Source organism: Amblyomma americanum, chromosome 1 (assembly GCF_052857255.1).
Source record: "Amblyomma americanum isolate KBUSLIRL-KWMA chromosome 1, ASM5285725v1, whole genome shotgun sequence".
NCBI classification, from domain to species: domain Eukaryota; kingdom Metazoa; phylum Arthropoda; class Arachnida; order Ixodida; family Ixodidae; genus Amblyomma; species Amblyomma americanum.
The window spans coordinates 375579139-375682125 of NC_135497.1; the positions used below are offsets into that span (position 1 = coordinate 375579139).

Sequence of the window (102987 nt, forward strand, 5' to 3'; positions counted from 1 at the left end):
TATCTGGCTTGCCGTACCTCGTACCTCCTCCCGGCCCGACCACGCCACCTCGATCCCAACAACGCTTTCCCCTCGTGCACATGGCGCATAGCCAAATTCTCAAAATCAAGGTGGTGAAGAAACAGCGAATAAGGAACCGATTCACATCGAAAAATAAAAAAGGCCCATGCGGAAAGTAAAATTTCCCTAGATTACAACAAAAATCCCTTTTCCTCTAAACAACGTCCAAATTCCTTATATTTAGGGGAAAATCCCTAAGGTTGGCAGCACTGATGCGCAACCATCACCTACCCAAGAATCACTGCGATCAGTCAGAGTACGGCATTTCTTGTCCCGCACGTCGCCAACGAGCCGGTTGTTGACGGGAATCAAGCGGGTTTTCCCACTCGGACATGCTGTCGGAAAACTCCGAATCTGGCTACCATTGGAAGGCATTCGCCTATGTTTGTCGAGTTGCATTTTTTATTGTGCTCGATATAATCTAGTGAAGGGGACGACGACAGAAACTCAACATTTTTTTTTTAATGTTTGTGCCTGTTCTGACCTACTTTTGCCGACAACGAAAGTTCCTCCTCCTACTTTGCCCTGGACAAACGTTTACATGGCTCAGTATAATTCATTCATTTTTTCGACAATAGCAAGTAAAGAACTACAAACACTGACGGTTCCGATCAAGTTAACGCCTGAGCCGCTTATAGTTTGAAGAGAATCCGTGTGTTTGTAAAATGCTACTACACAAATGGTTATACGTAGCACGTATATACATATACGTGATTCGTTGGGAACAACTGTCATGTGCGTCGCGTATCGAACCGTCAGTTATTGCTTAGCTAAATCAATAATGGCGAAAAACCGATTCACATAACAATGGTGGCTCAGTGGTTAGAGCGCTCGGCTACTGATCCGGAGTTCCCGGGTTCGAACCCGACCGCCGCGGCTGCGTTTTTATGGAGGCAAAACGCTAAGGCGCCCGTGTGCTGTGCGATGTCAGTGCACGTTAAAGATCCCCAGGTGGTCGAAATTATTTCTGAGTCCTCCACTACGTACGCGTCACCTTTCTCCCTTTCCTCTTTCATTCTCCCTCCTTTATCCCTTAATTACCTTACGGCGCACGGTTCACGTGTCCGCCGATATGTGAGACAGATACTGCGCCATTTCCTTTCCCCAAAAAAACCAAAACCAAACCGTAACAACGGAAGCTTCCAAGTCAAGCAAAGAGCTCCTTTATCCCATCCCTTACGGTGCGGTTCGGGTGTCCACCGAGATATATGTGACACAGTTTCTGCGCCATTTCCCCTCCTCAAAAAAAAAACAATTTATTTTACACATGTAATGTTTCAAGTTCGTATACTGACTGAGCGGAAGTCAATCTCTGGCAGTGCACTATAGTGAACTAGAATACTGCCCAGTATTCTAATTCACTAATATGCAGTGCACGAAAAAAACCATCTTTTCGGCCTTCTCGTCTTTTATACGGCCATGCCTATCATATATGTTGCGCCGTAAACTGCACGAGGAGGACAGCAGTCTTCAGAAAAGACGTCTCAAAATGAGGGACGTCCTTTGTGTATATAGAGAACCTCGTGTTCTCAGCGGCTCATCTCTGTGTCCTCAGGTCGTCGCGCTAGGGGGATAAATTTAAGAAGGGATACGTGGAAAGCAGCGGACTTACAGTCACTTTACCAAGTTGTGTTTCGCTGGAGCGATCGAGGGCGCAGCGGCTACTGATGGGGTGCCGACGGTGTTCTGGTTCACATCAGCATCTCCAATGTGTAGTACTGCTTTTCCAGTGGAGTGTATCAAGTGCTGTTTCGTACCAAATTGTGCCTGAATGAGCTTTATTCGTAATGCTTAACTGGTGCAGCTGACAGCTGACTATATAACAGCTAGCGCATGTCCTCCGTTCTCCTTTTCCTTCTACCATCTTTCTCGCGCTGTGCTCATCGAAAAAGGCACGCGCAATAGACCATATGCGAAATGCGCAGCGTCATGTCGTTCACAAGTTGAGAGTTAGGTCCGCCATCTTAGTAACGGCGAGGAAGCAGCATAACCGCCATTACTGTATGGGAAGCGGAGACTGTACGCGCAAGTCCCGCGCGGATTCACAAGCCGCAGATCGACCCACATCGTATAGCGAAAGTGCCAACGCACTGCTGTGTCCCCTGGTGTAAACAGCGAGGACCCAAGGATCCAGGCGGTAACAAGGTGCGTGGTATTTACTTTCACACCCGTGTAATCCGTGCCCGAGAGGTAGGGAAACATCGGACGTACCCGCTACCCCTTATTAATAGTCGTCTCGGTGAAAAAAAAAGATAAATAACCTCGAGTTGACTACAAATGACAATACCGGTTAGAGAAGTACCGTTGTGTACCATAACCGATGTTAGTGAAAGTTGTGAAAGGCTTCCTTTCCTTCTTGCGTCAACCCCGCGGTGTGCCCGTGTTATCTGCATGTACAGCAGCACTTTTTTTTTTTACCCAACAGCCGTGACAGCATCCGTGTGGTTAGAGCAAGTTCAGATGGTGTGAATGTGCAAAGGCTGTAAATATTAGGGACATGGCGCTCGCTCTTGTAAGCCCGTGGTCACAAGGGCGTGCATTAATGCCGAGCTTTGCTCAGGTACAGGCTAACCTTCGCGCCGCGATTGAGATGCCGGATAGTGCGGATAAAGCGGTGGACGCACATTCTCGCGCCGGTGGCACACGGGGACTTACGATCGTGATCAATTATATATCGCTCTTACGCGGTCCAACTAACCGAACCGCACTGTTTGCCGAGCTCTAGCGCACAACACGATCGCCTACGATTGCGGCCGATCGCAATTTGTTTAATAATCCGCATCGCGAAAAATCGCGATCGAAAGTGCCCGCTGGACAAATATGCACATTGACCACAACAGCCTGGTAACAAACACTTGCACCGTTGCGGTTCAGCTGTTTATTATCAGGCTGAGTATTTTTAAATGTCGCGTGCTGGTCAAAATATTCATGTATAGCAAATATAGGTTACTGATGAATCTTGATACAGGTTTTAACTACATGTACATCTCTTGAAACTTGCAGGTTTCTTATCGCTTCCCAAGAGATGCCACATTATACAAAAAGTGGATCATCGCCATCAAGCGCGACGAAGGGAAATACTTCAAGGTGACAAAATGCACAAGAGTGTGTTCAAGGCATTTCCTGCCATCAGACTTTATTCCTCATGGTGTATCATGCGGCAACAACTTACTGCGACAAACAGCCTGCCCCAGCGTGTTCAGCTTTGGCAAAAAGCAACAGCTTCGCAAATCACCCAAGAAGCGAACATTGAGTGCATGTCCACAAGCACATCAGATTTCAGATCAAGCTGTTGCTCAAGCACTGACTGTAGAAGACAGTGCAGCAGAATTTTTTTTGTGACCAGTCTACTGATCGATCGTCTGCAGCAGCTCTAGAGTACGAAACACCTGAAACAGAGAGAGACACCGCCAGCTGTTCACCTGCTTCTGGTACAACCCCTTTATTAGGTAGTGGCGAGCCTATCAGTGAAGTGGAACTTCTCGAGGATGTGGTTGCCGCACAGGCAAATGAAATAGACATAAATATGAATGTGAAGTCCTCCAGGAGCAGCTGCTCCAGACAAAGAAAGAGTTGCACTTTTCACTCCAAGAAAATCGCTTCCTCGAGTGTTCAAACCACAGATGAATGCAGTCTCAGAATTATACCACAGGAGTGTTGTGAGCAGCAAAGTAAGGCACAGCAGTACTGAAAAAGAGCTCATCCAACTGTGCCTTCACATTGTCCCACCTCCCTCGATCAAAATAAATGTGCTCCACAGCCATCCACTTTTCAGAAAAGACTACAAAGTCTGCCCATTTGCATTCTGTGACAGCCATCTGTCCTAAAACTTGGTAAAAATACTCATCCTCTCTCTTGAGCTGAGGTGTACCATCAACAAATGCAAGACAGAAGTTTTTGCTAGTTACAGTGTTAGCTTCACTGTCCTTCAAAAAGTAGGGGCATTTTATCTCCACAACACCATAGGTGCCTTCTTCCGGGTCAAAAACCAACCTATCCGGGCTTGCACCTAGCCATGGAAAGCCAGGGCGCACAGCAAGGCCACAATATTGCAAGGTCATGTTGTGTCCTGCAGCTCTCATTGTAGCAGCATACCGCTCTGCTGCAAGAGCCTCATTTTTTTTCCCATACTGCACAGCCCATACCCGGGACAGATCCTTTGGGTCCAAGAGATTCCTTAAACCTTTCTCTGTCCATTTTTTCCGCCTCATGACCTTGCCAAAGGTAGATGCTGTGAGGCGGTGTTGTCGTGCCGAGTGCCACTTGTCGCTCAGGGTATTTACTTCTGGTATTTACTTCTAGCTCCTGGGCTTCTTCAGGACTAAGCTGGAGGTGCTAGGAAAGAAAAACAATATTATGTATTTCCCGCAAGTCTTCACTTTATTGCATTTCAGCAGTTCTCAATAATCCTGCTTGGTGCACATCCAGTCTTTGACTTTTGCTAGTAAAAGTGCATCAGATGACGCTAATGTGAGCATGCAAAATGTTGATCGATTCAATGGCCAAACTGAAATTTTCACAATTCACTGCAAGCCAGTCATCTTTCATGCCTTTTGTCAGCCGCCGCACAGCTGTTGTGTTGTTATATCATGCTTCAGAGTTATTTCAGATTTTTGGCCTATTCTATGAAGTGTTAAGAAGATACCGCGTTACATGAGGCCATCTACAAGCAGTGGAGCAGGAGAAATAAATCATCCTCTGTCGCAGGCATCATAATCACTGTGCAGCATTTGGCTGCGACAATGGCAATAGAAAGTTCGAACTGTTGGCTGTGCAAACATGAGGCATGCAATAGAAAGTTCGAACTGTTGGCTGTGCAAACATGCGGCATGCTTCACGGCTTAGTATTCTCAAACACTTCATTCTGAGAGAAAACATGAGCCATGAACTGGATGGTCACCTTGGCTGTAAATGGAAAGTGCAAGACCGCAACCAGAGAGAAGAAAAGTGCTCCTTCATTATGAAATTTAAGTTCACTTTCACCACTAACTGGTATTTTTTGTGAATTATTAAGCTACAGTGCCTCTAGCAAAGGGCTGGTTGCATGACTTAACATGGCTATCACAGTGGTTGGTAAATGAGCATATTAAAATTCCGGTCACCACGCTGGTTCTTTACCCTGTACGACTGCCCCTGGCACTCGTCAAAAGTAATATGGCAGGTAGGTGAGCTCTGACTGATGCTCATTACTTTCAATGCACATTATGTGAATGACAAATTGCACCAATAAAAAACCAGAAACACAACAGAAAAAGAGCAAGAACACGCAGCTGGCTGTGAATCAGTCAATAAACTGAGCAGTTTTAGCTGTGCACATAGGAGGCGAGAACAGTAATCGTTCCGTAAGCCAGTTCATGAGATAAAGAGCACTTTGTGCCCAGCGATTAAGAGCAGCAGGTCTAAATATATAGTATAGTCAGACATGCATGCTTTGAACACTATCACAGCAGACGGCCATCGCCAGACTAAATGGCCTTGCAGCCTGGATCGTGCTATCACAGCCCGTGAACTTTGAGAGATTACACTTCAAACCTTTTAGCAAGATCAGCAGCAACACTTCCCATGACCTGGCATGTAGATGGTGTGTAATTGCCAGCAGGGCCTCGTCAATGAATGTCAAATATTTACCAAACATGGAGCTCAATATGTGCTCTTATTCACTCAGACCTGAATGTAAATAGACAGTATGCACTAATGGCACAGTTAGGACCGCAGAAGCATTTCAACAAGCATGCTTACTGTCATATGTAAAAAGAAGTCGCTATATGCTGGACAAAACACTTTTGCTACCACAAACACATAGCAAACCTGCAAAAGCACCCGATAAATGCAGTGAACGAAAGCAACAAGTAATGTGCTATCAGAATTTGTTGTTCATCAGCTGTGAAGACTGCAAGAAATGTGTGCGGCACTGCACCAGTAAACATCTCCAATCGTGGGACAGCACAATTGGTGCCTGCACCAGGGGCTATGGTGGATAATATCCAGATCTTAAAATCGTGTGGACTGCCCGACTGCTGGTATGTCAGTGGAGAGCCTACTGGAGCAAGGCCTGCCTTTGTCTTTGCCAGAGGAACCTGCACGTCCCGCAAAACAGCGGCGAAAGGAAGGTCACCCAGTGCCTCCAGCTCAGCACCAAGTGACTGGATTGCGGCTACTTGGCTAGCTACATCCTGGTAGTCCAGGCCTACACCTGAAAGGCGAGCAGTCACTGGCAACTGTGCACCGCCTTCTCATGGGGCTCGCCAGTCCACATCGAGAACACTTGCAGGCTTGATGCCTTTCTGTCTTGGGCGTCTCCACTGCCGAGGCAGCTCCGTGCAGGCAAGCTCTGGTGGTGGCTCTGCAAATCCCTGCTCCTTCAATAGGGCTAGCAGGAGTACTGCTGCAAGGACGTGACTGCAGGCTCCACTCTTTCCTGCTGGGTATTCGCAGGCAGTGGTACGAGGCACGCCGGTGGTAATGTGAAAGGACATCTGCACATTGTAGGGACGGCCACTTTTCTTCTGACTGCGGAAGCATGTGCAATGCACGTGGACGATACCAAGTCTGAAAAGAAAATCCAAAACAGCGCTGTGGTACTCATGAAGTTCAAAACTTATCCTGTAACACTGGTATGTGCATTGATGGGAGAGTGCCCAAGAACCGAGACATCTCAATGCACATAAGATACAACTCTTGCATAAGGACCTTACGACCAGTGTTTGTTTCATGATTAAAACTGCAATTAAAAATTGGCTCTAGCAATCAATAAACGCTGGTCTGGTAACTAATACTTGTTTCTGTATAAGCAACGTTACCACTCGAAAAACCACGAGATGAAACTAAAAATCAGATCCTGGGGTTTTGCGTACCGAAACCACCATATCATTATAAGGCACGCTGTAGTGAAGTGCTCCAGATTAATTTAGAGTACCTGGGGTTGTTTAACGTGCCCTAGAAATACAAGTACATGTATACAGTAACAGGGCGTTTTTGCATTTCGCCTCTATCGAAACGAAGCCGCCGCGAACGAGACTCGATCCCCCAATCTCGCACTTAGCAGCAGAGCGCCTTAGCCGACTAACCCACTGCGGTGGTTGACAGAAAACTGCAAGAACCGATTTGCAAAGCAATATGCACCGCTCTGGGCACGCGGCCGTTCGATTGCATCGGTACGTCTGTTTCGCAAACTTTCTGCGACGATTCGGCGTCCGCCCCTTCAACATATAGAAACCGATCGCATCTTAAAATAACGTTACTCGCGCTTGTTGCTTCCGCCCACAAACGCTCCTTAAAACGAAGAAAGAGAAGCTCCCACTATTCGGTTGCGACGAAACTTCCATATCAAGTGAGCGAGTTACGACTTGGGGTATGCGCGTAATGGAAGAGTACAGAGCGCCGGGGCAACGCTGGCGTCGGACGCCGTTCGCAGAGTATGTCTACAGCAAAACGTTTGCTTACACCGAGTCACATGTGTTCGTGCGAAGCGATGACGGCGAACAGTAGGCCTCGATGGCAAAGCTGTACGCCTTCTTGCGTTGACGGGCAGAGAGGCCTTTTTGGTCGCACAACCATTCCAATGTGCGCTCCGAAATATGCGGAACGACGGTCAAGTTGGTCGTCCAACCTGAGCTGCCCAGACTCGGAAAGCATAGCGGCTGATACGTGACGAGAGGTCTTGCCATCGTATAAAACTTTCGCTCAAATACAAATAGACCTCAATACGGCGAACGGACTGGCACATGGGCTGGCAGCTGAACTGGCTGAACAAAAGGAAGGAAGGAAGGAAGGAAGGAAGGCCTCAGACGTTGCTGGCACATACCCACTACGGGGGAGTGGCCAAGACACAGGCGGTTAATTACTGGATACAGGAAAGTTTTGACGGGAAAAGGAGTGGTAATAGTATGTAGTCTGAGAGATTGGAAGAGGGAAGGAAAGGGGTCCAGTTAACTTGGAGATCAAAGACGGGACAATTGCTTAATGTGCATAATAGTACACAATGTCTGTAATGTTGCAATGTCGTACTGATTGAGGGCGGGAAAAAGAAATTAGAATGGGAGTCGCTGCGTTTCTTAAAGAAAATTTTGCACAGCAGAGCGCACACTCCTGTCGCTTCGTCCAAGCAAAGAAGCGCCAATGGAAAGAACAACCGCGGAAGACACAGGCAAGCCCAGTTGATGAAATGGAATCTGAAAAATACTCTTCCTCAAATGAGAAAAGCGGCGGCAGAACAGCAGGAAGTGATCTATTGTCTCAGGTTCGGCACAAAAAGGGCACAGTGGGTAAGCTGCCAGGCCAGATCTGTGAAGGTAGAAATTTAGAAGGGGAACCCGGCAACGCAAGCGCGTGAAAGAGACCTCTAGTCTGCGTGAGCGCCAGTCTTTGCTACTCCAAGGATGCAGAAGATGCTGATATTCGGGAGATGATGTAAGAGCCGAGGCAGCAAATTCCTGAAATATTGTGTAGCTGCGAAACCTCACCGCAGCTGTATATGCACATGATGGCAGGACAGCAACAATTGGGCCGCTGAGAGAGGCTCTTGCTAAGGAATCTGCAACCTCATTTAAGTGAAAGCCCATGTGACCGGGTACCCAAAGCAACCTTACCGAATTTAGATGGAGCGGAATCAGGAACTTAAAGAGGCGTAATGGCCGAGAGTCAGTGGGTGAGGATAAGGAAGAGCAAATGGACAGAGAGTCTGTCATAACCACGACCTGGGAAACTGTAGATTCTAATTTTCGTAAGGCTAAGATTACTGCTAATAATTCAGCCAGAAAAAATGGAGTGAAGTCAGGAAGACGAAGAGAAAAAGACCAATCCAGTGAAGGCGAAAAAATTCCCACACCTGCCTTTTCGCGATCCTGCGAGGCATCGGTAGCAATAAGAACATGAGAGGGAAAGGACCTTAGGTGGTCCTGCAATAGACCCTGAAGAAGCGGTAAGGGCTGCAGCTTTGCATTCGATGGGAAAATATAATCGAATTCAATCTGGACAGATGAGGAGTTGTTATATATTTGGCGGACATCTGTGAAATGAATATTTATGCGATCAAGGAGGGACTGCACGTAACATATCTGCGGGGTATGAAATCGAGACCAGGCAGCACTAAAAAAGGCGGAAGGTTGACTAAGAAATATTATACTGGAAGCGTGAAGAGGTGAGTCGCACAATTTTAAAAATGTTTGAACTGTTAAAAGGCGAAACCTAGCTGATAACGAAGGCATTCGCGCCTCAAGGTGCAGAACAGCATTGGCGACATATATTTTGGAAGCCCCAGACAAAGGCGCAACGCCTCACACTCCAAAAGCACAAGAGGGCGAAGTTTATAGGCAGGAGCTCCTGAGAATAAAACACACCCGAACTCCAAAATTGGGCGGACGTACATTTTATAAATCATCAGAAGCGTATGCCTTCTCATGCCTGACCTAGCACTACAAAGCCTGCGCAGGATGCCAATGGCCCGAACTCCTTTTGCAGAAACTTGCTCAATGTGTGGCCGCCAGGAGAGAGTAGAGTCGTATATTACACCGAGATACTTCACCGTCTGAACTTGAGGTATTATGTTATTTCTATAGACCAGGCAGATATTTACTGGAACAGAAACTGGAAATACTACCAATGCGCATTTCTTCCCATTAAGGGACAGATGAATTCTTCCTAGCCAGTTGTCAAGAACATTAAGGTAATTTTGTAGGGTTTGATAAAGAGTGTAAATGTCACTTGCTGATGCAAAAAATGCAATATCGTCGGCGTACACATAAGTTTTCACATTTTGAATGCATGGAATTGAGTTTAGAAAAATGTTAAAAAGAACAGGTGAGAGAACTGATCCTTGCGGAACACCTCTTGTCTGTGGAAATCTCCTTGAGGAAACACCATTTTGGCAGCAGTAAAATTCTCTGTTTTCCAAAAAAAAAACAGAAATCCAGGCTACAAAATAGCTTGGGAGGTTGAGTTCCTGTAATCTTAGTAATAGAGTCGAGTGCTCCACGCTGTCGTATGCTTTACTGACATCCAAGGTGACAAGCGCAGCAAACTTTTTTCTATTGCGAGCTAATTTAATACGACTCTCAAGGTCAGTATGAGCACACCAAATTGAACAACCCGGCCTGAAACCAATTTGGCATGGATTCAATACAGAATTTTCTGAAATGAATGACATGACACGGCTGAGAAGGACCCTTTCCAACAATTTCACTAGGTTCTATGTTAACGAAATAGGGCGTATATTGTCTAAAGTTAAGCCCTCCCCTTGCTTTTTAAGCAATGGAACTTTTTCAGCAAGACGCCACTCATGCGGTATCCAAGGACCTTTAATAGAATGGTTAATTAGAGCCAGCAGGTCTGCAGGAGATTCATTGAACAAAATTTTGATCATAGATGAAGTGACCTTATCGGGGCCAGGAGCCGCTGGGGATAAGCGCAGGACAATTTGCGACAGCTCAGGCATAGAGACCCCAGTGAAATCACTTGAGGTGCATGTGAATATAGTAGGAGAAAGTAAAGCAGATGTAAAGCGAAGCTCTAGGCCACACGCAATATTCTCTAAGGCCTTTGCGATGTCAGCAGGGGACTGAACAAAGGATTCAATGTTGGCAGCCGGAGGAATCACCTTGTTGCGCCTCATGAAATTAAATAAAGCTCGTTTATTTCCTGATTGGGAAAGGAAATCATAATGATTTGTATTATACTCCTCCTTTGCACGGGCGACAGTGCGCTTAAATGTTGCTGCAACATACCTATAATCCAGCCAATTTCTTGGGCATTGATTGATGAGAAGTTTCTTCCAAGCTGCTTTTCGTCGTCTATATGCACGCGTGCACTCAGCATTCCACCAATTGTTCGCGATTGCACCTTTGTGTTCTTAAGCAAAAATTCAGACTTTTGCCTTGCATGGTGCAGTACCGAGCATAGATGTGCAGCCTTGCTTTCGGCACTTCTCTGAGCGCGAGTGTCTGAAGTGATTTGGAGGGCTGATTTTAGCGTGTCTTTAAAGCAATTGTAATTTATTAACGTGCGCTGATGTCGCTCAGGAAGAGTTAATTTACACGCAAACTTGAAACTAATCGGTAGATGATCACTGTTTGTTGCACAGTCAACAGGCGCCCAAGGCATAACAGAGACTCCTGGGGAGGAAAAAGTTAAATCCAAGGCAGAGCGGCATTGACTGCGAACAAACGTAGGCAATCCGGAATTGTTGCAGATCAAGTTATTGCCAGAAGCCCAATCAAATAGTCTAGAACCAAAGCTGTCTGTTTTAAACCCCCAAGTCACATGGTGCGAATTGAAGTCGCCAAGTAATAGAACCTGAGATCGGCTACTAGACATGAGTGAGTCAAGGGGCCGAGTGTCACGCACACCAGAAGGGAAATATGCATTAGCTACCGTAAAGGGCTGTTGACCTGGGACATTAAGGTCAACCGCAAGGATTTCACATTCATTGTCCGCATATTGAAAAGAAATGCATGCCCTGTGGCAAAACTTTGTAGATATGAGCACCAACAACCCTCCCCCTCGTGATGACCGGTCAAGCCGGAACGGATGGTAATCCTTGAGATGATAATTGAAATTTGAAGTTAGCCATGTTTCCTGTAAAGCAACTAAATCTGGTAGAAGCTGAGTGCATAGGCAATTTAAATCTGTTAAGCTGAGAATATAGATCGACAATTCCACTGGAGTACACTTAAGAACCCTGTCTTGGGGGAAGAGCCGCAGCCGCGACTGCCTTTTCTAGAATACTGGTCTTAGCGTTTTGACTTGCGTTACTTTTCTTTGTCTTTGACTGGGGGCAAGATGGACCTGCAATATTCAGAGGAGACCCACTTCGTTTCTGGGCGCGGAGATCAGACTCCATATCCATACAATCCATAGAGGATGCGTCCATAACGCTATGCGAAGGAGAGGCCTGAGAGGTCTTTTGTTGCTCACATTGTTTTTGGCCCTGTGGAGCGGAATCGATAATTACAGAAGGAGGGGTAGCTTCCGAAGCCAAAGAAGACAAGAGCGGAGCGGTGGACGCCTGCAGAAGATTGGTCATCTGAGCAGCTATGACCTGCGAAATGCACGTGGACACGGTTTCCATAATGCGATCCATTGCATTTGCCACAGCTTTCTCAACTGCCGCTGTAATAGACTGGGACCAACTAGAATCCATTATGGGTGGACATTTGGCGGCCACACTAGAGTAGGCTGAGGTTCTCTCCTTGACTGCGGCAAAAGCCTCTCTCCGCGTGCATCTGCGTTTGTCTATAAGCTCGAGCACCTGAACTTCTTGTGCTCGTGCAGGACAGTCAGGCGAATCAGCAGGGTGAGCACCGCTACACAAACAACATTTCTCTTGCTGTTCAGGACATTCCTCTCTGCAATGACGTTCCCCACAGGCACAGCAGCGTAAGGCCGATTTGCAGGCTTTGCCGCTGTGGCCAAATCGCCAGCAGTTTTGACACTGAAGGGGCCGAGAGTTAAAGGCATCTACTCGAAAAAGCAATGGCCACACCTTAATCTCTGACGGGCAAAATATTCCTGCAAATGTGGCAATTACGGACTCCGTAGGAATTTTTTCTCCGTCAACCATCCTGCTGCATCGATGGACAGCAATCACTCCCGCAGGCGAGAGGTTCTCAAGCGTTTCCGCAGGGCTCAATCGAGAGTCGACCCCTCGGACCAAGCCCTTGGAACATGCTAGATGAGGCGGAATGAATGCGCTCACCGGGTGGTTGGCGAATGACGTACACTTCAGCAGGTCTTCAATACAGGCTTTATCCGGCGACCTGCACAAAATGCCACCCCTGCCGTACTGCCGGACGTCGGTAATGTGCGTCAAATGCTGCGATGTGGACCTAAGAGCCGCCTGCACGGCCTCCGGGTTGTTCAGTCGGATAGCGCCTCCATCGGAAGGCACTAATGCGACTGGAATGCTTGAAACACCGCTGCGGAAAAAGAGATCGATTGGGAGCTGGTCTTTAGGAAGAGATGCCGACCAAGGGGAAAACCCCTGGCCAGGAGAAGAAGTAGACATTAAGCTCTCGTCCCGCACCCAATCACCCAAGAACAGGAGCAAACATACACAGACAAAAAGGAGAAATTTAGGAAGCTAGAGCAACACCGCCAGGTACTTAGCCACTGCCCCGTAGCCTGGGTAGCTGAGCCACGTCAACAGAACAGCGACCAGCGACCAGCGAAGAAGGCTGTCCACAGAAGAAGGCTGTCCAGGTCACAGAGCCAAGAAGGTAACCGACCAGCATGAAGGAAGGAAATAAATATTTTTCCGTCCTCCATGCCGACCAGACTTTCGGTGCCCAGTGTTGGCAGATGACCAAGCAGTTTTGCATGTGGTCTATTAATGCACGTTAAAGATCCTCAGGTGGTCGAAATTATTCCGAAGCCCTCCACTACGGCACCTCTTTCTTCCTTTCTTCTTTCACTCCCTCCTTTATCCCTTATCTTACGGCGCGCGGTTCAGGTGACCGCCCATATGTGAGACAGATACCGCGCCATTTCCTTCCCCCCAAAACCAATTTTAAATAAGGTGCTTTGCCCCGCCGCGGTGGCTCAGTGGATAGGGCGCTCGACTACTGATCCGGAGTTCCCGGGTTCGAACCCGACCGCGGCGGCTGCGTTTTTATGGAGGAAGAACGCTAAGGCGCCCGTGTGCTGTGCGATGTCAGTGCACGTTAAAGATCCCCAGGTGGTCGAAATTATTCCGGAGCCCTCCACTACGGCACCTCTTTCTTTCTCCTTTCACTCCCTCCTTCATCCCTTCCCTTACGGCGCGGTTCAGGTGTCCAACGATATATGAGACAGATACTCCACCATTTCCTTTCCCCCAAAACCAATTATTGTTATTAAATAAGGCGCCCGTGTGCTGTGCGATGTCAGTGCACGTTAGATCCCCAGGAGGTCGAAATTATTCTTGAGCCCTCCACTACGGCACCTCTTGCTTCCTTTCTTCTTTCACTCCCTCCTTATTCCCTTCCCTTACGGCGCGGTTCAGGTGTCGAACGATATATGAGACAGATAGTGCGCCTTTTAATTCCTTTTCCCCCAAACCAATTAATAATAATAATAATAATAATAATAATAATAATAATAATAATAATAATAATAATAATAATAATAATAATGAATTATTATTTCCCGAGCCCTCCAGTACAACACCTCTTCCTTCCTTTCTTCTGTCAGCCCCTCCTTTATCCCTTCCCTTACGGCGCGGTTCAGGTGTTCGCCGATATGTGAGACAGATACTGCGCCATTTCCTTTCCCCAAAAACCAATTATTATTATTAATTATTATTTCCCAAGCCCTCCACTACGACACCTCTTCCTTCCTTTCATATGTCAGTCCCTCCTTTATCCCTTCCCTTACGGCGCGGTTCAGGTGTTCGCTGATATGCGAGACAGATACTGCGCCATTTCCTTTCCCCAAAAAACAATTTTCATTTTTTTCTTTTTTCTATCCATTCGTCGTTCTTGTCAGTCGTTTCCCGCGCTGTGGATCTCTGCATATACTAATGACTAGCCCCAAAATTATTTAGCGTGCTTCTTGTAGATGCAGCTGTACAATGGAGGGAGGTTAACACCACGACGTGTCTGGTAGGTAAATGATGTCCTAAAGCAATAATATCCATGCACCATAGATGAAATGAGACATCGACATCAGCTGCGTGCAACTCGAAACTGAAACTAAGTACAAGGGACGAGCGTCCGGATATCCGCCATTGTTAGTCTTTTCTTTGGTACATACGAAAGTTCCGTTCGATTCGCCTACACTTTCTGCACCAGTTCTGTAAAGTTCCGCAGCGGTGCCGTGGCGGTGCCGCGAGCGTGCAGCGCCAGTTCCAGCAGTTCAAGTGCTGCCTACTTCCAAAACGAATGGTCGAGTGGAGGCCTGGTCGTCTGCTAGCCTTGACGTCGCCACCAAATTGCAGCCAGCTGCGTGACGCCCAAATCAACGGCCGCCAACATCTCGAACGGCGTGAAGAATTTTCAAACAGCACATCGCAGCGAAGTGTTGTCATGAATCAGTCTCGATGCAACCTTGCGGCAGCTAAGCGAAACGCACGTGTGTTCTTTTACTGAACGCGACTGAGGTATGCGCGCCGACTTGCATGCTAAGCAGTTGTTGCAACAACGTGCATCATGCGCTGCATGCACGTGTTTAGTTTTTAGTTAACATAACCGGCTTCGAGTACTAATATAACTTTGTTAGTAGAAACGAAAGACGCCGGTTACGGGTCCGTCGAGAGCACGATGGTCGAGAGATGCAAGGTGCCGGAGAGGGCCGCCGTCCCCACCTCCGTCGCCGCCTTCTCGGGTAGCCAATCACGTTCCATGAGAGTCGGCGGACCCGTGTGAGGCACTGTTATCATCGACGAGTGGAATAATTTGAGTATATCCGCCGTTTATCGCAAAGCGCAAGCCGTCGTCTGCTTCCATGGCGGCTGCAGCTGCACCATTTCGGCCATTGAGGAGGTGCACAGTTTTCCTGCACTTTTATGAACGAATGGCGTCGTGCAGACGGCGGCATCTTGCACCGCTGGAACGAATGGCGAAGTGCAGCACCGCGAGAACCAGTTCACGAAGTGCTGGAGAATCGAACGGACCTAAAAATTCACGTTTACAATGGTTTTAGCCTCATCGTCATTCTATTAGTGTTCTTTCACACTCAGAAGGCAAAAACTAGACAAGAACGTAAGGTATTATGTACGTACTTCTTTACCGTAGCAGGGTGAATCCTCAATGCCTGTATCGCCTGTATAATAATAATTGGTTTTTTGGGGAAAGGAAATGGCGCAGTATCTGTCTCATATATCGTTGGACACCTGAACCGCACCGTAAGGGAAGGGATAAAGGAGGGAGTGAAAGAAGAAAGGAAGAAGACGTGCCGTAGTGGAGGTCGCCGGTATAATTTCGACCACCTGGGGATCTTTAACGTGCACTGACATCGCACAGCACACGGGCGCCTTAGTGTTTTTCCTCCATAAAAACGCAGCCGCCGCGGTCGGGTTCGAACTCGGGAACTCCGGATCAGTAGTCGAGCGCCCTAACCACTGAGCCACCGCGGCGGGCCGCCTGTATCCTCGATTTCACATTTCTCGCGTTCAGCTTGCTTATTCCTTTGATATAACAGCAGATATTACATGAGAAAAACGTAAAATCTGCAAAAGAAGGAACTAAAGACGCAACTTTTTAACATTTTTGCATTGAAATACGCAGCAGACCCGACTTTCTGAACAAGCCGCCAAACTTCCGGCACTTCCGGTAGTTTCACTTGCGCTCGCCTCGAAAAGCAGGAATATGGCATCGAAATTGTTTGTAAAATTTTTAAATTCAGTGCGACAATTTTTTTTTCGAAATAATAAAAACTGTAGGTTATTATTAACTTCCTGTTTTCTCAATTTTTGCACAAGTTCATACCAAGCATTGACTTGATTCTTCTCAATGACGCTAACTTCCATCTTGACCACCAGCGCCACCGTGGCTAACGTCTCCTTGAGCTTCCGTTTATCCGTCCTGCCGCAGTTGGCAACAGCCTTTTCCGGTGTTGTTCCTAGTTGAGGAGAAAATGGTATGTACGCTGTGCTGTGAAAATCTGGTTTAATCTTCAATTTTACATTATGAGAATTGATAAATTAGTCGTGGATGGCAATGCGACAAGTACGTGTGTTGTTGTAAATATGTATTACATAACAGAAGTCTGATTAGTGCAATTTTTCGCGCGTTTGTTGTCCGTGGTACACTGATGCTGTGCCGCTGTGTAGTATGCGGCGAGGGTTCACCGTGAGTATGCATGTTTAAAAGTAAAGCCTTAGCTGGCTACTGCAGTGTGTAATTTTTGCATGATAGGGTAACAATATTTTTGAGCTTGTTCGTTGTGATGTGCCTTTAACTGAGAGCATGGTTATGACGCCGGTGATTGGGCCCATCGCTTTCTTTTTGTTTCAGGCGGACTCTTCAGTTACAGTGCGCACCCGCAAATACATGACTAACCGTCTGTTGTGCAGAAAACAAATGGTAAGAATGAAACTGTTGCTTTTTGGTAGTGTTTAGTAGGCTTCTGAAGTGGCAGATACTCGCTGGCTTTGTACGATTATGCGATTAGCCTGTAACTCGACCAGTTGCACGTGTGGTGTACCGCCGTGATGACCGGGTAGTGTTTGCTCGTTCATCACTGCTGCTGCTGACTTGCATTAAAGTTGTTCAGTGTATGTCAGGCTTGCAATGGGTGCTGAACTTACGAAAAATGTGTTGATGAGATTGGAGTTATGGCGGTTTAATGATTTTAGACTGAACAGACTCGGCATTCACAGTTTTCGTGTTTTGAACGCGAATCGCGTTAGATCGATTTGTATAAGCTTGTAGAGCCGGGATGAGACCAGGCGCATTTCTGGTGTTGATTTCATGGTAGCTTGGATAATGGTGATACGGTGCATTACCAAGCAGTGCAAGTAGTTTTTTTTTCCGTGCTTTCGAGCGTTAAATGTTTGTGACGTGTAAGCAGAAGACCGGGACGCGCCATTCTTTCGAAGGTGTGCATTACTAGCGAGAGTTTGAATGCCAGCTTTTTCTTAGCGTAATTAATATTCTTCCATTTTGCTTTCCAGCAGGAAGACTCAGTTGTAAGTGTATCACTACAGTTGAAATGCAGAAGTGTCTTTGTCAAACTCATGCATTTCTCTTGAAACGAATGTAAGTGAAGATGTGCAGCACTTACCGCATAGTGCTTGTAATTTCTTTCTGAAGCCCCCGTTTTGTTCTTTCTTGTTAGAGTGATAGTGTATATTCATGGTGCAGGCACTGTGTGTGGCCTGACCTGCCCCTCTAAAGCTCTGTTTCTTCAATTTGGGATATTTGAACAACACATTACGGGGATAGTCAGAATGTAGGTGTCAACTTGATGCCTTATTGGGTTGGTAGCATGTGCATCTTGTCACCCCAGTCTACAATTGGATAAAACACTGTCTAGCACCCATCAAAGGAGGCCCCCCAGCCAATGGCATTGGCTGGTTCTCGTGACATTAGTGGTTAATTACATTTCATGGAGCCACCTGCCAGTCATCTCCAATATCACTCTAAAGGATTAACTGTCATGACAATCTGTTTAGAGCATTGGCTGGATGGCCTCCTTTGAGGAGTGCTAGCTGCTGCATTCTGAGTTCTATCAAATTATACTGATTTCTACTTCAGTGGCAGGCCTAGTGCAGTACAATTACAGCAAAGGCAAATGATAATCCAAGTGAAGCAAGGATCTGACAAACAGGCTTTTAATTTGTTCCTGGTATCCCGCTTGACGGCCGTTGGTGCTTTAGCAAGCCATCTATAGCTAAGTACTGATGGGATGTAATGTGCAAAGGCAATCGTCATGTTGTGTGAAATACTGCTGTGACTCGTTTTTTGGGAACCTGCGGCGGTGGCTCAGTGGTTAGTGCTGCTACCAAATGGGAATACTTTGGTTCAGACCAGGCCGTGGCAGTTGTGCTTTGATGGAGGCAAAACACAATAGGTGCCTATGTGCCTTGCGATGGCAGTGCACGTTGGAGAACCCTAGGTAGTGTAAATTAATCTGGAGACCTCCACTGTGGTGTCCTTCGTGGCCCATGTGTTGCTTTGGTATATTAAACCCCTCAATTTACAGTTTATTTAATTTTTGGGTGCAGTGTTGAATTTGCGTGTTGTGCACTGGTGTTTCATTGTGAGCTTTGTGGATTTCGAGTGGGAAGAAATAGTATACAGTAGCCGACGGGTAATTCGGACTTGTAGGATATTTCGGACCTCGATGAGGCACCGTCGGCCCCCCCATAGAAGCGCATACATATAAAGACGGATATTTCGGACATAAAAAGTCCGAAAGTTCGATTTTTCGGACTAATTTCAGTCGCCTGCGGGCCAAAATCGGCCATCTGATCGGCTTTGCGACGGCGAAAAAGGTGCCATCTTGGATTGAGGTGGATTTATGCTGCAGTTGGCTTGGCTTGACACTTACGGTGCCTCATTGTTGCCAGTAGAGGTCCCTGCTATCTCTGACACTTCGAGGTGACAGCCGGATTGTCATTGCCGCCAACTTGCTTTTGTCACTGACATTGTCGCGGGCAGTTATCGCTTGTCCCATACGTTGAAAATGCCCATACGCTTGTCCCATACGTTGAGCTATCTCGCATCTCGGTAGGAAAGGATAAAGGAGGGACTGAGAGAAGAACGGAAAAAAAAGATGTACCGTAATGGAGGGCTCCACAATAATTTCGACCACCTGAGGATCCTTAACGTGCACTGACATCACGCAGCACACGGGCGCCTTTGCGTTTCGCCTTCATCGAAATGCACCCACCGCGGTTGGGTTCCAACCCGGGTACTCCGGATCAGTAGCCGAGCACCCTAACCACTGAGCCACCGCGGCAGGTCTCATACGTTCGCCATTCGCCGTTTCGTCACTTGGGTTTCTCTGACTGCGTTGACCGAGTGGCACTCAGTCTTTGCGAAGTTACATCTGCTCGCCGTTTTGTGATTGCGTTCGGCGGTTCCGCCGCTTTGAAAGAAAAGTGCTTTATCTTTGCGTGTGTTTAACGAGCGGTGTGGTGCACACTTGGGTTGTGGACAACATGGCCCCGCCGGGTCCGTCAAAGAAGCGTGGGAAGTATTCCAACTAAATGCGGTGATCTTGCTGTCTAGCGTGTACAGTGAAAGCACAACCTTGGCGCAAATACAAGGGGAAATCGTCGCCATCAAGAGAAATTTGCTGCTAGTTAAAATCAGTGACATTTTTAAGCCGATTTCATCTCAATAAACTGTTTTTGTACTTCATGGATTTTTCGGACTGTTCGATTATTCGGACCATTTTTCGGGTCCCTTCGAGTCCGAAAAATCGGTCGGCGACTGTATTATTACTTTTGTCTTCCATGGCACTCACCGCAGCGGTGGCCGAGTGGTTAAGCATCCACCTCGCATGCGGGAGGTGCGGCGTTCGATACCCTGTGCCGCCGGGTACCCACCGGTGATACAGTGGGTACAAGCATTCCCCTGGTCTGGTGCTCGGCTTTTGTAGGGTGAATGCTTGGGAAATCGGCCTGTGACCCCACCTTGAGAAGTCGAAAACACCTTGTGGCATGGCGCTATAAAAACCCATAATTATCATCATCTTCCATGGCACAGGCACACATCTCGGCCTTTACCACTGTTTTGCTGAACATGGGCGTCTGATGTTCACCTTGGTGAAGGCTGAGTTAGTGTGCTTGTAGTTCAGGCTGCCTTTTGAAAAGCCCGGAAACCTTTTAGTGCACATCTGTAGTTGAAAGCCCCGGGGGCAGTTTGCTTCTGATGGTGCGTTCACACTTGGGCATTCGGCGGCAAGAGAGAGCGGAATCCGCCGCCGCGGCAGAGATTGTGGCAAAATAACCAGCGGAAAGCCCGATCGGTCCAGGACTGATTTCTGGCGCCAAAAAAATTTCCGCAGAGTCTCGTCGGCCAATAGAACAGCAAGTAGGAAGTTGACAAACATGGCGGCGTCCTTCAATGCAGGACGCCTCGCTTTGGACTGGATTCATTGTTGTTACTGCTTTTTTCAGCGCGTTCAATGGCCATAAATGGGGCACCGATCTTTCGCTTCATCTCATCTCGCCTATAAGGAAACATGCGAGTGATAAATTTGCTTAATTTTTTATTTAGAGACGATTTTGCCCCTTTTAGGCTTAGGAGTGTCGTTTTTAAACAATTGTTCCCCTCTTAACAGCCAGGTAGTGCCACTAGGCTAAACTAATAATGAAGTAAAATTGTAAATTGTGGGGTTTAACATATCAAAACGATAGCACCAGTAGGCTAAATAAAGCAGCGGGGTTGGTTTATGTAAACCATTGGGGTTTTAGGACAGTGAAGGAATTAATTTTAAGCGGGTAGAAGTAACCAAGCGAAGGTTATCTGATTGGTGGCTAAAATCAAGACCAGAGTAAAATTTGACAAGTCATGGCTAGGTGGCTTGAACCACCGCCCGATTTAAAGGGTTCAGTCTTATCCATCCATATTGCTGCGTCTGTTTTAAAAGCGAGAATGTTAGAAATTGTGGTAATGTCCGGCAAAGTAGCTACATTTAGCGTACGTAATCGTGCATACGGTTATGGTACGTAGACAGCATCGATTAACCCTTGCCATATCTGTGCACGCCGTGAGCAGACGACGGGCGGCGACGTGGTGGCCGGGAAGTGTGAACGAGGCAGCATTTCGGCGGCCACGAATTTCGCTTGCTCTCGCTGCCGAATGCCCAAGTGTGAAGGAGCCTTAACCCATGGAGTGGGGCTCTTGTACCATCCATGCAAGTCCTGACCTTTAGAGGGGCAATTACAAGAGTTCCTCTCATCTTCCAAGTGATTTGGAACACTGGCATGAATAATGAGCCGCACAGCATGGCCTACAAGCCCCTTGAGCTCTGTACACTTGACAAAGGCTCTACATGCAAAGCATTTGTATCGAAGGTCTGTCTTGATTGCATTTCTTGGCAACTTTTTCATCTTTAGATTTCTCAGTCTAGGTTCATTCTCTTTAGTTTCACACTGCTGTCACATGGGCACTTGTGACCACGATCCAGTCAACAGACATTGAAGTCGGTGTAGGTCTGGCTTTGCTGTGTGACAGATTTCATTCACAATTGACCCAGTGCTGCTAGACACCAAGCCTGTTTCCAAAGCTTGATGGAAGTTTCATATAGATTGATTGGTTTATTGGGTTTTTGTCCCAAAGCGACTCAGGCTATGAGGGACGCAGTAGCGAAGGGCTCTGGAAATTTCGATGGGCACTGACATCGCACAGTACACGGGCCTCTCGAATTTCGCCTCCATCGAAATTCGACCGCCGGGACGGTCCAATTTCGATGGAGGCGAAATTCTTGAGGCCCGTATACTATGCGATGTCAGTGCATTGAAGAGCTGCCACTAGCACACCCTTGGGCTCGTAAAGTGCAGAGTTCAGACTGCATTCTTGCACGTAATGTGAAGAATAAATGGCAGTATTGTGATCATTAGTGTTTTTTTTTTTTGCTTACTAATTACAAACCTTTGTTTACAACTATGGATGCGTGTAGTGCGTGTGAGACTCAAATAGGGACCCACCTGACAGCTCGCTGTATCGGGTGACCTGCGTACTTTGTGAACCTGTGTAGTGTGCACATTTTATGTTGTTGCTTAATAGACTCTTTGCCAGTGCTTCTGGTATGTGGAACTATGTTGCTTGTAATGCATGGAGTGTTAGTGGCATGCAATCTTCAAGGCTGTGCAATTTTTTCTTGCACAGCAGTTTTAATTTGTTTAGTAGGCATCGTTTTTCAATAAAATGTTACATGTGAGCTTAGTTCAGTTTGTCTCTCCTTTGGTCCGTTGTTTCTTTTGCGGTTTACTCTGGTCTTGAATGTAAGTGCACTTTCAGTATTTCATTTTAAAACTAGAAAAGATGTGAGGTTGCTGCAATGCAAGTGGCTGTCTGCTAATTTAGTACCCATGTTGCCACCTGTCCTCAAAGTAAGAAAATGCTTAGGACTAGCCCTACTCACTTCAAGCCGGACACAGGGTGCGGGAAGACACAAGCTGGACTAGTCATGAGCCAGAAATGAGTCTACAGTACTTCCTCTGTGCACGATGGCATGAATGACTGGTGGGCCCCGACTGTTACCCTCTCCATGTGGTGTGAAAGTGACCCTTTTTGCACCCTTGCAAAGGGGCTGTTTGCTGCTGTTTTCTAATCCAAATGCCATGTTCTGTATTTGCTAGGTGGTTGATATCATCCATCCCAACCGTGGCACAGTCTCCAAGACGGAGGTGCGGGAGAAGCTCAGCGCCATGTACAACACGACACCTGACGTGGTCTTCTGCTTTGGTTTCCGCACCCAGTTTGGAGGTGGCAAGACCTCCGGCTTTGCCCTCATCTACGACACCCTGGACTATGCCAAGAAGTTCGAGCCCAAATACAGGCTGTGCAGGGTATGGATTTTTTTTTCTGCGTGTGTCCTAGGCAAAGGCTGCCTCTGTGCGGATCCAATCATTAGTTGCCGACTTTAGGTCGCGGTTCAAAAATTACTAGAGTCGTGCGTTTAGTATACAGTTTGAGCAGAAGCAAATCGGCAGGCCTGGGCCTGCACTGTGTAACCTTTGCCCTTCCTGAGGTGTGTTCACCTTGTGGTGCAGTGGAAAGGGTTGCAGCAGTTGTATCATGTTCATCAAGGGAACACTGATGGGAGTATATTTTGCAGTGGGAGGGTGCTCAGTGCCAGATTTGCATGAATGATTCCTATTCAAGCAAGGTAGTCAGTGGTGTCTCATGTCTCCTTTCAGTAGAACTGCAAATGCTCATGCTTTAGCCAGTTGCCGTATGTTATGGAAGGATAGTCTGAATGACTGGACTGGCCCCTAGAATTTCATGGCTGCAGAGCAGAGCATGCTTTAGTCCCATCATCAGGTCTGTTCAGCAGATTCTCAAAGCCATAAGTTGCAGATACCTGGTTTGCTGTAGTAAACAGATTGCAGTGGTACACAAGGCTCCTGATGCTTTCACAGCATTATCAAGCAGTCAGTGGTACATACCACACGTTTTGTGAAAACTTGTTATTCTGATTTTGGCATCTAGAATTCAGAAAGGAGTGTTTGGCAGCATGACATGGATAGTTGTGTCATACCTGTATGTAGGCTGCAGGTATATTTTCATCTAGCACCGTTAAGTTAGCACAGCAATGGTTTGCAGTGGTTGCGAGTCAAGTGCAAGCAAAGTGGATTGACCAGTCTGGTAGGGCCATTTTGCTCTGTAGTGCTCCCCATTTGCCATGGTTTTTACCTGTCCACTTGGAGAATATGTGCCTATCATAGCTAAGGCCTGTTGTTTTCTGCGTGGAAAATTTGTTCTCAATTAGTTGAAGCGCAAAGAAAGCAGTATTTCATGGGAAAGTTCCAGTGTGTGTTAATGCATGCGGCCTTTTGCACAGAAGTGACCGCGCACTTCACCTTGGATAGCTACCGTAAAAACCGGACTATAGGTGGTACCGGAATATAGGGCGACCCCCCAGCTAACCAATTCTAAAGATGGAAAAAATCTTCAGTAGAAAAAGTACTGAAAGTCACCCTTACCTTGAAACAATTGCGGCTCAACTGGTTGCACAATGGTGACAGTATTTATTCATTTAAATGCTGCTCATACGTACACCCGGCCAATTTTTTTAACAGTATCGCGCGCCCATCGACCTGCATATTTGTCAGCACCTTATCATTACGGCATCGAGCGGCGAAAACAAACGAGGTACGCGCATGTGTACACATGCGCTTACTCTCGCTCTTTTCGCCACTCCGTGCCGTGATCTCTACCGCTTTCACACGGATGCATTTGGCAGTCACAGGCAGCGATCTTGCACGCAGCTTGCGGACGAACTCCGCAACCTTTCCTTCCAATTCTGGATACGCTGCGGTCCGCCCACGGAATGATGTTTCCTTCTGGTTGCTGCAAGTTGTAATACGCAGCTTCTGCCTCCGCCAGTACCGATTGCTTTTTTCAGATACTCCAAATTTGCACTGTGCCGCCAGGTTGCCATGAGCTTCCACGAAGTTGTAATACGCAGCTTCTGCCTCCGCCAGTACCGATTGCTTTTTTCAGATACTCCAAATTTGCACTGTGCCGCCAGGTTGCCATGAGCTTCCACGTACCCAGTCGCGTTTTTCTTGAATGCGACGGTGAATTGCTGTCGGGTTCCGCTCATTTTGAAACAAAATGGGAAAAAGCCTTTAACCAAAATAGGTTTGCAACAACGGAAACGCAAAATGGAGGTGCCGCAACGTCTCCACGCCACGCTGCTGCTGATGGCGATGGAGATGGAGGCTGTTGACTTCAGTTGGCCATTGTTCCAAGACTTCCGTAGTTTACCACCAATGACCGGTATATAAGACTGTGGTCTACTTTTCGACGTGGTTTTTTGAAAAAAAGTTCGACCTATATTCCGGTTTTTACTGGTAGGTTTACAAGCATGATGGGTTAGCTTGCTTTGCTGTGCCTTTGATTTCCTCAGGCCTGATTTTTTTTTTTTTCTTGAGCTTGCTGTGGGTATCTGAAAGAACAGCGGAAGAACAGTGCACTATTATATTAAATTTCGTTCCAAGTGTAACATGAGGCGCTTTCTGAGGCTGATGATATATAAAAAAAAAACTGGTTATATATGTGGAAATATGCCAGTCTTGCTCTCGACAGGCACCAGCACTGTGACTCATCCCACAGATGCGTATAAGCGCGTTGCTGCCGAAACCGCAGTGCTTGATGTGCAAGCTTACACTTGTGTGGTTAGGGGGCATCATGGCAAGGCATCAGCAGACCTTCGTTTGTTACTAGATTCTGCATTGCAAGACAGCTCGAACGATTTGATGAATCACATTCCCATTATCTATTTTTCCCACTGATGTCTACGAACACGTCAAAAAGAATTACTGCTAACAAACATTTCTGTGGAAAATGCTAAAATTTGCAATTTTTTTCCGCATTGAGGGAAGCTAGGGGTCTTGGTCATAGCACTCGCTGCTTTGTTCCGGTGCCGTGCCAGGCCTGTGGCTTCTGAAGACGTTGTGTGTAGTACTACTGTTGGCAACACTAGCTGTTCTCAAAGAATGCCAGTCTCTTCCTTCAAAATTGCTCAAAATGCACTTTGCTTTGAGAGTTGTCTCGAGACAGTCGCTGTGGATCCAGATGCCGCTCCATGTGCACATCGGCAGATGTGCCCTGTTGGCTGGTCTGGCAGTGCTGACAGCCTGAGACAAGTATAAAACTGTTGGCATATTTTAGTAGATCTCGCCACACAGTGCCAATAACAAGGGCAGAAATCTCAGTTTAGGCAGGAGTTTATATGTTAAATCGGCAAAGAAAGTCTGGTCTAAGTGGATGGTAGCACCACTCTGTGTTCACGTTGTGGCTAATGTGACAGACTTCTGTAATAAATTGCTGCATTTCGTGGCTTTGCTACAGCGTCAGCCATTTTTGTTGATAGTATCTTCTTAAGACAGCCTACTTTCACTCTTTCTATAAATTACAGCTGCTAGTATTATCTGACTTTGCTTGATCATCTTTTAAATGTTTTCGCAGAAATCATCTAACCAACATTGCCGCTATGCTTGCACGGACGCTGCTGCCGGCAAAAGCGTTTGCTGGCATCTGATAGATGTCACCTCTATTATTTTGTTGGTAGTAGCTTTAAAATAAGCTTAGTGCTCTCAGTTATAGTTTTAGTAAAACCTGTGCATCTCTGTTAATGTCACTTTCGTTGTTGCCATTGCACGCCACCTAGGCAATGCGGCAGCCATGTCTATAGAGTTGCAGTCACTGCACTGACTGTATTTTGTCCCCAATGTCAGGGTTTGCAGATGCCATCTACCATGAGAAAGCGAGGCTATTATATGGAAAAAATTAGGTTCTAAATTGTTCTGCTGTGTTTCTGAGTGCCACGGGTGGGTATTTGTTTAGTTGGGAAAGGTTTCATTTGCTGGAAAAAAAAAATTTAGTCGATAAGTCATAAGTCAGTTACTGTTCCTGTAAGTGAAGTAGCTTGTTAGGGCATGAACAATGTGAGTTCTTATGTGTGCTTGCTGCTGCACTAGCCTTCAAAAGCTGACGAATCCTGGGAATTTCCGCTGGAGATATTTGAGGTCCGCAGCATCAAATAACAGCAGATTTGGAGACTGTCTCTAAAATTCTGATTCTGGGAAATGAACAGGGGTGTTAACTTTGAAGGTGTAGCACTCCCCTATTGAGTTGCTTTGTCCGTTCTTGGATTGACATAATTTTGAAATGTCAGTGGTGACAAAGCACTAATTAACTCAAATGCTGCCATCAACTTCCACTATTTATTTGTATGTTACGTTAATGTGTCTAGATTTTTCCTGTATCCTGTGGTGTTTTCATTGATGGAAGCTTATGAGAGGTTAGTTGGTGTAGTGCTTCGTAATAAATGAGGTGCACCATGAAGCAAGTTAATGTACTAACCAGCATAAAGTTTAAATTGTATTGGTTTTAGTGGTGTTAATATTTGGGATTTAATTCTCTGGTATTGTGAATTCAGGATTTGCTGTGGCTTTTAGTGCAGTTTGAAGTAAAAAACATACTTTTTTGACATGAGTGCTGTTTGTGTGCAGAATGGGCTTGGCGAGAAAGGCAGAACAGGTCGCAAGCAGCGAAAGGAGAGAAAGAACCGTATGAAGAAGGTTCGAGGAGTAAAGAAGGCCAAGGTTGGGGCATCCAGTGGGAAGAAGGTAAGCTTGAACATTTTTGCATGCTGCATGACATTTCTTGCACTTTCTGGCAATTTACAGCTGCAGCTAGTGTTGGGCTCATTGGCTTTTTGCTTCTCTCGGGTTGAACTTGTCAGGTTCCTGTGCTTTTTGTGCCCTGATGGCTTCTGTGAAACAGCATTTCATTGCTTTCATAAACTATGCTTTTAAGGGGGGGACCCTGGTCTTAAGACAATTTTTTTTATTTACCAGCAGATTTTGATGAAAGTAGCACTGTTTATGTAGTTTTTTGTGCTGATTTCAAATATGCATATAGATTTGCTATAAGTATTGAAAATATTGAGCACTTTATCTTCTTTGTTTGTAGGTGAGCTACTTGTAAAACTACAGGTGTTACAATCAAAATTGACCTATCAAATTAATCTACAACACTCAGGGAGTGCAAAAATCAAGTTTGAATGTCCTGGTCCAATTTTATGCGAAGTTAGAGCTTGTCAAAGTTTAGAGACCAGAAAGCCATCTGGACACTCAAGAAAACGTGTAATTTTTAAAAAGTTTTCTCATGAAGTACCACATATTTATTTATAATTTTGCACTCTATATGAGTTTACGTCTCTGGTGCAAAAAGAATTATAGCAATAGCATAAGTAGAACCAGAGATATCGCACCTCCAAACCTGCAACACGGTCAAAAATAGTTTTGAGAAAACGGAAGAAAAACGTTTTACAGATTATTTATTCACACAAAACTTTAAAAGAAGCTAGAAAAAATGCAATCAGTATGCCCCAGGAGCATAATCTGGGTGCATTGAGTCCCGGTGCTTTCGCTTCACACCCTTCTTCAACGCATTTGATCTTTCATGTTTCTTGTCACATTTCCGACTTGGACGCACATCTTTCTCCGTAGCCCTCTTGAGGCCTGTTCTTGGAATATTTGTTTTTAGCTCGCCTAGTATTGTGGCAGCTGCATTCTGGCACCCTGTATTGAAGCGAAGCACTGCCTCAGCGACAGCTCCTTCGACCGCAAACAGTGAGGAGTGACGCTCTTTTGGCACCAGATTCCAGAGGACCGAATGAAAACTCTCATTGGAGTTTTGTGTTTTACCACGGAAACACTTTTCCAGCAGTTTTGTTTCGGAGAGCCGCTCATAAACTGGCAGCAGTGCACGAGCTACATCCTGTGGTAAATTGTAGCTGTGCTTGGGTGCTGGATCTCCTTTTGCAACAGTGGCATTATGCCGGCACCATGAATCCCTGCCAGTTGGGCACAACGAGTGGTCAGAGTGATCATCCGTAGATGTCACATGGCGGTATGTGGCCATGACTGCCCTTTTCATCTTGTTTATGTTGTCTTCACGCGACTTAGAGCACGACCATAATACGTACTCAATTTGGAAATCAAATCACCCGTTAGTCGGCCCTTACCTCCTAAGCCTCGGCCATCTTTGGTTTTATGCTTTTGGACGAGGTTGCGAAGAGCTGTTCCCATTCTTTTTTTAACGTGGTTGACGCGATCTTCTTTCTCGACTGGGATAAACCCATAAAATTGCGCCTGGTCTATGGCATCAAATGTACGACTATCTCCATCGCAGAGGACAGTCGTGTAGCGGAGGTTGTGGTGCTCAGTAGATCTCTGAAATAAAATGAGACCTGCCTCAACCTCTATTTGACCCAATTTACAGTCAGTGTTTTTCTGACATCTGACCTGGTGCTTTTCCTTCCAGTCTCCGTATTCCTCTGCGTCAGGTTTCGGACAGAGTTCACAACCTAAGCAAAAATTACTTAGGACGACGTAGTCCAACACATAGCCAGTGAATAGCTCTATCACAGCTCTGACGCTGATATGCGACGAGTGGCCCCACGTCATCCATGTCCCGTCGAAGCATACGGCAATATTATTTCTGTGGCCAAAGCACAACTCTTCAAACAGCGTCACCACTTCACGCGCGCACTGCTTCATTGCGGTTTCTGCTGCTCGCCTGGCAGTGGGCTGTAGGGCAGTTTTCAGGTGACACTGAAAAGTTTTCTTGTGCATAGCTCGCCCAGACAACAGCATGGCCGAAAATATGTCGTTTATGGCCGTTTGGCCGTTACCAGTTGACAGCATTGCGCGGCCCGCGAGAATGTTTACCTCGAAGGGGTTGCAACGTTTCGCGCTGTCAACCCTCTGAGAGCTCCACACGGACGAAACTTCGCCACAGTTTTTGCACACCAGTATCAGCTTCGTAGCGTGGCCATAATCTCGATCACCCCGCACTACCTCCACACACCCACGGCAAGTTTTACACGCCACAAGACTCAGAAGCACATTCAAAGCGGTGAGATCTAGAATGACGTAATTAGCAGCTGAAAGAGGTGATGCTCCCTCTCTACTGGTCTTGAAACACTCTAGCTTCCTTTTTGTTGCTGGCGTTGAGTCAATCTGTCGAAGCGCAGCTTTCTCGCGGGCACTCGCTCGTTGCACTTCACTGCTCGTCACGACTGGCGTGTCAATCCTCACGCGACCGTAGTCGCCGCCCAGCGAAGCCGGCGAGGCACAATTTTTTGTCGTTGCAGCGTCCACGCTCGATTGCTGGGCATCCACTACGTATTGCAGCGACGTCAATTCATTTCCAGGCTCCGTGGCGTCAATTCTTGCGCGGTCGGAGTCGCAGCGGAGATACGCGCTGTCCACGTCGTCCAACGCAGTCGGCACGCTTGCTGTGTTCGACAGCAAACTCCCAGCCGTGTGGCTATATAGGTGCTTGCCCATCATGCTAAAACTGCAATGCTCGGCGGCAGCACGTGAAAGCCACAACTACAGTGAACTAACACGCTGCCACAACTACCGTGCCTTTGACACTTTTTGACAGCCACAAAAAGGTGGAGCTTGTGATACTGATGCTGACATGGATAGTGGGAGATAGCTGTGGAGGAAAAAGCTGACGACGATGATGAGCCGTGGCCTCGGGCACCATCCGTGGGCGGCACCTGGAAGCTCCTGTGCTGATATGTCGCGTCTGCAATCAAGCACGCCGTTGCTCACAGCCGGGGGTGATCGCGGAGGCCACGGCGCATGCATTTCGAATCCTATTCCCACGTGGGTTATGGAAAGTTTAGGTGCGGCCATTACACGCGTTTATACGGTAATTGCTTTGCAGGCTAGCAGTTGGGGTACATTTACAATAAGTGGGCATGCCTACAGCCAGTGTTTCTCTCGCATTTGCCGTTATTAGACTGGCGCATGTTCAGTGGTGAGGATATATCTTCACATTGCCTTGTGTATACACAGAAACCCATTTAACCCCTGTAACATGACTGCGCCGATTTCCATTATGTATTATATCTTGAGGGAGATGTTCGCAGAGTCTTTGGCCAGCTTACATTTGTTATTAGACTGACGCATGTTCAATGGGGAGGATATATCTTCACACCGCCTTGTGTAGACACAGAAACCGATTTAACCCCTGTCACATGACTGCGCCGATTTCCATTATGTACAGTTAAAACTTGATTTAACGAAGTTGAGGGGAGCCGCAAATAATTTTGTTAAATCGGGAATTTTATTAAATCGAGTGATGCATTTCTCGGTCACTTAATTCAATACAATTGATTATATGGTGCAGCAGCATCAAGAAAGCTACTGTGGCATCATATTTATGAAGCGTAAATACGCCGAAAATGAAACTGCAGCCCGTGGAAATGACTGACACTGCCAGCGCGTATGAAAACAATTATTTGCACAAGGGCCCCAGGCGACTACAGATTATTTACCAGCAAAAAGTCTAATCTTTGCTTGCGTGCACTTAGTAAGCAATGGCCGCACGGATTTCTCATAAGTCTGAAGTGCGTCCAGTGCGTCTTCGGTCCCCTCGTGTGTTCCGGCAAACTGCCGCAGCAGGTCAAGGGCACCCATCACTTGACCCGGTGTCGGCACGGGAGCTTCGTGATCACAGTGTTCGTGATCTTCAGTGTTGTCGTCAGCATCTTCGGCCACCTCCCCCTCCTACAAGCCGCAAGGGACCGGAGTCATCCAAAACTTTCGCCGTGACTGCGTTTGCGTCTGCGCTCATGTAGTCGATGAAACTTATTTCTATGGGCACTTCATCCACTGGGCGTAGGTACCCTCAGGCATCTTCTTGCTGGTGCACAGCGCTCATGCAGTCCGGTGCAGCCTCGGCAGTTCCTAGCGTATCGAAGCCAACTCTAGTCAGTAGAGTTAGCGGCACACTTGCTTGCACACACCACGTCCGCGTCCACGAGTAGCAAGGCTAGACTGACTGACTAGGGGCTGTAGGCCTAACAAGCTGAGCTTGGCAAACTGCACAACATTCGCAAAGAAAAACGGAAAGAGAAAGAAGGGTGAAAGCGCGGGGTAATATCTGCAAAAGAAACCTTTTTACCCCTGCCGCCATCTGGTCAACTCCACTCAAAATTATCTCATTTTCACGGCCGCACACTCGCGAAGAGCACTCAATACCCTCTAGATTGGCTGTGTCGTTTTGCGCCGTGCTGATTGGTAAAAGTGGGACGAAGGCGCTCCGCGATGTGGCCGTTGGCTTGCGTCAGTAAATTTTGGAGCTTTCTCTGTTTACAAAATAAACCAAAAATTAACACTTTTTCACACTCGTTTTTCGAGAAAAGGTTTGTTAAACTGGGACAGATGACAAAATTGGTTTTGTTATTTCGAGTCAGTCAAAGCATTGGACCCTATGGGCGTCTGAAGAGGAATCAGGATATCGGGTTTCGTTAAATTGAGTTTTGACTGTATTGTATCTTAGGGGTGTTTGCAGAGTCTTATGGCCAGCCTAATGGGAACATCACCCCTGCCATAAAGTGCTTTATTTACTGTCAACTGCACTAGTATTTTGGTTCTCCTTGGAATTCAAACAAATGGTTTGCCAGTGTGTATTCGCATGCTTGCCAGAACGCTTGTTGCGGGAAGCATATGAAGGAACTTGGCGGGAAACTGGGCACAAGTGCCAGGCACAAAGGTGGTTTCTGTGGTGGCCATGAGTGCTACCGAATCAACATTGACTCTCCAAATGAGATTAGATCAGTGCAGAGTATAGTTTCTACAAGTCAAGGTTCCACTGTATCAGGCTTCCTCCTTGCATGGTTTTTACCTTTCTCAGTGTCATAAATGGCGTATCGTTGCAATTACAACAATTACAATTGCTTCTTGAAGTATACTAGCCTCTCTGCTTTAGCACAGTTTCTCTCCTGACATTTACTGTTATCTCGAGGTGCTAGCAACTAGGTATTAATTTTGATAAGCATTTGTTGTAGCACTGCCTAGATGTAAATTGCCATTTAGGCACAGGCAGCATATGTGTCTTTTGATGCGTGGTGATGAAATAAACCAGCTCCCTTGTAATCAAGTGGTTAATTTTTTGGGAACTCTTTAATGGGTGTTGCAGTGCATGTTTGGCATTGTGCACATGAAGAAGGGCACAAATCTTGTGTCCTGTAGTCAGCCTGGAGAACGCCGGCACTTGTGTTATGAAGGAGCTGGGTCTACTTTGAAAACAGTGCATTGGATGTGCTTTTCTGACAATTTTCTCTTGCTTGTTTGTCTTGCAGCGCTAATGGGTTCTCGGCTCTTGCTTTGCTCTGCTCTCAATGGCTTTGGCTGGTGCGGCGCTTTCAAGGTGTCTGCTGCCTTCTGTCCCTCTTTGTTCTTGAACTGTTGCTGCACTATCTTCTATCTTGGTGATGGCTGGGTTGGGGTCATCCCTGGGATCCTCACATGCTCACACACACACACACATTCCTGAAAGAGTGCTTCCTGCTTTGCTTTGTTGCCACGTGCTGTCCGCGATGGTTGCATGATCTGGGGTTACACAGTTGCCAAGTTCTCTTGGTGCTGTTAATTTTCAGAGCTCTTTGATCATAAGCATTGTGGAACTCTGCTTTGAAACCTGGCTATACCTCGTGGCCACTTCGCATAGTGATGAAAGTGGTGCCAGCCAGCTGTTGCTTTTTCCACATTTGTTCAAGCTGTGCTGGGCAGCTTATCAGGATGCTGCAGGTGGCTTGACAGTGCTAACCTACGAATTTTGGCTCTGTCAGACCTCCAAATTTTTGTACACTGGTTTTGTGAAGAATTTCAGTACAGTCGAACCCCGCTACTACGAATGTCGCTTCAATGCAATATTTCCAGTTGTCCGTCAGCTTGCCATAGAAGTAATGGGACAAATTTCTCATCACAGCAAATCATTTCTAGGGCGTGTTTCCGCTTCAATGAAATTTTCGCTATGCGAAGCTGGGTTTAAATATGTTTCTTACAACAAAACAAGCATATCGCCGCCCATCTGTGTACAGTCGAGCCCGCTTATACGTACGAACATGAGCGTTACACGGCATCCGTTCGTTATATCCCAAAGTTTGTAGTAAGTGGGCCACAGCTTTAAAGATAGTTGCTTGTCAAAACACAAAAAAAAAAGTCCGTGATGGACGTCTGTTTTTGCAGCAGCGCAGATCCGATGAGGGAGGTTTCCAGTTTATTTAAAGCAGAAGCGTGCTCTTCGCCGAGGCCCTTGGCATAGACATGTTGTCTGAGGCTCTTTATTTAGCCCATTGCTACAGGCGCGTTTATGGGTGCTGGCTTCGAAGTTTCATCCTCATCCAATTCCTCCGCGTCACTGTCATCCCGCACTTCACAAACGATGCCCTCGTCAGTGTATGGTTCCGTGGTGTCAGTGTTGTCATCGACAAAAATACTAAAATCATTCCAACCAATGTCATGACCCCCCATGTCGGAGTCGACAACGCGCTGTCACAAATCGCTGCCGGGGTGGTCATCTTCCGAAGCATCAGGCTCGGCATCAGACGCTGTGTCGACGAAGCCGACCTTGCGGAAGCAGTTCCACTTGAGTGCCAGTGGCCGTCACCTCCTGCCAGGCCGCTTTCATCATCTCTACAGCTGAACACAATGGAAATGGGCGCAGTGTTCCCGTCCGCCATCCCAAATTACAACCACGGCCTGAGATTTGAATGAAACCAACCAAGCCCCAAAAAAACTCAATTTATTGGTTGCTATTGAGTTAGAGGCTGGAAAAAGTGATTAATGGTCTTCTGAACCATGCTTCGCTTGCGTGCAAGCAGGTCCGCCTGAATTTTGGTGAGAGTCGTGTCGCTGTAAGCCGACAAAAGAGTTGCGACCGCTTGCATCAGCTGACCCTGCGTAGGCTGCGCTGCTGCAGGAGAGTCGTCGTCGCTCTCGGACTCTGCAAGCACTTGACGAATTATTTCTGCATCCGTGAGCCCGGCTCACAGTTCCAATTCTCTGTCCACGTCCATTAACTCTGAAAACGAGACGGTCGAGGGAATCTCTACGCCTGCAGTGCGAAGGTCGTTGATGAGCTGCTCACTGCCAGACAGCTGCTCGACGACACTATCCTCGTCCAAGACGGCCGACTCGTCATTCAACACAAATCCCGCGTGGCGGAAGCAGTTGCGCAGTGTTGTGGGTGGCACAGACTTCCACGCATTGGCGAGCATGCTAAGTGCTCCAAGCAAATCGACAGAGTACACTTTTCCACTGTCGAGGCACAATACCACGCGAAAGCGTGACCGATAGCTCCCCTTCAGGCTGCGTATCACGCCTTGGTCCATCGGTTGTAGGATACTTGTCGTGTTCGGTGGCAAGAACTCGACTCGCACAGGCTTCAAGTTGTTTATGTGCCCGTATGCTGCGAAGTTGTCAACGAACAACAAAACTGCGGCCTTCTAGATCAAATTTACGATCAAGTTTGCGCACATAGCTTTAAAAAAACTGCAACGTTATCCATGCCTTCTTGTTCGCCTCGTACAAGACAGGCAGGGACTTTATGCCTTTAAAACACCTCGATGCTTCCGACTTGCCGATCACGAGCATTTGCAGTTTTTCTGTCCCCGACATATTGCTGCCGACCAAAACAGTAACTCGCTCCTTACTGTGTTTTCCACCATGGCAAGGGTCACCAGCAAAGGCAAGAGTCTTCTCTGGCAAAAGCTTAAAAAAAAGTCTGGTCTCGTCGCAATTGAAAGTGTCGTCTGGCGAGTACCCCCGTAAGAGCGACTGCAGCTTATCACAGCGGTACTCCGCAACGACGCTCAGGTCAACTGCTGCACTTTCGCCGCACAATTTCTTAAAACTAAGATCAGCACGCTTTTTGAAATTTCTCAGCCAGCCGTTGCTGACCTTAAAACCTTCAATGTTCATCTGAAGCGCCATCGTCTTGGCTTTCTGTTTGTGGAGGGCACCGGAGACTGGAATTTTGCGGAGACTGGAATTTTGCTGGCCACTGTTGACTTCAGCCATACAAGGAGGTCCTCCCCGAGCTTTGGATATGTGCCTTGGCTTACATTCTTCTGACGACACCCAGTTGACTTTTCCGCCACGTCCAAAATCTTCTGCTTGTTTTTCATGTAGTCCGAAAGATCCTGTTTGGAAATTTTGAACTCTTCCGCGATGTCGGCCTGTGATCGGCCACCTTTGACGAGCTTGATGATTACCGCTTTCTTTGCCATCGACATTGTGGCATACTTGTCTCGCTCCATCGGAACTCTCGAGGCCGACGACAACATCGATTCCTTATCCATTGTGAGTTGGTACGCTTGGCTAAGCAGCATACACGGCGCAGTCGTCGGGAAGTTGTCACACTGACTCATTGAGTGCCTCCTCGCTGCCACATTGCACGCAAAAAATAAAAGTTCCGGAAACAGCGTCCTGAAGCCGATTCAATCAAATGCGAGCCACAGTAGCGACAGAACATAGTTTTCGCGTCTCCGCAGCACGAGCACGACTAGGCCTACTCGCTAAGCTCGCAAAACACAAACAAGCAGTCGAAGGAAGAAAAGGAAAAGGAAGGAAAAAAGCATTGGGGTGGGGGGGGTGGGGTTTTGGCAGTGACGTTGCGGAAGCTGCTAGCATATTACAGTAAAAGCTCGTTAATTCGAATTCCACGGGGTCGCCAGGCCAGTTGGAATTAACCAAAATTCTAACTAATGAAAGTGAGCAAAAATGGACGCCTTTGATGCCCGGAGGGCACGAAAAACATTTATTTAGCAAAACAATCTGTTATCATCTTCTGCTTCTTCCCTCTGAGGGCTACCGTAGTCACTCGGTCTTCTAGCGTGCGAATGCGACGCAGGGAGTCTTCTTCCCCCTCTTCAAAGCTGAAGAAAAGGCGCGCGACATTCAGCGCTCCCATAACTTCTGCCGCGGACGGATGCACGGGCTCTTGCTCCTCGTCGTCGTCCTCGTCTTTTTTTCCTTCACCCACGTGATCACAGTGGTCTCAATTTCTGGATACTTGTCTAATCGGAGCCTTTTTCTGTTGCTGGCGAAATCTTCGCCTTCGTAGGCATCCTCGATGGCCTTCCTATTTCGGACGTAGGTCGACAACGTGCTTGGTGGAATCCCGTGCTTTTTCGCGATTTCCACTTTGCTGGCCTTCCGTTCGTCCACCTCTCGTAAAATCGCCACTTTCTCCTTCACCGTCTTGGCGCAGTATTTCCCACGCGAACACATCTTGCGGACACAAGCTCACAGCAAGCGGCGTGCAAAATGAGGGCTAAAACACTAAAACGTCGTTCCTCGAAGCAGTCGCGGCAGGAAAGGCTGGTTAGTACTTGTTCCAGCACCCTAGCGGCGCCCCGATGGTTGTGCCATCTATCGTTCTGCTGTGAAAGCTTCCAACGATGGTTTTCAAACCAAAAGGCAGGTGCCGTGTATACTCATGTAAGGGCCACACTTTTTTCCGGCGGTTTTGACGGGGTGTAGCCCTTCACGGGACCGGTATTTCTCCGTAAAATTTTTCCAGACTACATCTTAGCCTCGATTATGCGTCCCTTTTTTGTGCTGCAGCACACATTGTTATGACAAATCAGCTCAGTCTGTGAATTCTTAAAAATTACATAATACATTGAAAGTGTGGATGGCGCAGAACGCACACCCGACGACCGGCACGAACTGCATAATGTATAACAGGTTGCTAGATCAGTTTACTAGCTAACTTGACACGATTCTAAGTTAAAGGGGCCATGAAATGGTCGTTCTTCATATTGCAGTTTTGTGTTTCAGTAACTAATACAAGAGCTTATGATTCAGTTTCCTAAATTTGGCTGCCCTAGACGCGCTCCATATTCCAAAAAATGCGATCGAAATTGAGAACTGGAAACTCCTCCCACTGGCAGCGACCGCCATATGGAATGCTATCGTGACGTCACCAGGGTATACACGGTGCAACGTCGTCTGCTCTCGTTGCTGCAATTTGTGCAGCGAGGTCTCTTGTCCTCTGTACTTACGCGGGCGATCGAAGTAGCAGTTGTCCCCCATATATGAGTGACTGGTGCCGCTTAAGCGTTAATAGTAACACAGTTATTCTTCGGTATAGGTATAGGGTCTGGTTACACTAAACCAATAGGACGGCAGCCGGTTGGCTGGTCGGTATGCAAATGCCATCGCTGATGCACTGGTCTTGTCAAGCTAGACTGACGACGAAGCCAGCATGACCAACGACCCTGTATCGCAGTAGTGTAAAGAGTGAACTTAGTGGGAACTGGCAGTGTGTGGTGGGGGACTAGTTGGTATGACATTTTATAAACTTAAGAATTTTAAAACTTATTGTACCTGATGCTAGCCACGGCGACATACGCGATGTGTGTGCACCAGCGAAGATGCATTTTCATTCGCTGCCTGCGCATAGAACCTATTGGCGAGGCAATTGAGTGACACGGCCAGAAAACGCCGCACGACAGTGCTGCTCATCTTGTCGCCGTCGCCTGGGCTTGTGCGGCTGAGCGAAAGCTTCACGCCTGGTGAATAGATGGCCCGAAAAACTGCACTTGTGTGCCTTATCCTTATCGAAAAAAGCGAAACGAGCGGCTGCATTTCATATCTTCGCACTTTCTTACTAATCAGTGGGGAACTCCTGCCAGATGCTGGAATTTTGGCCGACGGTGGACCGCTGGCTCCTTTCGTGGCGAGTACGCAGGATACATCTGTGCGATTTCGGCGATTGCGGAGAGCGAATTCGCAAGATTTAGCGCCTGAAAATAGCTGTCGAGCGTAGTTTTGGGGACAGTGCCTTCAAAGCAACGACTGCCTACATCGCAGGGCGCGAGTACAATAAGGAGGAAGTGCTGATATGTGACCCGGTCAGCACAGCATGTGCTGAAGGCAGCCGGCAGCAGCCGTCAGTGTCGACTGTGGACAACGAATTTTTAGATAAAGCACTTTAAAATCAAATACTGATGACGTAAGAGGAAGCAGATACAATTAGCGGGAAGCGCCGGTCCTACGCGAAGCATTTCCTAAGCAGGTGATATAGCACCAGCGGCGCTTACTGCAGTGTTATCATAGTGTGTAAATGAGTAAAACCACAATTTGTGAGCAAAACTACGTAATATTTAATATAAGGAGACCCCACCTTGTGTTTTATACCAAGCAAACGAGCAGTACTGTTTGCGCACAGCTATGTAAACAACCCCAGCGCGGGGCTACAGTTGTCGTGGTCGTCGCATCTTTGGCCACAATGCGCACGCACAGTAAACGTTAAATGATGTACTATTATTTTCAAGCTCTCATTTAGACGGTGGCGACTATTCATCGGTGTGGGCAGTGAAAGCATTCGAGTCGCGTAGGGTTTTGCAAGCGGTTTGGTTCCTGCAAAAGGGTTCTACGAGCCGAAGGGAATGTATGTTAGACTTACAAATGCACACATGCAGCGGGGAAGTCATCTCATTCAGCACTTTTCTCTGCTCCTTTTGTGCCTCAAGGTTACTCTAGTGCCACCTTGTGATAATTTTAGCTTATCGAGCCGATGAATAGCGGACAAGAAATTGGTAGCCAGCTACCAAACGCCGCGGCTTTCACGGCGCACATCGGCGAAGGCATGCATGGCACGTGCCGCTTTTCAGATACGGGATCACTTGACTGCTCAAAAGAAACCACACTCATAACATAAAAATAACATGTTTATGAGTGTAAATAATGAAGCAGGAGTCCATCGATTTCTGTTTCCTCAAAAATCTTAAAAGGGGTGCCACGAGCAGGTCCGCATTCTTAAGGATACTCAGGTCGCGTACTAAGCTGACGGCTTCCGAAAAGAAAACACTGAAAATGCATTTTATTTCGATAAGCTGAAAAAAAAAACTTTTCGAGCGACCGCCGTCTACGGTGTGCATGCAAGCACCTCAACAGCGCACAGCAGACGCGAAGCGGGTATGACCCCCTGACGTCAGCGATCAGAGGTTGCCAGACCGGCAGGCAGTTTGCAGAAGAAATGGAAAAAATTCATTTTAAAAATATTTACCACACAGAATGAACTGAAATTTGGAGGAATTTCATTTAACAAGTTGAGAATTATATGCGATAAGCAGGGTATGCGTGAAAATAGGCTGTCATGGCCCCTTTAAAGGGAAGCTGAAGCACTTTTCGAAAAAATTTAGTTCCATGCGGCATTTTATAGTTTTTACTCCGCTGAAAAAGAATATCGCATTCGAAAGGGGTGGAAATAAACGCAAAAAGCTGGTTTTTGGAAGAAAACTGGCACCAGCGTCTCAGGGCGCCGAGCAAACGCCGCGAATGGCCGGGATCGTCGTGACGTTATCCACGGGCATCTCCGGCCAGCACCGACTGTGTTGCTGCGTAGCGCGTTGGTTCGGCTGGCTTGAGAACAGCGTTTTGCAAACTATGGATCCGTCGTTCACCAAAGTGCGGGCTGAAAAGCAGCAAGCAAAGCAGGACGACCGCAGGCTACCCGTAAATGGCGTCACTTCCGCCAGTTCTGTCCCCACATTCGGCGCTTCCGGAAGCGAAGAGGGCGTGTTCGGAGGCGGGTTTTTAACAAGTGATTGCGCCTCATTTTGCGAACAGAATCGAGAAAAAATTTACACACATGATTTTCAAAGTCCCTTCTTCCCAACCACAGCGTTTCATGCAATTTGAAAACCGTTTCAGCTTCCCTTTAAGATCAAGATCCTCCGGATATCTGGCACTGGACTGACCGATGGTTTGGAGCGACACATCAGCTTGAATTTTTCACTTCAGCAAATGCAGAGCGAACATCTATGGCTGTGCGTCCAGTGACATCACACGCACGATGTTGCCCATAGAAATCTCTCTGCTTGAGGCCACAATGAGAAATCTTAAAATTTGTTTACACAGCAACAAAACATCGCCCTGCTATGAAATTCGGCGCAAAGGACAAATAAAACTGCCGAGAAAATACCATGCAAGTTTCAGGAAAATTGGGAGAGGTAGAAAAAACGCTGCAGTTGTCGTTTAAATTTACACTAAAATTTATTAGTTTTTTATTTCACTTCTGTCTAAAAATTATGTGATAAGGCATGGGAAATGATGCCGGGAACAGCTTGACGTCCCTGTTATAAACATGGCAGCATAGGGAATGCCAGAATGTGCATTTTGGGTGTGAAAAAACTAAACAAATATTGCTAAGGATTTGAGTAACTGTGCTGCATCAGATAGTTTATGCTTGATGCCAGATGATGACATCAAAGGGGGCTGTGATGTGCAGGTAATGGAAGACTTGGGGGGAAGAAATGCAATTTTCATATTAGAAATTAGTTCTGAGGTTTTTACTTTTATTAGCCTTGATTCTTCCTGTTGCACGTACAGACGCTGACAGATTTTTCGTCTCGGTGGGACCTGAATGAAAAATGGTCCAGATAATCACGGTTTGAAAAATTTGTGAACTTGGCAGAAATTGCTTCGTTGCAAGAATCCTGTTGGGAAAATCGCAATTCACTATTCCCGCATAATGTTTGCAAGCGTTACTATTGTATTTGAGCCAGACTTGTACTTTCATGAACGTCACGACATTGTGTCACAGATACCAGATTGTGCTATGTGGCTGCTGGTCATGCTGAATATGCACCACAGTGCACACTTCGTGCTGCTCTACAAGTATTACAAGAAGCTAGAATGGAGTTTGTTTTCTTAGGCAACAATAGCAGCGAAGACAGAGATGCAGTCCAGTGCAAGATGCCCCCGGGCCCCCCATCAGCCTTGCACCATGGGCAGCAGCATCTATGGTGCAGCAGACGCTGCTGCTGTCTCTTTGTCAGTGCAAAAGCACGCGCTCTTTTTTTATTTGTCACTTCAGTAAAAGTGTATGCCATTAACCCTTTAACTGGCAGGATGATAGGAAGAGAAATGCAGTAATTTTTTTCAGAGCTGTGTGTTTTCATTGGTCTAAATGTGGGCATCACACAAAATGAAAGCGGTGAAATGAGAATTATAAAAAATAGTCAACAATTTTGTTTGTCTGCCTAGATGAGGAGCACAAAGCTGGCAGCTGATGCGAGTCACTTAGTCCTACTTTTTATGGAAATGAAAAGCTTCCCACTCTTCAGGCACGGAAAGACGTCACGTTGGGTGCACTTGAAACTGATACACTTTTATGATAGAGATCACAAGACCCTTCGACACGGCAATGTAGCAGGCAGGACAAGTGAGATTCCTTTATTCACCATCAGTGCTCCATAAAAACCGTGTCCATTGCTGGTAGGATATAAGTATTACTGAACAGCAGAGGAAAACAATATGATGTGATGACTAAGCTAAAGTTCTGCTGTCTTCATTTCCCATTTGCCCAGCCCCTAAAAAGAAAGGGATACTAAGCAGCTTGCATGTAAGTGGTAATGCAGAGCAAATCCTGAGCTCTTTTTCCGAGTCTCTTTACCTCGGTGGTATCGCATGTGGAGCAACCAGGGATATGCAAACAGATGACTGCACATAATTGATGGCACATTCATACCTTATCCTGGCAGCCCAACAGTTCTGTAGACTAGCAATATTTTCAAGTGGTGCAAGTTTTGTTGCAAAATAGGCTGTGCGTAGAACACCCCCTGTGCATTTCTAGTGTAGAAGGGGTCATTCTATGGACTGTCCTTGTTAAGGAAATAACTCTGCAGGAAGTTTTGATTGCAGAGCAGAGCAGAAAGTGACCATTCATGCTCTACACTGCACATACCCTTACTTGGTTGACTTTAGAGCTGCAAAGCTTCGGATTTGAAATGACTTCCGAAAAATGTAGCATTCAACGGCTATATTGAAAAAGTGAGCATAGCAGTTCAGGTGTGCTTTGCATGAATTGTCTGTCAAGGGTACTTTGAGGGAAGTTAGGGGCATTCAAAACTTCATTTGCTTCTATTGGCAAATTGTGAACAGTTGCGTGAACTTTGCTCGCTTTTTTCTTGCGATTTCATTGTGGCAAACAAAATTGGACAGAGCCAATGAGCAAAAGATGCCAAACAGAACAGTTGCTCTTTGTCAGCATCTGTCAATTTTGGACGACAAATTGACAAGCTTTGTTTGTTATTGATATGAATTGATATTTAGCTCACAGGCTGTATAGGCTTATCTGAAAATCTTGATTAGTATTTATCCACAACATTGTAGGTTACGTGGCTATAGTTATGCCAAATTTTGTGTCCTCCTCCTGCATATAGTGGTTATCGTGCTAGGTAAAGTGGGATGCGAGGATGCCACACACTTGTGGAATGCAGCTGCTTTGGTTAACATGTTCACTGCGGCAGTGGTTTTTGGGGCTTTAATCCCTGTGCATCGTGGCTCACCAGTGGGCCACCCTTAGGTTTTCATGGGTGCACAGTGACCCACCCACCAGTGAGCATCAGGTGAAGTCAACTTATTGGAACTGACAACAGATGGCAGTAGCAACCTGGCATGGGTGTGCATGCTGGGTGCTGGGCATGGGTGTTCCTACTGTGCATGCTGCACAGCAGGAACGCGCAAGCAATGTGACCCACGACGCAGTGAACGTGTTAAAGCCCACTAGCTTGGGTGTAGTATAACCGAAAGTGTGCCTTGTAGATGTGCACTTGCAGTATTGTAAAAACTTGTCACATACTTAGGCATTGCAGCTAGGATTTCATTGCAGGAGATTAACTTTTTTTTTTTTTCCTTTCAGTAACCCTGAATTCCAAGGATGGTGCCACCACGTGTACATTTGGGTCATCACCAATAAATGTGGGCTCAACACTTCAGTCTCTTCTTGCTTTGGTTGTAATGTCAGGCATTGCTAGAAAAGCATCTGCCTCTTATGCATGGGGCAGTGGAATCTGACCCTGCTGCTTTTTGAAGCCCTACCTCGTTTTTTGTGTAGTGTAAGTGCCGCCTGGCCAGGTGCGGTGCCCAAAAGGCAGCAGTGTCTGGTGCGAGCATGTATGACAATCTAGCCATGCAAGTGCACTGAGCTTTAGGGTGAAATACACTTGGGCCATTTATAGCCCTGACTTGTAAATGAGCATCCAGCGCCTAGCCGATGAAGCATCTGAAAGCAGTGAAAAGGGCTTCCCCTTTGAGGGGACGTTTCACAACCGAAGAACCAGTGGGGCATGCAAGGGCCACTGGGTGCATTGTCTTCTTTTAAAAAGTTTGCCTTCATTGCTGGCAGGAGCAGAGGTATTAATTACTGCCTTGGCCGACGACTGATTCCTCTAAAGTGGGGAAGGCAGCCGTTCCAACTCTCCTCTATAGGTAAACGAATACAGTAATACCTTGGTCAGCATCCGGTTTTCTTTGATGGTGCCCAAAGAAGGAGGGGGGTGGGGGGGTCTTCCTGCACGTCTTCTACGGTCGGTACCCATTTCGTACATGCGTGTTCCAACGCTTGCTTCTGAGGTGAGGATTGCGCTTTCTCGGTGACCGGTTATGGTGCCGAAATTTATTGTTGATGCTTGGAGTGTTTTTGCTGTGCGAAAACGTCAAAATTGGCGCCGCTGAGTGGCTTAATTTCTGATCGCCTCGCAGTTTCTTAGCTTACATAAGGAAAATGGTGGTTTTTGTGGAAAGGGTGCAGTAACTGGCACATCCGTGGACGCTTAAGCTCGCCATGAGGGAGTGAAAAAGAAATGGGTGCCGTAGTGGGGGCCTCCGCAATAATAGGGGACTCCATCGGTTAAACGAATAGCGGGCCGTCATTGCGCATGCGCAGTAGAATAGAGATAGCATATTGTTACAGTGTTTAAGTTACCGTTTACCGGGCCCGGCTAAAGACATCTGCGCATGCGCCGCCACTTGCCGGTCCGCTAGTACTTTACGGAATCTCTTTTAGCGTTGCGGAGAGTTAGCGTTCGCTCGTAAACAAACCTGGCGGCGCCCTGCACGGCCGCTTCGGAGCAAATACAGTACCGCCGCCGCGTTCTTCGGCGCCATTTCTCGCTATAAATGAAGGCATTCGCTTTTAATTTGCAGACTCTCACCCATACGTCGAGGTTTGAGTAACAACTAGGCCATAATTTTGAGATAATTTGTCGATTTTTGAGCAGTTAAGCTAACTATATGTCGTTTACATAGCCAAATAGCAACGACTACACTGCAGCTCTTCAGTTATGTGCCCGATTTAACTTTTTTATTTATTTTCATTTTTTTCCCAGAAAAAAAGTGGTAATTTCATTGCTATATTCATCAGTAATTGCAGAAAATAAAAAGTTTCTCCAGCCCGGAGTTGTCGCGCTTTAACTCACTGTCTCTAGATGGCGCCACAGTGTTCAAATCCAAACGCACAAAGTGACGATGCGACACGACAAACAGGTGTCGAGTTGAACTTCTTTACAGCACTCGCAACGCAACGTGTGCTGCGTATGCAAGCTTACTGAGGTCTATGTAGTGAAATTGTCAACTGGCCAGGGCAGGCAAAGGTGTCTAGCTTCACGGGCACATTTGAAAAGCTGCTGAGTCGGCTGTTAGCTGAAGTGCAGTCGGTACGTCTTTATATGCAGAAAAAAAGATTATTAAAGTGCATGTAGCGTCTCACTGAATAGAAATGAGTGCAATGCATCCGTATTTTTGTTTGCACTAAAAGCTGGGCATCTGCCATCATCATCACTCGTTTTAGCCTTACGGTAACTTGTTACGGGAGAGACGGTACGCTAAAACGTCCTCCGGTGTACGCCGCGCTAACCGGAAAGTCCGGCGTCCGGTAAACGGTAACGATATGCTATAATTCTAATAGCGGATGCGGCGTTATTGGGGACTTTCGGTTAGGGGAATATGGGGGGGCGGGGGGCAGTGCGCAGGACACCTCAACCGCGCCGAGTGGGTAGGAAGGAAGGAGTGAAAGAAGGAAAAGAAATACGTGCCGCAGTATGGGGCTCCGGATAAATTTAGACTGTGATGGGGTTCTTTAACGTGCTCTGATATGCAAGGGCCTCCCACTTGCGTCCATCGAAATGCGGCCGCCGCGAAGGGTACTGTAGTCTTGTAGGCAGGGTGTCTACCAACCGTGAAAACCGGGAATTCTCAGGGAATTTGGACAATCTGGGAAAACTCTGGGGATTTGGGCTTATATCAGGGAAAATTATCTGCAGTTCTTAAAAGGAACTAAAGTCACGATAATGCTGCCTCGTGTAAACAGTGCGGACTGGCTTTGCACGGATTGTCTAGTGCGGCGTTACGCGTCCTCTCCTCGCTGACCGCCGGCCTCCAGCGCTGTGCTGTCAAATGGAGCATCCGAGCAAGGCGGCGAAAAGCTTTGCGGCGCCAGCGGCGCTTCGAATTTCGAAGCGTACGTCGAGAGCGGACCCTTTCCCGCGCTTCCCCGGCGCTGTGGCCGACGGCAGAGCGCGCGCTTCCTACGGTTCGCACGCGCGCTGTTCGACGGCCAGCGGCCCCCCCTTGTTTTCATGTGTTTCCGAGTGAACAACTCTAACAAGGCTGCAGGAGACGTTGCGAGAACTTTCGATGCTTCCGATTTTCAATGGGAGCAATGCAAGTCCGAAATCTTCCTCCCTGCGCATCGCCTTGATGGAAGTGTCCATTTCCGCTGCCGTGGGAGGACGCACGCGATTCAGGCGGCGCACCTTTGGGAGAGGGGGAAATAGTTTCGTGCCTTATCGCGATCTGCCGACGCTGGCAAAACAACGAATTCTGTCCGTACTTAGCTGCGCCGTTTTGAACAGACTTAGTTTTCATGACTGCTGTGGTGCCCCGGGCAAGCTGCGTGCGACGTGTCAAGCATGACGGCCTTCACGCGCACTTTCGTCCAGTACGGGACGAATGCTAAACATTGCGAGTTTGCAGCCTGGATTACGCCCGTCGAAAGTAACGTGAACGCAGCGTACTGTGCACTATGCAGAAAGCAGTTTTCGCTCAGAAACGTAGGCAGAAGAACGGTGATAAGTCACGCTGAAATTAAAAAGCACCGACTGGCCATTACCGGAGCCGGGACACCCTCAGCAGCCTCATTTTTGACACCGTCGGCCACCGTTGTGACCAATGCCGAGCCAGTGCCGTCAGTTTCTGCGCATCCTTCAAGCGCTTCAACTACGGCGACGGACATCCAACCCGGTCGTACAGCAAAGGATATCTTTCAGCGTGACGTAGAGGTCATAAATGCTGAAGTGATGTGGTGTCTCAATGCTGTTATGACGCACACATCACTCCGTGCTGCCGTGGCATCGGCTTCTCTGTTCCCACCATCAGCTACAGCCAAGAAAGTGCAGCTTGGCAAAGACAAGGCAGGGTATACTATTGTCTGTGGCCTCGCACCTTTCTTCAAGGGGAACCTTGTGTCGGAAGTGAGCCAAGCACGAGGTGGCGTTGGACGAATCGTTAAACAAAGTTGCACAAAGAGAGCAAATGGACTTGTTTGTTCGCTTTTGGTCGGATGCAGAGCTGAACGTGAAATCCCACTACTTGGCGTCATGCTTTCTGGGGCGCACGCGGGCGGAAAAATTGGTGTCCGTTTTTCAAAGTGCCTCAGATGGACTCTCCCGATCAAAAATTCATCAGATCTCAATGGATGGCGAAAGGTAGACAAAATTTCTCCGCGAGATCAAACAAGAACTTTGTGAATCCAGCGATGGCCGTCGTGTTCTTGAAGTTGGTGGCTGTGGCCTTCATGTTGTGAATGGCGGTTTCAAAACCGGACACGTGGCAACAGGTTGTCAACTCGTGGAATTTCTTCGGGCTTTGTACAACTTATTCAAATGCGTATCTGCCCGACACTGAATACGCACGCATAACCGGGAGCAGCATTTAACTCTATGAAGTTTTGCGCTGTGCGCTGGCTTGAAAATGTTCGTGTAATTTCAAGAGCTGTTGAGATTCTGCTGTACCTAAAAGTGTACGTCGAGTTGTGTAGAAACAAGGACAACCGACCGACCACCGCCAGTGAATGCGTGGTCGAAACAGCCCTTAAGGCGCGGTTCAGGTGTCCAACGATATATGAGACAGACACTGCGCCATTTCCTTTCCCCAAAACCAATTATTATTATTAATAGCCAGTCGCGATTCTCTGCTGTCTGCAAAGCTAACATTTTATGCTTGGCATCGCGGGGAATTGTAGCCGTTCCTGGCTCAGTTCCAGACCGATTTCTTGGCGCAGCATTGAAAAACCTTCTACGATCACTAATAAGTAGAATAGTAAAGGAGTAATAATGGCGGCGGAAAGTCCGTTGAAGTTGATCAAGGTGGACATGGACCTTACTGCGAACGTAGTTGCGACGCCCAAGGTTGACCTTGGGTTTGCTATGAAGAATGCGCTCCGAAAGGCCCCGAAACTTTCAGGTTTGGCTATCCTTGGGTTCAGAAGGGACTGCGCCACTTTCGTGAAGAACTGCGCCAAAAATATCGCGGACAGGTCGCCGTTGAAGTTCAAGCTGGCGAGGGGATCGTCATCTCTGGATCCCGCATGCGCGCTGATTCCCAATCTCGAGGAACGGCGTCTAAATGATGCACTCGAAGAAATAAACACTACTCCTCTTACTATTCAAATAGGATTAAATCGTTTTTATTTTTAACATGCTTACTGGAGAGTGATAGCTTCAGGCGGCATTGTGTCAGCCTGTTTTCGCATAAAACAAAGTACTGTGCTACTCGGGGAATTTTACAAATGCACTCAGGGAAAACCTGGCAAACTCAGGTAACTTGTAAGCGTCAACTTGGTAGACACCCTGGTAGGGGCCTTCGTTCTCTGGTTTGATATTTTTCAGAATTCGGGGGTAAAAATTGGACGATTTTTTAGCTCAAATTCAGCTACAATTGGATTATTTGACAAAAAAGTTTCATAATTTGTGGTATTTCGGGTGATCTTTCGCAGCAAAGGACAGTTTAACGAAAGCGCTCGTTTTTGTGGGGGACATGAAATTATGTATGGTTTGCTCATTATTTCCATAAATAAAATCGAAATGGGGCAGTTTGCGCCAACAAGATTTGCCAGTTCAGACATTCATTTTGTTCTGATTTATTTCATTGCATGAACTACCATCTTGAGCAACACTTCCGCATCCGCACTAGGCCTGCCTGCATTTGTTCGTACAATGCTAAAGTGTTAATTCAACATCACACGACGACCATTGCAAAGGCACAAGAGCATTGAAGCAGGATGTCGTTAGCATGGGTATTTTTTCCTCCATGAGTCGGTGGCGCATGATACAATGTTGTCAATAATATATGTGGTCAGTACCCGTGTGCTTTGGCCTCTCCTTTTACACGGAGCAGTGTTTTTGTTTGGTCTCTTGGGGAGGTGAAGTCTTGCCTGCTGCCAGATGAACTCCGTTATGATGGCCGCTTGTTTTTTAAAAGCCTGTATCTTTTCTCGGCGCTTTGAGGGTTCGGGGCGTCGTGCACTAGGACAAGCAACCAGTCTTGTAAAAGACGGACTTGTCTCCACTTTTCTGACTTGGAGATCTTGTAGATTGTTTGGGCGTGGCCCCATGAAGGTGGCACATCACCCAAAATGCCTTGAAGCTCAGGTAAAATGATCCGATGCTTAATGCAATAGGTAAAGATCCTGGCATGACATGTGGAAGCTCAGTTGGTAGTATGCGCTCTTTCTGCCTCCTTGTGTTGCTGCGTTTGTTCCTTTGCGTCATTCAAATTTTGTGATCAACCAACTAGACCAACAGCAAGTACTTCTGCAACGCATTTCTTCTACTCTGGCTCTTTTCTGTGTTCACCTCTCTTGCATACGCCTGTGATCTCTTGCACGAGCCTAATCGCAGTTTCCACATGTCATGTAAACCCATAAACTTGAGTGTCCCTTGCGGGTTATTGTATCGGAAAAGGGGACATGTCAATCCCATGTGTCTAAATTCCTACAACATTCTTTGAAGTGCCTTTATGTGGATGGCCCTTTTCTTATTAAGAACTCTGCATCGGTTTTAACAAATGCGGTCAGGATTGGACAAAACATCATGTGTTTTCTCTATAGATGTAGAAAACTTGTATTACTCTGGTCCTCACGATGGCCTCTTTAGAGCCATTCGTGAGAGAATAAATAATTTTGATGAAGTAAGGTTTCAGAACGCTGTTGGGATCACAAGTGACCATTTTATTTCTTTGCTTGAATTTTACCTGCAATTCACTGTCATTGATTTTAACCAGAAGTTTTATTTGCAACGAACTGGTATATGCATTGGCTCATCTATTGGCCCTATTTTAACTGACATATTTTTAGCTTTTATTGACCAGCGCATTTGTGCGCAGTTAAACCGGACACCTGTTGCACGAGTTTTCCGCTTTGTTGATTATTTTACTCTTTTTGACCGGCCTACCTCTTTAAACTTGGACGAAGCTGTTGCTAATGTTATTAACATTTTTAGAGACAATTCCCAAGGCCTCACCTCCACTTGGGAACTGACGCAAGGGGGCAAGATCCAGTTTCTGGACGTTCAGTTTAATTTCACTGGCATAGATCATGTGTGTTGGGTGTATAACCCCCGGTCCAAGAAAAGCCTCATGCCGTTAAGCAGTGCCCATTCCGAACTGGTGAAACGTAGTATTGTCATGAAGTGCTTACACGCTGCTTTCTCAAAATCATGTGATCACTGTGTGCACGTTGGCTTTGAAAAGCAGCATCAGAGATTGAACAACGCTGGCTATCCTTGCCTTTTGATAACCGCTGTCTGCGAAGCTTTGCTGCAGAAGATTGAACTCGCTTCGAGCGGTGATCTATCAAGAAAGCAGCGAAATAAGAGGCCTGTGGTGGTTACTCCGTATATGCATAAAATAGCGCACAACATCTAAAAGATACGGGGTCGTTACGGAGTGGAGTGAATGGTTTTCAGCACCATGTAAGCTTGGAAAGACTTGCTCCGTGATGGACAAACAACCAACCCCCAAGGTGCGCTATCAAGCATAGGCTGCAATATACTGAATGCAGGTCTGAAGTCATCTACGAGATACCGCTTAAGTGTGGGCGTGTCCGCGTTGAAAAATTGAAAATTGTTTGTTAGGGAAAGGAAATGGCGCAGTATGGTTTGGTTTATGGGGGTTTAACGTCCCAAAGCGACTCAGGCTATGAGAGACGCCGTAGTGAAGGGCTCAGGAAATTTCGACCACCTGGGGTTCTTTAACGTGCACTGACATCGCACAGCACACCTCCATCGAAATTCGACCACCGCGGCCGGGATCGAACCCGCGTCTTTCGGGCCAGCAGCCGAGCGCCATAACCACTCAGCCACCGCGGCGGCTAATGGCGCAGTATCTGTCTCACATATCAGCGGTCACCTGAACCGCGCCGTAAGGGAATGGATAAAGGAGGGAGTGAAAGAAGAAAGGAAGAGGTGCCGTAGCGGAGGGCTCCGGAATAATTTCGAACACATGGGGATCTTCAACGTGCACTGACATGGGGGTAGCGTTTCGCCTCCATCGAAACGCAGCCGCCGCTGTCGGGTTCGAGCCCGGGAACTCCGGATCAGTAACCGAGCGCCCTAATGTCTACATTGAGCACACCGGCCGTTGTTTCAAGGAGATCGCGAGTGAGCACAAACGGACAGTAAAACAAAAATGAAAGGGGGAACCTCCCTTATCACTGCAGAGATTGTAAAGATTGCGAACCGCGGTGCTGGAAGGGGCAAAGTTTATCGGCAAAGGCAGAGAGCGAGTTGAAAGGGAAGTCGTCAAAGCATTTACCAAAAGGTAACGGGTGGCAAATAGAGCTCGAAAACAGTCTCTCAAACTTCATCGTTTAAAGACACTTCCACCGTGGTCCTATTGCCAGCTCACTGACAATCGCCCCACTGTTTCCCCGTCGGTATCAGCAGCGTATCTGCCTGAAGGGTGCATATTATACACGGATGCATCTCATTCTGCAGAGAGGGGAGTTACTGCTGTGTATAGTCCATCTCATCCGCATCTCAACTCTCGCGCGACGTATACTGCGGATACGTGCACTCCCCTGGCATTGGAACTTCAAGCCATTTACAATGCCATTGCTTCCCTTCCGCTCGTTCCAACATTCAATACAGTTCACATTTACACCGACTCCCTCGCCGCCCTTAAACAGCTGAAGGCTGTTCGACGAACGTTCCAGATTTCACAATCTATTCATGTGCTCTGCGCAAAGTATCCATGTCCTGTGCGCATACACTGGATTCGCGGCCATGCCCAGGATCCACATAACATTCAAGCGGGTGCTATGACTCATCTTCATACATTAGACGATCCGCCACCTTCCCCTCTTCCCCCAGATCCGTTCCTGTCCCACGTTTCCGATTCCGAAGTTCTGCGCCAGCGAACACGCGCTCTAATTCCTCCGTGTTCGCACCCTCTCCCCCGTAGTCTTACTCGGCAGGAGGAGGTATCCGTGCGCCGGATTCGGGCAGGGGCGGCTCTGACACCATCTGTCCGTCAACGGTGGCGTGCCAAAGATCTGCCACTACCTGACAGGTGCCCTCACTGTGGTGCTGCACCGGACATATGTGATGTGCGGCACTTGTTGTGGACGTGCCCAGCGACGGCTGCTATCAGAAAACGGCTCCTCAGGGAGGTTGGCCTGCGGTGGAACCGCGAAAGTGACTTCGTGAAGTGGACAATGGACAACCGTTTCATTAACAACCTCTGCGACTACCTCAGCGCAACGGTTCTTCACTCCTTCTTTTAACTTTCAATCCCGTGCATTCCTTCCCCCCTTTCCTTTTTCAACTTATGCCTCATGGCACACTTCTCGAATAAAAAAAAAAAAATTTACCAAAAGGTAGGCCCACGTGCATGAGCGCTTCGTCGGTTAAACTCAGCGGCCGGGAGCTGGATTTTTTTTAGATGGCCATGTGTAGATCATGTCTTTCCGGCTTGTTATCGTGTTCCTTAAATGTTTTAATGCCTTGTTTTGTGAGTAGTATTTCTCTGGCTTTTATGCATAAATATGATCTTTTCTGTACATATTTTTACCGGTTGGTTTGTTCTGCTATGATAACGCACTGATGATGATAATGTACTGGCGCATAAAGGTGATGTTTTCCGCAAAAAAATTAGTTGACATTAGACGCTCTTTCTGTCTTTGTGTCTTCCCGTGTTTGTTCCTTTGCGCCATTCAAATTTTACATTGTGTTTAGTAAAGAATCGCTTTTTTTTTTCTCGCAATTTCTCGTGAGCTTTGGAACTACGAGGTGCGATTTTGAGGACTAAGTTTTGAGACTGCGAATTTGAAATATGTAGTACTGCGGGGTCACAAAGTTTTATTGCTTCGTTGTACGATACAATACACTGTTGAGCCGTCATTGAAAAGATAAAATGAAGGGGTTAGATCGCACATGCTTATATTGCGCCAGAAAACGACTCGCTTCCTCAAGGGGTCACCACGAAGCTTCAGGCAAGTAAATGTTGACCGCTGCTCTGTAGCAAGGAATTATTGAAGGCTGTGTGCACGAGTGGATCGGAAGTACGGACAAACCTTGAGAATCGGGGTGATTCAGCCCTGTGTACCTCACTGATCACTAAATATTTTCGCACACCCGCTGCAGTGCAATCGCAAGCCAGCAGCTGGAAGTGTTGGTCTGTTGACCATAAAAGAGACTACCCTCGAAGTTCGTCCGTTGTTCTGGCGATCCAGTCAAGGTAGTCCTGCACCTTGACGTACACTCCAGGACGGTTGGGCAGGCCGCACTGCTCTCCCCAGCTGATGATGCCGAAGACTGCGTACCGACCTGTGGAAAGCGGGGCCGATAGTGGCGTGTAGAGCGAAAGTTGTCGGAAATTCTACACGGGCTACGAGAGAGCTGCACTGCTTGTCAAAGCCCTTCGATTTGACAGCTGCAGCACGAGGCTATATCCGCCAGAAAGGCCCGGAGTGGCAACATTTTTCGTCGAACGCCACAAGCACAACTTCAGCCAACTCCCAAGGATATGAAGGTGCTCGAAGCATACCCAAATATCGGCCACAATACGCAGCCAGCGGCTGCGTGTTTGTATAGTTCTAAAGTGCCCCACCTTCAAATAAGCGTGAGGAAGATTTGTCTTCGTCGAGAATCCTGGACGAAGGTGGCTAAATGATTCTGAGGCCGTCGTCTTTGGATCATAAAAGGGGCTCGGCCTGTGTGTTTTGAGCTGAGCAATTCGAAAACCATCTTTGCGGGTCCCCCGGCACTTAGCGAAGCAAGGATCAGCGTGGTTTTTGTGTTCCCGCTCACCGGTGATAGATCTGCAGATGAGCGGCCCTCCGCTGTCTCCGTGGCAGGCGTCCATGCCGCCCTGAGTGTGGCCCGCGCAGAACATGCCCCGGTGGATTCTGTTTCCATACACCCAGGGCTGCTCGCATTCGCCTGGGTGGTACAGGGGCACTGCAGCTGTCTGAAGCACTGCTGAGCCTGACGGTGTAAAGAGAGACAACGTGCGGTTGGCGTTTATGTTGAATGGGGCGCTCGAGCAATAAGCATCAGGCAAAAAAAAAAAAGCGAAGTTTCACAGTGGGTGATGGTTTTCGGGTTTTTAAATGGGGACATAGTTTTGGGGAAAAATTTATTTTACAGCATTACCTCTGAATACACCTTACTCCGGTTTGACGGTGTAGGTGGTCCCCAAATAAACAGACCCGCCTCTCCCCTCCCAGACAGAATTGTCGAGTGCTCGAGAATTCTGGATTAGGATTATGGGTGTTTAACGTCCCAAAGCGACTCAGGCTATGAGGGACGCCGTAGTGGAGGACTTCGGAAATTTCGACCACCTAGGGTTCTCTAACGTGCACTGACATCGCACAGTACACGGGCCTCTAGAATTCCGCCTGCATCGAAATTCGACCGCCGCGGCCGGGATCGAACCCGCGTTTTTCGGGCCAGCAGCCGAGTGCCATAAGCACTCAGCCACGGCGGCGGCTCTCGAGAATTCTCGAAATCGAAAGTATTAGTCACGAACATCGGACACACAAACACGCTCTACTGCCTACAAACTAAACCCGGTTTCTGAAATTCGTCCCTTCCCTTCCCCCGCGCTAGCTAACGCTGAATTTTAGCGTTGCGGACTCGTGACATCTATTTTAGGAGTTGGTAACCTTCAACAGTGTCATCTTTACGCAGGCGTACAATCTGCAGGAGACTTTTTGTCGACCCTCCTCGTCCCCCCTTTTCCTACGCGTTCTCATCGGTCCTTAAGAAAACTTGCGCCAAAAAAGCTAGCGGTATCGTATATAGCTCACTCGCCGAACCTACTTATGCGCACGACTTAGACGCTGACGGAGTTAGGCTCTGATTTACAGAATCGGGTGAGAAAAGTTAAACCTAGACAACATCTGTATGCAGCACGAAGACTGGCAGCCATGCACCAATTTTAAGATCGTGCAGCAGATCACATCTGGCGGGCTGTTAGAGCGCCTGGGCGGGCGTCAAGGGCAGCCAGATGGAGCTGGAGGCGGCAGATATTAATGAAGAATGGCGAGGTTTGGAAATCCGCCGCATCTATAGCGGCCAATTATTTGCTTACGTGGTTGCCGGCGTTGAGATGAAAACGTCTTTCCCCAGCCTGCAATGATGCAATAGCTACCGCCATTGTAGGTGTCTTGCTTTGTTGGTAGGCACACGGGCTTGACGAATTCGTTGAATAGTATCCTGTGCGTTACCGTGGTCCGAATTTTCAGCACGCAGATGTCGTTGTAGAATGTGTCTGGTCCATTTGGCGCGTTTCAGTTGATTCCAGAGAGCATTTTACAGGAAAAAGAGAGAAAAAAACCGTCAGTGCATGGTTACAGGCCAGATGTACGACCATTTGCTCCGCAATGAGCGTTGAGAGCTAAACAGGACGGGTTAAGAAAAGCTTAAGCCGAATAGAGTATCACCCCTTCTACCAAATACGAATTGTTTCTTTATACCCTTGCTTAAGTTTAAAATCGCCAACGCCCTGCTGCTTTTGTTTCACATACTGGGAGGAATTTTACTGCGCTGGCATTACTGGCCGCGGTGAGCGACGCAAGACCTACGCGGTGGCGATGTCACGAAGCGTTTACGCGGAGCCGTTTGTGGTTCTTACAATTGTTCCTAATTCCTGCGAAGGATCATCACGGGCAGCGGTGAGTGACAGCTGCTCACAGTGAATTTCCTGTGAGCTGCACAGCACAGTGACAAGTGTCCGTGCCAGTGGTCAACTGCTGGCGTATTAAAATCTTGCTCTTGCAGATCATGACCTGCCTTTTTATTTCTTTCGTGTTGATTAAAACGGCACTTTCCTAAAAATTACCTAACTCACCGACTTACTACTGCGAGCGGTCGGAGGCTAGAAACAAGAAATGCGACTTGTTCTGCGAGCCCTTGCGCCGTGTGGTGCGCACGAGACGTGCTAACTGGCTCACCTGGATTAAAACTCTCGTGCAAGCGCAAGGCCTCCACTTGGAATTCCAGCTCGTACGGATCGGGTGCGTATAGCTTGTACTGTCCGACGCGTACGACCAGCTGTGACACGTTTGGCGAGAACCTGTCGCGCGAAGAAAACGACAAACGAACGAGGTAACAGAACTTACGGCAACGAATTAAACGGCCACTGTACCCTGCCGCCGGGGCACCTTCGCAAACTTCCTGATTCACTCAATGACCTTCATGCGGCAATTTGTTTAGAATTGTTGCTGTGTTCCTATTTTTAAGAATCAGTGGCGGGCTTTCTTGAAACACCTGCTATAATTAGTCGTGGTAGATGTGTTCATTATTGAATTCTGATATTTTATGTTGTTTGCAGAGGGACACGACATGTCTTGCCTAGCTCATACTGCCGGCTATCACTTCGTTTTCTTTTGTTTGCTGTTTGTCATGTAGTACTGCAGAGTTTTTATATTTTAATGCACTTTAAAGACATTTCCGGATCTGCGAAGAAAGAGCGGCTTCCAGATGTCGATTCTTTTGCGGTTTAAAGGAGCATTAAGGGCAGTTTTATACGGCGTTTATTTGCTTCCAAAAATGCAATTCAAAGTCCTAGGTTTAATGGTCCTAGGTCTAGACCTAGGTTTAGTGCTTTTTGTGCGAATTGAAAATGCTCCATCAGTGAAGCTGTTTGTGAAGTCATTCGCACAATACAGAAATTCTGATGGATGTAGTTTTGGTGATTTTAGTTGTGATTGAAGACGTCTCGGTTGACTACATGAGCGATACAGATGAACGATGTGCGCAAACTATTCGACGAACCACACACACGGGAGAAACACAAGAACTGGCGCAACTTGCGCCAGTCCTTGTGTTTCTCCCGTGTGTGTGGCTCGTCGAATAGTTTGCGCACATCGTTCATCTGTATCACCATGCACCAACTAGGCCCAACAGAAGTGTTATTGGACTACATGAGCCGCTGGTTAAGGCCGCTTACTTAAGTCAAACTGACGGAACTTACATGGGATCTCTTACTACATCGTGAGAGTGTTCTTGAGAGCGCCGATGGCGTCGCCGGCGGCTTTGACTATGCTTGTATTTTATAAATAGCGGAAAGTTCTGAAGCACGGCCGAATATTATACACGTGTGTCATATACTTCATTCTGCAATATACAGCCATAATTAAATAGTGTATGTCAGTGACGTTCCTTTAGTGAAAATACCTTGAAATTTTGCCTCATAAGATGCCGTGAGTTTTTAGTTTTCGCTTCAGTGCATGTTTTTTAACACCTTGCCATCTCTGCTGCATACTACACAACTGTTTCGCGTGAGCCTCTGAAGCATTTTCCGTGTTTCAAGAAATCAACGCAGCAGTGTCATCGAGTTGCAACCCCACACTCGGACGGTGTAGAGCAAAGCGTACGCACTTGAAGCAGTGCGCGGCGCTCAGGATGAAGTCTGGAGACAGAATGGTGCCTCCACACCAGTGCATGGTTTGCCCCGAGATGTCACGCAGCCGTACGTCCACCAACCACGGATGAGCGCCGTAGTGTGCTGGGATTCCGTCGACAATGCGGCCAGTTATGCGTCTCCACTGAGGCCTGTCTATGCAGACAAGGACAAAAACAGCAGCCTGTCCAACAGATGTCCACTTCTATAAGATTACCAACAACTTCAACTTTTGCTACACCAATCTGTCGTTGGCGAATGTTCCTTTTCTCGTTTCAGTAAGTGCAGGTGTAAGTACAGAGGAAGAAATGGGCTTGGGCAGGGCATGTGATGCGAAGGCGACATAAGCGATGGTCGTTAGGAGTAACGGTACCAAGAGAAGGCAAGCGTCGCAGGGGTGGCAGAAAGGCCGGATGAATAAGTCTGAGGGCATAGGCTGGCCGCAGCTGGCACAGTTAATTGGCGAGGTATGACAGAGGCCTTTATCCTGTAGTGGGCGTAGTCAGGCTGATGACGATGATGAAGACGATGCACTTGTTCCTAGCATTTTAACACTGTTTTCAGTTTTACCCTTTCCCTTGTTCACTATATATCGGGAAGGTTATTAAACGTGCCATCCGACAGAAACGTAACGCCAAATAACTGACAACATACGAGATGATTTTTTTAATGGGGAAGCGTAATCCCGGTGCTTACACGGGAGATTTTCACCGACTTTTGTGTCCGCAGTTCCCATCAGCACTTTAGCGTTAACACCGCCAGAGTTCATCTAGAAGCAGCAGATACAACGAGCGCATCGCGTGCGTGTCCGCACTTTTTTTGTTCACATCCTCATTCGCAGTGTTTGGTTCTGAATCGTTTAACGCTAAACGTCCCAGACGTTGCACTCACCATCGCATGGCTTTTCGAGTAAATTCACAGTGCTTTGCCTTGGATACCCCCCCCCCCCCCCCCCGAGGAAAAAACAAAAACAAAAACGTACTGTTATGAGAGCGGTGCTTCAGATTCCCGATGCCATGCAAAACTAGGTATCGGCCAAAAATCGCATAAATGCGCCTGGCAACCAGACCTTAATTCCAGCGTGTACGGCTCATGCCTCCCAAGCGGCGCCAGAGCGGGCGATCTGGTTTGTTCGACCGCGACAAGCTCCTCGCGCGATAACGCGGATCCTCAACATGGGAAATGTATTTTTGTTTAAAAGAAACACAATAAAACTTTCTAAGCTTTAAGCAACGAATATGCCTCCCAACCTTTTTTTTTTCACCCACATAATGCATAGTTTACGTGGAAGCTCTCATTGTGCAATTTGCTATTGTTTGGACGCTGCTTTATTTGCCATCGTACGTATGCCTTTATTTTAAAAAGCTTTTTGATCAACGGATTCACATTTTTAGGCAAAAATATGCCGTAAATACGAAAGGAAACTAGTTTTAAGTTGTGCACAAGTCATGATGAATTTAAGAAAAAAATATTGACTGAACACGGAACTTTTCGTTTTCCTTTCAGAGACCACGCAGAAACCGCAGTTTGTTAACCACACAAAACAGAAAAGGGCTACGATCGCGGTTCAGGTGTCCAACGATATATGGTTCCATTGCGGCGCGGTTCAGGTGTCCAACGATATATGAGACAGATACTGCGCCATTTCCTTCCCCCCAAAACCAATTATTATTATTATTATTACGATCGCATGATACTTCAATATCAAGCCATTTCATAGTGCTAACTATAACAACCAGTTTTTTGCGCGACATTTTAACGGTACCTGGTTTTAAGCAATTTTTTGGGAAAAAATGGAATGTTATTGTACAAGGAACCGTCAATCACGCACCCAATTTTTTTGTCCACGTGCAGCTGCGCGGTGTCCGTGACGCTAAAATAAGGTGCCACCGATATAAGCAATATTCAGTGCGCCTTAAAGTTCGAACGCGACATATACAGCTGGTGATAGCCTTCTCTCGTCACACGCATTCGCAGTTATCCTTCAAAGTTCTAACGCGGCATATGCAGCTGGCGACAGCCTTCTCTCGTCACACGCATTCGCAGTTATCCTTCAAAGTTCTAACGCGACATATACACCTGGTGACAGCCTTCTCTCGTCACACGCATTCGCAGTTAATTATCCTTCAAAGTTCTAACGCGACATATGCAGCTGGTGACAGCCTTCTCTCGTCACACGCATTCGCAGTTCTCCTTCAAAGTTCTAACGCGACATATACAGCTGGTGATAGCCTTCTCTCGTCACACGCATTCACAGTTCTTCAAAGTTCTAACGCGACATATACAGTTGGTGACAGCCATATTTCGTCACATGCATTCGCAGTTCTCCTTGAAAGTTCTAACGCGACATATACAGCTGGTGACAGCCTTCTCTCGTCACACGCATTCGCAGTTCTCCTTCAAAGTTCTAACGCGACATATGCAGCTGTTGACAGCCTTCTCTCGTCACACGCATTCGCAGTTCTCCATCAAAATTCTAACGCGACATATGCAGCTGGTGACAGCCTTCTCTCGTCACACGCATTCGCAGTTCTCCTTCAAAGTTCTAACGCGACATATCGTGCTGGTGACAGCCTTCTCTAGTCACAAGCATTCGCAGTTATCCTTCAAAGTTCTAACACGACATATACAGCTGGTGACAGCCTTCTCTCGTCACACGCATTCGCAGTTCTCCTTCAAAGTTCTAACGCGACATATACTGCTGGTGACAGCCTTCTCTAGTCACACGCATTCGTAGTTAATTATCCTTCAAAGTTCAAACGCGACATATGCAGCTGGTGACAGCCTTCTCTCGTCACACGCATTCGCAGTTCTCCTTCAAAGTTCTAACGCGACATATGCAGCTGTTGACAGCCTTCTCTCGTCACACGCATTCGCAGTTCTCCTGCAAAATTCTAACGCGATATATACAGCTGGTGACAGCCTTCTCTCGTCACACGCATTCGCAGTTCTCCTTCAAAGTTCTAACGCGACATATACTGCTGGTGACAGCCTTCTCTAGTCACACGCATTCGTAGTTAATTATCCTTCAAAGTTCAAACGCGACATATGCAGCTGGTGACAGCCTTCTCTCGTCACACGCATTCGCAGTTCTCCTTCAAAGTTCTAACGCAACATATGCAGCTGTTGACAGCCTTCTCTCGTCACACGCATTCGCAGTTCTCCTGCAAAATTCTAACGCGATATATACAGCTGGTGACAGCCTTCTCTCGTCACACGCATTCGCAGTTCTCCTTCAAAGTTCTAACGCGACATATACTGCTGGTGACAGCCTTCTCTCGTCACACGCATTCGCAGTTCTCCTGCAAAATTCTAACGCGATATATACAGCTGGTGACAGCCTTCTCTCGTCACACGCATTCGCAGTTCTCCTTCAAAGTTCTAACGCGACATATACTGCTGGTGACAGCCTTCTCTAGTCACACGCATTCGTAGTTAATTATCCTTCAAAGTTCAAACGCGACATATGCAGCTGGTGACAGCCTTCTCTCGTCACACGCATTCGCAGTTCTCCTTCAAAGTTCTAACGCGACATATGCAGCTGTTGACAGCCTTCTCTCGTCACACGCGTTCGCAGTTCTTCAAAATTCTAACGTGACATATACAGTTGGTGACAGCCTTCTCTCGTCACACGCATTCGCAGTTCCCCTTCAAAGCTCTAACGCGACATATGCAGCTGGTGACATCCTTCTCTCGTCACACGCATTCGCAGTTAATTATCCTTCAAAGTTCAAACGCGACATATGCAGCTGGTGACAGCCTTCTCTCGTCACACGCATTCGCAGTTCTTCAAAGTTCCAACGCGACATATGCAGCTGGTGACAGCCTTCTCTCGTCACACGCATTCGCAGTTCTACTTCAAAGATCTAACGCGAGATATAAAGCTGGTGGCAGCCTTCTCTCGTCACACGCATTCGCAGTTCTTCAAAGTTCCAACGCGACATATGCAGCTGGTGACAGCCTTCTCTCGTCACACGCATTCGCAGTTCTACTTCAAAGATCTAACGCGAGATATAAAGCTGGTGGCAGCCTTCTCTCGTCACACGCATTCGCAGTTCGCCTTCAAAGTTCTAACGCGACATATGCAGCTGGTGACAGCCTTCTCTCGTCACACGCATTCGCAGTTCTACTTCAAAGATCTAACGCGAGATATAAAGCTGGTGGCAGCCTTCTCTCGTCACACGCATTCGCAGTTCGCCTTCAAAGTTCTAACGCGACATATGCAGCTGGTGACAGCCTTCTCTCGTCACACGCATTCGCAGTTCTACTTCAAAGATCTAACGTGAGATATAAAGCTGGTGGCAGCCTTCTCTCGTCACACGCATTCGCAGTTCCCCTTCAAAGTTCTAACGCGACATATGCAGCTGGTGACAGCGTTCTCTCGTCACACGCATTCGCAGTTCTACTTCAAAGATCTAACGCGAGATATAAAGCTGGTGGCAGCCTTCTCTCGTCACACGCATTCGCAGTTCGCCTTCAAAGTTCTAACGCGACATATGCAGCTGGTGACAGCCTTCTCTCGTCACACGCATTCGCAGTTCTACTTCAAAGATCTAACGCGAGATATAAAGCTGGTGGAAGCCTTCTCTCGTCACACGCATTCGCAGTTCTCCTTCAAAGTTCTAACGCGACATATGCAGCTGGTGACATCCTTCTCTCGTCACACGCATTCGCAGTTAATTATCCTTCAAAGTTCAAACGCGACATATGCAGCTGGTGACAGCCTTCTCTCGTCACACGCATTCGCAGTTCTTCAAAGTTCCAACGCGACATATGCAGCTGGTGACAGCCTTCTCTCGTCACACGCATTCGCAGTTCTACTTCAAAGATCTAACGCGAGATATAAAGCTGGTGGCAGCCTTCTCTCGTCACACGCATTCGCAGTTCGCCTTCAAAGTTTTAACGCGATATATACAGCTGGTGACAGCCTTCTCTCGTCGCACGCATTCGCAGTTCTCCTTCAAAGTTCTAACGCGACATATACTGCTGGTGACAGCCTTCTCTAGTCACAAGCATTCGCATTTAATTATCCTTCAAAGTTCTAACGCGATATATACAGCTGGTGACAGCCTTCTCTCGTCACACGCATTCACAGTTCTCCTTCAAAATTCTAACGCGACATATACAGCTGGTGACAGCCTTCTCTCGCCACACGCATTCGCAGTTCTTCAAAGTTCTAACGCGACATATAGAGTTGGTGACAGCCTTCTCTCGTCACACGCATTCGCAGTTCTCCTTCAAAGTTCTAACGCGATACATACAGCTGGTGACAGCCTTCTCTCGTCACACGCATTCGCAGTTCTTCTTCAAAGTTCTAACGCGATATATACAGCTGGTGACAGCCTTCTCTCGTCACACGCATTCGCAGTTCTCCTTCAAAATTCTAACGCGACATATAGAGTTGGTGACAGCCATCTTTCGTCCCACGCATTCGCAGTTCTCCTTCAAAGTTCTAACGCGACATATGCAGCTGTTGACAGCCTTCTCTCGTCACACGCATTCGCAGTTCTCATTCAAAGTTCTAACGCGATATATACAGCTGGTGACAGCCTTCTCTCGTCACACGCGTTCGCAGTTTTCAAAATTCCAACGCGACATATACAGCTGGTGACAGCCTTCTCTCGTCACACGCATTCGTAGTTAATTATCCTTCAAAGTTCAAACGCGACATATGCAGCTGGTGACAGCCTTCTGTCGTCACACGCATTCGCAGTTCTCCTTCAAAGTTCTAACGCGACATATGCAGCTGTTGACAGCCTTCTCTCGTCACACGCATTCGCAGTTCTCCTTCAAAGTTTTAACGTGATATATACAGCTGGTGACAGCCTTCTCTCGTCACACGCATTCGCAGTTATCCTTCACAGTTCTAACGCGACATATACAGCTGGTGACAGCCTTCTCTCGCCACACGCATTCGCAGTTCTTCGAAGTTCTAACGCGACATATAGAGCTGGTGACAGCCATCTTTCGTCACACGCACTCGCAGTTCTCCTTCTAAGTTCTAACGCGACATATTGTGCTGGTGACAGCCTTCTCTAGTCACAAGCATTCGCAGTTATCCTTCAAAGTTCTAACACGACATATACAGCTGGTGACAGCCTTCTCTCGTCACACGCATTCGCAGTTCTCCTTCAAAGTTCTAACGCGACATATACTGCTGGTGACAGCCTTCTCTAGTCACAAGCATTCGCATTTAATTATCCTTCAAAGTTCTAACGCGACATATGCAGCTGGTGACAGCCTTCTCTCGTCACACGCATTCGCAGTTATCCTTCAAAGTTCTAACGCGACATATGCAGCTGGTGACAGCCTTCTCTCGTCACACGCATTCGCAGTTATCCTTCAAAGTTCTAACACGACATATACAGCTGGTGACAGCCTTCTCTCGCCACACGCATTCGCAGTTCTCCTTCAAAGTTCTAACGCGACATATACAGCTGGTGACAGCCTTCTCTCGTCACACGCATTCGCAGTTATCCTTCAAAGTTCTAACGCGACATATATAGCTGGTGACAGCCTTCTCTCGCCACACGCATTCGCAGTTCTTCGAAGTTCTAACGCGACATATACAGCCGGTGACAGCCTTCTCTCGTCACACGCATTCGCAGTTATCCTTCAAAGTTCTAACGCGACATATATAGCTGGTGACAGCCTTCTCTCGCCACACGCATTCGCAGTTCTTCGAAGTTCTAACGCGACATATACTGCTGGTGACAGCCTTCTCTAGTCACAAGCATTCGCAGTTATCCTTCAAAGTTCTAACGCGACATATACAGCTGGTGACAGCCATCTTTCGTCACACGCACTCGCAGTTCTCCTTCTAAGTTCTAACGCGACATATAATGCTGGTGACAGCCTTCTCTAGTCACAAGCATTCGCAGTTATCCTTCAAAGTTCTAACACGACATATACAGCTGGTGACAGCCTTCTCTCGTCACACGCATTCGCAGTTCTCCTTCAAAGTTCTAACGCGACATATACTGCTGGTGACAGCCTTCTCTAGTCACAAGCATTCGCATTTAATTATCCTTCAAAGTTCTAACGCGACATATGCAGCTGGTGACAGCCTTCTCTCGTCACACGCATTCGCAGTTATCCTTCAAAGTTCTAACGCGACATATGCAGCTGGTGACAGCCTTCTCTCGTCACACGCATTCGCAGTTATCCTTCAAAGTTCTAACACGACATATACAGCTGGTGACAGCCATCTTTCGTCACACGCATTCGCAGTTATCCTTCAGAGTTCTAACGCGACATATACAGCTGGTGACAGCCTTCTCTCGTCACACGCATTCGCAGTTATCCTTCAAAGTTCTAACACGACATATACAGCTGGTGACAGCCTTCTCTCGCCACACGCATTCGCAACTCTCCTTCGAAGTTCTAACGCGACATATACAGCTGGTGACAGCCATCTTTCGTCACACGCACTCGCAGTTCTCCTTCTAAGTTCTAACGCGACATATACTGCTGGTGACAGCCTTCTCTAGTCACAAGCATTCGCAGTTCGCCTTGAGAGTTCTAACGCGACATATGCAGCTGTTGACAGCCTTCTCTCGTCACACGCATGCGCAGTTTTCCTTCAAAGTTGTAACGTGACATATACAGCTGTTGACAGCCTTCTCTCGTCACACGCTTTCGCAACTCTCCTTCAAAGTTCTAGCGCGACTTATACAGCTAGTGACAGCCATCTTTCGTCACACGCACTCGCAGTTCTCCTAAGTTCTAACGCGACATATACTGCTGGTGACAGCCTTCTCTAGTCACAAGCATTCGCAGTTATCCTTCAAAGTTCTAACACGACATATACAGCTGGTGACAGCCTTCTCTCGCCACACGCATTCGCAACTCTCCTTCGAAGTTCTAACGCGACATATACAGCTGGTGACAGCCATCTTTCGTCACACGCACTCGCAATTCTCCTTCTAAGTTCTAACGCGACATATACTGCTGGTGACAGCCTTCTCTAGTCAGAAGCATTCGCAGTTCTCCTTCAGAGTTCTAACGCGACATATGCAGCTGTTGACAGACTTCTCTCGTCACAAGCATTCGCAGTTCTCCTTCAAAGTTCTAACGTGACATATACAGCTGTTGACAGCCTTCTCTCGTCACACGCTTTCGCAACTCTCCTTCAAAGTTGTAGCGTAACATATACAGCTGGTGACAGCCATCTCTCGTCAGACGCACTCGCAGTTCTCCTTCAAAGTTCTAACGTGACATATACAGCTGGTGACAGCGTTTTCTCGTCACGCGCATTCGCAGTTCTCCTTCAAACTTCTAACGCGACATATACAGCTGGTGACAGCCTTCTCTCGTTACACGTATTCGCAGTTCTCCTCCTCCCTTTGCCTCATATACTTACTTGAGTTTGAATTGTGGAAATGAATCCTGTTCCTGCTGGCATGCTGGAATAGTACAGATGCCTGGTCCAGCTTGGGCTGATACTTGGGCATCCCGCAGATATCTTTATCTGTGGAACGGAGATAGAAGGATACCACAAGCTCATCGCTGGGTGGCGTATCGCTGCCGACTCGTGGCTGGATGTGTGTGTACTCTTGAAGTTCCAGTTGTGTGCGTCCCCTAATTCACAGTGTAGTACATGTATTGTAGACATCTGGAACATCTTGTAGGCATTTCGTGGGCACCTTGAAACATGCTGCACTTGTATACAAGACAGCGGAGAAAAAGACACGCACCGCAAAGCGCTGCGGGGTTTCTTTTCTCTGTAGTCTTGTATATTGGACTGCTTGCTTCAAGATACATGCAGCTTGTTGCAAGATACATGCAAGATGCAAGATACAAGCTTGTTGCAAGATACAAGGTGCAAGATACATGCAGAAAGTTAACCTAATTTCACGCGCCAGAAAAACACTATATGGGCTAGGCGGTACACCGTTGTGGAGGGCTGCGGATTAATTTCGATCGCCCGGCGTTTTTTAAAGTGTACGGACATTTTAGAGCGAAAGCTCTACTTCACGACTGAAGCTGCAAAAGCCGTTTCACCGCTGCAGTCTGACCTTGGACTGACCTTGTGAACCTAAATAAACAAATCAATAAAAATTGCTGCTACTGGGTTTCGAACCCGCTGCGGCGCGAACACATCAGCTTCGCAGGTCCCTGCACGAGAGCCCTATATCGCCGCAGCCGATCACGCCTCGTGTTATGTTGTTGTTGTCCACATAGTATGGCAAATGCCCACATAGTGGGATTGGCCAAGAATTGGGGGGCACAGAAAGTTTTTGAGGTAAATAACCCCTGGATGAAATTAAAATGAATGGTAAGGACGGAAGAAGTAAACAAAAAGGAACAACGAAATGAAACGGGAAATGCATAACGCACGCAGGAGATTGAGACTGATGTTTATAGGAGAGTAGTTAAATGATAATGATAATTGTAAGAATAAAAATAATATTGAAAAAATTTTAAAATTTAACAAGGTAGCCGTTTTGATTCCATTAAAAAAATTTGCACGGCAATAAAAACAGACTTGTGGCTGTACCCAAGTATGGTGGCTCCAAACGACAACAAGACTGGGCTGTTCAAACAATGGCCAAGCTGTTGTACAGGTTTCTTTAAAAACCGTCTTCGCATCATGGTGTACCGGCGACAAAATAACAAAAAATGGTCTATGCTTTCGTGCTCACCACAAAATACGCAGGCGGGATTAAGCGCCAACCCAGACCTGTGCAAATAAAAATTTAAGGGTGGGATCCGGCAGCGGAGCCTTGATAGAGATACCTCAACCTGCCGTGAATGGCATGATTGCCTGCTCCACGAATACCTCAGGTGCAGGTAATCATCAGATCTTAAAATAGATCCAGTTGTCATTCTTAACAAATTTTGTCGCCGGAACCTCGCTGCTCTAATGTACGCTATAGCCGGAGCGCTACAGCTACACGGGGCCATTGAGGGACGCCTTTGCCAGGCAGTCCGCAACTTCATTGGCTGTCACACCGATATGACCTGGCAACCATATCATGTGAACAAGGCTCAAATGCGGAGGCACTAAGGAATGGAAGGCGTATAGAATTAGCGAATCTACAGCCGAAGCAAGAGATGAACACAAAGAGAGTCTGTAATGACAGCCACTGAAGAGAAAGCTGGCTGTAGTTTGCAAAGAGCAAGCACCACCACCAGAAACTCCGCTTGGAAAATTGGGGTGTAGTCGGGAAGCCGCACAGAAAAAGACCAATCTAGAAGCGGGCAATATATTCCCGCCCCTGACTTTTCATCACATTGGGAGGCGTCAGTAGCTATCGTTAAGCTAATAGGTAGGCTTTGTAAATAGTCCTTTAATAATCCATTTAAAATGCGGGGTGGTAAATGCTTAGCGTTTTTCGGGAAAATGTCATCACAGACAATTTCTACAGAGTACCCACTGCTTTTTGTCAGAAGGATGTTATACAAAAGAACATTTAAAGGTTCAAGCAAATTTTGTACCATAACTACCTGCGGGGTATGAAATCTAGGCCAGTGGACTCGAAAAAAGGAAGTCGGCTGGCAACAAAAAAGAGACAAGCAGCGGTGTAAATCTGATTCATATATCCTTAGGTATGTCTGAACAATTAGGAATTGAAATCTAGATGCTAAAGGAGGAATAAGGGCTTCAAGATAAAGCACGTTATTAGCCACACATTTGGGGAGGCCAAGGCACAACCGAAGCGCTTCCCGCTCCAAAAGAACGAGCGGGCGAATTTTGTAAGCAGCTGTACCAGAAAACAGCACAGATCCAAAGTCGTGTTGAACTGCAAGACACTAACGAGCTGTGCATTACACGTCGTCGTCTTCATCAAATTCAATCAGTGCGCAAGTCACGAAAGGAAAGAAAACGCGCTTTCAATCGAAATTTCAGGTACGTGAAGTTGGTTTCTACATGCAAAAACCTGCTTTGCTTTGGTTATTGGTTAACAATGCTAAACCGCCAGCAATTTTGTTTTTAATTTCTCCTGCATCGAAATTCGTCCTCCGCAGCTGGGATTGAGCCCGATAACTCATGCTCAGCAAACGCATGTATTTCACGGGTAATCAGAAACGCGTACTAACGCGATAGAAGTCACATAATGTGCACTTTGCACACCTTATGCTGTAGGAACGAAGATGGAAATAAGTGGTTTTAGCGTAGGTTCATAGCATTAATTTGTTTTGGTACAGTCTTGGACAACTTAAGCACCGAGTAATGTGCCGCGTGCTAATGGCGGCTGAATAATAGGGTCGTTCAACCCCGGTTTGCCTGCGGCTAACGGGGTACATTTTCCAAACCCTCAAAGCTGGAAAGGCATCTCAACGTACAGGATTCGATGGCGGAAGCCCTGGGCAGGGTGTGGGCTGGGGTGCACGCAATCGCCACGTCTTCGCTGTGGGCACAGTCGTTGTGTCCCCAGGAGCTGCTGCGGCATTCTTCGAGGGATCTCTCCCTGCCGGAACAGCTCACGTCGTCCAGCCAGATGGGGCCCCTGCCAGGACCGTAGGCGGCGCTCGGGAGCACGGTGACGCTAGCACTGGCTCAGCAAAAAAGGAGAACAAATTATTGACTTTTAAGCCAACCGTTTATTGGCAGTGACATCCGCAACGTGTTTCCGGCGGCACCAGTCACACCTTTCTTTCAAGGGTGGATGTAGTACATGGGCCATCACTAGATATCACTGGACGGGAGCTAGTTTTGAGGATGCATGTGGCAGAGCTGATAACCAATGTTTCTTGTTATGCTACATAAATGAGTGGTTTTTAATCTTGCCAGTCGGGAAATCCCCGCAAGTCCCTTGTTTCAGTGGCTGACCCGCTGATATACAATACTGAAACTTGGAAATCCACCAGTCACTGCGCCACGCATGGCCACCAAATAAATTGCTGAAGGTCTCTGACATAGTAAGGCGCTGCCGAGAGCTGATTCCAGAGATCCTTGAGGGCGCCTAATCGGTAGCTTCCAAATACTGGCATTATGAGGTGTCCGGGTCTTGAAACAGGTGGCGAACAATTGCTTTCCAGTTTTCAAAAGGCGAGCTGGATCCGTCAAGACATCCGGTGGCAATCACTAGATGTGACCGAGAATGGACCGCTGCTATGATTCGTACATCGTTACCGATCACCGTAATCGCTGAAATCGTTGTCGGCAGAGGCGGCTAAATGAAAGGTTTCGGGGCGAAGCTGCTTGAAAATCGCCGCCACGCCACTTTTTTTTTCGTACCTGTCGATCGGACGACGCAAATATTAGGCCATTAGACCTGAAAGCCATGCTTTGTAATCTACTTTAGAATGCGAGTATACGCCTTCTTCTGCCACTCCTGCAGGGCTGCCTGCCGAGGTTTTGAAGGGAGCAAGACGATCTGGGCGGGGAAGCTGGCTACAGTGTACAGTGGGTGCTTTTGAAACGGCACTGCGAATGGCAGCTCTCCCCTTTGGGGTGTATACTAGCTTTAGAAAAGCGAGGAAATGCTGACAGTCTAAGGTGATTGATGCTTTGTTGAAGGTATTTAGTGTACGAGAATGCCGCGCACTGGTCAAGTGTGGTACGCGTCCGCCAGCACAGTAGTGGACAGCGTTTGACGAAGCGTTTTTCGGCTTGCTCTACAGCCTTCTACCGACGCGGTACAATAAGGCTTTTGGGCCACTTAGTACCTCACGTTGTAGACGCAGGCTTTACGAAGATACAAAACAAAGAGAAAACGATGTGGAAGGACACAGCACGAATCGCTCGCTTTAGCTAGCTTCTTAGCCGGATATAGCAGTTGAAAATGCGGGCTTGTAATGTCGTTATGTTCTCGTAACTTTGCCGCTACTGTCCCTTCAAAAGAAGAGAAGCACTCTGGGCACGGAGCCACACCGACAACATACTTGGCTACGCCCAACATGGTGCAGGCGACGCGGGCCTCGGCCGGTCCGAAGCCGTCGTCGCAGACGGTGCCCCATATGCCGTGCTTCCGCAGCTCCAGCCTGCCCGAGAGCGGGTGTGGTCCTCCCGTCAGCCGGACCTCCAGCTTGCCTCGAGGGGAGAAAGACGCGCTGAGCGCCCGCGCCGCCTTGGCCGTCGCCTGGCCGGCGCGGTGTGGAGACGTTTCAGCTTACTTTCGCACTCCAGATCCTCATCCGAGCCGTCGACGCAGTCTCGCTGCTCGTTGCACACCACGTAGTACGGGATGCACGCTCCGGAACACTCCAGTTCTGACTCCCCGCAGACTGCAGCAAAGGCAAAAGTGAGCTGCCATCACGCGCTCACCTCTCTGCTGCAGGCTGTCAATAACTGCGGCCATGTAGTTGGCGATGATTATCCCTTTTCTTACGCCCATCGACGAGGCAAAAGAAACTGCACTCTGCTGTAAAATACCGAAGGCGGCTTGACGAATAACATACACTATGGACAAGTTGTTAAAAAGAATGGGGAGAACAAATTGTTCCATGGTCTAATCAACGGAAAGTGAATCTACTAAAGCCACAACGAATAAAAGGACAGAAGTTTGCACAAATGTCTGGCGAGTATAGTAACATAACTGGTTTGATATCGGCTGAAAAAATTGAAACACCTAACTTGTGATTCGGGACGACTAATTTTATAAGAAGGACTACAGTAAGTATGTTGGTTATATTAACACAGATTAGCTTTTCTGAACTGAAAGATTTAAATGATTGGTTATTTCATTTTTTAGAATTGGGACTAAAACCCTGCACAGGAAAATGCGGGAGTGAAATCTGCATAGAGTTGAGGCAAACTTTGTTTCGTGCAGAGTTTTTTGTATTTTGTTATTTAATTACCAGTCAGCAGCTTTAGTTTAAGACAAGTCCACAAACCAAGTGTCGCAGTAATCGATAACATTCTGCTTTGGCCTTTTTTAGGGCGACACTGCTTTTTTATGCGCGCTGACAGCGGGCAAAGAATTTTCACCATTCATTTTTGCTTTCACTTTTGTGTCGTCAAAGTTAATCCACTACGTTTATTTATGTCAGCCACTTCACTTACGAAGCCTTTACAATAATATCTGTTCACGCGCGGGTCCACCTTGATGCGCCTCTTGATGCGAAAATCAATGCTTTGGTGCGAATGAGTGAAATAACGACATTAGAATCCTGGTCGTGCGAGGAATTGGGCTTCACCAAAGGCATCCACGAATGTGTTTTCGGCACTAGTTATTTGCTGACAATCGGAAGCTTACGTACAGCTCCAACGCTATACCACCGCTAATTTTGGATGTGAGCTTTGTTCTAAACGCTGAGCATTATTAAATAATGTAAAATGCAGTGGATAGACATATTTATCACAATGAGGTCGCAGTGTAAATATTCGTGCACGTGTGGCAGCTTTGTGCGTACGATACCTTTGGTTCTGCATCTCACTCCAGCTGTTTCGTTGATGAAGCAATTGTGCTTTTTCCAGCCAGGGAACGTGCAGTGCGCCAATGACGTCTCGTTGCCAACGCACAGGACGTCGTCCATAAATATGTCTGCGGCGCTTTCCTCAGCAGGCAGTCCGTGGTGCGATTCTTTCGTTGCTTCAATAGCGCCCCTGCAGACCACAAGTGAACAAGTCATGTCTATGGTGTAGGGTGTGAGCGTAGTCCTAAATTCCGGTTAATAAAGCAAGGCATGATAAGAAAGGGGCGGATTATCTGCGCATTGAGTGTAAGTGAGCGTGCGCTCTAGCCGGTAAATTAATACCATTGTTTTTTTCTGCGTGGAAGTTTCTAGTCGCAAAAAAAACTTTACGACACAACGGAAGGCACTGACATCATGTCTGTGTGCGAGCACTCTCAGGTCGCAGAATTCGCCATCGTGGAAAATGTCCGCCATCAAAATTGTGCCCCTCGTTGTTGCCTGACACTCACAGCGGAAAGCCGAGTTCCCTGCAGACAACGTTTGCCGCCTCGGCGTCCCAGTTGTCGTCGCAGACTAGACCCCAGTGGTCGTGAACTTTGACCTCCACCCGGCCTTCGGCCTGGCGGCCCGGGGAATGGGGTCCCCCGCGTAAGCGCACCTGAAAGTCCATCCGGGTGACTGCAAGTGAGGACGCTGGTTACTGCGGGACACCTCAGCTGCGAAATGTGGTCATTTGGTCTCACCGCAGCTGGCCTCGTCCGAGCGGTCACCGCAGTCGTTGGCAATGTCGCAAAGTAGCTGTCGCTCGATGCATTTCCCATTGCGACAGCGGAACATTCCCGTGCAGTTGTCTGCAGTTTCGCAGAACGAACGAAAAAGAAGCACACACACACACCGACCCTTATCAAGCCGCAAAAGATTTGGTGTAGTTTTCTGATAGTTCGTTCAGGTCTGAAGCGACAGTCAGCAGGGGCCGTATTTTCTAACGATCCATTTCATTTGGCTGTGGCGTCAGTCATTACGAAGGCAACAGTAGGTGGGGAAGCAAACGGCCAATCACCGACATGGCCGGTCCGCCGCCGCTAGCCAGCCACTTGCCGCCGCATTCAGTACCGCGGAGTCACACGGCCCACTATGTATACGCCAGTTGGTGGCACAGCCGACGCCCGGTTTCTTTACTGATAGTGTGCTCAAATCGGCGGCCCAGTGCAAGTCCTTTTGTTCTGCGAAACCTAAGAACGTGTTTCAAGGGGCGATTTGGGTTATAATCCTGAACTCTGATTGGAGGTCGACGGTTTGATCGCTAGACATCTTGCTCCGTCGCGGATTCGGGGAGCTGCTCCGAATCGCCGACTGGAATTCGCCACGAGACTCGGTTGGCAACGATAAAGCTCGTCAGATGCGCTGTCGTGCTCCGTCGTTCGCTGTTGTCGGAGCCGGTCCGCCAGTGCGGCATCGACGCGTTTCTGCAACGACAAGCTAGCAGACGTCTTCTTTCACGGCCTACGTCATTGAGAGCAGTGACAAATGGTAGATGACCGAATGAATGTTAAATGAAATGGATTGTTAGAAAATAGGGCCCCTTAATTAACTTGCTTTTGAGGTGTCGCATTTTTTTCAAATATAGGCCGCAACGCGAGCAGAAGTCCCAGGCATTTTTTTTTTTTGCCGTGGCTTGGGAAGTCTTGAAATGCGCAGAACCTCAGCGAAGAGTGTATCCAGATAAAATACTATGTCGGACAAATAGTGTCAATAGATGAATGACATCGTCGTTGAACGATGCGCCTCGCATAGAGGATCTCATCCATTGCCCAGCTTCATTTCACTGTCATTAAATTGACGCTACTGGAAAAGGCACATGCATGTAGGTATAGGACACTTCTTATCGACGCGAATGTTGAAGTCGACTTTTACGGAGATAGCGTTAAACGACCATTTGCGCGCGCGTGTGTCATCGGTGTAAATCTTACGGGTCTGAGACAAAAAAAGAAAATTTCCGCTATTGGTTCAGTGCACGGGAGAATCGCTAACAACAAAGCCACTCCTCGAAAACAGCACTATGCTATATATTGCGCTGTCTCTGTGCACTTTTCTGCCGTCAGGTGCTTCTATCAGGGCGTCGTCACGAAAGCTCCCGCGTGCGCAGAATGCGCGCCAGGGGTTCTCCATGCACTTGCCGGCGTGGGCCGTGCTCTCGTAGTAGTCGAACCGAGCGTCGGCCACCAGCGACCCCGTCCGAGCCACGTTGCGGTCGCTGAGAATGCACAGGCTGCCGGACGCCATGTAGCTGAAGGAGCGGCAGGTGAACGCCGCCGCGTTCACGCACTTCGCCGCGCACTGCGTGTGCGGGGAGAAAAGACGATAGTAGGCTTTTCACACGGGCTTCGAGCAGTGGAACACCAGCTAACATAGCGCCGCGCACGAATATAGGGAAGTGCACAGAAACGGGAGGGCTCGTAAAGCCCTGAAATTAGCGCTTTGCTTGTTACTTTGATAAAGCAGAAGAGTTTCGAAAAGAGGCTTGAAGAGGTATGCAGCCAGTGTTTTAAGAGGAACGATGGGTGGCTGCGCCTTCAAATGGGCAAGTAATTCACACTGAAGCGTCAGGGCATAGCTTTTTGCGGCTAAGCCGCATAATGAGACTCCATACCTTCGTGACGCTGGCGGAAAAGTATCTCGCAGACTCGTAGCGGCTCATTCTTCTCATCGGCGTTTTCTGAAATAGCTCCAGGAGACGATCTGAAATGATGCGGGAACACGACTCGAGATACTGCCATACACTGTCTCCACTCTATCTTTTATCATTGATAATATTGTTATACATTCATTATGTGCTTCACGCAGACTGCGCCACAGTTCTCGAAACAACCTTTCGTACTGGGTGAGCCTCCTTCAAAAGAAACATTGCGAATCGCCCAAGACTCACCGCAGCCAGCTTCGTCCCTTCCGTTTCGGCAGTCTGTGTCTCCATCACAGATCCATTCCTTTCGAATGCATCTGCATGCAGAGGGGGGCAGAGAGTACGTTAAGTTTTGGGCTTAACGGCAGAAAGGGGAAGAACACAAACTGAGGAGGGGATCGAAATGAACAGCTAAAATTCGCTGTCACTCGCTTCGTATACCTGTACCTAGGCTGGGGCTTTGGCCTGGAATGGCTGTATATTTCACCCTCAACTTCACTCTCTCTTTGCTCACGTACGTCGTCTTTCTGTCGAGGGTTTTTATGTTTTGCTAAAGCAGGAGAAACAACCCCGGATGAGGCATTGCTCTTGTGCCAGCCCTATAGAAGACACGTTCACACGAATTGCTTGTACGCGTTAACACCTGCGGCACCGTTTCACTGTCTGAAACCGCGTACAGATGCCAAATCGCCGATCTTTTATTGCATTCGTCTTGTCGTCGTGTGTGGTTCGATCGATGTCACTTGCTTGAGGCAGTGTTTTTTTCTCGCTTTTAACGGGGTACAGATACAAAACTTCGAACGCTAACAAACGATATCATTTGTTTCATGGGCGCAAGAATATGCCTTCCAGCAAGTTCCTGTAACAGGCGTTGACTGAAACATCATTTAATATATTTTTGAATGCTGTTGGAGGAGCCGCCCGGGATTTCCCCCCACATCGGATGACGTCAGGGTGCACCAGCCCCAATAATTGTGACGTCACCGAATCCAGTGGTGGTTCAGCAACAACATGTGCTTGTCGGCGACGCCGACGTCATCAAGAATGTGGTTGTCCATGTTGGCCGGTCGACCGTGACGTCAAGGTACACTTCAGCGCTTGCACCGACCGAAACGGAAACTACAGGTACAAAATCGTTTGTAATTAAATATTAACGCTGTGCACTGGTGTTTTGAGCTCATTTTCATGACCACTAAGCGTCTAGACCTCTTTCAAGGCAAATAAATGGACACCCAAGAAACTCTGTACCCGTACCCATTTAACGCAACATTTGCGTTTTGAACACTGCCCTTTCAGTGTTTTGTGAGGGGTTGGGAAGGATGGGTGCATCGAATTGCACTCACTGGTCCGGGCTGCATTGGAACTCGTTTTCGGAACATTTCTTCACCACGACTGTGACACTTGGGCCTATTGGAAGAAGGGCAGTGAAAACCAACTGTAAGCGTTTCCATCGCTTTCTATTCAGTGTCGTCATAGAGTGAACCCCGAAGACACATTGTGCGTACCATTGGCTTGCGAACAGTCTGGAATATCGCAGTGTTCGTAGTCGTGTTCGTTCACGAAGCACCAAGGTGTGCTGTCGCCGTCAGGGGAGCGGCAATAGTTATGCCCTTGTAGTTCCTGGAGCAAATGGCAAATGAATGTTCTTAGCTTTAGCAGATTTTTAACCTTCTTGAACATCATAAAACCCTACCGAGGAACTTCAAACATGGCAGTCATTTCTTGCTATGCTTCTAACGATTCTTCTGGCTAGCATTGCCACTGCCGAGCGAGTTGTTTTTTCGATCGAAGCTCGCGGATATCAAAGGGGGTACTTTTAGTCACTCAGATATAACAGCGAAGTTAAAGAGTGATTGCAACCATAACCTACCGTACGAAATTTGTGCTTCAAAATCGTACATTTATGTTCCTGAACCGAGCGAGTCCAACTTTCTAGCCATTTGGCTCTTTTCGAAAAGGCTTTGAACTTTTACTGGAGCGGAATTTCTTTTAAACTTCCTGACAGGCAGTTATCTTCACAAGTTGCAAGAAGAAAGTCTGAAAACTGCACTGGTCACTGAGCACTTACCAGGTGCGACTGGGGGTAGTTTCTGCTGACTATTTCGCCAATGCGGGCGTGTACCCAGCGGAGACATGGCTTTCCACTTTCTGTCACGTTTGCTATTCCAGAGTAAGCGCCGTCGGAATGACGACACCCTGGAACGAATGGGTAATGCATTCACAATTCAGGCGCAACCTTCAAGTCATTCCAAGTCCTATGCCCCTCGCTGGATATTCAGCTCGTAAAATAATGGCTTGATCAAAGGAATCCGGTAGGCCTTGCTCACTTGCCTATGGGGAAAGCCGGTCTCTCGCATATGAACGGAAGGTTTTCTGAGCAGTGGGCAGCGTTCCACCCGTGGCGGGCGTAACTGAGTTGTGCTGCTTGAGAATTCTCCCTTTCCAGAATGAGACATTCGCGCGTTGAGGCAACCGCAGCACTTCCGAGTGGCCGAGGCTGGTCGGCTGCCAGGCTGAGTTTCGTCGTCTCCCAAATCCAGACGCCGTCAACCCTCACGCCATCCGTGTGCCAGCGCTCAAGGCCTGCGCGCTCGACGGTCGTCCGATATGAACTGACGGCCAGAGCCTGTCGCTATGAGCAACATGCGCTTTTCTCGGGGCTTACCTTTGTGAAGAGCCGAAAGCAACGCCGATATGAAGCTGCTTTTGACGTCGGAGTGTGTGGTGAGGAGCCGGGAGCCCCTCGACTGGCAGAACAACTTGGCTTCGGCATGCGACAAACTTGGTGTTCCAACCACTAGGTGGCACATACCTTGGAAAGGATGCTCTCCTGGATTGCAAGCGGAGGCTGCAGGTAAAGGTGATAGATTGTGCTAAGAATGTGTCTGCAAAGTTTAAGTGTTCGATGGTCTTCGCATGCCATTTCATAGAAAGTACTTTTGTAGAACAAAAGTTCCTGCCCCTTTCCACCCGCCTTCCTCAAAGAAAAGAAACTAGCTTAAATGGTCACTTTGTTTGACCGAAACCTGCTTACTACTGAAGTGTACGATTAGGTTCATCAGAAGGAACGAGAGCGTCCTTGCAGTTGACGTCTTATCAAAGATTCGAGCCCTCAAAGTCATACGCGGCACTGGGTGAAAGCCTTTCACCCAGCAATTCTATACAAAGACATTTTTCAACGGGAAAGAGTTTAAGAACGCAATTTTTTCACATATTGTAAGTTTTCGCTATAACAATCAATATATCCGCAGGCCTTCGAGTTCTTTTTGCCATTATCGTTTTTGCTATTGTCAAAAAATCTTCCCATTAGTGTTATATGGCAGCCTTAACTGCTCGATGGGACCAATCGAAAAACTTTTAAAGAAAAATTTTGCTAAGCATCGGAAGACTGCACCATTAACTTTTGTATTTCCATAACAGTAACTAACAATATTCGAATATTCAAAATTTTTGTCCAAGAATGCAGGGCATGGAACATTAACTGGCGTTGCTCATCCGTCGTCTCTCAGTTATTCGATTCTAACCGCAAGTACATTTAGCGAGCGCATGTACTCACCATAGTCCCGAAAGCAAGAAACTTTAATTCGCCGCGTGCTGGAGCACAGAATTCTTTGAACGCTGCACTGTCCCATTTTATTCACTTCCTTCGGACAGTCCACGTCAAATCCATGTCGAGATGTCAACCAAGGATATTTTCTTTGGATATACTCTCCACCTCTTGAGAGAAAAGGAGCTGTCGTTAAAGACTGCGGCAACCGTGAGGTATATGCTAAGTGTCCCAAGCTCACCGGGTGTAGCCCATTTCCTCGCACGCCATTGCTGTCATTCGTTGGTCCCAAGCATCGCCACACAACGATTGCCATTTCCCCGCAATTTTCATTTCCAAAAAGCCTTCGTGTGGCAGTCTTCCTCCGTGAAGGCTACAAAAGAAAATTAATGACGCAGGCTGAGTTACGGGCACAATTATTTTTTAACGCTATAATTTTGCTACGATTTGCGCTAAGGAGCCTCCGAAATCAATATTTTCGGAAAATTGGCGACTCTGCCTCACAACAAAGACATCTTCAGGCAATGCGATGATATTCGAAGAGAAAGTCGGCGTTGCATCATCAGCAGTATATACAACGTTATATATATGTTCATGTATGCTCCGCCGATACGCTTCATACAACACGACTCTGAAACTTTGTTTTCTGCCGAAAAGCGTTGTTACCTGTTGCGTGATTGGCCTGATTAGTATTATGGCGTCGACCGTATAAACCACAGGATTTTGCGCGGCCGCTGAACGAAATGTTGTGCGCACACCCGAAAGGGCTTCTGAAACACTCCTTTCGGCTCAGTTTATTTCAACCTTTCATTGTTCCTCGTGGACTGCGTTCAGTCAGAAGGATTACTTACGGTGCGTCTATTGTAACGCCTAAACCAACCCCTCATCTTACACAAAGGACAAAAAAAAAAAAAACGTGCACAGGAGCGTCATGTGAGAAGCAACAAAACGGACAAAACATAGGATAATGTGTGGGTTGTTGTGCACGGCTGGCGTTGCGTGCGTTGTAGTTTTGCGTCAATGAAAAATGCCGAGAGGAGGCGGATAATTTGAGAGAGAAAGGCTGCACGCCAACGAACTTGCTCCTGGGGTCCCACGTAGTGCTGCGTGGGTGAAGAAAAAGCTCCTTGGCGCTTACCGGGCGACTATTCATCAGCATTCAAGAAATAGGCGGTTGCGTTTTGAAATTAACCAACTGTGCTTTATTAGTTTGCCTTTTTTTCCAGCTCCCCCTTTGAAGGGGCTCTGAAACACCTTCCGAGGAAAGCACATCAACTCGCTCTATCACTTCATTGTGCTGTCATGAAAACCTGAGCCAAATAATACTCTTCTACACGCAGCAGAGGACCCACAATCACGCGCGAAAGTTGGCGAGCCCTTCCCGGCGACTTTTTCATGCTCGCACCCTCCTCCGTCGCTCGCATCTACGTATACAAGTTGAGAGATGGCTATTGGTTAGAATCTTTCAGACGTCAGCCAGCTACCAAGGCCGCGGCCAATAAGCCGCGTAGCTCTGGGGGCCCAGGAAGCTCTCCCCCGGAGGTGGGGCCGGCGGAGGAGAGCCAACCTTCCAGCGTGCAAAAAGTGACGAGAGGAGAGGGAAAAGCGCGAAGACACGGATATTCGAATCTTGACTACAGGCAACTCGGCTTCTACAAAGCGCATTAGAAAATTTCTTGCTGGACAGTATTCGTGAAAAGGCGTGCTTTAACATCCCTGCCATAATGGAGCTTTATTAGAGCCCCTTCCAGAGCCCATTTAATACCCGTGTCACCGACATCGTGCTCCTTTCTACCTATCACTACTGACGTCGCAGGCTTAGTGAAAAATAACAGGAAGGGAGCGGGGAAAAAATAACTAACTGGAGCAGTAATTCATGTAAAATACGAGGTGTGGTTCCCGAAACTGCGCGACATAAAGATGCCCGATGAGGAGGATGCAGACTGTCAGCTATCGGACTTTGTACAGCGAGGGCGTCGACAAACGCGTATAGTGCAGATAAGCTAGAAGTGTCTTTGCACTACCAAGACGGGAAAAAAAAGTAAGCACGAACATATACGCAACGAATGATTGCATTTGCTCGTTAAATGCATGATCCTTTAGAGTAACGCTTTTTGCGTTGTCATTGCTCTATAATGTGAGCCGAGGTTCTCCCAAATCAGATTTCTTGGCAAAAGCAGACTCTCTTGTACGCCAATTGACGGAGTAACGAAAAGACGGCGTAACGGTTACGTCAGCAACAGTCCAATACCACTTTCTGCTGGCGAAAAGAGATTACTAGCTGTAATGCTATTACTCGCCGTAATCGAGCCAGTATGAGTGCTTGTACTATCAGTTCACGATAGGCATTTGGAGGACCATGACGGCGGAAACTGTCCAGCGTCTCTGTGAAACCTCCACCCGCCAACCGTGTGAGGTGGCAGGGGCCGTTCCAGTGGCCATCTTGAAATTCCGAATATGATCAGCACAATTTCCGGCTGGACGCGCGACACCGCCTTGCTTTGAGCAGTCTGTATTGGTCTGTCTGTAGGTAGGCAGGTTGTAGTGTGAGGTGTAACAAAGACCTCGCCTGTACCGCTAAATTATCACGGGTGAGCATGTAGGAGCGCCATGCTCTGCACTTTTTTGACTACCTGCGTGAACTGGAGGGGTTGCTTTGCCTGGACGCTTTCAAAAGCGCATATATTTTCGCACGATGCAGCCAAATTTTGTCGAGCCACAGCGGCGATGGTAATCTCGTTTTCGAAATTCCAAAAACTGATATGGCGGTTACTATACGGCCGGCTACAGATCTGTAATTGGAACTAGACGCCTATCTCTAATAGTTATAAAGTTAATTATTGAAAATTAGTTAACGATCTTACTAGTTGAGATGATTCACCGGCTTTCTGGCGTCCGTCAACCCTGGCAATACCATGCCGCAAAAGCCTTATTTTTGCCTCAAAATCATATTTTTGAAAAATACTTAGTCTTCCTTGTAACACCCGCCATATGAAGGATGCCGACAGCCAACATATTCTTGTATGTATGTCAAACGAGACCCTCATTTTCCTTTCCCTTGTGTGTGTATATACCAGGTGTCTCAGGGAAGGTGATCACTCGTGTTTAAAAATACGATTTTTGAGATAAGCAGTAGCTTTTTCCGGCATAGCAATGCCAACCTTGGCGGACGTCTAAAACAGGCGCATCATCTTAACTAGCTAAGTGATTAACTAAATTATAATAGTTAACTTTTTAACTATTAACAATAGGTACCTGATTGCAATTAGAGATTTGTAGCCGACCGTTAATAATAGCCGTATCAGTTTTTAGAGTTTCGAAAACGCCATTACTCTCGCCGTTGTGACTCGACAAAATGTGGTTGCATCGTGCGAAAATGCATGAGCTTTCGAAAGCATGCAGGCAAAGCAACCCCTCCAGCGGTCGTAACTAGTCGAAATAGCCAAATTAAACACCCATAAACCAAAACCATACTATATAGGAAGCCAACAGTCAGCGAAACCAAGGTGTACAGGGGAATGTTTCGTTTTTATTTAATTAGTAGTGCCAATCAATTGGTGGAAAAAAATTACTTATAAAGCAGCAGAAAAGACAACCATGCCGCCGGTGGGATCCGAACCCACGACCTCCGAATATCGCGTCCGGTGCTCTACCAACCGAGCAACGGCGACGACTGTCCAATCTGCTGCTCTCGTGGGTATTTATGTTTCATTCTGTGTAAGCGAACCTTGAGAGTGTTCACCAGCGCCACCCTCGTCCATAACGGCGAACGTAGCACGTCCTGCATTACCGAGAGTGTGACGTAGAACGTCATCAAACGGCGATGGCGGAAACTGCGAGAGCCCTCTTATGCTACCCATGGCATCAAGACTGCCAGAACCGAGACCCTCGTTAAGCTATTAGCAGACAAGGCAAATGGCAAGTTGGTTGATTAATTTCGTCTAAATATGCAGTTCAGCCCAATAAAAAAGTATGAGTTGCTCCATAGAATAGCCAGCAATAAGCATTTGGTCGCGTCGTCTTAGAATGCCGCGGCTATTTTTAAACGCCGGCTAAAGTTAGCCGGGACACAGTGTGTGTATGTATATATATATATATATATATATATATATATATATATATATATATATATATATATATATATATATATATATATATATATATATATATATATATATATATATATATATATATATATATATATATATATATATATATATATATACATATTCGATTGAATTTCGATGGAGGCGAAATTCTAGAGGCCCGTGTACTGTGCGATGTCAGTGCACATTAAAGAACCCCAGGTGGTCGAAATTTCCGGAGCCCTTCACTACTGCGTGGCTCATGTACTGCATGTCAGTGCACGTAAAAGAATCCCAGGTGGTCGAAATTTCCGGAGCCCTTCACTACGGCGTCCCTCATACCCTGAGCCGCTTTGGGAAGTTAAATCCCCCATAAACCATAAACAAAACCATATATATATATATATATATATATATATATATATATATATATATATATATATATATATATATATATACACATTAGTTATTGCGGACAGTTCGATTCTGCTGTCGGTCTGGCTCGAGAGCCGAAATGCCCGTACTAACAAGGTGAGACTTATCTAAAATTGCATTCACACTATACTTTGTTCCTTTACCCAAAGTCCGCGCTCCTCCCTATGCCTGTAGTACACTCTGTACAAAAATGCTGAGGTGTGGAACAAATGAAAATAAACAACTTTAATAAAAATAAATAAAACAAATCAAAACTACTATGGGGGTTTAACGTCTCAAAGCGACTCAGGCTATGAGAGACGCCGCAGTGAAGGGCTCCGGAATTTTCGACCACCTGGGGTTCTTTAACGTGCACTGACATCGCACAGCACGCGGGCCTCTAGAATTTCGCCTCCATCGAAATTCGACCGCCGCGGCCGGGATCGAACCCGCGTCTTTTGGGCCAGCAGCCGAGCGCCGTAACCACTCTGCCACCGCGGCGGCTGAAATCAAAAATACTTACCGAATAGTATGATTTGAAGCTGGTAGTACTAAGCTTCGCGTTGGCAGCTCAGCTCGGCGAGCTGCAAAGAAGGAGGCAACCAAAAGTCAATATAAAACTTTGTCCCCCGCAGGAAAGTGTGCGGAAATATAGGCGTGGTGCTCTTTCCACTTGTCACGTTTATACCTGCTTCGGCGTCACTTCTGGCTGGCTGCACGTATGGAGGAGGTGCCCAGTCTAGTGGATTTGCAATGTTAGCATGCCTCGGACCGAGCCAATGGCTGAACCATGAAGACCAGCCAGGCGTGATGGGATTTAGATGAGGCGGCGATGGCGGTGGTTCGCGGAAGGCCGGTGGAGGAAGATGGCGAGTTTGAGTGAGGCCTGGTCATTTCGGGCCCGTGAGTTCCAACCAATGGGTTCGGTAGGAGCAGCATGCCGGAAAGGAAGGTAGTGAGCGAAAGTTTTCTTGCCCGAAAAACGAAGGCAGCGTTTTGAGAAAAAGTTAGCATAATGAAGGGGACGAAAAAAAAAGAGAAATTAAGAGAAAGTAAACAGTGAAATAGAACAAGATTTGTGGAAACTAGCAAACTGCGGTTACTCGAGGAGTAACAAGCAGAACGTTGTTAGATGGTGCTGAAAAATGAAAGCGTGCATTCTTTTTTGGCGTAATTAAGTAATTCCTAAAGAAACCTTTCTTGTTCATTCGATTTAGCCTGCCTTTAAAGCGAGAACTAAAGGTCGATGACAAAATTTCTACACTTCTTACTGCAGAAGAGTACATCATTGGATCATTAGTTTTCGTCAGCGGACTGGTTGCTTGATTCCAGAGTACCAAAACTAAAAAGAAGCATGAACCGCGACAATGTTAGTGAATATCTTATTGCAATCCTAATGTCAACAGCGTGAATTCGTGTAGCTAGTACGTTTATTACATGACTTCACTGAACACGGATGTGCAAATTTTTTTGCTGAGCGTGCGAAAATAATTCCGTCCGGTATTAGTAAGCAGTTATGTATTTTTAAAGTGTTAAATGTTCCGTTTACATTTGCCTCACTGAATGTACGTGAATGTCAGTACAATACGCATATGACATAAAAGTGCATCACTCCTCATCTGCACGCGTCTATCTGTGTTAGAAGCCACTCACCATTTTGTCGTTGATAGGTGAAATGCGAGCCTGGATACACTGGTGATATTAGACAGTTCTGAAAGGAATTCGTAAAAAAATAAGGGCACTATTAAACTGCGTATGGAACTATTTGATTAATGAAAGACTTTTATCACGCAGAAATAATAATGGTTACGAGTGACAACTTTCGCTACATTTTCAGTGACCTCTCGATGAAAGTGCTTAAGGCATACTTGAGTTCAGTCGAATAGTTTGACTTATTTTAGCATTTGCTCATAACTTTTCCTTTCTTTGCTGCGAATATGCCTACGCAAGCACTATGCTATCGCCGCAGCCGATCGCGGCTCGTGTTGTTGTTGTTGTTGTTGCCTCAAATACGATGGCACGTGTTAAATTGCAACACAGTCTCGCGCTGTGCATTGCACATTTCGCATCGTCGTCTTCGTCAACTTCCCTCTGCGGCGCGAACAGATCAGGCCAGCTTAACCTCGATCAGAGCTTAACCTGAGTCTAATATCGTCGTCAGACCTGCCGACGACCCATAACCACGAGCCAACCAGGCTAAACACATGCTGTCGCATGTCTACTCGATTTAACTATACTTTAAAACAGTAGCACTTTTTCCGTGAAAATTGAACCTCGAAACGGCAGTGCGCGTTACAACCGGATACAAGACTGAAAGCGCGTTATATGAACCTACGCGGGTTAGATTCAGGGGCACATTAGAATCGGGAATTACGCTAGTTGTCGCCGTCGGATCGCCCGCGAACAGTACCGCGCGTCCTCCTTAATCTACATGTCGCATGGGAAAACGGCTGATTAGATTCGTGCTCCTGGCGCTCGACAACATGCAGCGGAATCTCAGTGCAGGGAACCCAAAGAAACACAGACGCAGCTGCCGCCTCACGTACTCGCAAGAGTCAACGTACGCATTTGTCTTTCTTCCTTCGGTGGTTCTTCCTGGCGTCTGCGCAACCAGTTCGGAAGTTTGATGAACCTCCTCCCAAAAGTGCAGGCCTCAAGCGCATTGAGACCTGATTCTCGGTGGCCTTTAGTTTTCTACGGCAGAGAGCGACTACGTACTAAATGAATCAAATGTCTGTTTTGTCGGATGACCCTCGACGACTAATATGATTAATATGCCGCAAAACATGGTCGTGCCAGTCTGTCTCGTTTCCTAGGGTGTAGCGATGGTTCTTGTTCAAGGTTACGAACCTGGTCCTAAATATTAACTTAGTGCAAAAAATTATGAGGCACAGCTGAGAAGTTCGGCTTAGGTTCGTCTTCAGTGTGTGTCTGGCGCACACCCACCGTGAGACAAGTGAAGAAGCTAGAACAACTACCGTAAGTACGGAGATGGTAGTGGCTGATTTCTTTCAATTTATGCATTTGAAAAGTTTTGAACAAATATGGAGCAGCCTCTTGTGCTACGTGGAATGCGACAACGATTTTTCCAAGCTTCCCCGGAGTTTCCGCCGACATGGTGCAAAATGCGCACGTCATCAACGACCTTGTGGGAACGCTCGAATATGACAGAGTTGCACGACACCTGCTCCATGTTAGTGAGTTGGAGACCATTCGGTACTTTCCAGCATTACACTGTAATTTCTCACCTTCGGTGCATGGCCAGTGTCACCAGCACAATATGCGTAGTATTTTGTGTTCTTTCTTTAGGCCGTGTTATCAGAGTTAACGTTGCAGGACATCTCAGCTCGCCCCACGAATGTCAGTGTTCGGTGTCCGTCACTTAGTCACTCATTAACATGTCATTGGCATGACGTCTGTTTTCTTTTCCTGAGGTTGCTCGAGCACCAGTGTATACACCTACCAGGTGTTCCATCAAAGATGTTCTGCAATTAAAAAAAAAAGGCTTTTGAGTTAGATGAGCGCTTTTTTCGGCATAGCATTGTCAGTGGAGTATTTCATCAGAATACAGCTGAGAAGTGCTAACTAGTGGACTGGTTAACTAATATTGAGTAGTTTAACTATTACTATTAGTCTCCTTATTTATTCAGAGGCGTGTAGCCTAACGTAAGTAATATCATATCAGTTTTTAAATTTTCGAAAACGCTTTTACCCTCGGCGCTGTAGCCCAACAAATTTTGCCTACATCTCGACAGAATAAATGCGCTTTCGTAAAGCTTGCAGGCAAAGCAGCCATTTCAGTGCACTTAACTAATCGAAATAGCCAAATTTGTTAGGCCACAGCGTCGAGGGTAACTGCGTTTTGAAGTTCTAAAAACTGATATGGATATTACTTATGGTGGGCTACACGCCTTTCAGTTAATGAAGAGACTAACAGTAATTCATAAAAAGTTAACTACTCAGTACAGTTAAGCAGCCTAGTTAGTAGGTTCTAGCCGTTTTCTGATGTGCAGGTTTTAGCTGTATTCTGATGTGCTACCAATGCTATGGCGAAAAAAGGCGCTGCTCTAGCTCAACAAGCGTATTTCAAAAAATAAATTCTGGAACACTTTAGGTGAAACACCCCGGTGTACGTTTTATGGGTGTGTTCAGACAGGGATGGCAATCGATGTCCCATGACCATTTTTATTGTTTTCAATGAAATATTTATATGTGATGGGAAAATGTGGCGACACAAAGTAATGCACCTGAGTTTTGCAAGAAATGGCCTAGTTATCATGGTAAAATTTTAATTTGGTTTTAAAGAGAGCATATTTTATGTGTTCCTTTTCAATAAACCTTCAGTTGCTAGTTGTTGTTGGTGTTGTTAGCCTATCAAAAGATGGCACATACCCACACTGGGGGATCGGCCAAGAATCGGGTGGCTATTTAGCGCCTGTCCCATCTTCTTCTTTGTTGTGCCTGTTCCTGTGCTGTTTTTGTTAAAAAAAAAATTGTATATTGCAGGAGTTAGAAAACCTCGCTTCTCTGATTTCGTAAAATTGCAAGTTTCGATCCGCGTAGAAAGAAACCTAAGAGTTTGTGAAACCTGAAGTTTTTTTTAGAGCAAGTGTACTCAAACCTTTCTGTTTGAAGACCACAAACAACTTTTTTTGGATCTTGGAAATTTGCAGCAAAAATTACTGCAAACATCGTTCAAAAAGTTATGCGTTCCAAGAAATGAGAAAATAAGAACTAGGAGCTTAACGCTGAAACTTTTCGTCAACATTGATTGCTCCTTTCTACTACAGCCAGGAAAAATTCTTACTTTTAGACAGGTAAATTCGTTTTGAGCTGCATGTTTAAATCCTCTGGAATTTAAATATAGCGAAACATGGCCAAAAGTTCATTTGCTTCGAAAAAGAAAAAGTAACGCAGTCGACTTTTGCTAAAATTGCCCTGCAATATCCTTAGTACCCTGTAATTCTAGAGCTGCAATTATACTATTTTAAACTATAAAATTAAATGCATAATGAAACCCTTATTTCGTTTGCTACCGTTACTGGATATCGCCCATTAAAATGTGTACCAGTCACGAATTCGGCCTCGAACTTACTAAGTGTGGTTGCATATTAGTTAGCACAGTGACAAAATTCCACGAAATAATTTAGAAGTTTCCATTATCTTATTAACCACGTTTTCACTACATTCAAACGTTAACAAGTTCCCTATTTCGCGTCCTCTATCTAGATATTGATAATGCCAGCAAAAAAAAAAAAAAAATCTCTTCCTAACATGAAGGTTCTATGCTATTTTACGTTTACTTTATGTTAGTATTGGTTACTGTGTACATTTATTTGTCATTGTATATGAATTTTATATACCGCTGCCTCTGCACAGTAATTATTGCGTATGCGTTTTAGGACGGCGACTCTTTAGAATGCCATGGAGTCTCAGTACCTCGATGTGGAACGGCACTTTTAACAGGCAAGTCAGTCTAGGCTGAGGCAGAAGCCGGAGCGGGCTCAGGTAAAACCAGTGTATGGCCGTGCACAAGACCGTAAACTAGACACGAACTGAACGCACTATGAAACTGTGGTGTAGGGCTCATAGGCTTTGCCTACATTGCATTTAACATCTGTGCATGCGGAACATCTGGTCATCGTACTTTTTTGCCATTTTCACTCTTCCATCCTGTCCTGAAAGTCAGTAAGCTGACTTTGCGGAAAGTTGTGAATGTTGACATTGTTTAATTTTCCTTTGAGTGCGCCTAACAGGCCACTGACTGTTTTCTAAGCCGCCATTTTTCAGTCGAGAGGAAGTTGTTTGATGACTGGCCTGAACTATAGACCGCCATCCCCGTTGAACGCATTTTTGCCCTTCCGAGTGGCCCGAATCACTGGCTTGTAACTTGATGTTGCTAAGTAAAAGTTTTAATTAAAAACAGCTGGATTTTTGTGCAGGCTATGTTTTTTTTTTATGCCGCATAACATTAACCTATTAATTTACAAGTCTTTTTTTTGTCACATCTAAGCTATACTGACACCTGGTGTGGGGTACCACTACACAAACGTAGACAAGTTGCATAAACAGCAAGGAACAGCGGTTGGTCTTGTTGCCAATTAACCGGACGACGCCTGCACAAAACCTCTTTTCAAGGAATTAAATCTCGCACCCGTAAATGCTTTAGCGCCACTGATAAAACGTTATCAGACATCAATTAAACACGACTGCATATTCCTTCTGTCTGTTTCAGCTCTAAGAGTGAAATAACATGTCCGTTCCTTGCGAGTGAATGCACACTGGCAGTTTCCCAGAGCAACCATGGGCACTATATGTGGTCCCTGAAACTGCCAAAACTTTCTAAATTCTCCCCCTCTGTATTGTGTTGTATTTCAAGTAGCGAGTACAGTTCAAAAACGAATTACCGCGTCGAGTTGTTTGGCGTGGCACCGCACGCGATTTTTTCCCCCTAATAGTACGCCTTCACTGTATTTCGAAACACACCTGTTGAGTACTCGACAAAGTGCCAAACACAAAATGTTTTCTTCTCATCACTCTACGTTCCTTTATGAATATATCCTGCTGGAACAGACCTTGTGAAGGTTTGGTGAGTAATGCTGTGGCTTTCCTTCAGAGTTATTCTTATAACACTGAAGAAGGGATTAGTTGGTTTTATGGGGTTTAACGTCCCAAAGCGACCCTGGCTATGAGGGACGCCGTGGTGAAGCGCTCCAGAAATTTCGACTACCTGGTGCTCTTTAACGTGCACTGACATCGCACAGTACACGGGCCTCTGGAGTTTTGTCTCCACCGAAATGTGACCGCCGCGGCCGGGATCGAACTCCCGTCTTCCGGGTCAGCAGCCGAGTGCCATAACCACTGAGCCACCGCGGCGGCTAATGAAGTGAAGAAGTGAGAGCTTTTCAAACACCACATTCGCTTCCCAAGTCGCCGTTAGCTTTTCGTACTCACTGCTGAATTCAAATTATTTTGTGGCGGAAATTGCACCTCTTCGGCACCGCTTGCACTTATCGAGGCCACCTGCTCTAGCTTGCCAGCGTATGCAGAGAATATTCATATTTCCGTGCAGTGACCGGCTTTCCAGGCTCATTTTGGAATACCTCAAGTCCTAAGCAGAACTGTAAAATTTCGCGCACATTTGGTCTGTTTCATCACAGCTGCTATGATTGTCAAAAATGCTGCGAAAGTTACTGTTAAGTGTTTTATAAACCTGATTTCAAGCCAAATGACCTTGAAATACCTTAGAAGGTCAGAAAAATTCAAACCCGCAATAGCTAGACCTATAGAAGCCCCGCAAAGAATAAAACTTATTCGTTTGACTTACGAACAAAGCCAAGCAGAAAAACATGGTTCCGAAGTATTTTCTGGTATTCTGCCCTTTTTCTAACTAAACTACAACTTATGCACGCAATTCGAAGGTGAATTCGTGACTGTTACGCTTTTACAGCGAGCGATGTTGTAGCTTTGAACAAGCCATTTAGCGCAAGCCACGCATTTAGGGGGGTAGAGTGGCAGCCGTGTAACGCGTTATTTAGGTGACATCGCCGCCACCTCACAGCGTGGTTGAGGTGTGACCCAGTGAGCCAGTTATGCGCCTTTTCTTTCATCAAAACCAGCGGAGGGTTTAGACTACGAATTAGAAAACGCTGCTAACTAGACTAATTTGCTTAATTCGTGCAAGCGGGCCCTGGAGTCCGTGAAGTGTGCAGGGAATGCGATCGAACCGAAGACTGCAAGCGCAAGAAGGCCGAGTATGCACGTGGGCACAGAGACGCCAAAACAGGCCTGTGAGACGACCAACCGGGCAGTCAGCTGTGAAACGTCAGAACAGGCCTGCAACTGCAGACCTATATATAGGCCGCTAATGCCAATCAACTTTCGCTGATTAATTAGCTAAATCAGTAAGTTTCGATCTAATAGTTTTTTAAAGGGCAATATCCCCTGATGGTAATGAATAAAATATGGTCTTCATTAGTCATTTCACTGTATAGTTTGAAAACAGTACAGTGAAACTTTATTGTTGCTTTAAAATTACCAGGTACCAAAGGCCTTTCAGATAAATTTTGGAAAAACTCGACTCCGTGAGTTTTTTTTTTTGATGTGAAGCAAAATTAGCCATTTTTCGCAATTTTTGAATTCCAGCAGATTTCAACACGCAGCTAAAAATAATTGAGCCGTCTAGAAAGAATTTAGCTGTCTAGAAGTACGAATTTCCTCTGACTTTAGTAGCAAGAAGCAATCAATAGTGACGAAACGTTTGAGCGCAAAGTTCCTAATGCTTCTTGTCCCACTCTCGACATTAAATACTGCATTTCCTGGAACGCATAACTTTTTGAACAATGTTCGCAATTTTTTTTTTTGCTGAGAAATTCCAGGAGCCAGGAAGTTCTTTACGTTGATGCACATAGAAAAGTTGGCATATAATTGAGGGAATTCAGGAGTGTACAACAGCTTAATCTTACCGGTACCCACCTACGGGGCAGAAACGTGGAGGCTAACGAAAAGAGTTCAGCTTAAGGACAGCGCAGCGAGCCATGGAAAGAAAACGGATAGGTGTAACGTTAAGAGATCGGAAGCGGGCAGAGTGGGTGAGGGAACAAACACGGGTTAATGACATCCTAGTCGAAATCAAGAGAAAGAAATGGGCTTGGGCAGGACATGTAATGCGAAGGCAAAATAACCGCTGGTCCTTAAGGGTAACGGAGTGGATTCCAAGAGAAAGTAAGCGTAGCAGGGGGCGGCAGAAGGTTAGGTGGGCGGATGAGATTAAGAAGTTTGCAGGCAAAGGGTGGATGCAGCTGGCAAAGGATAGGGTTAATTGGAGAAACATGGAAGAGGCCTTTGCCCTGCAGTGGGTGTAGTAAGGCTGATGATGCTGATGATGAGGAAATAATGTTCAGGTTCCAAAAAATTTAGTTTTTTTCTGCGTGGATCCAAATTTGCAACTTAATAGCAAAAGTGGCGTTTTCCACTTCCTGTGGTATACTATTTTTTTTCTTCAAATTTGAGCGTTTCTTGCAAAACCAAGGTCTATTAGCGTCGACAGATTTTCCCGTCGTGTATTAAAATTTCCCTGAAAACAGAAAATGGCCATTGGACTTCGATTACCGACCTTATGTGCGCACCACAATTGATTACAGATTGAACGACTCTTGCATGTTAGCTGGGCCTTCCGCTAAAAAAATGCTTGCAAAAGAAATAAGCCTATACGTTTATTTTATACACACGGCATCGAATAAAATAATCCTAATTGTTACTTCACTGCGGTCGACTATCCAAGTTCACGATTCTTAAGCAAGTAAAAAAAAAAAACGCTTGGAAACAAGGTAAAGATTGCCACTGAGCACCGCAATCCGCGTGAGTGCAGCCAGATGGATGCAAAGTAACCAGAGACTGCTTGGTGCATAAGAAAATTGTTCCACCGCCTCCCCATAACGGATCACGAGCATTGCACTTGAAATGCTGAGTATACCTGCCGGCATTTTACTGCTGTCATTCTCCAGAGACGCGCACAAAGAAGCTAAGTTGATAGCTCTTGAGGAGAGGGAAGCATAGTACCGAAGATACAAAGAACTAAGTGCGTCGCGTTCTGTATACCCTTTACGCATACGGAGAAGACGGCGTGTAAGTGTAGCGATTTTTCTCAGTGACTGGCTATGAAAACACGCGAAGTTGACATTAAGGTAAGGAATAGCTATTGCAACAAAGGGAGAAGAAAATTAAGCCAGCTTCGCAGATGAAATTGGCGTTGAAAATGTGCTCTGCGCAGCGCGAGCTGAAGCAAAAGCGACGTTCGTCTCTTACGCTCTGTCGGACCACAATGGCCATGAGGGTAATCCATTTCGCCGCAGTCATGGCTGTCGCAGACGCGGGCGCACCTCAGAAAGAAGCACGCCTGCACCCGGTGCAACCTTAACGATGTGGCCCCCCGTGAACCGTGCTCTACGCGAAGAGGAGTTCGAGCTCTTTCTTGCAACCTAGGCGTTTGGTTATCGTTTCTGACATGCGGCCCTTGCTTTAGCGAAGCAGTAGATAGTCGGCGTGGCGCCGATAGGGTGTTTCCGTCCAACCTAAAAAGAAGAAGACAGAGAAACAAAAAAGAAACCGGGCGAGCGACCGTCTACGAAGCGTAGTCTGTTTGCTTAGCGGAAATTTGATCTCTTGTACTTACTTACAAGTGGATTAGGCTGTTGATGCAAAGGTGCAGATGCCTCGCAACGTAGTTGTTTGCCATATTCAATCGCTGTGCGTAACATGTACAGTGCGGCGAGATTGCTTGAAGACGCATTTTTAATGTACAACTTTTCCACGCACGTGCGTGTGAAGGAGAAGCGGATGAGCGGTGGCGCTCGCATACCACCTTAATGCCTAGCAAGCTACGTAAACACCGAGTGCACGGCACACCATGCAGCCACTTTAGAAGGAAGGAATTACTTTAGGCCAGGCATTTACGCCACGTGCTGTTTTCTGAACAGCGAGAATCTCTGAGCGTTAGGGAAGAGGTGTCGACGTGAAGACAGCTGTAGTGTTATAACCAGCTTTTATTTCCTCGTATTAGGCAGAAGGCACAATATAGCGCACAAAACAACACGATACACCGACAGCTATAATAAAAAAACGCGCTTAATATGAGGCATATGATGTACTCACAACTTGTTCCCTTCCTGTGTTTTCTCTCTCTTTTTTTGCACGTTTCTTACATCTGTCGATGAAACTAAGGCAGCTCACTGCAGAAGGCTTGGCGGCCGATGCTGCGGAAGCACTGAATGCACGAGCCTCCATGGGAGGAACGTATCCCGGGTGTCGTTTTATGTGCCCGGAGTATTATGTTCTTGCTAGAATTTATTCGTAGGAACGATAACTTTTGCAATCGCCCACGCACTCCCTATAACTCTTCGAAAAGACTTGCATGAGGGTAGCAATTAAAGCGCAGAGCTGAGCGCTCCCTTTTCGGCGAGAAACTCAACGAAGAATACTCGATTTTAGTTTAGTGCAGCCCGTGTGCTTGTTTTGCTGTCATGCCCATAGATACACGTTGTCTGCAAAAAACACTACTTTGATAACCATCGGCCTACGAGGTTGCTTTGCCGCCGTGTTTTTTGTGTTGTCTACATATGATCGCGCAGCTAGAGGTATCGCATGTCTCAGTGGCAAAATGTGGACGTCATAGCCCACAGGTTGTTGTGCAGTAATTTATATAAACGCGTATGAGAAAGTAATTTATGTTTTGTGACACTGATTCCTACTCGTCGCCATTATTTACCTCGGAGCCACCGCGACAGGCGCTTTTCTACTGGTGCCGAAAGTAATGCATTCTCCATTTTCCCATACAATCATACGATACATATGTCATTATTTTGCCAAGAACACATCCTCTGTATTTTTGTTTACTTTAAATTAATCGCTTGCAGCAATATTCCAACTGGTTGTTCGGACCAGCCAAATTTCATAGATCTAGCAGCTCTGGCATTTCCCATCACCTAAACGCCGCACTGCTGCCACATAATGACATTCAACGTGGCGCCACACGAGGTCGAATAAGAAAGGTGGGGCACATGATCTGTACTTATTAACTACGCATGCGTGTCTGCAACAACCTCAACCACTTGCATCGTATTTAGGTTTAGAACTTACGGAAAACCTCTCGCAGTGATGAACACTGAACAAGGGGCCAACAGGTGCTCGATACTTTATATTCACGAAGCTAGAGTATTGGCGGGATGCTCTCATTTCTTCATCTTTTCTCCACCTTTCTCTTTTATTTACTGCTGCCATTTAACGGTATTATCGGTTTCTGTCCGCCCACATGGGGCTAGTTATGTGTGGCACTGAAGAGGAAGCTTGAGCTGGCGCCAGCAAATCAAAGGTTGTAACCCTGCGTTATTAGCCGGTACTTGTGCTGCCGTCAAGCCAGAATCAGTATGAGGGTGATCGGGTTTGCGATAACAGAACAAGATCAAGAAACTCTATACCACCCAAAAGGCACGCGCAAAGTGAAGATAACGATACTTTTAATATTTCGGCCGTTTACAACTTATACAGCAGGCGATCGTTAGCACATACTGGCACAAAAATATGGAACACTCTGCCAGTAGCGGTAAAAAGGAGCGCTGATTTTCTCGCTCTGTAAAGGACCTCATTACCAAAATTAACTTTCAGTTTCTTGCCGAAATGTAGTGATATGCTATTTTATTCTGAATACTAGAGTGGTTTAATAGATGCTATTACTCTCGGCATGGTATTTATGTATTTTCTTATTTTTATGTTTGTAAAGGACGTTCCCGGTTGGTCTTCCGTTTGTTTTGTTGGTCGCTTATCAGGGAATGGTTATTCCTGTTGACTGATACCTTTGTGCAACACATCCTGGGTGCTATAGTAACTTCTATTATTCTTGGCACGGTAATTTCGTACAATTGCATATTTGTAAAGAACATCCCCTGTTGGCTTTTCGATTGTTCTGTTGGTAGCATATCAGGTGATGCCTCTTCCAGCTGATTGCTATTTTTGTACAACCTATTTTTCTGCATGTAAACGTTACAGATTTCACACTTGTTTGTTACTGCCGCCCGGGGTACGTTATTTCCTGCACTCTTTGCATGAGCCCAAACTACTAACTTGCTAAGGACTCTGATGCTTTTGTCACCTGCTTTTGTATGTACATGTTGCATAGTAAATGAATTGAACGGAATTCAAAAGCACCAAAAAATTTTCTCTTGCGCGAATGTCGCCTCCTCTGCAAAAGAAAGCACTTTCTTCAGCTGTGCTATCAACTCCCTTCTGTCTTCTTGGAAGAATAAAGTCTACCTGAGTCACTTTACTAACGGTCAGCGCACAGCGATCGCCTGTATGCTATGACTACGCCGGGCTGTCACTGTCGCCGAAGGGCACCAGCCGCTTACGAAGTATAGCCTTGCGAGCGAGGCACTTTGATAGCTCGGCCGCTTACTTGCTGGCAATAGCGGTAGCTACTGCTTGAAGGCCAACACATTGTGAGGCATACGTATTCCAGCGACGAGAACAGAGTGTGATGATGAATGATTGTTGTTAACGCGCGGCATTGCACGATGTTTAGGAATTTTCGCGCCACAGAGCACACTCACAAAGAGCGCGGCCAGTATTCTGATCTCGACGATTGCCAAGTGCCCATGCCACTATTGCCGCCTGCCGAGCAGGCGTTGTTTTGCGTGCACGAGTTCGACCAATAAACAGTTGTCTTTCTAGGCCGTCGTCTGCTTGCTCGATTGCGCCTACGTGTCGTTGCAACTCTGGTAAAAGCCCTGTACTATAAGACTTGATTGATGTCTAACTCCGTTTAGATTATCTTCTATGTGATTGAGATGGCTTGCTAAACTGCTCGATTTGATCGAAACCTTCTCACGAAGTGCCTTGCCCAGACCTGTAAAGAACAGACAGAAATAAATTTATGTAAGAGTTTATATCGTTGTTTATATTATCGCTTCCCTTTTTCCAAGTATAGTGACTAAGTGAGACAGTGTTCGAAGCCATAGTCCAGCGTCTTCCCGAAGTGCTTCCAGCTACACATGTGCCGCATGCGCACAATCATGTGAAATAACTCACGAGTTCGGAATGTATAGGTAGCAGACTATTGCATATTCCTAAATATTTTTGCGTCTTTTTCCTAATACACGCAGAATTCTTGGGGTGCGTGCATTTGTACTGGCCACATCTATTTGTATTTGCGTCCTTAACGCTACTGTTGCGTTCAGTCAGCGACTCCCACAGCGCCAGTGTAGCAACAAGCATAAGGACGTTATTACAAATCGACATGTAAGAAAGCATTTAATCGAAAGCGCTTCAGGTATGCGTGCTCCGAGAACAAGTTTAGTTCATCCGCTCAAAGAAGTCATACACAGTCGGCTGCAAAAGTCTGCGGGATGCGGGTGTTCAGGAGAAAAGAAGTCATTTCGAGAAAGCCAGGGGATATGTGTGCTCACCGGCTGGTAGCAATACCAGGCTAATGAGTCGTGAGGCAGCGCTGCTATATGTTTTTTTTTCTAGAGAAAACGTACCACGTAGATTTTTGCTGCCGACCGTATGTTCGATTGCAGGGAATTCGTGAAGAAAAGAATGCTATCCATAAATGATTAAGCGCGAATTATTGCACATTAGTCGATATGCTTCGTTCTGGAAATCCAAAAGTTGTGAATCGTGTGAGCGGCCTTCTGCGGGGAAAAGAGCAGCGGCTCTCTCTATAGTCGACGTCGTTTTCGTCGTCATCAGCATCCCAGTTGCGTTCACTGAACTTGAAGTAGGGGCAGAGGAAAAAGCGGGAGCTGCAACGTGAAGCAGGCAGTGTCGACTGAAGCAGCACGAAGCGTGACACCTGATCCTCAAATTAAACGCATACTCTTGCTTTCGATAGATGTCAGTGAAGACAGCTAAGAAACCAAGCTCAGCAGTCGACCCGTCGCGCATTAAGAAACTGTTCTCCCAGGGCTCGGTGTCTCCACGCCGCAAACGAGCTGAACGGCCTCGAAGGTTTGTGGCCGAAGCAGACGCTACAGTCCTTCCCCATATCATAAGGCCTCTCCCATATCCCTCCAATTAACATTTGTTCCAGCTGCGGCCACCCTATCTCCGCAAGCTTTCTAATCTCCTCCGCCCACCCGACTTGGCACCCCCCGCTACGCTCGCCCTCTTATTTTGTAATCCACTGCGTTACCGTCGGCCATGTTGCCTTCGCACCACGTGCCATTCCCATTTCTTTCTCTTGATTTCGTCTAGTGTATCTCCAGCTCGCCTTCGTTTCCTGACCCACTCAGCTCTCTTCCCGTCTCTTAATGTTACATCTTCCATTTTCTTATCGAAGCTCCCAGCGCTGTCATCAGTTTAACTTGAGCAATTTTGGTCAACCTCCACGTTCCTGCCCCTTAGGTGAGTACCGGTAAGATACTGCTGTTATACCGGGTGTTTCAGTGAAAGTACGCCAAAGTAGAAGCCTGGGCGAGTTGGTTGGTACTCATTCTAGAACCGCGCAAACGAGACAAGGACGAAGGAAACGTATAACACGAGCGCTGACGGCGAACTGTGGTCATCTACTGTATACAGGTGGGGTTTCGGTTTCGCATGATGTGCGCCGTGTGCAACAACTTGGACCGAAGTTCGCCGTCAGCGCTCGTGTTGTACGTTTCCTTCGCCCTTGTCTTGTTTGCGCGGTTCTAGACTGAGTTTCGGCGAAGCCTGCCACTAATTTTTAAATATAGGGTTTTTGCGGCAAAGTAATGCCAGTTTCGGCGGATGTCAATGAACAGGCGAATCATGTTACTATTGTCATTAACTAAATTCTAATAGTTCACTTTTTAACTGTTATAGATAGGCGCCGTATTACATTTAGAGATTTGTAGTCTGCCGTTAGTAATGGCCATATGAGTTTTTAGAGTTTTAAAACGCGATTACCCACGCCGCTGTGGTTCAACTGATTTGGGCCATTTCTCGCGTCATTCGAAAACCGCGCGCCTGCTTGAGGGCGCAAAGCGGAGCGAGTCAAAACGTGTCACTCCATGACGCACGTACTATGTGACAATCTCTGCCCCGCCCACGCTGAAGCAGCGAAGGGGAGAGGAGCACCGCAGCGCGGGCAGTGCAGAGACTGATGTGCGTCATGGAGTGAGGCACTGACATTGTGCTTCTACACTGACATTGGATGACTTCTTCATATACCACCAACCAGCTGGTGACAAAGCGCTAATGACTGCTGACACGACTCGAATGACGTGCGCGTAGCGTGTACGACCTGAGCGTCAGAAAATAAGCCACGCAATTAAACGCTGACTACAACCGTAAAGGAGATGGACATTGATTGCTGTTGATAAAAAATGTGCACGATAACTGCGTATACCATCAGAGGGCTTGGAAGCTGTGCAAATTGTTCAGCGTGTGCTACTGTGTGGTAAGATGCCAAATGAGGATTTAATGTTGCATAGACGCGGTTACGACAAGGGCTGCTGTTTTGTGGAATATTTTGGTTCACATTGAATTTTTCTTAGCTCCGAAAAGGTTTTGTTGCATTCCATTAGGCTCCTTCGAATTACGCAGTGATCGCTAGAAAGGATTTTGTTTTCATGTTCGCATCCGCTGTCAGGGAAGATACCTTCATTGCCAGCTGGGAATGTGCAGTCAACAATTGTGCTATGAATATATATACTGAACTGCTTACAACGGAGCGTGGATTTTTTTTCTATACAGCGAGCCCAGCGACAAACCAGCGACGGATCCTACAGCAGCCGCCGCAGTGGGTCAGTGGTTATGGTGCTCGGCTGCTGACCCGAAAGATGCGGGTTCGATCCCGGCCGCGGCGGTTGAATTTTGATGGAGGCGAAATTCTAGAGGCCCGTGCTCTGTGCGATGTCGGTGCACGTTGAAGAAACTCCAGGTGGTCGAAATTTCCGGAGCCCTTCACTACGGCGTCTCTCATAGCCTGAGTCGCTTTGGGGCGTTAAATCCCCCACAAACCGGATCTTATACAGTGAACTGAAGGCGTAGTCTCGCGCTCGTAGGTATTTTTGCGTACATTGCACAAATACCGCATGCTTAATTCTTTCCTTTCCAAAATATTTGCTGATGGCACAGGTACTCAATTTTTTTTAGTGACAACTTGCCAGTCAATGAACCAAAGTTGCCGAACCTGGCATGATCCCTTATTTTGTCTTTGTCGTCTGGATTAATTAACAACGCTATCAGTATATCTTGATAACGCCTGCTTGTGAATATCGACCTTTGGGATATCCATTATCGCAGCTCACGGGCGTTACGGCATCTTTACATTCGCTTTATGTGGAAGCGCTTGCGGCTGCAGAGGTTTCGCGGCTTTTCCCAAGTTGTTTAACAAGTAGGCAGAACGCAGACATCGTCATAATCGAAACTACGCACACCGCACGAGGAAGGCCTTTCTATGTCTCTCCAATTAACCCTGTCCTGTTCCAGCGGCGGTCACCTTATTCCCACAAGCTTTCTAATCTTCTCTGCCCACCTGACCCTCTGCAGCCCCCTGCTACGCTTGCCTTCTTTTGGGATTACACACACTCGCTGCCTTCTGATATGAATACAATAATGCTAGCGGTACTGTTTTTTGGGAAAGTATTTATGAAAAGTGGTTCATAAGAAATATTTGATTGATTGAGGACAGAGCAGCGAGCTACGGAGAGGAAAATACGTGTAACGCTAAGAGAAAGGAAGAGAACAGACTGGGCCATGGAACAATTAAACGCAAATTAATTATATCCTATAGGTGAAATCAAGAAGAGGAAATAAGAGCATGCTATGCAGGGAGCAGATAACCAATGATCTCAGAGGTTAATGGAGTGTATTCCGAGAGAAGCCAAGAGTAGCTGGGCGAGGCAGAGAATCAGGTGGGCGGATGAGAAGGAAGTGTGCAGGCATAGGGTGGCCGAAGATGGCACGCGACAAGGTTAATTAGAGAACGGCAGGAAAGGCCTTTGTCCCGCAGTAGACATAGTAGTAGTAGTAGTAAGTGTTTATTGATAAAAATATAATAAAAGGAAGTTAAAGGATTTTTGCTCACCCAGGCATCTGCCATCACTCTGTCGGCGGCACCTGAGCTAAGACATAGTTGGACTTTTGATGATTTTTTTATTTACCGTATTTACTCGATTCTAGCGCGCCGGGATTGTAACGCGCACCCGTGCTTCATGGTCAGAAAAGAAAAAAAAAGTGCAACGTCTTCCATAGTAATGTGCACCAAATTTTCATGCATCCCGCACAAAGGACGAACGGTACGTGATGAGCGAGCAGTTTCGGCGCACTGGAACACACAGGTGGATGGATAGAGAGCGCCAGAAACAGCATTTATTGCCAGGAACTGGAAGCGAAAGAAACGGGCAGAGGCGCCAATCAGCATCCTAAACGGCGCGCAGCTGTGTTTGGTTGGCTGGCTGACGCGCAGCCGATGACCGCCGTCGCCGAGGGCTGGCGCGAAGTTCACAAAAGCGAAACCGAAACTAAGGTCGGACTGTTCTCGGAGGCATTGGCCATCCGTTTTTCAGCGCGCCTTCCATTGCGCGGACGTCACAGCTGCGCGGACCCGTGCGTACCTGGACGAGGCCTCCCTTCGTCAAGCTATTCGAATTAACTGATGCGAGACGCGTATTGTCCATATTAGCGAGCCTCCAACGCCACCGACTTGCATGGGCACCGGCTGGGATCACGCCAGCTATTCAAATTATGCGGTTTTCCGTATTACAGCAGTCCAGTTAACGAGATTTTACTGCATCGATGCGCAAGAAGTTCCAAGCCGCCATTTTGTGATGCCAGTGACATTAGGGTGTTGCTGGTGACCTGGCATTCGCCGACGCGCGATCTTCTGTTCTATGCATGCTGGAGGAGAAAGAAGGTGAGAAGGGAGAATGCGTTTTTTTTTGTTAGCGGAAGTCATGTGCTTATTTGTCTTGTGCTTACAGTAATCTCGAACTCAGCTATCGCTCGCCTGACTCGGTGGGCGTAGCTTCATTTTCGCCCTCGATTCTAACGCGCATGTCAATTTTCGACTAGTTTTTCGAAAAAAAAAAGGCGCGAGTTAAAATCGAGTATATACGGTATTTACAAATACGGCAGGCTGCAGCGCTGCCCAAGCAGGAAAGGGTTGCATGTGCTGCAGTAAAATTCAGCAAAGGCTTTTTAATCCAAAGACTCAACAATCAATGGTGTCAAATATTCGATTGGTCCATTGTGAGGGGAACACAGGATTTGTGATAAAGTTTGGTCCTGGCGATATATGGGCGTGTTACCTTGAAGCGGGTAAGACCATTTGAGCTATGGGGTGCAGCAAAAATGTAAATATATCGTGACAAACAAGATTTGTCGCAATACAGTACATAAAGTAATTTCAAGCTGGAATCTTGACGGCGTGCATGAAGAGGTTCCGAGGTGAGCTGTCTCGGCATATCGCTGACCGACAGGGGTGTACGAATAGTACTTTTTCTAAGACGAATCGAATACGAGCAGCGTAACTACAAACCTAAGGGAATCAGAATACAAAATATTGAGGGAACCGAGTCCAATATCTTACCAATATTCGCTACTTGTGCTAGTATTCAATGAGCAATCGTGAGAAACAGCGAAAGGCTGCTTTCGCAGTTATTGCTGTATCTGTTAAAAGACGCAGCACTGATCTCCAGTTGGGGGGTCGCAACACAAAGTCAGTGCATTAGCTTCATCATTGTCATGCTATGCGCACAGGAAAAGAACCTTTTGCTGTAGATAACGGAAGATGATAAACTAGCGCCACATCTGACTGCTTGAGATGGGCGAGAGTTACGTATGTGGCATGGACTACGAGGTCGGGAATAATAATAATAATAATAATAATAATAATAATAATAATAATAATAATAATAATAATAATAATAATAATAATAATAATAATAATAATAATAATAATAATAATAATAATAATAATAATAATAATAATAATAATAATAATAATAATAATAATAATAATAATAATAATAATAACTGGTTTTGGGGGAAAGGAAATGGCGCAGTACCTGTCTCACATATATCTCGGTGGACACCCGAATCGCACCGTAAGGGCAGGGATAAAGGAGCTCTTTGCTTGACTTGGAAGCTTCCATTGTTATGGATTGGTTTTGGTTTTTTTGGGGAAAGGAAATGGCGCAGTATCGTCTCACATATCGGCGGACGCCTGAACCGCGCCGTAGGGGAAGGGATAAAAGAGGAACTGAAAGAAGAAAGGAAGAAAGAGGTGCCGTAGTGGAGGGCCCCGGAATAATTTCGACCACCTGGGGATCTTTAACGTGCACTGACATCGCACAGCACACGGGCGCCTTAGCGTTTTGCCTCCATAAAAACGCGGCCGCCGCGGTCGGGTTCGAACCAGGGTGCTCCGGATCCGTAGCCGAGTGCGCTAACCAGTGAGCCACCGCGGCGGGTCGGACATAAAGGCCAGTTTTCTTTGAAAACTTGGACATATTCGAGTCGTTTCGAATAATTTTGAACAAACACTATTTGGTTCGTTCGGATGATCGAAGGGGAGGTTATCTGATTCGGTATTCGAAATTTCCGATATACTCGCACACCCCTACTGACCGATGAAGTTGCCCGATAATCAGACAGAATGAATCCATGGCAGAAAGGCGCAGGATGCGGTACGGTTTGGCAGTGCACTTGGTATATAGCACAGGCGCCCTACTTCGGACGCATGCTCAAGAACAAGCTCCTGACCAGAGAGCGGCATGCTTGTATTTAAGTCTTTAAATTTTCGCCGAAAAAACAAAGTTTATTAAATGCCTTAGTGCTAACGTTGCCAATATGCGCGTCCCATTTGAGGTTGTCTATAATAGTTAACCCTAGACATTTAACAGCCTAAACAGAGTTAATAAGCTGGTCCCTTATGCGATAATTGTGTTGATGACTATGATATGTGATGGTGTGCGCTGCCGATGATTGCCTGATTATTAGAACTTCTACGAAGGAAGTCGGAAGGCATATGTCACTCTTCCGAGAAAAAGCTGCACCAATTAGAGTGCAGCAACCACGTTCCCCCAACGTGTCCATTGATATATCACAAACAAGAAAAAAGAAAAATGGTCAGCCATTGCTTCTCAAGACGCTATCTCAAGCCATAAGTATTTCGTTGTCCAAAGCAAGAAACCGCTAGTCGCACCTGCGGTTTTTTTTCAACTATTTCTAACAGGGTTATGTGTGCATTCGTTGCTTCGGTTTTCCCTTT

The 102987-nt window shown here is 46.8% G+C and overlaps 2 protein-coding genes across 4 annotated transcripts; one reads left to right on the forward strand and one right to left on the reverse strand.

Annotated features, from left to right (window-relative positions):
• Positions 1-16510: 16510 nt before the first annotated feature.
• Positions 16511-43255, forward strand: RpS24 (ribosomal protein S24). Of its 3 annotated transcripts, XM_077650131.1 has the most exons (7): positions 16511-16608; positions 16986-17054; positions 17645-17659; positions 22787-22996; positions 27170-27286; positions 32827-32894; positions 43185-43255. In XM_077650131.1, exons 1-6 carry the CDS (start codon positions 16606-16608, stop codon positions 32830-32832), a joined length of 420 nt encoding a protein of 139 aa, XP_077506257.1. In that variant the 5' UTR covers positions 16511-16605; the 3' UTR covers positions 32833-32894; positions 43185-43255. The 3 variants fall into 3 exon arrangements, with proteins under 3 accessions (XP_077506257.1, XP_077506258.1, XP_077506259.1); XM_077650132.1 differs by lacking the exon at positions 32827-32894; XM_077650133.1 differs by lacking the exon at positions 17645-17659.
• Positions 43256-52726: 9471 nt separating this feature from the next.
• Positions 52727-92180, reverse strand: LOC144101281 (neurotrypsin-like). Its single transcript, XM_077634379.1, has 26 exons — positions 92064-92180; positions 83910-83967; positions 82945-83142; positions 82780-82840; positions 77999-78130; positions 77767-77927; positions 76876-77058; positions 76542-76793; positions 76279-76406; positions 75716-75830; positions 75554-75617; positions 74457-74527; positions 74181-74269; positions 73708-73867; positions 72274-72381; positions 72040-72208; positions 71533-71720; positions 70289-70399; positions 70058-70205; positions 68516-68724; positions 65589-65696; positions 57205-57382; positions 55776-55897; positions 54914-55093; positions 53629-53805; positions 52727-53145 (listed from the first exon to the last, which is right to left on the reverse strand). Exons 1-26 carry the CDS (start codon positions 92112-92114, stop codon positions 53015-53017), a joined length of 3552 nt encoding a protein of 1183 aa, XP_077490505.1. The 5' UTR covers positions 92115-92180; the 3' UTR covers positions 52727-53014.
• Between the last annotated feature and the right edge of the window lie 10807 nt (positions 92181-102987).

Bases quoted from the DNA above. Each gene is read 5' to 3' on its own strand.
- LOC144101281 (XM_077634379.1), bottom strand. From the start codon at position 92,114: ATGACTGCGGCGAAATGGATTACCCTCATGGCCATTGTGGTCCGACAG. The intron at 70,400-71,532 runs GTATCGTACGCA...CCTTTGCTGCAG, and splicing joins AGTGAGATGCAGAACCAAAG to TCTGCGGGGAGTCAGAACTG. The intron at 55,898-57,204 runs GTGCGTACGCTT...TTCGCGCGACAG, and splicing joins AGCGCCGCGCACTGCTTCAA to GTTCTCGCCAAACGTGTCAC.
- RpS24 (XM_077650131.1), top strand. The intron at 22,997-27,169 runs GTATGGATTTTT...GTTTGTGTGCAG, and splicing joins CCAAATACAGGCTGTGCAGG to AATGGGCTTGGCGAGAAAGG.